Genomic DNA, 144,179 nt, shown 5'->3' on the forward strand with positions numbered 1-144,179 from the left:
CTTTCTCTGCACACAATACAGCTGTAGAAACGTAGAAGGATCCATAACCTAAGAGAGTTTGTACTGGTCCAGTAAACACTTCCGCTGCGCCACCAGCAACAGCTCTCTTTGCAGAGTATTAATTAAGTCCAGTGCAGAGATTCTTGTTGCAGTACAAGCTTCAGAGTCTCAGCAGCAAAGAAATAACGACACAGGGAAGCCTGTCTTTCCAAAGACAGGTTTATTGCAGAAAGATAACAGAAACACCTCCGGAGCTTTCAGACATTTTTGCTTCACGCCCCACACACAGAGAAAACAAACACTCTTTATATACTGAGCAACTTAACAACTTAACGAGCTTGACTACTTAAAGTTACATGACATTGCTAACTTGCCAGCGTCTTAGGTTTCACACCCTAACAAATGAGTCACAAGATATGGAGCACACATAGACACCATTTGAATGACAGTGCTCATAAACTTGGGAGGCAGCCCCTCAAATATTTTATTGGGGAGCTGAAGGGACCTCAACCTCTATGAGTTGACTCCTATGCTTCCAACTCTACAGTTCTATAATTCTATGATTCTACAGCGACTGGGCCAAGGTCACTCAATAGGCTTCATGGCTGAGCCTATGCACCACATCGGCCCTCTATAAAGTCTATATAGTGAAAGAGGTTCTTGCTCTGGTCCACAGACCATTGGTGGTCCACAAGGTCCATTCAGGGTGGATGTTGGTGGAACGGTCAAGGCTACCTGTATCTGCATTTTATTGGGCTCTGTTAGGAGAAAGGATGAGACAGAAATCTGATAAAATGCCATTCTAAATAATAATACTAATACTATCTTTTTCTAAAGATGGAGATCGACCTCATAGAACTTTGTACATAAAGACAGACATCTAGAAGACAAGAGAATTTGGAATTAAAATATGAGTGGGGTTTGTGCTTTGTTTTGTAGAACAAGAAAATTAAGCAGTTCGCTGACACCCCCAGCAATATTGAAGAGGTTGTTACACACTGCAGGACGGGGAGAGTTTGAGAACCTGATCTGTTCTCTTGACATCCCTGTGTTGAATATTAGACTGTAGGCTCCTAGGGACAGGGGGCTAACCTCTTACTTTGCAATTCATCAGGTGCACTGATAGTCTAATAAGGACTTGTAACCTACCTCAGGCCTATACGATGAGAATAAATGAAATGAATGAATGAATAATATGGAAATGAAATGTGGGAAAAAAAAACTCACCCAACTAAAGGATGTTGAACTTCACACACACACACACACACACACACACACACACACATCAAATAAACCACAGAAAACAGGACAGGTGCCCATTTGTCAGTAACATTAAGATGTCCTCACTTTTCTCTAATTTGTAAACAGTTGAAAAGAATATCCTCCCTCGGCGGAGAGGGGAAAGCCATCTTTTGAAACCCCCAGGGCTGTGACCCCTTGTCCTCTCTGTTTATGAAGAAGAAAGGGAAGAAAGCCACGGAAGGCAAGACTTTTTCTTCATTGACAAAGTTTTCCGTCTTTTGTGATTAAAATGGGGGAGAGGCATTGTAAATCCTCCCCACTTTCTACTTTCTTCTCCCTTTTTGGGACATCCATCTTACAGAATCTGTGTTCTTCTCCATTTCTTCTTCCAGTGTTATGCTTATTAATAATAATAAGAATTATTTTTGTTAGCCTTTGGGAGGTAAAATCAAGTTCTTGTTATTAATTTAACTTATGGATTACTTCCCATGAGAAATCCCAAAGCAATTTTATAATACTGTACAATAAAAAGGACAATTTCATTTATAAGCAGCTTAAAAACTGCATATATAAACATGATTAAAATACACACATATAATTTAAAATATCAGTATATATATCTGAAGTCAATTGAAATACAATACAAGTAGCAACTTGGACGCTTTTTTTAACACCTTTAGAAATAAGCGTTTTTTAAAAAAGAAAATACCTCCAGATATAACTTTCCTTTCCTGCTCTGAGTGAAAACAGCAGTTCAAACAATTCTTGTCAAGGATCTACTCTTAGGGAAGAACTTATTTTGAGAGGGATTTTCAGCAGTTTAGAGATTAGATTCATCCATTCATTCATTTATATCATATGCTGCCAAAACCAGGACTCAAGGCAGCTCACAAAAATTAAAAGAAGCACAGCTAAAACACAGAAAGTTAAAAACCCATAAAAGATAATAACTAAAAAGTACCGTAATTAAACTATAATGGAATTGAAATGATGAAAAAACCAAATCTATTAAGAAACAGATAGCAAGATAACGAAAAACAGCACTATTAAAAGCAGCCAAAATAAAACAATCTTTACCTGCCAGCAGAAAGACAGCAAGGAAGGAGTCAATCTGGCCTCACTAGGAAGGGAGTTCCAAAGCCTGGGAGCTACCACCAACAAGGCCCTCTCCTGCCTCCCCACCAAACATGCCTCTGAGGGTGGCCCAATAAAGAGAAGGGCCTCCCCTGAAAATCTCAGAGTCTGGGGAGGTTCAAATGTGAGGGTATGGCTCTTCAGCTAACCTGGGCATAGGTCCACTTTTCTACTAAAATAATATTCAGAGTGACTTCAGTGAAAAATAACAACATACATTTTCAAAATATTCCATACGCAATGCTAGTTGTCAATCAGGGCAAATGGGAAAGGCCCCACCAATCTCAGTCTGCCCTCAGCCAACCCCCCACCTGCCTGCTTTCTTACAAACAGTCCTGGGCATATGGGGACAAAACTAAAATTTGTTGCCTCTACCTGTCACTGGGTCACCTGTTGCTGGCCTCCCTGCCTTCCACCTACCAGCCCAAATGGTCGCCAGCCACTGCTGTTCATTACAATATCATCAAGAACAATGGTATGTCCCAACCACTGCTCTTTTTGCTGGAGGAGTTTCTTGCTGGAGGAGACTCTTGAGAGTCCCATGGACTGCAAGAAGATCAAACCTATCCATTCTTAAGGAAATCAGCCCTCATTGCTCACTGGAAGGACAGATCCTGAAGCTGAGGCTCCAATACTTTGGCCACCTCATGAGAAGAGAAGACTTCCTAGAAAAGACCCTGATGTTGGGAAAGATGGAGGGCACAAGGAGAAGGGGACGACAGAGGACGAGATGGTTGGACAGTGTTCTCAAAGCTACCAGCATGAGTTTGACCAAACTGCGGGAGGCAGTGGGAGACAGGAGTGCCTGGCGTGCTCTGGTCCTTCGGGTCACAAAGAGTCGGACACAACTAACGACTAAACAACAACAACAACAACAACAGAGCTTCTACTACTGTGACTCATATTCTACAGAGGATTTCCCACAAAGGGTTGTCTTCCCTTAAAGATGGATGTTCTCATGGAATTAAAATTGAGACATGGGGATAGATACCAACTGTGTTTATGGAAAGGAAGCCACTGACGGCTGTTGCAACAATGCCCTGCCAGTTGTGTCATGACTCTAACAGTGGCCAGTACATTGAGGTGGAGGCTATAGGGCAGTGATGGCCAAACTTGGTCCTCCAGCTGTTTTGGGACTACAACTCCCATCATCCCCAGATAACAGGACCAATGGTCAGGGATGATGGGAATTGTAGTCCCAAAACCGCTGGAGGGCCAAGTCTGGCCGTCAATGCTATAGGGTAACTGGCTAAGGAACCAAGCCTAACCCTGAGTCTGATGCTTATTTCTGGGGAGCACTGACCTCAAGGCTAGCAAGGCAGGAGCTCTCTGAAGCACTTCCCATTGCACCAGTGCCTTTACACCCAGGGCCAACACCTTCAGGTCCACCTTTCTCTGGGCTTAAGGAACGGAGTGCCTCCTGAACTACCTTTCCAGACCAGCAGCATGAGGAGCACATCAAGCAGGAGGCCATGAAGTGCAGGAGAAGTATTGGTCTTCAAGCCATAAGGCTAGACCTTTACAAGGTTCCACTAGTTGGTGGTGCTTCACTAGAGCAAGTGGCTCATACAGAGCTCTCCGTGGTGCTGCAGGCCTTGCCTTCCCAGCTTCTCCATGGAATGAAAACAGGGTAGTACAGACGCCAGCAATGACAGCATGTCTTCTGCCACTGTGCTATGGCTCTTCCCTATGATAACTTAACTAGAGACTGGTCTTCCTAGCCCTGCCATCCAAGATCCGTTGTAAAACTGGAGGTAAAGGTAAAGGGACCCCTGACCATTAGGTCCAGTCATGGCCGACTCTGGGGTTGCGGTGCTCATCTTGCTTTATTGGCCGAGGGAGCTGGCGTACAGCTTCTGGGTCATGTGGCCAGCATGACTAAGCCACTTCTGGCAAACCAGAGCAGCGCATAGAAATGCCATTTACCTTCCCGCTGCAGCGGTACCTATTTATCTACTTGCACTTTGACGTACTTTCGAACTGCTAGGTTGGCAGGAGCAGGGACCGAGTAACGGGCACTTACCCCGTCACGGGGATTCAAACTGCCGACCTTCTGATCGGCAAGCCCTAGGTTTAACCCACAGCGCCACCCACGTCCCCAACACTGAGATATGACCTCTGCCAGAGCAAAAAAAGGGGGGGATGAAGGGAGCTGAACCCTCTCCCCATAGCTACTTTTCCCCCCAGTCATATTGACTTCTGATATTGGACCCCAATTCATGGAGGAGAGGACTGTCAATGGCTACTAGCCATTATGGCTGTGCTGTACCTTCACAGTTGGAGGCAGCAATGCTTCTGAATACCCATACTGGAAACCGGGATGCTTGATTCCTACTTGCTGGTCTCCCATAAAAGTAGAGCTGAAGGCAGGGGAAGGGTTAAGCAGCAGCACATGCACACACCTGGCACACACAGTTTCTGCCTTTGAATAGAGGCCTCCGCAATGTAGATACCCAACTCTGGGCCAGACCCAGATGTAAGATGGTAGTCAATGTGGTTCTCTCTGGATGTGATTTGTTAGGAACCCCCAGCATCCCTGATGTTTGACCATGCTTGCTGGGGCTGATGGAGGTTGCAGTCCAGTAACATCCAGAGGGCACCCTATTGGCTACTCCAGTACCAAAGGCTCCAGTTGAAGCCTTTGCTCAAGCTTCCTTGTCAAGCAGATGATGACCACTAGGGGGCACACTTGATTGGAAAAAACACACATGCCCAATCATCTCCAGGGATATCCCTGTTCTCTCCCTGTGGTCCATCACCTGCCTCTTCTGCTATAGTAAGGATGGGGAACTGAACTTGTAGCCCACCTTCCCCAACCATTGGCCATGCTGGTTGGGGCTGAAGGGTGTTGATGTCTGCAGGGCCACAGGTTCTCCTCCCTGGGCTAAGGGCTCAGTGGCATTTTTGATAATACACAGCTACATCTGCTTAGCCAGCTTCACCACTGTCCCTGCTCATTGTTGTTTGTTGTTGGCATCCATCTGTCTCGGGAGATAATGGAGGGGTGCGCCTTTGGAGGTGAAGTCAAACTGTTGGAAGGTTGCATCTTCTGCTGTGGCTGTAGAGACCAATATGGGAGAGACATGTTTTGTTGCAGCTGGGGCAGATGAAGGCATCCAGTTGTGCTGCAGCAGATGCACCATGACGTTTCTTCTCTCTACGCTCCTCACAGTGGTCATTCCTCCTCTGGTCACTGCTATGGATGCACAACCTCACTGTCTGTCTCCAGGGGCTGCCATCATCTGCAAGGGATTCCCACAGACACAGATTATGCAGACATCTTTGTAAATTGGCAGAGTTGGTCCGCCAATGGATCTGGTGCCTGAACCTAGCTTCCCATACAGCACCTCCTTGGGGATCCTACCGTCTTCCATTCTGTAGACATGACCAAGCCAATGTAGATGGCGCCAAGACAGGAGAGCCAACATGCTGGGAATATGGGCTTGGAAGAGCACATCTTTGTTTGAAACGCTGTCCTGCCATGTGTTACCCCAAATCCTCCTAATACAGTGGTGCCCCGCAAGACGAATGCCTCGCAAGACGGAAAACTCGCTAGACGAAAGAGTTTTCCGTTTTAGAGGTGCTTCGCAAAACGAATTTCCTATGGGCTTGCTTCGCAAGACAACAATGTCTTGCGAGTTCCTGCTGTTTTTTTTTCCTCCCCCCCCCCTTTTTCTAAGCCGCTAAGCCACTTATCAGCTGATCCGATCAACAGATAAGCCGCTAAAAGCCGCTAATAGTGCTAATAGCGCTAATAGCACTAATAGCGCTAATCCGCTAATCCTTCAGTGGGCTTGCTTCGCAAGACGAAAAAACCGCTAGACGAAGAGAATCACAGAACGGATTCTTTTCGTCTTGCGAGGCACCACTGTACGGTGCATGTGGAAGGCGCAGAAGCATTGCTCCTGACAGTTGCCAGTTTCCCATGTCTCGCTTCCATAAAGCAGCATGCTCAACACGCAAACCTGGTAGACCTTCATTTTGATATCGGATGTTAGCATCTCGCATCCTTTCATACCCATTTAGAGAGGCAAATCATTGCCGTAGCTGCCTTGCAAATGCGTGTGTCCAGCTCAGCACTGATGGAAAGGTTGTGCCTATGGTGGAACTCAGGTAGACAAAACCGTCTACAGCCTAAAGCGTGTGGTCGCCAATGATGATGTGCATATGCAAAGTGGGTGGAGCAAGGAATATAAAATTTATTTTTGCACATTATGCTGGTTTCTACAAACTATCCTCCATCATAATAATAATAAATTTTTATTTGTACCCCGCTCTCCCCAGCCAGGCTCAGGGCGGCTAACATCATAAAACTAACACAGTAATAAAAGAACTTAAGAACATAAAAACAGGCAATCAACTAATTAAAATACATCTTAAAATTAGTTCAGAACAAATTAAAATCTGGACAGATGGCAGTCCATGGGTAAAATTGAGAGTGGTTCATATTCTCCAGGGCCAAATGTTAAAGGTAAAAGTAAAGGGACCCCTGACCATTAGGTCCAGCCGTGGCCGACTCTGGGGTTGTGGTGTTCATCTCGCTTTACTGGCCGAGGGAGCCAGCGTACAGCTTCCGGGTCATGTGGCCAGCATGACTAAGCCGCTTCTGGCGAACCAGAGCAGCGCACGGAAACGCCGTTTACCTTCCCGCCGGAGTGGTACCTATTTATCTACTTGCACTTTGACGTGCTTTCGAACTGCTAGGTTGGCAGGAGCTGAGACTGAACAACAGTTGCTCACCCCGTTGCAGGGATTCGAACCGCCAACCTTCTGATTGGCAAGTCCTAGGCTCTGTGGTTTAACCCACAGCGCTAGCCGTGTCCCTAGGGCCAAATGTTACCACTGGTCTTATAAAGGACCTGTGAGTGGACTAGGAGGCCTCTTTAATGCTTGTTCTTATACAGAAAGAAAAGAATCAGACTGAACCCCGACCAAAGGCCTAGCAGAACAGCTCCGTCTTGCAGGCCCTGAGGAAAGATGTCAAATCCTGCAGGGCCCTGGTCTCTTGTGAGAGAGCGTTCCACCAGGCTGGGGCCATGGCCGAAAAGGCCCTGGCTCTGGTCGAGGCCAGTCTAATCTCCCTGGGGCCTGGGATCTTCAGAGTGTTATTATTTGCAGACCTTAAGGTCCTCCGTGGGGCATACCAGGAGAGGCAGTCCCGTAGGTACGAGGGTCCTAGGCCGTGCTGTCTGTGGCATGATGAGAGTTGTAGTCCAAAACGTTTGGAGAGCCCCAGGTTTGGAAAGGCTGCCACAGAGCCTTCAAAGCATTTCTCATGCATTACATCATTGCATTCCTTTAAAAGGAATGCAGTCCCTTCGGAAAGATGTAGAAGCCCCTTTCATGTCAGCCACAAGACCTGAATTGTGGCTTTCCTATTTCATAACTCTAGGCTTTTAACCACATTGTTACATTGCTTCATATGCTCAAAGGTCTGTTCCCTCTGTGAAATGTGATGGAAAAAATATCAATGCTAGTTTTTTCCTCCAAGTTGTTTCAAAGCCAGCAGACATTTTGCACCTCTCAAAGCTGGGACCAGCTGTGTTCTGTCACAAGGGGGCAGGCAGCGAGAAGGCCCTGTTTCTTGTCCACCCCTCCCCCCCCCACCTCCAAAGACATTTGTTTTCTTAAGAGAGCTTCCACCGGTATGGGGGTCATTAAGGGGAGCATCACAAATGTCTCAGAAAGGGGAGCATGGCGGGAGTGTGGATTTGCCTTTTCTTAACCACAAGAGCCCATTTTTGCAAGCTATTTGCAATTATCATTGCCTCTGAGTGTATGCAGAGTACCTTTCCCTCATCATTGATGAACCGTATGTGGTACAGAGGAGGCCTTCTTTGTTTTTTTCTGGTAGCACGCTTCTATAGAGAGGAACAACTGTTCCATATTATTGATCTACTCCACTCGGTTAATAAGGGCCATGTCAGCATCTATAATGGCCACAGGAAAATATATTTTCCATGTCTTTTGTTGTTGTTGTTGTTTAGTCGTTTAGTCGTGTCTGACTCTTCGTGACCCCATGGACCAGAGCACACCTGGCACTCCTGTCTTCCACTGCCTCCCGCAGTTTGGTCAAACTCATGCTGGTAGCTTCAAGAACACCGTCTAACCATCTTGTCTTCTGTCGTCCCCTTCTCCTTGTGCCCTCCATCTTTCCCAACATCAGGGTCTTTTCCAGGGAGTCTTCTCTTCTCATGAGGTGGCCAAAATATTGGAGCCTCAGCTTCAGGATCTGTCCTTCCAGTGAGCACTCAGGGCAGATTTCCTTCAGAATGGAGAGGTTTGTTCTTCTTGCAGTCCATGGGACTCTCAAGAGTCTCCTCCAGCACCATAATTCCAAAGCATCAATTCTTCGGCGATCAGCCTTCTTTATGGTCCAGCTCTCACTTCCATACATCACTACATACATCATTCCATGTCTTTTATCCCCCTACAAAAGTAACAACAGCTTGGGGCAGAGGAGCGGGGGAGATGGCATGAGAAGAAAAGGGTTAAAAACCCAGAGTACCACATCTCTGCTCTTCAAAGGTTGCTGATTAGCAGAGCAAAAAAATGACATTCTAATCATCTGGGGACCTACCATTTGCATCATGCCATTTGGGCACGCGTAATACTTCACAGTAACCCTACAGAGGAGGGTTAGCCAACATGGTGCCATTCAGATGCTGTTGGACTACAACTCCCATCATCCCTATCACTGCCTGGTAAGCGCATTATGCTCAGAGGCAGGCTTTTGCACTGGTGGCACCAGTGACGTGCAATGCCCCCCGCCTGCTGAAATGCGAGAGGCTCCCTCAGTGTTGGCATTCTGCCATCTCTGGAAGACGCACCTGTTTAGGCAAGCGTTTCCCTGAAATGAACTTCTGGTTTCATTGTTTTAACTGTGTGTTTTTCTTTAATGATTTGTTATGCTTTTTAATTGTTTGTTTTATTGTATATTTTAATTAAGGCTGATTTAATGCCCTAGTGGATTTGCTACTGTGTGTTTTAATTATGCTGTAAACTGCTCAGAAGAGGCCATTTTGGCATATAAGTAGCATATTAATTAAATCATCATCATCATCATTCCTGAACATCGATCAATCTGGCTGGGGCTTGTAGGGACTTGGGAGTCCAACCACTTTGAGGGAACATTGTGTTGGTTGCCCTCACTAGTGGATAAGTATTCCTATTACCAACAGGGCTCTACTCAAAGCTAAGGTGACATTTTCATCAAGGACTCCCTTAGCTTTTTTGGGGAGCCAGTGTGGTGTAGTGGTTAAGAGCCGTGGACTCGTAATCTGGGGAACCGGGTTCGCGTCTCCGCTCCTCCACATGCAGCTGCTGGGTGACCTTGGGCTAGTCACACTTCTCTGAAGTCTCTCAGCCCCACTCACCTCACAGAGTGTTTGTTGTGGGGGAGGAAGGGAAAGGAGAATGTTAGCCGCTTTGAGACTCCTTCGGGTAGTGATAAAGCGGGATATCAAATCCAAACTCTTCTTCTTCTTCTTCTTAGCTGTCCGGCAACACATCTGCTGTGTGGGACATATCTGTGTTAAGGGGAAATGTATACCGCCCACAGCATCCTCACACAGGGCAGGGGTGGGGAACGTGCTTTCAACCCAAGGGCCACATGATCATCCCAGGGTTTCCCAAACTTGGGTCTCCAGCAGGGGCGCCGACTTATAAAAAATATTGGGGGAGCCTATGAATAATAAATAATAAATGAAAGCTCATGAATAATAAATAAGCTCATGAATATGCAAATAAAGTGGCACCGCCTCCTCGTGAGCGAATAGGGGAGAGTGTGCTGCGCCTATTAATCAGCTCCGAAGGAAATTGGGTGGAGCTTTTGCTCGGGAGGGAGGGCAGGAGGCATGCAGCCCGACCCTGTGCATTTTGGGCTGGGGGAGGGGCGGCGGTGGCGCTCTGCTGGAGGGGCGCCCGAGATTATTGGGGGGCGGAGCCCCCCCAAACGAATTTTTGAGGGGGCTCGGGCCCCCTCAGGCCCCATGGAGTCGGCGCCTATGGTCTCCAGCTGTTTTTGGACTACAAATCCCAGCAACCTTAGCTAGCAGGACCAATGGTCAGGGATGATGGAAACTGTAGTCCCAAAACAACTGAAGACCCAAGTTTGGGAAACCCTGATCTAGGCAACTACGTCAGAGGGGGAAGTGGGTGGAGCAATTCATATAAATGTTATCTTTGTAAAGGAGGCTAATTTCTTCCATCCGAACAAAAGAGAGGCATCACCAGAGTTAAGGGACACATTCCAGCTTGGTGGGGGGGAGGATATTCAGGGTACAACATGAGGTGTGTCATGTGGAGATATCTGAGGACCAAGTAAAGAGGTTTAGAAGGCCACATTTGGTTCCCAGGGCTGAGGCTTCCCCCCTCCCCAAAAATGAAAACTGATTTAGGGTTGCCATACTTCTAGATTTTCCTGGACATATTCACAATATCGAAGTCAGCAGCGGTGCCTGGGCGGAAATCGGGAAAATGTATGGGGAAATCCAGACGTATTGCAGCCCATGTTGGCAATGCCGTTTTTGCCATAAGAAATAGCTCAAAAACGGCATTTTTTGCGATTTTGCACAACGAGCTCAACAACTTTGCCCCCCCCCCCAAAAAAAGCTCCTGTCCGGATTTTCACTGTTTGAAATCTGGCAACCCAACTGTATCAGGTTAGGAGAATGATCCCCTGAGCCACTTCTAACAAGAGTAGTGGACATTTCTTACATATTTACATTCCGCTGACCACTTGGTCAATATCCTGAGTTCTCTGGGTGCAAGACAGGTGGACAAAGACTTTAAAACCACAGTTTAAAGCATGAGTCAATAACAGCACAAACACACAGGACAACCACATCAAAGCAGAGCTTAACACTATTTCAGCAATGATACAGAGAGCCATATGATACATGATACAGAGAGCCACAAGAAAAAGTTATTTGCTGAGCTAAAAGCCACAGAGCTTAAACCACATCGAAATGCAGGCATTACAGTAATAAAATACTTGTTTTTAAAGGCTTGAAAAGATGTTAAAGGAAGCGCCAGGTGAACCCCTCTGAGGATAGCCTTTCACTATGCTGATTTATTGTAATAATATGAAAATAATATGTACCTTTCAAAGCCTTTATCACCCTCACAATTAAGTTGTTTTAAATTGTTTTAAATAGTGTGTTGTGATGCTGTAACCTATCCGGGGACCTTAGAGTGAAAGTCAGGTAATAAATTAATAACAATAATCCACATACAGATCTCAGAGTGTCCTCCAGAATATTATATCATCTGTGCTGAAGAAAACGAAGCATCACCAGTTTAAAACTTTCCCCACAAAAGAGGTAAATAACCCCACACAGCAAACCATTTTCCTGGACCAGATCCTAAAACAGTTTTTTTTGTGTGGGGGGAGGGGTTGTATAGTGTGACATGTGTAGAGAGAGGGAACGTCATCATTCCACTTTTTACAATTACATCTCCCCTCCAGGAAAGCTCTCTCCTCCCGCTGCTTCTGGTTTGACTCAGCTCACTTGCGGGCAATCTTTTTATTGAGCATAGGTCCTGATTTGTAGGGACGCGGTGGCGCTGTGGGCTAAACCACACAGCCTAGGACTTGCTGATCAGAAGGTCGGCGGTTCGAATCCCCGCGACGGGGTGAGCTCCCATGGCTCGGTCCCTGCTCCTGCCAACCTAGCAGTTCAAAAGCACGTCAAAGTGCAAGTAGATAAATAGGTACCTCTCCGGCGGGAAGGTAAACGGCATTTCCATGCGCTGCTCTGGTTCACCAGAAGTGGCTTAGCCATGCTGGCCACATGACCCGGAAGCTGTACGCCGGCTCCCTGGCCAATAAAGCGAGATGAGCACCGCAACCCCAGAGTCGGCCACAACTGGACCTAATGGTCAGGGGTCCCTTTACCTTTTACTTGATTTGTAAATCTGGGAGGAGGTTATACAATATCTCTATCATGGTGGTTATCCCACACTTTCAGGTGCTTTTTTCTTTCGTTTGGAAAAGATTTGCTGCCAGGAAGGTGTTTCCAGTTAGGTTTTATTATGGAACGGGTGCTCTTTGTACATGCACATTTTATGCAGCGTTCTTTGTGCAGGCACATTTTTTTAGAAAGCCTGTTGCCAATGACCCATTTGCAATAGCTCAGTGACCTCCGTACATTATTAAGCCCCCATCTGGAAGTTGCTGGAGTGCTTGTTATTACTCCAACATACCGGTAATAAAATACCTGGGAAAGGCAGCCCACCTACAAGGAAAACTCTGGTCCCAAAACTCCTTGCAGGATCTTCAGCAGAAGAAAAGGCTTAGGAGGCCTAAGGCAGTTGGACGGCACTTTGTATGCCTCCTTCTGGAGACACCTGCAGCCAAGCTGATGCCAAACTTATCGCTCTACTTTCCTTTGGGCAGCCCAGAACCTCCAGACATGCTGCCCGGGCTTGCGCTCCAGAGAGGGCACTTGGGTGCTGCTAGTGCAGCGATTTGACTTCACCCCAGAAGGTGGACTCCAATGTCTCATGAGACAGAAAGGTGTCAAGAACCAGTTTTCCTGGGGGTGGGTTATGAAGCTCGTCTTCATTGCTTGAAGGGCAGGGGCCAGCATCTAACTGATTAAAAAAGGTAAATGTAAAGGGACCCCTGACCATTAGGTCCAGTTATGGCCGACTTTGGGGTTGTGGCACTCATCTCGCTTTATTGGCCGAGGGAGCCGGCGTACAGCTTCTGGGTCATGTGGCCAGCATGACTAAGCCGCTTCTGGCGAACCAGAGCAGCGCACAGAAACACCGTTTACCTTCCCGCCAGAGCGGTACCTATCGATCTACTTGCACTTTGACATGTTTTTGAACTGCTAGGTTGGCAGGAGCAGGGACCGAGCAACGGGAGCTCGCCCCATCGCGGGGATTCGAACCGCCGACCTTCTGATCAGCAAGTCCTAGGCTCTGTGGTTTAACCCACAGCGCCACCCGCGTCCCTTATCTAACTGATTAGGTGAGAGATAAATATAATAAATAATACATAAACTTTAATGATCTCTAACCATTGGCCATACTTGTAGGTGTTGATGGAAGCTGGAGTGAATCAAGTTCTAGAGGGCCATGGGGTCCTTATTCTTGCTTTACATAAGAGCCCAAGAAGAACCTCGCTGGGCTCATCTAATCCAGTGGCCCACCAGGTCCCATTGGAAGACCACAAGCAGCTCCTGGGCATAGCAAAGCTCTCTCGCCAACTGAGGTTCCCAGGCATACTGCCTCCAACACTGGTAGCAGAAGGTAGTTACCATGGCTAGTCGTTTTTAGCAATGGTGCCTCGACAATGACTTGGCCATGTCCACAGAATGGAAGATGGCAGGATTCCCAATGATGTGCTCTATGGGGAGCTGGCTTCAGGCATTACACAGATGTCTGCAAATGTGACATGAAAGCTGGCAACATCAACTTCGCCCTTTGGAATCCCTTGCAGACGACTGCAGTGCCTGGAGACAGGCAGACAGGTGGTGTATTCATAGCAGTAACCAGAGGAGGAAGGACTGCTGGCAGGACCGCAGAGAGAAGAAATGCTTGGTGCACAACCAGACGCCTTCATCTGCCCTGGCTGCAACAAAACATGTCTCTCTTGTATTGGGGTCCACCGCCACAGCAGGTACTGCAGCCTTCCAACGGTTTGAGTACACCCCAAATGGCACACTCCTCCATTGAGAAAGACGGATTCCAATAACAATAGGAATGGTGCCGGTTAACTTATACACCCCTTCTTGAAAGCAAATGCCATTGAAAATGAGAGTTACCTATGAATCATAGAATCATAGAGTTGGAAGAGACCACAAGGGCCATTGAGTCCAACCCCCTGCCAAGCAGGAAACATGCCTAGAAATGGTTAGGAGCCCCACTCAGAAGTCTGATTGGGCAGCCTAAGAAAGGTATAACTTGTAGACCAAGATCTGAAGAGAGCCGAAAGCAGGAAGAGAAAGCGTATCAGCAACATCAGTTGTAGCAAAAATAGCTCTCAGCTTTGTCGAGTCAAAGCAAAGCAAGCCAATGTATTTCCATTGGGGAGATTCCAGTTTCCCTAAATATGAGTTAATCAAATGTTTCTATTTCTATAAACAGGGCTTTGTTGTTGTTGTTGTGTTTGTTTAAAAAAAACGAACCCAGCCCTATGTATATTTGCTCAGATGTAAGCCCAAGCTGGGGACATGGGTGGCGCTGTGGGTTAAACAACAGAGCCTAGGGCTTGCCGATCAGAAGGTTGGCGGTTCGAATCCCCACGACTGGGTGAGCTCCCATTGCTCGATCCCTGATCCTGCCAACCTAGCAGTTCAAAAGCATGTCAAAGTGCAAGTAGATAAATAGGTACCACTCTGGTGGGAAGGTAAACGGCGTTTCCGTGCGCTGCTCTGGTTTGCCAGAAGCGGCTTAGTCATGCTGGCCACATGGCTGTACGCCGGCTCCCTCGGCCAGTAAAGCGAGATGAACACCACAACCCCAGAGTCGGCCACGACTGGACCTAATGGTCAGGGCTCCCTTTACCTTTACTAAGCCCCAGCTAGCACAATCAATCCCACTCTTGTGTCAGTGGCACCGGGTGCCTCAATTTATGCTTCAAAAGGGGCATCTGCAGCTCAGGTTTAGCAGTGGTAGTCTTAAACCACCTGAACTGATGTCTTGCCAAGCACGGTTGTCGTCAGTGATGAATTTCAGTTATGATTTCCAGGTTTTAAAAAATCATTAATTTTCAGAGGAGCTTTAGAAAGGAGTGGTGAAGATAAGTCCACCAAGGGTTGGTGTCTGTTTGAAGAAGCATCCCATTGTAAGAGGGAAGGAGACACACCCCGCCCGCCATCCAGCCGGCTGTCTACCTCCCCTTCCTCCCCACGTCCCTTTCTTTCTGCTTCGCTCGGCTTGTGTATTAGAAGGACGCGTGTTTGGGTGTGTGCATTTCAGTCTGAAATAGAAGCAATTTCCCTTGAAAAGGCTGTGAAAATCCCCCTGCCTTTGAACACGGAGGCACTCGCTCCTTTCCCTGTAATGCTATAATTGCCTGGGATTTTCACCTAATGCAGAGGGAAAGTCCAAGAGAAGAGAGCGGGGCTGTTTTGCTTCTCTCTCTCTCTCTCTCTCTCTCTCTCTCTCTCTCTCTCTCTCTCTCTCTCTCTCTCTCTCTCTCTCTCTCCATCACCCCCGCCGCTCTTTTTCCATCATCCCCACCGCCAACCCATCAGAGGCGCATACAGCAGAAGGCACGGGTGGGGTTCAGGGAGCGTCATCCGAAAAGATGCGAGTAATTGTGGGTCCAAAACTAAGGGGGTCGCAATCGCTGAGACACACCAGACTACGCCATTCAAAAAGAGCCCCCCGCCATATTTAAGCGCCAGCGGGGCTTCCGATGTGAAACCGGATTGACTCCGGATTGGTGAGGGTCTGCCCGCAGCACAGATCTAGGCTGTGATCCCAAGCACACTTTCCTAGTATGGGCGTAAGCCCCGTGGGCCACAGCTGGATTTCTTTGCATAGGGTTGAGCTGTGAGCTAGGTATCGCAAAGTTAAATGCGTCTACTCGGGTGTAAAACCACACTGGTCTGCAACAGAAGCTACTTCCGAGTGGGCGTGTTTAAGAGGCTGACAGGGCAACCGTATTCGCGGGCTACTCAGGAGTAAATCCATTGTGTTCGATGTGGCTTACTCCCAGGTAACCGGGTAGAGGACTGCAGCCTATAGGGTTGGTTTTCAAAGCAAGTGTGTCTAGAATCGGCGTCTAAAGCTGATTGGAACTTTTAGTGGATTCAGTTCAAACAAATTAGCGCACAGTCGCGTCCGGATTCCTATAGATAAGCATGCATGCGACTGAAATGTTAAATAGGCCGCGGATCGGGATCTCTGAACACTGGGAAACGGAAGAAAGAGTACAATTGTGGTTTTTTAAAAGGATTTGGGGACTAAGGGACTCACATCCACCACATATTCATTCATTCATGTCTATATCAATATCAATATCACGGATTCCTTAACACATCAAGGTTTTAAAATACCCGCAAAATATAATCGCACGAGGGCGGGCTTTTAAAATATAATTTCCTTCCAGGCCTCGTTTGTGTGTGATTTTTTTTTTTAATGATTAAAAAATTAAATTTTAATGTCAATATTAAGATGAGGTGGCATTTCTGGTGCGTCTTTCAAGGCATGGAGGATGTAAGAGAGTAATCCCACCGGATGGACTGGGGTTTACTTCCAAGTAAACGTACAGAAACCCAGGCTCTGAAAAGTTCCATCCCCAAACCTATATGGGACCTTCTGTGTAGGGGTCAAGAAAAGTCTGGGGCGATGGGGAGTGGCAAGGAAGGTCTCCATTAGGGCCGAAATCTGTCAAAACACACCGTCGTCTCCATCTCTTGTCTAACGCCCAGCAAATAGCAAACAGAGGATCTGATGGGTTTTAACTGGGGATGTTGGGTGTTGTTTTGGCACGCTTGTTTGGGATGGATAGACGTCTTTTTCTAGCGGGTCTTCCTTCCTCTGTGGGGTAATGGACACTGGTACTTGCAGGAACCGAGGAGATTTGGGACGGATCGCTGCTGGTGGGGGAGGCGGAAGAGATCCACCCTTTATTCTCCCAAACGGCTAAGGCTACGTGCACTCGATCCTCTGAATCTGTACTTTGAAACTACCCTCCTCCCTCTCTCTGTCTCTCAGTTTGCCTTATTGGCGTTACTTCCAGACGTTTAATAGAACACGTGTAAAGCAAATTCTCTAAGAGTGCCTCCTCAGAAGGTAGTCCATTTGAACTCAGTGGGGCTTACTTTCGAGTAAGAAGGAAGGCTGCGATCCTACTCCCCATGTTTACTGGAGCTGGGAGGAAGCGCCGCTGAACTCACAGTGAGGACTTACCTCCGAGGAACTATCTCAATTTTGCCCGCGCCCGGCTTAATTGAGTTCTGGATCACGGAGTGGGATTCCACTCCACCTCCCTTAACGCTGCAAGGGCGATCCCGATTCTTATGTGCGGTGATCTGTTCAGAGTTCAGCTAGGCAGAGATTTAAGCGCGCCGCCGAACTAGAGGATATGGAAATTAAGTGTGGTGGAAATCCCAGGTAAATGTGTCTCTCTTGGTCTGGAATGTGGGCTCCTGAGGATTCATCCGGATGAAACCGGTTTAAATCCAGATTCCTCAACTTGAATGTGTTGTGGATGAGAAGTGTCTCTCCCCCGCCCCGGGTGCCACGAGGAAATTGACTCTCCATCCCCCGACACTGAAGCAATCTGCCGCAACAACTTCACTGCCCGGTGAATTCGGAGCGCAACGGATTCGGTCCTGCTCCGCTTAAACCGTCCCGACCCTAACCACGCGCGGAGCTCCAAAGTAACTCCCTGGTGTTTTTAAAGGGGCTTACTCCGGAGTAAGAGGGCAGAGGGTCGCCTCCAAGTTCTGCCTTGGAAGTAAACCCGAAAAGGAGCCTTTGAAAGCAAAGAGTTGCGTATCGGGGACCCGTGTACTCCGCCTCAACGAGGTCGTGCGGCTCTCTCACATACACACTTAAGCCGGCTGCTTGGGAATAACGCTGTTGGGCGCGAGAGTATTTCCTTCCGCTCACACATAATAAAATAAAAAAGATTGCATTCAAACGCCAACCTAGCGATGATTTAGTCGGGTAAAAGCAGAGATCGTTTGAACGAGGACTGGAAAGTTCCGCCGTGGGGGGCGGGCGGGCGTGGGGTGAAATGGGGGGAGATAAATAAAGATTCGCCCCCCCTTCAGATCACACCGGTTCCTCAATGGATGTCTCGCCTTGGCTGAAAGTTCCTGAATTCCTCCGATTTTGTTGAAATGTAAAACAAGAGGGTTGGCTTGCCGGGGGTGGGGGCGGCGGCGGAGGAGGAGGAGGAGGAGGAGGGACAGTCCTTTGAAAATGATTATTAATAGAGCGGGAAAGCGACTCTTAACATTGAGCAGAAGCCTGATGCTGGTGTTTGGGAGCGATAAAACAGATATAATAAATATTTATTTATTTGTTTATTTCGGGTGGGGGGGGGGTGATAAGCACACCCGCTCCCACATGCAAGGAAAAGATCGACGACTCGGGTCTTTATAACGACCCAATCCTACTTTCCCCCATAATTTATAGGTGGATTTCCTCCCCCCCCCTCCTTCTTCTTTTAAAGCATTTTAGTGGCTCCTTCTACCCAGGGAGTGAAGTCCGGACAGGTTGTTATAGCTACCCTGAACCACAGGGGTCCCCCCTGTCTATTTAAACCCCCTAAATCTTCCTTTCCCCTTTTCTTCTTCTCCGCCCCCCCCCTTTTTTCTTAAACCAACCCCCCTCTCTACTTCCCATCCTCCCCACCCCTCCGGGGGCTGGTGGGCCAACATGTCCTTAATGAGTATTAAAACACTATCTCTTCGCAATTAGCTCATTCCTTCGCCTGGCTTGCTGGATTGACGCACAGCGCAGAAGGAGCCGGAGAAGCCCCGGCAATTTCCCCTTTGGCGATAAGTGCTGATTGGGTCTCTCGCTCAAGCAAGCCTGCTCCAAACTTTTTTCTTCTTCTCCCTCCTCTCTCCCCTGCTAAATGTTTGCCTTTAGTGTCTCTTGGCTGCGAGAAGAGGGATTCCCCCCCCCTTAAAAAACCCACCTCTCCGAAATTTATTTTTTTCTTATTTACTGTTTTCGTCTTCTTTGAGAGAGAAGACGAGAAAGAAGATAATTTCTATATAGATATTTATATATACCTATATACACCGATAGATAGATATATACAGGGAGAACTAGCTACCTGCTTGTGCTGGGTTGGTTTTTAATTTTTTCTGGGGGGTGGGGGTATTTTCTCCGCCCCCCTCCCCTGCACCCAAGAAGAGAAAGTTGGACGTTTTGCTGGTTTTAGAGCGGGCAGATATAAAAAGGCTTTTTTTTGCCAACTTTTGGGGGGCGAGATGGCCCTTTTGGGATATTTCCTGTTTCTTTGTGGGTTGACGCAAGGTCTCTCAAGCTATCCCATCTGGTGGTAAGTTGACTTTCTTATTGATTGATTATTTGGGGGGGGGCGGTAGGGTGAACCCCTTTTTCTCCCTCTAGCGCTCGCTTTTCAAAGAGGTGTTAGATCCTTCTCGTTCCCGAATATGTTGAATGTGGAGGGAAAAGAGATTGTGGTTCCTAAAAGGGTTTTTTTAGGAACGCACTCCCCAGCCCCTGTCGAAAGTCTTTTTATTTATTTAAGCTGTATGTTTATTTTGACTGTGTTAGCCCTGATCTACCGTTCTCCTACTGTAAATTTAAAAAAACCCAAAAACCTGAAAAGGTGGGGAGGGGGTGAGAGAGAGAGAGAGAAGAGATCAGAGTTGCTGGGTTGTGTGTGTGTTTTTTTTAAAAAAACTTGCTTTGATCCTCTCCTGCCAAGAACAAAAGGTACTGAGTGAATTAAACAGATAATGATACAAGTCGACACGAGTTTTTCAAGGTGATTTTAAGCTAGTCATGTGGAAGGAGAGGAGGAGGAAAGCAAACGCTCTCCCGACAAGAGGAATATATATATGTGCAAAATAATGTGTACGTGTGTTTTAAAAGCGCGAGCAAAATATTGTACAAGCGCGCAAAAGATTTTTATTTTTTTCGTGGCGACCGAGATGGACTTGCCTTCCCCTTGGTAAGGTGCCTCCCCGCCCGCTTCTTAAATAACAACAAAAACAACAACCGACAATCATGGGATCTTGAAACTTGGAACGAAATTCCTAAATATTGTGCCTGGATGAAATTCTGTCAACATGTGGGTGCCAGGACCTGCGTCAATGCTCCCTCTTTCCGTAGAAATGAGAGGTGTGTGTCTGTAGATACCTATCGCCAAAATATACACAGATTTTCCTTGGTGTCTATAGTAGCTGCAGGCAGATTCAGTGGGGACAGAGCATCATCGACACCCCCCCCCAAAAAAATCCTCTATTCCGATTTGAGACAGTGAAGGTTCTTTAAGCACTCAGTGCAGAGATATGGACTCTGTATCTAGATCCCTAACTGCCCGGCGTCCTCTCTCCTTCGATATATCAGAGATGGTCCTACTTGGGTTCTTAGGCTATTCGATCCCTCTTTTACGCCTGGGTCGAGGCGCCTTTCGGATCCCGCTCTTCCTCCAAGGAAACGGCTGAGAGCCTTGTGCGACTCGCTGGTTCAGTCTGGGGAGTCCTCAACTCCTGGAAAAGGATCCCCTTTTCTCTCTTTCTGTCCGGGGGAGCCGCGCCAGGCTGCACAGAGACTGTAGGCGGCGGCGTTTGAAATTGACCAGTCTCGAACTAAAGACTTCGGGAAGGGAGGCGAAATTGACTGGGGCTTGCGCGGGTGTCCGGAAGGCAAAGCCTCTTTTTTTCTCTCCACCCCACCCCGCCCCCGTCCCGCAACCATTCCCAATGATTCCTGGAAGCAAAGAGAAACGCGACCCAAGAAGGAAATCTGATTGAGGGTGGTGGCGAAAGGTTAGGCAAAGATGAGGGTTTGGTGGGGGGAAAGGATTGCCCTCGGAATGGAGAAACCATCAAGACTCTTAAATGAATGGCTGTCAGACGCTCGCTTCTTCCATCAAAGCGCAGAGCGCTCGCCCAGTTGGTGTTAATGTTTCTGATAAAAAGTCTGGGAAAGGTAACTGGGGGAGGCTAGCGACGCTGCGCCCTGCCCCTTTAAGAGCTCGGATTTGGGGCTTTTTGCGGCCAAATGTGAAGGGACTAAGGGAGAGAGAGACTTGGAGAGAGAGAGAGGAGAGTTAGGCGCGCGGGCGTGTTGCGGCACATCAGCCCGATCGGCGGTAATTACAGACTCCAGGGAGTCGGGAAGGAGGAAGGAGGCGGCGGCGGCGGCGAAGCCACCGCGGTCGTTCGCGGGCTTCAGCCGGGCGAAAAGTGCGCCCCCGAGCCGAGCGCCGCAGGAGCGAACCCGAGAGAAGGCTTCGAAGTGGGGCGGGTAGCGCTCTTCGCCGGCCGGGGCGCGCATTCCCACGAGCGCAGAGGGAATCGAGGCCTTGGCGAGCGCTGCAAGTTCTTACTAGAGGCTGGGGGCGTTCCTGGAATTTTAATAGCCCTCCGCCACCCCCATCCCCGGAGGTATTGCCGGAGCGCCACCGACTAGCAAGCTGCAGAGCCGAGTCTTGTGTCGAGTCGCCCCGCAGGCAACCCCACACAGGAGCCCCACACACGCACGTGCTCCCGGCAGAGGCTCCGCTGGAGCAGTTGGTGCACTCGGTAGAATAAAGCGGCATAAGGGTTCACGGACTGGGACACTTTAGGCAGCCGTGGGGATGGGGAGGAAGGGGATTAGACCCGCACGACCGTCGTCCCGCCGGCAAATTTCCTTGCACATCGAAAAACAGCACCGTCTTCGGAAAAGGGTGTGTGTAAGAGGGAGAGAGCGCAAACCGAGCGTGCAAACCTCCCCACCGCCCAAGTGGTGCAGTCCGGGGTTAGCTTCACCACTTGCTCGCAGCTTGCGCATAAAAAGGCCCTCTGTGTGCAAATCCACCTGCCTGTTTGTAGCTCAGATGCCCTTTCTTAAAATGTTTAAAAGTGTGTAAAAGGTCTAAACTAAAGGCAGTTGGTTTACACGTACATGGATGGTTTCCTGGTTTCTCAGTGTTCTGCTTCTGGGGATAACCTTTAGGACATTTAAAAAAAATTAAATTAGATTTGGATCTCATGAGTGATGCCTTGTGTCAATATAGGCAGGCGTGAGCATTGGCGAAGACGGTTTTTGTAGAGCATCTATGCACATCGTATTAAAATATTAAGCCCGGCTGCTGTCTGAAACACAGGACAATATAAGGAATGGATGCTCATTTCGTTAGGGTGATCTAAAGACAGAAGAAGGTTGATGCACTCGATCAATCTCTTTTTTTATGCGGTCATAAAGCCGAACAAGCTGATACCCTAGCAAAAGTCTGTGTAGGGAAGACAGGAAGAGCTTCTGCTGGTGTACAAAAACGCAATTTCCCTTGCACACACTTAAAAAAAAAAATCCGATGTAGTCTCCTTAAGCCACCTTGCTTTTTAAAATCCTCAGGAAAGGACAAAACTGGCATCTCCTAAAAAGCTCGTGTCTGTGTTTGTACTCACCACTCGCCTTTATGTCAAAATGCGGGGCGGAGAACTAGGGTCGCCCAGATTCCCAGGGGAAACAGAAGGGAGTTAAGGCAGTTTCTTGAGAGTAATTCAGTACTCAGGTGTATAATGAATTACTGCTTCTACAGCTCTATATATGTGTGTAGGACAGTGGCAGACTGAAGAACACTTGACTTGCACGTTCAGTTTTCATTGAAAACAACAGACCATTCCTTGCAAGTAACCGTGTTTATGAGGATCAGCTTACAAAGGCTCCTTTTATAGATAGATAGATAGATAGATAGATAGATAGATAGATAGATAGATAGATTCTTTATTGTCATTACACTAGTGCAACATTGCACCAGTGCAACGAAATTGGATGCCATCCCTTAAAAACAAAAGCAGGTCCGAAAGTGGAGACAGAATTTTGAGGGCTTTTTATACATTGTTTGTGTGTGTGTGTGTGTGTTAGAGGCACGGATAAAGCAATTTGAAAGAAGCGGCTCCCTTTACTAGCAGTGCAATCCTTTACATGTCTACTCAGAAGTAAATCCATTGAATTCAATAGGAATTGCTCCCGGGTTAGTAAGCATATGATTGCAGCCTAAATGATCAGCAATAAGTGCGAGATTGCAAATACGACTTCGACCCAAAATCCAAAATACTGTACTTAAAAAATCGCTTGCAAACATTCCCTCCCCCCTTCGGAAAGAATTCCAAAGAACATTCGTTTTTTTTCCATTCCTTAAAGAACGATATTTAATTAATATATAGGAAACTGGGTGGGCAGGGGGAAGGAGGGAGAATCTCTCCTTTTAGAATATAAGATCGATTAAGGCTGCAATCCTATAGCCAATGGGGCTTGCTTCTGAGTAGACCCATAAAGGAACGCGCTGCGGGGAGAAAGTAGCAAGGCGGGCGTGTGAAGAGGGAACGCGGTTGAGGAAAAGGCCATCGTGTCTGTCAAGCGCGTTTGTTTTGTCTGGACTCCTATAATGTACACGTCTCTAAACATACATTCTCTCTCTCTCTCTCTCCCTCTCTCTCTCTCTCTCTCTCTCTCTCTCTCTCTCTCACGTTTTCTTGGGGGGGGAGGCGGGCGTCGTCGACGGCAGAATTCCCCAAATAGTTCAGGTATGACAGAGGGCACAAGATAATAAAATGTAAATATTAAATCCTTGATAAGACAGGTTACCTCGCACACCTGGGCTGCAAGCAACGTGGGGGGAGGGAAAGCAAGTAGCTACGCATTTATTCAAATTCGAAGAAAGCCCCAATAAGCGAAGCCCTTCAATTTCACTATAAATGCCCCCCCCCCAAAAAAAAAACCCCTATGGAAAGCGACAAGGAAGAAGAGGGCAATTTCCTTATATTTTCGCTCATCCCGCCCTAAAAAATATAGGTTACGACCCTACGCACACTTCTCTAGGAGTAAGTGTCATTGAACTCAGTGGGCTTATTTCTGAGTAGGAATGGCTAGACTTGCACTTGCAAGTCAAGACCAGAATCTTCTGTGCAAACGTGATCTTTACAGGACAATCCTAATCAGATTTATTCAGAAGGAAATCTTTCGGATCCTGGGATTTATTTTCCAGATAAATATGTTCAGAACTGCAGCTTCTGTTTCTTAAGGCGGGGGTTAAAACCTGCCTGGAAATGATACTCGCTGTCTTTGCTCCCAGTCTGCAAATGAGATGGCAGTGTTTAGTCGGCAAGCGCTCTACACATGCTCAAAGGCACTAAAATCAGATTGAAATGCTGAAATCAAAGTTTATTTTATACTCCTCGCCGTTCAAAACAGGTTATATAGCGAACAATTTATATTAACCATCTCCGCCATGCCATCAAACACGCACTGTATTAATTTTATTTATGGGGGTAGAGAGCTCTGAAATCTTAACTAGTGTTCTTCCAAACTGGGGTGGTTGGGGTATCGTGGCGAAGCTGGTATAAACCAGCGAAATAGGTGCCCCAGTTTACGGTCTGTCTGGAAGCCTTAGTACATTTGCACCTTTTCACACGTGACGTCTGTTTGCTTGTTTAAAACCGTGTGCGTTGCAAATGCAAACCCATTGTCAACAGAAACATACATTTTAGAGTCTTTTCACACCCTATGCTAAAAGTGACTTTGAAGCTCTGCTGTTTGTGGCACGTGTGGATGTTGTTAATCCGAGCAAGAAAGCTGAGCGGTTGTATGGAAGCTATACACTGTAGCCAAGGTTCTACAACTCCGTTACAGACCGACTGAAGGAAAAGGCTCTCTTTCATCACGTGCTATCCCATTCACACGTGTAGTAAACAGGCAATATCCTTTTGGGGGCACGTGAGAATGCAGACTTCAGGTGTTGAAATCTGGCTATTGTTTTTGATAGAAGACTAGTAGATTTCATTGAACTGCGTTTTTTTTCTTTACTACCATCTGCCCCTTTTAAAACTGGCTCAGACCTGCTGTAATAAATCAAACCCTGTTTCAAAATAAAATAAAAACCAAAGGACGGGAGGAACTCAGATTTGTAAAGTACCCACTCATATTAAATTCAGGGAGCTTATCTGATACCTCATCCTCCTAAACATGATTGCTTGGGAATAAGTAGACTGGAGGGCACAGTTTTAATGTTCAGATCCAAAGGTTCCCATTTAGGATTACACTCCATTGAAACCTACTAGACTTATTTCCAAGTTAGGACAAAATCCTTGCCATGCACACTTCCTTGAGAGTCAATAACCCTCATGGATGAATACAGTGGGATTTACTTTCGAGTAAACACACACTAGACCTGACTGCGTCTGCCTTTGGAATCTGCAGTGAAATGTCACATTCAGAAGAATTCTAAACTCTTGGGATGTGATCGGGACCATTTTGGGGGGGGAAGCATGATAAGTTCCACTTAGTTCACTTACACAGGAGTAAACCCCAAGAATTTAACCAACAACTTCTCATCATCTGACTGGCCACTGTGAGAAGAGGGTGATGAACTAGGTGGGCCCTTAGTCTGATTCAGCAGACTCTTCTTGTGAGTAGACATCATCGCTGTGAGCCGCTGGTCTATAAATTAGAACTGAAATAATGGGATCCCTTTAGAGAGTACCTTTGCTCACACCCAGCCTGATCCTATGCACGTTTATTCCCACTGGGTTCAGAAGTAACGTAGCGTCATAAGCATCTCGACTCAGAAGAAGGTTTTATTGAATTGAATGGGTGTAGGATTGTAGCCCAGAAATCCTCCGCTTTCGTACCCCAGTTCCGTATTCTCTAAAAGCGGTTGTAAAAGTCACACTCCTCATTAGCAGCCCTCATCACCTTTGTCCAAACCCTCCTCTCCCCCCAAACCCAGCCATTCCCATTTGATTTAGGAACCTTATCCAAACCATTTCAGCAGCAAGATCCACAAACAGCCTTTTGTTTTTGTTTTAAGTGGCCTGAGTGGAAAAAAGCCAGCAAAACCAAGGCTGCCATTCCGTCACTGCCACCACCCCGCAAAAAAGCGAAAAAATTTTAATTTCACAATCATAATATAATAATCCCTGTAGTGCCTGCCTCTAGAAACCTGTGCTATTTTTATTAACGCATCTGGAGTCACGCCTCTTTTGAATTATTATTTTTTTAAGAACAATTTGTGGGGTGTTTTTTTTAAGAACAAAGACGTTTTCTCTTATAGAAAAAGCAGAGAGAGAGAGAGAGAGAGAGAGAGAGAGAGAGAGAAGGCCATCAAATCTTGCATCTCTTGGTGTGCATATTTCTTCTCCATCAGACCAAGATTTGAACTGCAAAGGGCGGAGGGGGCGTGTCTGGAGGTGGATGTTGTGGAAAATGCAGTCACCTGCCTGCTGAGCAGTCACCCCCCCACACACCTAATTTGTTTCCTTGTGTAAACTAGTTTCTGGATAGTTAATGACATTTAATTATTATTTTTGGGTGTGTGTGCTTGTGTGAATAGGCAAACTGTCCTGGACAGTTAGTTAATCCAGCTTCTCTTACCCTTTCCCCATTTCAGCTCTGTGTGTGCACATCTGCCTTAGCGAGTTGGGTTGGAGCCCAGGTCACACGGCCTCTTGGAAATTTTCACCCTGTTTTGTGGGCATGGAAACTTGGGGGACCAGTTCACCCCATTTTCCTCCAGAAATGGAGGAGAAACTGTCCCAACAGTTTCCATTTTGGGGTTTAGCAGGAAGGACTTTTTACAGAGCACATAAATTATGGAACTTGCTCTTGCAGTGTGGTGTAGTGGTTAAGAGCGGTAGTCTCGTAATCTGGGGAACCGGGTTCGCGTCTCCACTCCTCCACCTGCAGCTGCTGGGTGACCTTGGGCCAGTCACACTTCTTTGAAGTCTCTCAGCCTCACTCACCTCACAGAGTGCTTGTTTTCGGGGAGGAAGGGAAAGGAGAATGTTAGCCGCTTTGAGACTCCTTAGGGTAGTGATAAAGCGGGATATCAAATCCAAACTCTCTTCTTCTTCTTCACATGGAGCAGGGACGGCCACCAACTTGAATGGCTTTTACAAGAGGATTTAGACAAATTCATGGACAAGGGGAGAGGGCTCTTGGGCTCAAATCCTGTTTGCAAGTTTCCCACAATGGGCAGCTGCTTGGCCAATGTGAGAACAGGATACAGTGGTACCTCAGGTTAAGTACTTAATTCGTTCTGGAGGTCCGTTCTTAACCTGAAACTGTTCTTAACCTGAAGCACCACTTTAGCTAATGGGGCCTCCCGCTGCTGCCGCGCCACCAGAGCACAATTTCTGTTCTCATCCTGAAGCAAAGCTCTTGACCTGAAGCACTATTTCTGGGTTAGCGGAGTCTGTAACCTGAAGCGTATGTAACCTGAGGTACCACTGGACTGGACTAAATGGGCCACTGGCATTATCCAGCAGGCTATTCTTATGTTCTTATGTTCCCCTTCCAGCTGCATCCCATCTTGGCATCCCATGGCCATCATTTTGCATCATCTGTAATGCCCAGGACCCTGGCTTCATTTCTGGCATGGAGAGGGGAGGGGAATGGCCTCTGTCACTGAAACATGGTTGAGACTATTCAGAGTAAAAACCACAAAGTGGCCCTTTTGGGGGGGGGGATAAAAATACCATAAATGTTCTCAAGAAACACATTCTCTGAGAAGCTTCTTCTCAGCTCTATGCTGGTGGAAAGCTTAGGCCTTTGCACAAATCCTAGAGACTAAGGCTGTACCTAGCCCTTCCCCCCTTTGCCTCGAAGTAAGCTGCATAGGTCATGATTTGTAGGGACGCGGGTGGTGCTGTGGGTTAAACCACAGAGCCTAGGACTTGCTGATCAGAAGGTCGGCGGTTCGAATCCCTGCGACGGGGTGAGCTCCCGTTGCTCGGTCCCAGCTCCTGCCAACCTAGCAGTTTGAAAGCACATCAAAGTGCAAGTAGATAAATAGGTACCACTCCGGCGGGAAGGTAAACGGCGTTTCCATGCACTGCTCTGGTTCACCAGAAGCGGCTTAGTCATGCTGGCCACATGACCCAGAAGCTGTACGCTGGCTCCCTTGGCCAATAAAGTGAGATGAGCGCCACAACCCCAGAGTCAGCCACGACTGGACCTAATGGTCAGGGATCCCTTTACCTTTACCTTTAAGCTGCACTGAACTCAATAAGAGTTACTTTTGAGTAGCCTTAGACTAGCATTAAACTCAGTGGGACAAGAGCAACAGTGCACAGGGTTGTTTGGCACAGCTGGATTAGTAGCGTTGAGTGCAGAATTGAGATCTGCTTTGTACCCAATATTTATTCAACCAGCAGCAGTAGATCCAGGAAACACACTGGATGTTGTTATGGCAGTCAGCGGTTTGCCCCCCCCCCCAGCATTTTGTCCAGAAAGATTCAAACATTTTTCCTCTGGGGGATTCTAGGTTTGGCCAGCAAGTGTTCTAGTAAGTAGCCAAGTTTCTCAAATAGCTCACCAGGGACCAGCCATCTCTGCTAGGTCAAGAGATTTTGCTCAAAGTGAAAATTGTGAAGTGAAATCTGAGGAATTTCCCCTTTCAAAATATCTGAGGAATTTTGTGAGAAGCTCCCCCTCCCCCCAAAAAAAAGATGGAGGGAAGGGAAAGCAAGCATAAGAAGAGTCCTGTAGCTTCAGGCCAAAGGCCCATCTAGTCTTGTATCATGCTCTCACAGTGGCCAACCATTCACCATGGATATTTTGTTAACCCTGTTGATGGGCTATTGCATGGAATAGTTAAATAGTTGATCTATTAGATTCACTCCTACAAGCTAAAGCGATGGCCAACAACTGGGGTAGCTTTAAAAGAAAACTTGACAAATCCATAGAGAATTCCCCCTCTGAGTGCACAGAGTTCTTCTAAACTATCAATTTGAACTGGGTACCAGCTTTTGAAAAGGGATGCGGGTGGCGCTGTGGGTTAAACCACAGAGCCTAGAACTTGCCAACCAGAAGGTCGGTGGTTTGAATCCCCATGACAGGGTGAGCTCCCGTTGCTCGGTCCCTGCTCCTGCCAACCTAGCAGTTTGAAAGCACGTCAAAGTGCAAGTAGATAAATAGGTACCACTCCGGCGGGAAGATAAACGGCATTTCCGTGTGCTGCTCTGGTTCGCCAGAAGCAGCTTAGTCATGCTGGCCACATGACCCGGAAGCTGTACACTGGCTCCCTCGGCCAATAAAGTGAGATGAGCACCGCAACCCCAGAGTCGGCCACGACTGGACCTAATGGTCAGGGGTCCCTTTACCTTTACCTACCACCTTTTGAAGGGAGGCAGCAGTGTGAGCTGCATGCACTGAGTCCGTTGCTGGGTGCATTGGTGGTGCTGGAGGCTCTTTTCAAAGCCTCCAGATCTGATTGTAGCATGGGAAACTCTGTAGCCAGGATCTGACACTGCAAAGGACCTTCTCTGGTTCTACCTTGACCCAGAATGTGGGCCAGTCACCTCAAGGGTGACTTGAGGGACCCAGATGACTGGAAGTGGTTCTCCATGGTTCCAGAACAGGGGTCTCTCGCAGCCCTACCTGGAGATGCCACTGCTTGAACCCAGGACCATCAGCATGCAAGTCAGCTGCAGTAGCACTCAGCTGCAGCCCTTCTCCATACAAGGAACATAGTGATCTGCCTTGCACCACCAGAATGTTGGTCCATCTTGCTCAGTATGGTCTGCACTGACCAGCAGCGGTTCTCTAGGGTCCCAGGACAGGAGTCTTTCCCGGCCCACCCTGGAGATGCCAGAGGTTGAACGGCCCTTACCTGAAGTATTCCCATCAAAGGTATGCATTAAGTTGAAGGAGTTAGAATCACTCTTTCTGGAACTATTTAAAACTGGATAGGACAAAGCCCTAAAGAATTTACAGTAGGAAACACGTCCCCGGGGAGAATGGAACGCATGAGCTCATCGTAAGCCTTCCACACTCTGCGCTCAGGTATGTGAGTCAGGGAAGGAAATGTCTTTTTAAGTTTATGGGAGCTGCAGTGTTGTCACAAAACACAGGCTAGGTAGGGATCACTGCAAGTGCCATACCTTTGTAAAGGGTGATGGCTATATTCTGCCTCCACTGTTGGAGGCAGCAATGAAATTCTGAGTTTCAGTTGCAAGAAACCGCAGGAGGGGTGTGTCCTTGCATTCATGTCCTGCTTGCAGGCTTCACATGGGCATCTGGTTCGTCCCTGTGAGAACAGGATCCTGGACTAGACGGGCCACTGCTCTGATCCACCAAGGCTTTTCTCACATCCTTAGGAGGACAGCAATCCTCAGGAAAAGAAAGAACACAACATCTTTTCTGGAGATGCCTCTACATTGGTTCCTGTTCCTAGAATGCATGGTTTGAGTAACAAGCCTGCTGACCTGAAAAGGACTTTATGAGCCATAATAATAGCATTTACCAAACATTTCACAAGCACGTGTCGCAAAGGGGAAATCCTCTCTGAGTCACACTGCATCATGTTTGGATGGCTGAGGTTTTTACTCCCACCAGGTGTGCAGGTGCTGGGGCACCTGAATGAGAATATGGCATTCCACGGTCCATCCACAGACACCGCTGGGATGTTTCTTAAGCTAGGCCTGTGCTTTGCAGAAACCCGGCTTCTGTTTTGTCGAAAGCTTCCTCCCTCCCCCCAAAGAGGCTTCCATTTTTCGGCCTCCTTTTTCAGGCACGTAAGAATTTCTTTAGAGGGTTTTGAGTTCCCCTTATCATTGAAAGGTGAATTGGGGGTAGGGTTGCTAGGCATCTGGAGCTGACCTGAAGCCTCCAAATTTGCCTGGCCCCCACCCTGGCTTGAATCTCCAGGTGGACAGGAGTGTCTTTAAGTTTAAAAAAATATTAAGAAGGCTATGCATACAACTTGCAAGCTTCAGACAATTATTCCATTGTCTCGGGGAGGTGGGATCTATCCTCTTCTGCTCCCTCTCCCAATTAACCTCCATCTCCAGGGCTCAGTGCTGGGAGGGAGAAGAGAGGAAGAATCAGTACAGCTCATCCCCGTAATATCTTTGGGGATGCCCCTAGGTCTCATGTTTGTGCCCTGAAATTTGAGAGTCTGGGATGCTCCTGAGCTGGCAACCCTAATGGGGGGTGGTGTGTAGTATAAACTGCCTTATAATAATTCAGAATATTGGTCCATCTAGTTCAGTATTGTTTTCACTGAGTGGCAGTGACTCTTCAGAGTTCCAGACAACGGTACCTAAAAATGCTACCCGGAGATGTTGGGGCTTGAACCTAGGACCTTCTGCATGGAAGTCAGATGCTCTACTACTGAGCTACAGTCCTTCCCAATGTGTTTGTTTGGTCAACCAGCAATATCTGGAGGGCCACAGGTTCTCCATTCCTCCTGTAAAAAAAAAATCGCCAGCTCTCTGCAGCCTCCCTGCCTGCCTAATCTGGAAGAGTCCCAGGGTAGGAGTTATGTAGTAATGTCTTTCCATTTTCTTTAATGGAAGTACAGGCACCCAGTAAGGCTGCTGAGTGCAGATGATTTGTAGAATGAAAGGAAGGACACTCACAAACACCCCACATCCATATTATGGGGCCCAGAATGGAGCTATACAAACATACAGACACAGGGACATTGCAGTGAGAACAAAACCTGTCCTTGGGGAGAGGCTGCCATTTGCCTCTGAATATGAAGCGTAGCAGGCACCTTGCATTCTATGCCAGGGGGTGTCTGCGTCACACAGTCCTGCCCATCAGAGTGACAGGCATTTCACTAACTGAAACTGCAAAGGCATGACTGCAACGAAGGCTTTGTGTGTTGCTCTTTTCCGACAGTGTGGAGCTAAATGCTGGCATCATCTTCCAGTGTGGAATGAAAAGCGGTTAATAGCTGTCTTCAGTTGATGTTGGCAAGCAGACAGAGTGGGCCACCTCCATCGCTATTATGATATCAGCTTAGCTCTAACAAAGTCATATTAAGTTACAGCACGGAGGTGTCTGTGCCAAGGAGCGAGCTACTGATATACGCCATTAATTTGTGGGTTTTCCTCCACATTCTGGCGCTGCCGAGACCTAGTGTTCCTAAGGGCCTCCACAAAGCAGTTTGCCACACGGGGTGGTTGGACCTTCCTGTCCCCTCCAAGAAGCAAAGCAGAGAAACAAAAATTAAAAGTAAAATGCTATGAGGAGACCAAACCCACCCCACCATTTATGATTGAGAAGCTGAATGTTGGCAGATTCAGAGCATATAAAAGAAAGTATTTCTTCATGCAGTGCGTTGTTAAACTATGGAACTTGCTTCCACAAGAAGCAGTGATGGGCACCAATTTGGATGGCTTTAAAAGAGGACTGGACAAATTCATGGCGGAGAAAGCTATCGAGGGTTGCTAGCAGTGCCAGATTTATGTATAGGCTAAGTAGGCTGAAGCCTAGGGCCTTAGATGCACTTTGTTTAAGAGATAAGTTTAGGATAAAATCCTTTATTCCTATATTAGATGCACTTGAAGCCAATTTAAAAAGAAGTACTGTGTACAGTGATGTTGCACAATTGTTTTCCATTCTTGCTACTCTGAAAGCATCTAAGCAAGAAATTTAGCAAGGTGTTGAACTGTTGATGGAAGCATACCCAGAAGATATGGACCTAAAACCTATTTAACTTTGCACTTTCACCTGTACGTGAGACAAAGCCATAGGCTTACAGCAGACCACTCTCTGTCTCATACAGACCTTTATAAAATTATATACAAGGAAAAAATTCAGGTGGCCTTTCCTAACGTGGAAGCAATCTTGCGGCTATTTCTTAGCTTTATGGTCACTAACTGCTTGGGGGAGAGGAGTTTTTCAAGACTCAAAAGAATTAAAAATGAATTAAGGGCCACGATGTCTCAAGAGAGGTTGTGCGCACCGAGCATTCTGTACACTGAAACTGACAAACTTAGACAAATTTTGATGAAGTTTTCTAATATCCTTTAGAGGAGAAATTGTGAACTGAAGAATTTTAAATACCCACAATCATCCTTGGCTTCACTCAATTTTGTTTATAACACTTCCATTTTCTTCTAGTCGTGGGGGTGGAGGGCTCACAAGTGGAGTAGCCTAGGGCCTCTCTTCATCTGAATCCGGCCCTGGTTGCTAGACACGATGGCTATGCTCTGCCTCCTTGGCAGAGGCAGTAATGCTTCTGAATAACAGCTGTTGGGAGCCATAGGGGGGAAGAGTGGTCAGATCCTGCATGTGGGATTCCCACTGCTGGTCACTGGGAGAACAGGATGGTAGACTTGATGGGCCATTAGTCTAACTAAGCAGGCTTATGTTCTTAACGCAAGCAATTATGGAACATTTTCACCAACTGGAAACCAAAGTTGCGTATGGACATTGGGCATCATCCAGCAACGTGTGAATGAACCATGGAATGGAGCTGAGGACAGGGTAGAGGACTTAGCCATGATTTGGTGCCATAGCTCAGTGGTAGAGCATCTGCTGTGAATGGTCACAGGTTCCATCCCCAACATCTCCAACTAGGATTGAAGGAGAATGCTCCCTGAAACCCTGGAGAGCCACTGCATGTCCATGTAGACAACAGTGAGCCTGATGAGCCAATGGTCTGAGACTTGGTATAAGGTAGCTTCCTATGTTCCTAACAAATATCTCATTTCTTTCATTGGCACTTAATAGTGACCAGTTTTTCAGGACTGTGCTGCATTAGTTCTCTGGAGCAACAAGAAGACACACGCTTACCCCTATCATTAACATAACACTATTTGAGTACATTGGTAGTGTGGCAATGATACAAATGTAATGAAGATGAAGGTGTGGAGGACTCCAGATGTTGCTGAACTACAGTTCCCATCAGCCCCAGCAAGCATGATCAGTAGCCAGGGATTATGGGGGTTGTAATTCAGCAACATCAGGAAAGCTGAAGTCCACATCTAGGGTATCTCTTCTGCTTCTCTCCTCCTAAGTGCAGTTATCTCCAAAGCATGGCCTCATGCAAATTAATGGAATGGTGAAATTGACTAAACCAGGCAAGTTTGGTCTAGGCAATTTCATGCATCAGGGGAAATTCAAGTTTGCTGAACATCCTCTACAGCTTGAACAATCCACACAAGTGTGGATATGAGGATCAGTGAACTATACTAATTATTGTAATTGTGAAACTAGAACATTACTGGTGTAAGGGCAATTTCCATGAGTGCTATGTGTAGTTGAGTGCATTGTAATGTTGCGAAAACAACTCTCGTTGATGTCTAATGTCCAGTCAAGTGCAATAACACAGGTGCATAATTTTGTGTGTGTGTGTTCAGGACACTCCAATGAAATGTTCCCAGAAAGAAGCGTCTCATGAAAGATATAGCAATCTGCTGTGGGCAAAAAATCCAGTTTGATTGGTAGAGGTCAAGGGTCTTTGAGTGACCTTGCATGACCTCAGTGACTTACTTTCCACCTTCTGTTTCCTGCTTAGATTATCCACCTTTCCCCAAACTGCTTCTATATAGCTGGGCTTTGGTTTCTATCTTCCCTTTAATTCAAAGACTCTCTGTTGAAGAAAAGGGTGATATGGATCCTCTATTCCATATCACTTTCTAACACCTCTATACTGCTGTCTGTGCTGTTATCTGGACAAAAAGATTGGAACAGGGGAGGTGTTGTGTGGATTTGAGTGGCTAAGCTTAATAGACCTGATCTATCAGCTGTATGATTCCTTAGAGCTGCTGCAGATAGTGGCAAAGACAGTAAACTAAGAGATTCTGAATTCTAATCTCAGGGACTCAGAAGATGGTCTTAGAACAACCTTGACTGCTGAGCCTCAACCTCCCAGCTGCAGTATGCTACTGGCTGACCTGCCAGGGTGATTTGTGTTTGTAAGGATTACCAAAAGAATATGTGTGAAGTGCTCTGAAAACATTCAAGTATTAGATAGGTAAAAGGTAAAGGGACCTCTGACCATCAGGTCCAGTTGTGACCGACTCTGGGATTGCGGCACTCATCTCGCTTTATTGGCCGAGGGAGCCGGCGTACAGCTTCTGGGCCATGTGGCAAGCATGACTAAGCCGCTTCTGGCGAACTAGAGCAGTGCATGGAAATGCCGTTTACCTTCCCGCCGGAGTGGTACCTATTTATCTACTTGCGCTTTGACGTGCTTTCAAACTGCTAGGTTAGCAGGAGCTGGGATCAAGCAACAGGAGCTCACCCCGTCGTGGGGATTCGAACTGCCAACCTTCTGACTGGCAAGTCCTAGGCTCTGTGGTTTGACCCACAGCACCACCCACGTCCCTTCTTAAGTATTAGATAGATGCCAAGTGTTATTAATTAAAATACTGTGCCCTCCAAAAGTGGGATTCTATCAGGGCCAGGCCACCCATGAGGCAAGATGAGTTGACTGCCTTATGCAGCAGGATCCATAGGAGCATCAGATCCTAATGTATCTCTTTCCTGATGTAGATCTTCACACACTCCTTCTTTCCTGGTGGGAAGGGGCCCCCATTTTGTGATTGGGCTGTCCCTGAATTCTACTCCCTGTGTACACACTGCAGCTTAAACAATTTACATACATTTCCTTAACTTGTGTAATATCTGCAGCTTCTGGTAGATTTTTTTTTTGGGGGGGGGGGAGACATAAGGAACACAGGTCACAGAAGCCTCATTTTCCAAGCACTTCACTCTATCGTTCCAGAGACTATCACAGCCATTGCCAAGACACTTTAAAGTTTACAGTAAGCATAAGGAAACATAAGAAGAGCCTTCTGGATCAGGCCAGTGTCCTACCTAGCCTAGCATCCTGTTCTCACAGTGGCCAACCAGATGCCAATTATGGGATGCCTGCAGGCAGGAACTGAGGTTTCCAGCAAGTGAGATTCAGAAGCTTCCCTGCCTCCATTTGTGGAGGCAATCACAACCCTCATAGCTTCTCTGCATGTATTTTCAGGGAATCCTGAATCTTTTGTGAAACAGTTTTTGGACTGAATACAAATTCCTGCGGGATGCGGGTGGCGCTGTGGGTTAAACCACAGAGCCTAGGACTTGCCGATCAGAAGGTCGGCGGTTCGAATCCCCGCAATGGGGTGAGCTCCCGTTGCTCGGTCCCTGCTCCTGCCCACCTAGCAGTTCGAAAGCACGTCAAAGGGCAAGTAGATAAATAGGTACCACTCCAGCGGGAAGGTAAACGGCGTTTCCGTGCGCTGCTCTGTTTTGCCAGAAGCGGCTTAGTCATGCTGGCCACATGACCCGGAAGCTGTACGCCGGCACCCTTGGCCAATAAAGCGAGATGAGCGCCGCAACTCCAGAGTTGGCCACGACTGGACCTAATAGTTAGGGGTCCCTTTACCTTTACCTTACAGATTTCTGCAAGGAGATCATTGCTGCATTTTCTTGCAATGCATAGATCATGTAAACAACAGACAAGCCTCCCCCAATGCTATATTACATGCAACGAAATCCCATTTATACTCTCTCCCGATGTTTGTGAGAGAGTGAGTATAACTTGCACCCGACCTGTGTTTGTGATCTATCATGTGATGGTTTGGCCGAGCTACACATATTTTGCTCTTTGAAATTCCTCATCCCCTCTGGCCTTGCTTTCAGCACCTTGAACTCCCTCCAGTCTGTCTGCACCTATCTGGCAACAACACAAACGCGGAGTCAAATGCAACCATCCCAGGTGCAAAAATCCTTAACTACAAAGCTCGGGGGCCTCTGTCCTGGTCTACGAAGGGCCTCTTAGAAGCTGCAGGGGGGAATTATGGTGGGTAAAAAACTGGGCTGTTGTAGTTAATGCTGCACAAGATACTTCATCTGCAATGGAGGCTCTCTTCTGTGGCAGGGATGGGGGATCTGTGGTCCTCCGGCTCACACTCACCAGTCCCAGACAGCATAGCTAACGGTCCGAGATGTTGGGAGCTGACCTCCAGCAACATCTTCTCCACCACTGCTTTGTTCTTTGAGCCATGGTGATTGTGTGGGTGGGTGGGGTATGGCTGGGCCAATCAAGGCCCACCACATTTTAAACTGTAGCCACTATTGTGACTTTTTATTTTATCCATTATGAGTAGGGTTGAGTAGGGAGGATTCCAGAGGAAACAGAAAAACAGGAGCCCAAATTGCCAGTGTTTGGTTATTGACCCCATGTCTGGAATGGAAATCAATCTGTTGTTGTCGCCTTCTATCCACAAGCAATATGTAATTGATTACATCCTCTGCCCCATTTACACTGGGCTTCCCTTGCCTTGAAACTAACGGAGTGGAATAATGTAATGACAATGTTAAGTTACATGATTTTGCTGCAATGGACAGCACAATGAATTGACCTAGTTTTTTTGATGAAAGGCGAATTGCAGGAGAACAGAAACCCCGCTGCAGGCATGTGGTGAATGCAGGGCAGAATGGAAAATGTTGCTTTCTTACATCTCTAGTCATCCATGTTTATTGCCATCATCAATAGCTCTTGTGAGGGTGAGCCCCCTAGTTTAATTATGCGCTATGTAAATAGGTACTTTCTTTGATTGTTCCTTCCAACATTCAGCTTCACTGGGTGCAAGTATAGTGGGGGAGGGAGGAAAAAATCATTGGAGGAAAGAATCATGTTGTTGTTGTTGTACTATTTATATAGCAACTTGTTGTTGTACTATTTATATAGCACCATCCGTGCTCATTGTGCTTTACATACAACACGTCCATGAGGACAAATGGGTTGGTAGAAATATGACTATGGGGCGCAGAACCCGAATTGTTTTATTTATTTTTAAATTCATATCCCGCTTTTCATCATGTAGGCCTCAAAGCAGCTTTCAACAATAAAATAAGCAACATATAAAATTTAAAACATAAATAGAACTTTCAATATTTAAAACCTCATTTTTTATATTTTTAAAAATGTAAACATCTGAGAAGCATGCAGGGTGCAAAGGCCTCCTGAAAGAAAACAGTTTTGACCAGGTATCTGAAACTTACTAGGGATAGTGTCTAACATGTGGGGGGGGGGGACTTCTGTAGAGCTGGGCCCCAGCTGTTTCTGGGTGTGTAATGAATTTATGGGGAAATTTGGGAAATCAATTTAATTTCAGAAATTTTTGAGAGATGATTTGTGGGGGCTAGTGAAATGGGGTGAAACGAAGAGGAATTGAATTCTTTTGAGGCCACATCTGTTGGGAATTAATTGGGAGTAAATGAATGGAGGAAGAATTCTATCAGGGTGGGATGCAACTGAACTGAAGAATTTACCTGATTTGGAGAGGTAAATTACTTGGGTTGCTATCAATATGTGTGTGTGTTTATAAGCATATGCCAGTTGTGTGCACATTTGTATCTATCAGCCCATGCCCTGAATCTTTTAAGTAGTAATACTCTTTCCCGATGAGCTTACAATCTAAAATTAGAGACAGGGTCGTGGGTGTACACTGAAATGGAGGGAGGGGGAGGGGAGGCAGGGGTAAACATCAGGGAAGCAACACATGGTTGTATCAGTTTAACATGCTTTTAAAGGGTTCATCCACACTTCCGCTTTTGTTGTGACAAGAAAGTATGGGTCCAAGCAGTTTCTCCCTTGCTCTGTTCATTTCAAAGGGAAAACCCACTCTTTAACATTAGATGGAACAAATGGCAATCTGGGGGAAACCTAAATTGCCATTTTCTCCGGTTGAGCGCTAAAGAGCAGTTTCCCCTGGGGAAAAGCAGCATGACAAGTAGAGGTGTGGATAAGCCAAAGTTTAGGAAATTTGCAGAATGATGCAGATATGTCATGGAATTTAAGATTGTAAGAATGAGAAACTGAGAGAAACAGAAACTGACAGATTTGTCCACCCGGATTCACAACCAGTGAATAGCTTCCTTCAGGGAAAGGGTTTCCTTGGGAGAAGATCCAATTTCCAGGCAGATATGAAACTCAGGACTTTTAATTTCAAACAATAAAACCTGCAAGGTATCCATCATGGACATAGTTTGGGAGCCGCTGGAGATGAGCTGCAGGCAGAGCGTCAAGGCCACCGCAGAGAGGGAATTTCACAAGAGGTTGCTCTTTGGAAATTTCCAATCCAAAGTTTAAAGCACCTGGGGACCTGGTCTCTCAGTGAAGCATCCAAATAATTTTGGGTGCTTATCTCAAAATGCCCCAAACTTCATTGACTTTCATCATTTGATCTTTGCAAAAGGACCCAAAGGGAGAAATAACTGCATTGACAGAAGACAGAAAACTCTCATGAATGGCAAGATTTTGCTACAGGCTGTTTCTATCCTTTTCAAAAATCCATATCAGATAGATAACAATAAAGGACACATATTTTAGCTCAGGTGATCAGCCTTACAGTTCAGGTGGTTATCAAATTATCTGGCTGCATTTCACATGTCTGTGGGCCCATCACACATGGAGAGGAGCTGGAGTTCTATGATTTGGCATCCGCAGCTTTCTTGCTAAAAGCTGGTAACTAGGCTTCTAGCCCTCAGGGTGGTGATGATAAGTCCAGTGTGTTTCTTGAGTTTGGGAAGAATTAAAACTTGTAATAATTGTTGTAAAAATCTCAGAAGAGCTTTTTCTGACGAGATCTTTAACTCTACTCCTGTTGGGGGATTGTCCCATGTTCAGAAGGATGTGGCACAACGACAGACTGAAGTTAAGATGTTCTGGCTCACTGTATGAAGTCCATGATCATCCCTGCCTAGGTGTGTCTGGCACAACCTTCATTGTATAGCTGTTGTCGTATATGCTGAAGATGTGCCTCTTTATCCTGGATATCACATTCACACCACACATTTAAATGATGTGGCTTCCCTGAGAGAAGCCTGCAAACTCTAGTTTACCCTTCACAGAGCTACAATTCCCAGCACCTTTAACAAATGACAGTTTCCAGGATTTTACGGGGATGCAGTGCTTTAAACATGCTATAGATGTGTGTGTGTGTATTTTTAGTGGCTTATTTTTAGTGAACTCCAGAGTTTAACTATGTGCTGTGTGAATAGATGCTTTTTCTTGCCTCTCTTGAATTTTTCAGCATGTGTTATTTTAAAAAGGTAAAGGACCCCTGACAGTTAAGTCCAGTCGCGAACGACTCTGGGGTTGCAGTGCTCATCTTGCTTTACTGGCCGAGGGAGCCGGCGTTTATCCGCAGACAGTTTTTCTGGGCCATGTGGCCAGCATGACTAAGCCGCTTTTGGTGAAACCAGAGCAGCACACGGAAACGCCGTTTACCTTCCTACCAGGGCGGTACCTACTTATCTACTTGCACTTTGACATGCTTTCGAACTGCTAGGTTGGCAGGAGCTGGGACTGAGCAACGGGAGCTCACTCCATCACGGGGATTCGAACCGTCGACCTTCCGATCGGCAAACCCTAGGCTCAGTGGTTTAGACCACAGCGCCACCCATGTCCCTCATGTGTTATTTTAGTTAGCTGCAATACCAGTAGGCTGGCCATGTGTCCTTCATTAGAGGAGCAGTCTCTACCTACATTGAAAGTCTGGCAAGAGGACATTATAATGATGGAGTGGGATTGAGTTGTCTCACTCTAAATGCTGAGCGCTGACTGTGGCCCTTTTATAAAAAGAAACAGTCTGGAAAAGGCTTATATGGCTGGAAGCTATGGGGAGGCTTATCCAACGCTCATCTGGGCAGCTATTTATGACAGGACATGCTTACTGGATCATTCCGCTTATCTTAACGCTTTGCCGCCGCCGCCCACCCCCCAAGGATGTTTTGCGGGGGGGGGGGCAGTTGTTGATTGCATACAGTAGTACCTCGGGTTAAGTACTTAATTCATTCCGGAGGTCCGTTCTTAACCTGAAACTGTTCTTAACCTGAAGCACCACTTTAGCTAATGGGGCCTCCTGCTGCCACCGTGCCGCCAGAGCACGATTTCTGTTCTTTCTCTCTCTCTCTTTTTTAAAATAATATTTATTACTTTTCCAAAAATTTAAACACTAAAAGACAATACAATACAATACAATACAATACAATACAATACAATACAATACAATACAATACATTAAACTAACAAAACAGAACAAAAACAATAAAATAGATCAGACAATTTCATTATCCCATCTTTCATTCACTTATTTCCACGACCTCCTCACACCTCCCTTTTTGTATTCCACTTCTGTTAATTATTTCAGCAATTCCTTTCCATCTTCCTCTGTTTTCTATCCTATAATTATCTTAACTCATTCTAACCTTATTTTTTCCTTTAATACTCTATTAATCTATTTATACTTAATTCCTTATAACGTTTCTACTAAAGCTATATAACTTCATTCCAACATTTTTCTAACATTCATTAATTTTACAGTATTTCTGTAAATAGTCTTTAAACTTTTTCCAGTCTTCTTCCACCGACTCTTCTCCCTGGTCTCGGATTCTGCCAGTCATCTCCGCCAGTTCCATATAGTCCATCAACTTCATCTGCCATTCTTCCCGGGTGGGTAAATCTTGTGTCTTCCAGTACTTCGCGATGACACGATTTCTGTTCTCATCCTGAAGCAAAGTTCTTAACCTGAAGCACTATTTCTGGGTTAGCGGAGTCTGTAACCTGAGGCGTATGTAACCTGAGGTATCACTGTACATTGGGAGCTCAGTTCATGATGCTGTGTGGTGCTTGAGTATGGATCCTGGAGATCTGAGCTGGGAAGAGGAGAGAGGGAGTCTGGGTCAGGAGAAAGTAGTAAGGGTTTGTTGAGGCCAGAGGTAATCTGGAACTAGGGGCGAGGAGAAATATGATTCCGTTTACATTTAAAGGTGAACCTGCTGAATTCACCCTTTCCAAAGCAGCCATCCTTCAAAATCCACACTTTGCTGAATTTTGCAACACAGTTCTCTGGGCAAGTAATGTGTACAAAAATGCATATAGAAGTGTCCATTAAAATGAGTAACTGAAAGGAAACATTATTTTAAGGAAATTGCTTTGCATGAATGTGACTATTAGGCAGAACTGCATACAAACATGTACATATGAGGAGAAATCCACACTAAAATACTGATGAATTTTCGTGAGGACTTTTTAAAAATGTAGACTGATGAAGAAATATGAATAACTGAAGTTTAGAAACTGAAAATAAAGCAGTCTAATGGATGGTGCAGGGAATCCTGCAAAATCCATGTCAATGGAGCTCCACCATAAGCAAATGTATGATTTGCACAAGTTGCTTAATTTCAATCAACGTCTGGGCTGAATGGTTGATTAATATGCCCGTTAACAGAATAATCAGTTGTTCACTTGATTACATCGAAATATATCTGCCAGCACTTCAATTAACATGTCTTTTAAGCACAACTAAAGAAGAATAGGAACTTTCCCTTGATTTCCAAACTTCAGACTATAAGTGCCAATAATTATGGAGCCAAAACAGCACCATCCCAAGCACAAGAGAAAGAAATTGGCAGAACAGAAGTAAAAAACCAAAAAGATTTAAAAAAATAATAATAGAATCTTAAGCGGGTGGGTGGGGGATTGCCAAGAGAGAGCAGTGAGGATTGAAAGTGCTGAGTGGCCACAGAACACTGTCCCACCTGTAACTTACAATTTACTAAGTAAATCCTACTGCTCAGTGGTCACATGCACACCATATATTTAAGGCACATTTGAAACACATCCCTTCCCAAAGAATCCTGTGCACTGCAGTTTATCCTTCACAGACCTACAATCCCCAGCACACTTAACAAACTACAGTTCCCAGGAATCTTTGTGTAGATGTGACCAGTGTTAGGTTAAATAAGGGATGTGGGCGGCGCTGTGGTCTAAACCACTGAGCCTCTTGGGCTTGCCGATCAGAAGGTTGGCGGTTCGAATCTGCACAACGGAGTGAGCTCCTGTTGCTCTGTCCCAGCTGCTGCCTACCTAGCAGTTCGAAAGTATACTAGTGCAAGTAGATAAATAGGTACCACTGTGGCGGGAAGGTAAACGGCATTTCCGTGCGCTCTGGTTTCCGTCACGGTGTTGCGTTGCACCAGAAGCGGTTTAATCATGCTGGCCACATGACTTGGAAAGCTGTCTGTGGACAAACGCCAGCTCCCTTGGCCTGAAAGAGAGATGAGCGCCATAGTCACCTTTGACTGGACTCAACCATCTAGGAGTCCTTTACCTTTAACCCTTAGGTTAGAATCCATCTCGCTGATGGGGTAGTTCTCTCTCTTGGAATCATAGAAGTGTACAGTTGGAAGAGACCCTCTGGGTCATCTAGTCCAACCCCCTGCAATGCAGGAATCTCAACTAAAGCATCCATGACAGATGGCCATCCAACCTCTGCTTAAAAACCTCCAAGGAAGGAGAGTCCATCACCTTCCAAGGTAGTCTCTTCCACTGTCAAACAGCTCTTACCATCAGAAAGTTCTTCGTGATGTTTAGTTGACATCTCCGTTCTTGTAACTTGAAGCCATTGGTTCACATTCTACCCTCTAAAGCAGGAGAAAACAAGTTTGGTCCATGTTCCATGTGACAGTCCTTTAGATATCTGAAGTTGTTAGTTTGGGCTCAGTTCTCCAATCTGTTAAGGTCATTCTGAATCCTGATTCAGTCTTCTGCAGCATTGGCTACTCTTCCTAGTTTGGTGTCATCTGCAGATTTGATGAGCATTCTCTGAATTCCTTTGTCACATTTAGAAAGGTGTTGAACAGCAATAGGCCCAGGACAGAACCCTGTAGCACCGCACTTATCTCTTTTTCCCCAGGATGATGAGGAACTATTTGGGTTTAATCAGTCATCTCATCCAGCCAACATCTTACCATGGTTTCCTGCTTGGCAGGGGGTTGGACTCGATGGCCCTTGTGGTCTATTCCAACTCTATGATTCTATGCAAAAAATACATTTGGGTACTTCATCAAAAGCCTTACTGAAATCAAGATATACTATATCCACAGCATTCCCCTGATCCACCAAATTTGTAACTCTATCAAAAAAAGAATGACTTATTTTTGACCCATGATGGATCTTAGTAATCTCAACATCCTTTTCTAAGTGCTCGCAGACTGACAGTTTAATTATCTGTTCTAGAACCCTTCCTCGTATTAATGTCAAGCTTTAGTCAGTGGTTATCTGAGTCTTCTTTTTCTCCTTTCTGAAGCTGGGGTCCACATTTGCCCACTCCAGTCTACAAGGGTGTCACCTGTTCTCCAAGAAATTATAGACACAGGATCTGAGATTACATCTGCAAGCTCCTTTAGTACCTTTAGGTGCAGCTCATCAGCCCCTGGTCATCTGAATTCATTTAAAGTAGCTAGGTGTTCCCTTACCATCTCTTTTTCTATCTTGGGCTGCAGCTCCATCCTTGCTTAGTTTATTCTGTTATCACCAGGTTGGGCACTGCTTTCTCTCTCTCTGTGCATTCAAATTTTATTTTGCATAGAGTCCGCCCCCCCCCGGGCAGTCTGAAATGGTGTAATCGACCCTCAGCTGATGTTCTCCTCCATGAGAACTAGGAGGGCCACCCAAATCCCTGACCCTCCTTGCTGGGGTTGGAAGCACTGACCCAGCTTTCAAAGAATCATAGCCAGAAGATCAGTAGTAGTGAGCAAACGTTCATGAGATACAGCTTGCCCACAGCTCCCATTTTTCCTGCAGACCCAGGAGGATGTTGTGTGTGTTCCAGGTAAGGATCAGCAGATCTGTCACTTTCACTCAGTTCCTCCTTTTTCCACTCTTGAGTTCAGTTCCCCACATTTCCACATCAGTTTTGTTTTGTTTTTAAGATGGTCAAGTCCTCACATTATGGAAAACAGGTACAGGGCTCCAGCTACTGTTTGAGCATAAATACAGTGGTGCCTCGCAAGACGAACGCCTCGCAAAACGAAAAACTCGCAAGACGAAAGAGTTTTCCGTTTTTTAGTCGTTCCGCCCGCCAGCATTTTAAAATCGCCCTGGGACAGCGGAGGCTTCGCTGCCGCCCGCCAGCATTTTAAAATCACCCTGGGACAGCGGAGGCTTTGCTGCCGCCCGCCAGCATTTTAAAATCGCCCCGGGACAGCGGAGGCTTCGCTGCCACCCGCCAACATTTTAAAATCGCCCCGGGACAGCGGGGGCTTTTAAAATGCTGGCGGTCGGCAGCAAAGCGCTCCTGTCCCCGGAGCTTGCGGGGTGGGAGGTGGGGAGAAGGGCTTTTCTTCCCACCCCCAGCCTTCAGAAGAGGTCGGGGGACAGACTGTCCCCGGACCTGGTCTGAAGGCAGTTTCCATAGGAACGCATTGATTGATTTTCAATGCATTCCTATGGGAAACCGTGCTTCGCAAGACGAAAAACTCGCAAGAAGAAAAAACTTGCGGAACGAATTAATTTCATCTTGCGAGGCACCACTGTATAGAATTGTGTCCTTCTTCTGTTGTGGTTTACAAGGGATATCCTAAGGGACAGACATACACATGCTAAATGGGCAAGTGTGGTTGACCTGTCAAGGATGGGAAATCTGTACCCCTCCATATGTTACTGGACTACAACTTCCATCATCCCTGACCATTGACCATGATGGCTGCTGGGATATGTAGTCTGAGACACCATCTGGATTGCCACGGTTCCCCAAGCCTTCAGTATCTCAACAAGGGTGGGGAAACTGGAAGAAAGGGAATCCGAATAGAGCTATAACAAGTGGGAACACTACTGAAAAGACACCAAACATTATTGAGGTTTAAGAAATGATGCATGCTGTGCGGGAATTGGATAAGAGTGTTTCTCCACGTCTCAAAATGCTAGAATTCAGGAGGATCAGCTGATGAAACAGATTCAGAAGCAGAAGTGGGACAAAAATAACCAGAAAAATCAACCAACTTGGCCTAAAAAGTTATGAGATTTCAACAGGAAATTATGAGATGTGCACTGGTTGGAAATGAAGCCATGTGACTGCCGCAAACCTGCAAGTATTATTGAAAGTGGGATGCATGTGATTGCCCTGATAGCATCATGAGCACAAATCATCATGAATGAGCAATTAAAAAGACACCTGGAGGGACTCGTAGTTGCTTTTAAAGGGGGGTTAGAGACATGCATGGTGGAGAAAAGGTCAACTGTTAGATATTAGCTGTGAAATAGAACCTCCATGTTTTGGGGCATGATACTTCTGATGGCCTGATGTTAGGGGTAAAAAAACAGAAGACATCTGTTCCTTTATGCCCTGCTTTGAGAGCATCCTAGAAGCATATGACCATTAGCTGCTATAGGGAGCAGGATACTGGGCTTGATCTCATTCTGGCTTTGCTCAGTCAATGATGCTGAGGTTCTCCAAGCCCCTGGAACCACCACTTTCCAAGCCCAGAACACCATAGGGCTTCCTCCACAGGCCCGTTGTGCAAGGATGTTACAACCTCTGCACAGCCGCCGCTCACCTCGATGTCTCTTCTTTTTTTTGCTCGCTGTGGCTTTTTCCTGTGTGCTCCAGATAAATAGCTTGGGGTGAAGGCCTGCTGCTGTACATTCTTTATTAAGCAAAAAGAAAAAATGCTGTCAAAGTAAGGAGGCAAAATCTGTGGCCCGGGGCACCATGTGCAAAGGAAAGCGTCTCCGATCCTTTGCACGGGCTTGTTTGAAATATGCAGCAACAGCAGCCGAAGTAGCTGTCTTCTGCTTGGAAGGAAAGCGGGGGAGGTGGGGAGAATCATCCAGTTTGGTCAAGCAAGCAGATTAGCATGGAGGTGAATGGGGGTGCCATGCCTGGCATTTAGCAGGACAGTCTTAAACACACCTAAGTACATATCCACGTCTCAAAATGCTAGAACTCAGGAGGATCAGCGGATGAAACAGATTCAGAAACAGAAGTGGGACAAAAATAACCAGAAAAATCAGAAAAATAAAACCAGAAAATCAACTAGAAAATCTGTGGCCTAAAAAGTTACGAGATTTCAACAGGAAATTATGAGATGTGCACTGATTGGAAATGAAGCCATGTGACTGCCGTGGATATCCAAGTGTGTGTGTGATATGTATATATTATATCTTATATATATTTATATGCACACATATGCTCTGTGTGTATGTATATGTGTGTGTATAATACTTGGGACTGCTCCTCTGCTCACCAACCCACTCGCCCCGCCATTCCTCCCAAATTAACCCCCTAGAGATTCTCTCCTCCCACTCTTAAGCAACTATTAAGTTCACTTTTTACCTTCCCAACCAGTGGCGTAGCGTGGGGGGTGCAGGGGGGCCGGCTGCACCGGGCGCAACATCTGGGGGTTAGGGTTAGGGGGCGCAAATCCACGGGTTAGGGGGCGCAAATTACTTGCCTTGCCCCGGGTGCTGACAACCCACGCTACGCCACTGTTCCCAACTCCATTTCTTCATGCAAATCCAGGTTTGATGCAGCAGTACAAATCCTCCAATGGGAGCTGTGCAATGACAGCCTAACATTTTTATGTATAGTGAAAAAGATACGCATATGGCTTAGGTCTCCTTCACACATCACCATAGCAGAGCTGCTTCTGACCTCCCCATGACGTTGTCTCGAGCCACCCCACAGATGTTTAAAAGCAACAGAACCACATAGGATGAAAGGAGCCAGTTGTGTGGGTCCTTCCCACATGAAGGCCATGCAACTGAAAGTGATTGGTAGGAAGAGCCCAACTGAGCCCAACTCACACCTGTGGCCAACTGAGCCCAACTCACCCCTGCAACCCATAGCTTCTTTGGTGGCGGCAGATGGGAAAAGGCTATGGGGAAGTGGGGAAGCCTAGAAAAGCGAGGGAGCACTTATTCCATTGTAGTTTTCAGGATCAACGGAGCAGTCTCTTGACTTTATCTTCATCAGTGACGGGGATGCTAAAGAGGGGACTAGTTATAGCTCAGTGGGTGGAGCACATGCCTTGCATGTCTCCCAACTTTAATCCCTGGCATTAACCATAACGACATTCAGAGTAGAAAATGCTGGGCTAGATCATGGCTGGGGAACTTCAAATGCGGCCCTCCAAATGCGGACCTGTCTGCCTGAATCTCGGGACTGTGTCCCCAGGCCACACACCCTCCCCCTTAAGACTATCCTTGGACAATTTTGCCAAAGTAAAATGTGTCCCTGAACTCTGATATTGTCTTTGGTTGCTCCCTGTGTTGAAGTTGAGAGTCATGGGCATGTCTAACTGGATTTTGTTAGGCTGTTTTGGTTGTGCTCAGAGAATGATATGACATCTTCCTGTGTCATATCAAGATTTAGCCTTGCAGAGGCCATGGGCTTCTAAATTCCAGCCCCAACCTTACTTCTGAGTGTAGAACCTCAGGCCAGAGGGGGGATGAATGTGCTGCCCTAGACCTCTGTACTGGGCCCCGATCCCCTCAATGACCTGAGTGTTTTTCTCTTGCTGGAATGTGTTGTTGAACTCTGACAATGTCTCTTGTTCACCTGGATGGGGGACGGAGAGGGGTGTGTGAGTTAGAAACTAGCCGAGTGTACAAAGGAAAAATTCGCGTCCATTACTCTACCCACTTTTGCCTCTGGCCCTGCTTACCACTGACCTGTGGCCCTCAGAAGATTGCCCAGAAAGAAATGTGGTCCTCACGGTGAAAAAGCCTGTCTGCCCCTGCTCTAATGGCTGCCTACAGCTTAGTCCTTATTGGCATGAGGCACGGCCAATCCAAAGCCTTCATCTTGCCAACCAATCATAGAAGCCAAATGTTGCATGCCTGTTCCTTTCTGTGCTTGAAGGGGTCTCCGAGGTTTGAACCCCGACTGTCCAAAGTAGCTCGTTAGGCCAGCTTCAGTTCACAAAGTTCCTTCACCAGAGTTCTGCAGGTTTCTTTTGGGTCCAACCCTCTCTGCACATCCTACCAAGGTGGCTTCCATGCCCTTAGGCCTTCATAAGCGCCTTTAGTTCTGCACCTGACTTTTTTATGTCCCCACCCTGCCAGATCTTCCCCTGACAACATTCTTCACCCCATCCCTAATCCTCCAGTGCTTTGGAGCTGTGAAAGGAGTGTTTGTTGTTCTCCTTCTGGATTCCAAAGCTCTGTTCCGCAATCCTGGAAGTCTTACGGCATCCTCCCAAGAGTCTTAATTCCTCCTCCTCTGGTACAAATGTTAGTTTAGCAGCTGTCAGGCTGGCACAGGTTCAAGTATCTCAAGGAACGGAATAGGCACGGGTCTCCTCAATTTGTTTTTGAGAACCAATATTTGCATTAGCTTTGGCCTCCTGGAGAATTGCCTCCAAGTACTCATTTGTGACCCAGGTCAAGAGAATGGCTTCTTTGCAAGCTGAGATTCCTCAAGGGTAGATTCCTTGCCTAATGGAGATCTCCCACCACTCAACGGAACCACGTGAGACTCCAGTGGAGATGATCCTTCCTTAGTTGGGCCAAAGTTGAACAAGCTCTTAATTTGTGTGCCTCCCGCTGTCGATTAGCAACTAGGGTCAGGAGCAGAGTTTTAAGGAGGAAGATGCAAAAATAATTGCATTTCCATTTATTTATGGTTAAAAGAGGGGTTTTGGCCAAAGTCACCCCAAAGCATTATGTGATATAAAATGCAAACCTTACAACAAAATAGAACAGCCAGCATGTGCAAAATTCATCTCTATTTCCCCCCTCTCTCTCCAAGGCTGTGTACATACCAACCCTTTATAGCACAAAAAATATACTTTTTCTTAATCAGGAATTGTTCGTGCTCATCCTCAGCATGCTTTCAATCTAGGCTGATTCTAGTTGCTGCTTCCTACAAGGGTGGGTGTGGCGCTTGATACATGTTCGAAAACCTTCCTCTTGATTAGGCTATCCCCACTTCTTTCCTCCTGAACATGCCCCAGGTGAATGAAGAAGGAAATGGGGATTGTGATCAAAGTCACAGGGCAGGGATTAGGACCACCTGTTATTGCTAGGACCCTCCATTGCTAGGACCACCTATATCTGTTTCCACCTCTTTTGAAATGGATGCACTGCAAGGTAATGAAGAAACAATCTGCAACGAGCTTTTATTTTCAAAAGGAAGCCAGGTTTTCAAGAAGCGTTTTTCAAGAGCAAAAAAAGGGTGATGGATCTATATTGTGTGTGGACTATGGGGGGGAGTAAACCCCAAGTACCCAGTCTCCATTGATTCTAGAATAATATATTACGCACCCCAAGTCAGCAGCAGCAAAACAGCATCAGAGTTGCTTACTTGCATCACTTCCTGACCTTTTGGCTAAGATCAAGTGTAGCATCTGTTCTTATCAGAGTTGCTTACTAGGAATATTTTTGGGGGAAATTAACAACATGACCAGAGAGCTTCTCTAAGCAGCTGTAAAACATTGAAGGTAGAAATAGCCAGTCCACATACCACCTCTGAAGTACCGTATTTTTCGCCCCATAGGGCGCACCGCCCCATAGGACGCACCTAGTTTTTTTGGGGGGGGGATAAAGGGAAAAAATTATTTTCCCCCCAGGCACAGGGCTGGCGTGGGGGAAGCCCAAGCTTCCCCCGACCCGAGCCCCGAGAACAGCCTGCTATCCGCAAGCCTAGGGAGCCTAGGGAAGCCCGGAACTGCAGACAGCTCTGCACAGCGCTTGGGAGCCTGGCGCAACTTCGCGCAGGGCTCCCGAGGGCTGCACAAAGCTGCGCGAAGCCCGGGACTGCAGGCAGCTCTGCGCAGCCCTCGGGAGACCAGCGCGAAGTTGCGCCGGTCTCCCGAGGGCTGCGCAGAGCTTCCTGAAGCCTGGAGAGCGAGAGGGGTCGCTGTGCACCGACCCCTCTCGTTCTCCAGGCTTCAGCAAAAACCTGCATTCGCCCCATAGGACGCACACACATTTCCCCTTCATTTTTGGAGGGGAAAAAGTGCGTCCTATAGGGCGAAAAATACGGTACTTTTCATTCTTTCTTTAAAAGGGCAGGTTTTAAAATGATTTAGTCCTTTTAAAAATTCTGCCCACAAATGGGATGAAATGGAGCCAGTTTTGCAACAAACGTAACCAGCAGGGGATGGACACACACTGATCCCCAAAGGAACCTTTACCGCTTAAGGTCCCTTTCTAAGCAACCTCCATTGCAGGCCTGGCCAACCTGGGGCTGATGGGAGTTGTATGGCCCCAGGTTGGCCAAGGCTGTTCTACTCGGATCTCCAGCACTTGTGAGATGAAAGCAGGACATTGACACCCTAAGCCCTAGAAGCTGCTCCTTTTCTGTCCATTCTTCTCACTCAAGTCGTCTAATCATGGCCCTTATTGCATAATCCTCCAAGGCAATTGTACCATCAGACTGACAGGTAACACACAAGGAGCCATCTGTCAAACCCAATAACCCTGCCACTTTTATCACAAGGAGGAGGAGAAGAGGGTTTGTCTCCGGTTTCTAAAGCAAACACACATGGGATCTTGGCACAGGCCTCTGCGGATTCGCTCAATGCCGGCTCGCTGCTTCTTCCCCTCCTTTGGCAAGTCAAAGCTGGTATCCCTAGCTAACCATGAGCAAGTGGCTGTGTGTGCTAGCAGATCACTAGCTGGAGGCCAGCCAGAGCTTCTGCAGTTCTGTGTGAAAGAAATCATTAATGGGAGTTGCACTGCTGAAAGACAGTTGGGTGCTGTGGAGTCTGCACGCTGCATGAAGCTGAGCGTTGCAAGATTCAGGACAGAAGACAGAAAGTACTTCTTTTTGCAGCACATACTTAGAACTATGGAATTTGCTGCCACAAATGGTAGCAGTGGCTACCAAGTTGGATGGCCTTGAAAGAGAATTAGACCAAACCATGGAGAAGGCTATTAATGGCTAATGGCCACAATAGCTATGTTTTACCTTCACTGCTGGCTGCAGTATGATGTTGAATACCATCCATCTAACATTTGTTAAGAAACCTGAAGCATTTCAGTTAGGGATTGTAGGAAAAGACCTGCCAAGGAAGTTGAAAAATATCTTCATGTATGCGACAATGACGGCGAGAGTTTTAATAGCACAAGGATGGAAGAATGAGGAAACCCCAACTAAAGAACTATGGCAAGAAAAACTGATGGACTATGCAGAACTGACAAAACTGACACATAAATTATGGGACAAGGATAACTGTGACTTTAAAGATGAATGAGAACCTTTTACAAAGTACTTAAAGAAGCAACAAAGTGAACTGGACTCCTTGGCAGGCTTTGAATAAACACTCACAAACTCTTTATTGACAATAACTAGTCAGATAAATTAACGATTTATACAATTTTGTAACATGCAGAGAATAGCATCTATAGAGAAACCAGAGATTGGAACTGAGGGAAGTCTAGGGGGGAGGGGAGGGTGGGTTGTTGTATGGGGGGAAATGGGGGGACGACTAAGGATGATATGTTGTAAGCTAATATGTTGCGTTTAAATAAAAAATAGGACTCATGTTTTGTTTGCGGGCTTCCCACAGGCATCTGGTTGGCAACTTTGAGAACAGGGTCTTCTTGTGTTCTTGTTATACCTCTTCTCCCCAGGCTGCACCCATTCCTGGCCTGACTTTGCACACTCCTCAAATGTTTTTTGTCTGGCTGGAATGTATTCCTGGACTCCAATGATGCTTCTTGCTTGCTTGCTTGGATGGGGATGTGCAGGTCGGGTTCTGCTTTCAAACTTCCTAGGCATCTGGTAGTCCAAAGTGCTGGACAATATGGTCCATTCACCAGATCCAGCAGCCGGGCCCTTCTTATGTGTTATGTGCTCCTCTTAACCTAGACTGTTTGATGTTTTCTCCCCATCTACCCACATCCAATGGAATATCCCTAGCTTGAACCTCAGTCATTTTGTCCCTCAAAATACCCATGCAAAATTTTAGAGAGATGCTGATGCTTTCTCTGGGTGTTTTAATCCTGTTAATCTTTGTTTATTGTTCTATATATAAAAAAAACCTGTTTTCTATTTTGTAAGCTCTTTGGAGCTTAGGTGGGGTAAAAATTGTAAACAAAACGAAGTGTGTGAACAGGGTGTTGCACAGACACAGAAGGCCCTCAGCAGGGGAGGCAGGAGTGGGTGGCGTCCTTGCAGGCGTTGTGAAAAGCACCCATTGACAAAGAAGTGTCACATCCAACATCTATCCAGTCTTCTGCTCAATTTGTGAGTCTCCCAAGCTGATAGCTGTGTGCTAATTTTCACACGTCCTGCAGCCAGCCCTCTCAACTGGGGGATTTGACTAAGTAAGAAATGGACCAGCCGGATGAAAGCAACAGGGAAAGTTCTCCCATTGCTATACATATTGTAACCTGGCGAGGGATTTTGGGGTGGGCAGGGGGAATAGGAAAACAGGATGTTTATCAATCTCCTGATGGACGCTTGTGCTTAGCTAATGTGCCAGTTGTTGGAAACCACAGAAGAGGAGAATGCTCTTGTGCTTGAGTCTTGCTTGAGGGTTTTCCACAGGCATCTGGTCAGCCACTATGAGAATAGGATGCTGGACTAGATGAGTCATTGGCCTGATCCGTCAGGGCTCTTCTTTTGTTAATGGACAGTATTTGGCTTGGAAAGCCACAACCTATGTAAGGGCCCCTCTGGGTCTTTATATGGTGCATTGACGATGATTTGTGCTTAGGTTGTATTGGAGCAGCTATATGCAAACCCACTTTTACTACCGTTTGTGCCTGCAAAAGTTTTGGTGCGGACATACTGCTTTGTTTCCAACCAGCTTATGCCCCCAAATTCCATGCTGAAATTCTGAAACTTTTCATACAAATGTTCCAGGTTAGGTGTGTTTGCCCTACTTTTGTTGTGCTATGATGAAAGAGTGCCCCTCCATATGTCACTAATGGGGAAGCGATGAAGAATAAAGCGGAATGATGTGTAGATGGTCCAATATAAATCCACCACTAAGAGTTTATCCACACAACCCTTGCCCTGCTGCTCTCCCCTGGGGGGAAACTGCTCTTTAGTGCTCAATCAGAGCAAATGTCAATTTGGGATTTCCCCAGATTGTCATTTGTTCCAATCTACCACTAAAGAGCAGGTTTTCCCTTGGAAAGGAGAAGGGCAAGGGGAGAACTGCTTGGACCTGTGCTTCCCAGGCATGGCACAAGTAGAAATGTCAATGACATATTGCAGAATATACTCACAAAAAAATAGCACTCAGGCTTGAGGACCCTAAGCATCTTTTGTCCTGTGTTTTCCCTCCCAATACACCTTTTATTCTATTTTATTTAATCACCTCATTCCTTTTCTTTCCCTTCCTCTCCCTTTCTCTTTCCTCACAATTGTTCATGGCCTTGCCTTGCACCTTGTCTAGCAAAAGCCATGCCTTTCTCAGAAAGATTTGCTAATCGTCCTTATACCTAGTCAGAGTATTTTAATAGCAAGTATATCTCTCTCTCATCATAGCTGTCAACCTTCCTTTTTTTGGCGGGAAATTCCCTTATTCCAGCACCGTTTCCTGCTGCTTCCCGCTGCTATCCCGGATTGTTAGATATCCTGTAGACTCTCCCCGGGACAGGTGAGGCTGCTGATCCCTTATTTTCAAATCTGAAAGTTGACAGCTATGCTCTCTCATAGGGTATTACGTTGTTTTGTTGTTGTTGTTGTTGTTGTTAATGATGTTGTTGATGATGATGCTGCTGATGATGATGGTATGGAACTCGCTCCCACAAGAGGCACTGATGGCCATCTTGGGTGCCTTTAAAAGAGGACCGGACAAATTCATGGAGGAGAAGGCTTTCAATGGCTACTAGCCGCAACAGCTATGCTGCTGTCGGAGGCAGCAATGTTTCAGAAGAAAGGAGGGAAGAGGGCTGTTGTGCTCAGGTCATACTTTGCGTTTCCTAGAGGCATCTGGTTGTGAGAACAGGATGCTGGACTGGATTGGCCATTGGCCTGATCCAGCACGCTGTTCTTACCTTAGTATTATTATTATTGGCTACTCTAATTATTTGCCTGGGATACTGAATTTTAAAACTGCATGATTCTACCGTTGTTGTAACTTGTACTGGGAAGGCCAAGCAATCAATCATATAAAAAAATAAATATTGGTCCATCTCACCCCAGATGCTCAGCTCTGACTCACCATCACCCTTGGGGAATCCACCTTTGGGGTTCCTGTCCAGTGTTAGGATTCAGCGGTATTCCATCAATCTTCACCACCAACCTTCTGTATTGCAAAGTACTGACTCATCATCAGAACTAAGACTTACCCAATCCTGATAAAGCTCCGTGGTGATGAGAGACAACAGGCCGCTGAGTCACCCACGAGGTGCCAAGTGATGTATTCTGCAGTTTGGGAGAAGAAAAAAGAATAAATCTGGTGAACAGGCATGTACAGCCTCTTGCCTCTCTGCCAATTGAAAAGGTGGCACATTTCACTGGTTGTAGATCATTGTCTTAAGAACTGGGCGCAGTTCCCACCACCTATCTAGTTTTTAATTAAAACACTAGTGAAGGAGGCATGATGACCCAAAATTGATCTGCCCATTCCCCCTCAAAATAAAGAACTAATCTGATGCCCTTCACATTCTTTGGGACATTTGAAGCAAATTGCTATTTTATTTTGTCCTCTAAAATGCTTGCAATCCATCCTGGTTTTGTGTCACTGTGCATTTCCTTTTATGAATGCTCTTCCAACTAACATTTAAGGGAAGACAGTTGGAAAGCTAAGATGCCACAGAAATCGCAAGTACTCTAAGTACTGTGTTAAAATCTGACGGTTTTGTGGTGCTCTGCACAGTCCGCCGTGTAAGATATGTTTTGCAAATCTATAGATTTCTGTGGATTTTCATAATGCCTGCACAATGTATAATCCAGTGCATGTGCATTTACGCAGGAAGACGTCTAGGGGTGCTTCTAGACATCATTTTTATTGCACGTATATGATGATTTGTGCTCATGATAGTATTGCGGCAGTTACTGTATTTTTTGCTCTATAAGACTCACTTTTTCCCTCCTAAAAAGTAAGGGGAAATGTGTGTGCGTCTTATGGAGCGAATGCAGGCTGCGCAGCTATCCCAGAGGGATTGCTGCTTTAACTGTGCAGCGATCTCTCTTGCTGTTCTGGCTTCTGAGATCCAGAATTTTTTTTTTCTTGTTTTCCTCCTCCAAAAACTAGGTGCGTCTTGTGGTCTGGTGCATCTTATAGAGCGAAAAATACAGTATATGTGATCTTGCTTTCAATAGTGTTTCCGCCTGTAAAGGTTTTGGGGTGGGCATACTCCTTTGCTCTCAATCAGTGCATGTTGCACAATTTCCTGCTGAAATCTTGTAACTTTTTATACCACAAATTCTCTGCAGGGGTGGGAGGATTATACTGCTTTTGTTGTGCTAGAGTGCAAAAGTGACCCTCTAGACAGCAATAATGCGGTAGCATTGAAGAACAATGAATAAAGCAGAACACTGTATGGATGATCCAGTAAAAATATACCACTGATGCACTCTTATTGCGTCCATGGCATTTGGAATTCAAGGTGGCCTACAACATACAGTGGTGCCTCGCAAGACGAAATTAATCCGTTCCGCGAGTCTCTTCGTCTAGCGGTTTTTTCGTCTTGTGAAGCAACCCTATTAGTGGATTAGCGGATTAGCGCTATTAGCGGTTTAGCGGCTATTAAAGGCTTAGCGGCTATTAAAGGCATAGCGGATTAGCGGCTAAAAGGCTATTAGCGGCTTAGCGGCTTAGAAAAGGGGGGGGGCAGAAAAATATCGGAACACTCGCAAGACATTTTCGTCTTGCAAAGCAAGCCCATAGGGAAAATCGTCTTGCGAAGCAGCTCAAAAACAGAAAACCCTTTCGTCTAGCGGGTTTTCCGTCTTGCGAGGCATTCGTCTTGCGGGGCACCACTGTACATACATACACACATACATAATTTTATTTGTATGCTGCCTTTCCATAGACAAAATCATGCTCAAGGTGGCTTACAAAATAAAATAAAAAAATACAAAATTACGAACAAAACAAAAGTAGTCATAAATAATAAATAAAATATCAAAAAGTACACAGCCCAATAAACAATTTCCACATAAATCATAATGAGATCTAAAATAAAGATACAAAACATTAATATCAAAAACAGCAACAATACCCTCCAAACAAAACCTCAACCCAAGAGTCTGTTCAGCAGCCTCAGCTTTTGTAGCTGGAGTCAATCCGGGCCCCATACTCCCAGGTCCGGTGGAAACAGGCCCGCAAGGCAGGGAGCGGGTTTTCCAGGACTCCCAGACCAGATGGTATACAAAAGTATGTGCAAGGTAATAAAAACAAACTACCGTCTGATCGTGTCTTGCACAAGGGTTATGTTCTGGGGATGGCATATATACACAAAAACACGTATACCTTTTTATTTTGCAACCTTACTTCCCAGTCCATCCCTAATGGGTTGTTGTGTAGTACAGTGGAGTGTGGGGTGAACCCAGAAGATTCAGGACAGATAAAAGAAAGTAGCTTGGGTTAAGTACTTAATTCGTTCTGGAGGTCCGTTCTTAAGCTGAAACTGTTCTTAACCTGAAGCACCACTTTAGCTAATGGGGCCTCCTGCTGCCGTTGCGCCGCCGGAGCCCGATTTCTGTTCTTATCCTGAAGCAAAGTTCTTAACCTGAAGCACTATTTCTGGGCTAGTGGAGTGTGTAACCTGAAGCGTATGTAACCCGAGGTACCACTGTACTTCTTCACATAACACATAGTTAAACTACAGAACTCGCTCCATTGGAGGCAGGGATGGCAACCAGAGAGACAAGGGTAGTCTATCACTGGAGACTTAGCAACTGTTGGAAGTCTAACCAGGAAGCTTTTGTAGGGGGTCAGGTAGGAACCACATAACAGCACATTCTGATCTACAGTGGTACCTCGCAAGACAAATGCCTTGCAAGACAAAAAACTCGCTAGATGAAAGGGTTTTTTGTTTTTTGAGCTGCTTCGCAAGACGATTTTCCCTATGGGCTTGCTTCGCAAGACGGAAACGTCTTGCAAGTTTGTTTCCTTTTTCTTAACACCGTTAATACAGTTGCGACTTGACTTCGAGGAGCAACTCATAGAACGCGGTGTGGTAGCCTTTATGAGGTTTTTAAAGACTTTGGTGATTTTTGAAGCTTTTCCAAAACTTTCCCGACACCGTGCTTCGCAAGACGAAAAAAACCGCAAGACGACAAAACTCGCGGAACGAATTAATTTCGTCTTGCGAGGCACCACTGCATTGTCATTTTCCTATTGATCTATTTGGCTGTGCCTTATTTGGTCAAGAGTTTTGCAGTGCCAGCTGCAGGCAAAATCACAGCTTCATATCTCTTGGGACCAGTGGGCAGATTCTGTCTGAAGCCCCTCTCCCCAAATATGGGAATACTACTGGAAAAGGGAATAGTTCAGTAGCAGAGCATCTACTTTGCATACAGAAGGTCCTGGATTCAATCCCTGGCATCTCCAGGTAAGGCTGGGAATATCTCCTGCCTGAACCCCTGGAGAGCCACTGCCTAGTACTGATCTGGATGGACCATTGGTCTGGCTCAGTATAAATCAGCCTCTGAATTCAAGCACAGGGCGAGGGAAAAATTCAAGGAGGATAACATTTGTGGTTCCATAAACAGCTGTAAGGTATGTCTCGAGTCGAGTCTGACCGGTCTACGTTGACAAGGCAATGCCTCCAATTATACAGCATGCTCCGGCCTGCAAGAGAAAAATCAATTTGCTATGTATATTTATTTATTTCTTGTTATGAGAGTATGGAGGGGAGGTGGTATGCACATTTCTGAAGGCTGGGAAACCCATTGCAAACTAGAGAAGACTCTGTATGAATCCTGTGATTTATGAGATTCTCATCTTCTCCCTCTTTTAAAACTAAGAACAGCCACAGAAGAAATTATCTGGATCTAGACCACAGCCAGAGGGGAGTTATTATTATTAATTTTAAAAGAAACCTATACCATGCAACATAAAATAAATTGCTCGGCTGAATATAAACATAATAAAACAACCAGAAAGCTCATTAACAGTACATGCAAATGGGGCAACTGCAAAACAGCACGAGCAGACGGAAACATTTAAAATGCTGGAACAAAGAGGTAGCTTTTGACTTGAGATCCAGTGTAGCGTAGCGGTTGGAATGTCATACTAGGACCTGGGAAAGCAGGGTTTGAATCCCAACTCAGCCAACATAGCTGAATGGTTGACCTTGGCCTAGTCAATGTCTCTCAGCCTAACCTACAGGATTGTTGTGATGACAGAGTGAGGAGGGCAGTGAGTAACCCTAAGCTTCTTAAAATAAATGTGGGATATAAATGTAGCAATGACATAAACTTGGTGCCTGAGTTATAACAGTGCCTGCTATGCTTGAGAGGAGAGGGCATCCTACAAGAAAGGGACCACCACCAAATAAGGCTCAGTCCCACATTACCACACAACAGATTTCATCTAGCAGCAAAGCATGGAGATGCTTCCCTGAAGATCTTAAGACACAGCTGACCCTTCTCCTTCTGTACCATTTTCCTGGTGAAAATTGCCCACGAAGCTATTTGCTGCTATTGGCAGCTTAAAGGGAGGAGGAGGGGTATTCTTGTCAGGAAAATGGCATGGAGGAGAAAGGGTTAACACTCCCTCCCATGTGTATGGCATGGTCAGCCAATCATGGGATTCACAGGACCCCTCCAGAAGGGGTTACTCTGCTTTCATCTTGATTTGCTTGCAAAAAGCCTTACGCAGTGATTAGACTACGCCCAATATCCATTGAGCATCCTTATGATTTGCTTATGAGGGAATGAGACTCTTAATTTCAGGGTCCTAGGTTTCGGGCCCACATTGGGCAAAAGGAATCCTGCATTGCAGGGGGTTGACTAGATGACCCTCAGGGTCCCTTCCAACTCTACGGTTCTGTGATTCGATACAGTCATGACCACTCATAATTCCTTCATCCGGATTTGCTTGCAAGGTGATTACGCGCCTTCCCACGAGTCGTTTGTTCATCCCATACGTTTCCCGCTTTCCAAACTGCACAGAGTCTGATGTTTGTTGTTGTTGTTGTTTTGTGGGGAGAAAAGGATTTGTTCTTCTGCCCCAGGCTTGGGGAATCTTTGCCTCTCTAGACATTGTTGAACTACAACTCCCATCAAGCCCAGAAACTGTAGCCAGGGAGGATGGAAGTTGTAGTTCAGCAACATCTGGATCTGCAAAGGTAGGACGACAGAATGCTTTAACCCCCTACAGTTGTGCAAACCTCAAGTTTTCATCCATCCTGAAAATTACTGACAGTCTGGAGGTGCACATAGAGTCATTTAGCAAACCATGTGCTGTTGAACCCAAAGTGTCCCATTTTGGGCTGGGTCCTATTGGGGTATTCTGGCTAGGCATGTCCAAGATTCAGGTCAGTGCACAGATGCATGGGGGTCAAATGCAGCCACCCAGGCCAGTCTGGCCTCTGGGGCTCTTCCTCAGCTACACCCCTTCTTCCAAGATCACACCCATCACCTGCCTTGCTTTGCACCCTCCTTGAATGTTTTTGCCTGACTGGAAGGTATTTTTCGACTTTCATAATAGTTATTGCTTGCTTGGATGGAAGGACAGGTGCATAGATGGCTAGAGAAGGCTATGCAGGTGTGTAAAGAAATTAGCCTATAGTACAAAGGGGGGGAAATCACATCAAATGCCCCACCCACTTTTGCATCTGGCCCCACCCACCATTGCCATGTGGTCCCTGGGAGATTAGCAAGTGACTAATCAGAACCACGGAGAGCTCACTGGGAATCTGGATGCACAAACAGACTTGATACCAGAATACAGTCATACCTCGGGTTGAAGTTGCTTGAGGTTAAGCCTTTTCGGGTTGCGCTCAGCGGTGACCCGGAAGTAATGGAGCACGTTACTTCCGGGTTTCGCTGCTCATGCATGCGCAGACGCTCAAAATGACGCCACTCATGCATGCGCAGAAGTGGCGAATTGCGACCAGCACATGCGCAGACGCGGGTTGTGTTCACTTCAGGATGCGAACAGGGCTCTGGAACGGATCCCGTTCGCATCCAGAGGTAGCACTGTAACTGAAAAACCGGGGGCTTAGAGGGTAACCGCTGGTCTGCTGTTGACTGAGCACTGAAGAAGTGTGGGGAAGAGGTGTGTAAAAGGTAAAGGTAAAGGGACACCTGACCATTAGGTCCAGTCGTGACCAACTCTGGGGTTGCGGCACTCATCTCGCTTTATTGGCCGAGGGAGCCGGTGTACAGCTTCCGGGTCATGTGGCCAGCAGGACTAAGCCGCTTCTGGCGAACCAGAGCAGCACACAGAAATGCTGTTTACCTTCCCACTGGAGCGGTACCTATTTATCTACTTGCACTTTGATGTGCCTTCGAACTGCTAGGTGGGCAGGAGCAGGGACCAAGGAATGGGAGCTCACCCCATCATGGGGATTCGAACTGCCAACCTTCTAATCGGCAAGCCCTAGGCACTGTGGTTTAACCCACAGCATCGCCCGCGTCCCCTAAGAGGTGTGTATGGGTGTTTAAAACTCCACTGCCCCTGAGGGACCTGCCCATGATTTAAAGGGGCAGTACTCTATTATGGCAGCATGTGTGGACGAAGTCTCAATGGACTCTTGGCATAGTGTTGCTAATAGCTACCCTCCTAATCTTGACCACTCCTCTGGCACATCACATGCCAGTGTCCACCATTACTTTGGCCCAGTGCCAGCACTCTCTAGGCTCTAGAAACTCCCTAGCCCTGGACAGGCATACCTGAACTGGTACAGCAAGGCTGTTACTGGAAGCCAAGCAGGGTCGATCATCTACTTAACATACAGAAGTTTCGAAGTTCAAAGCTCAGCATTTCCAGATAAGGCTGGGAGAAATTCCCTGGAAAGCTGCTGCCAGTTGGTGTAGATAATATTGAACTAGATGAACCAATGGTCTGTTCCTTTATAAGACAGCTTCCTGTGTTCCTGATATACTACACTCATGATGCAATACCCAGCCAAGGAAAGTGTGTGTGTGTTCCTAGCAGGTGCAGAACCAACCAGGATCATCACCCACACAGTCAGGATTGACAAGTGTTGGCAGGCAATGGCGATGGTGGCAGCAGGGGCCCTGACAAGGTGGCATTATTCCTGTGGGCCCTGGCAGTTTCCAGAGTAGACCAGGTGCTGACACCAGGTCTGGTATCCCAGCATGGCTGGGATGTTTATGGCCCATGTGCTTGGTGGATGGGTGGGTCTTCCTGGGCCGCAGGTGGGTCTGGGGAGGTTGGAGAGTCAGGTACCTCCTTCAAAACAGAGGATAGAGGTCTCACTGCCCCCTAGAATTTTTCATCAGTAGACATTTCTACTGGGGCAGCTACTTCACTGATTACCTCTTTACTTAAATAAGTATCCGTTTCATTTCTGCTCTACTTTTCCTTCAATGAGCTCGAAGCAGCGTATATTCTCACCCCCCTACACACAGGTTTTTCCTCACGATCACCCAGGAAGGTTAGGCTAAGGGAGAGTGATGGGTTCAAGGTCTCACAATGAGATTCATAGCTGAGTAGAGATTTAAACCTGGATCTTCCCAGTACTAAGATGATCATCTAACAGTTAGAGAGACCTACCACAGCACCACACTGCAATGATACAGGACTACAGTTACTGAGTCCTTGGAGCTCTTCTCTGGGGTGTGTGGGGTGGGGGATGTCCTGGTCTATGACACAAATCTGTGGCAAGTTCTGGTCTGCAGCTATGATGAGGAATGACTCCAAACATGCCAACATTTCCCTGAAAAAGCCAACTAATCTTGACTTACCACCCCACTTCATGAATTGCTCCAGGCTCGTCTAGAAGAGATGTGCTTTGTAAAGGCAGGATGATGACTCCAGTATGGAATTGCCAGCCCCTTGCAGCTCTTACCCCCAAAGTGTCATTTCCCCCCCCTCCAGCACACTGCATTTCTTTGGGAAATAAATCACTAATCGGCTCATTACTCATTATCTAGTGAAGTGCCTTTCAGAAGGGTGGGTGAAAAATAGGGGAACTGCCTGTCTAAAGGTGTGTCTGGACCAACACATTCCATTTCTCATCATGGTGGCTGATTTAATTTGTCTTCTCCCAATACCCAAAACAGTTTACAACAATTTTTTGAAAACGTAATAAGCATCCTCCTCTTTAAAAAGTTAAAATCATCTCTATGATCAGTTGCTGTTCAAACCTGCAGGAGATTACAATAGCAATTCACTACTTAAAGGTGTGTGGTTTTTCTGGCAAGGTCCACATTCTGTTTAGAACAATCTGTCAGGGGCCACATACCGGCAGTTGCAGTAGCCGAGGTGAAACCAGGGACAAAAGTCTTCTGGATGAGCCAATCTGGAAAGCCAGGTGGTGCCCACTTGCCATGAGGGAGCTGGTCAGGTGGAGAAGCATTCTTACAGCCCTTGTCTACACAATCAAGGAGTCCCTGAGTGTGTCTAGCACACTAACACAACCTTTCCAGACCCTTGTGGTTCACTTGCAGGTCACAGAGCGGCTTCAGGGAGTAGGGAATTCCAAGTATCAAAGATGATCATTACAGTGGTACCTCGGTTTACAGATGCTTCAAGTTACAGACGCTTCAGGTTACAGACTCTGCTAACCCAGAAACAGTACCTCGAGTTAAGAACTTTGCTTCAGGATGGGAACAGAAAACGTGTGGCAGCAGTGGGAGGCCCCTTTAGCTAAAGTGGTATCTCAGGTTAAGAACAGTTTCAGGTTGAGAACGGACCTCCAGAACGAATTAAGTTCTTAACCCGAGGTACCACTGTACTTTGTTTTTTTAAAAAAAGATATTTATTGAAAGTTTTTAGGATATAAACATACAACATACAAAGCATACAAAACATACAAAAATAAACATACAAAATAATAAACAATTAAAAACACACATCAATTTTCAGTAATATAACTTCCATATCCTTATTTCCTCCGACCTCCTCATACTTCCCTTCTTTGTATTCCAATTCAGTTTGTTGGTTCAGCAAATCCTTACCATAAAACTTTAACCCATTTATAATCCTATTTTTTCATATCTCCTAAAGCATTACAGCCGGAAACCACTTAGTTTCTATCCAACATCTTTCTAACATTCATTGATTTTACAATATTTCTTTAAGTAGTCTTTAAATTTCTTCCAGTCTTCTTTCACCGACTCTTCTCCCTGGTCTCGGATTCTGCCAGTCATCTCAGCTAATTCCATGCAGTCGATCACCTTCATCTGCCATTCTTCCAGAGTGGGTAGATCTTGTGTCTTCCAATACTTAGCGATGAGTATTCTTGCTGCTGTTGCAGCATACATAAAAAAAGTTCTGTCTTTCTTTTGTACCAATTGGCCGACAATGCCCAGGAGAAAGGCCTCTGTACTTTGGAAAAGAAGGCAACCTATGCAGCACTTTGAAAGGCGCTGTTGAAAACCCAGCAAGCAGTTTCAGAAGCCCCTTTCCAAGCACATCAAACCCTCCTCTTTGGGGCAGGTTGGTGTGGCTTGGCTGGGACAGGCCAAATGGTGGGCCTATTTAGGCTTGTGGCCAGAGGTTACCCACTCCTGCTTTAGATGATCATAAATTCTAAGAGGAAGAAGTGGTTCAAAACCCATTGGGGTTGGCTGGTGATTCTTTTTCAACTCCTTCCGACCCCTGACTCACCACTTGAACACACAAACCAACAATGAGCTTGGAGTGAGTTCAGGGGGTGACTGCATTTCAAGCATTTATATCTCACCTTTCTACACTGAAGTGTTCATAAGGTGTCTTGCAGCAAAACACCAACAACTAAGAAGCTTAAATACAAATTGCAAAAGCAGATCAACAAAATAATGATTTAAACATTCAGCAATTAAAATATTAGTAGAGAAGCCAGATTAAATCAATGCTCAGGGGAATGGGACAATGTGGAAACCAGATGCACCTCCCTTGGGAAGCTGGTCCCTCAACTGGGGCCATACCTGAGAGGGTCTCCCCTCTCTCATGTCCACTCAGTGCCTCAGAGGGTCTCCATTTATTAATGTTATGTAGAAATATTTATAAAGTGTGCCATCAAAAAGTGTACATAAAATAAAATTCATTTTATTTGACAGAATTTGCACCCCACTGAATCATAAAAAAACTCCAAGCAGTTTACATAAAATTTAAATGTAATATAAAACAATTATCAAAACATGGTGAAAGTTCCTAGGACAGTTTATGGTGGTTTGCATATTGTGCAGCCAAGATCGGCCACAAATATGTCGCTGAGTACGGATCTGAAACCACCTCTTAGGGCTCATCCATACTTCTGCTTGTCCCACCACTTCTCCCCATGGAAAAGCAGCCCTTTTCCGCTGAATCAGAGTCCAACCACATCTGGAGGGCCACATTTTAGGCCATGTATACCAAACTATCTCTCAAGAGTTGTATCTGGGAAATTACAGATCTGCATAGGCAGGCTGGATGTGAGAGGCAAATGGGCTTGGGGAAGGGCTTTGGTTCTCTGCTAGTCAACTGATCACTTCTCTTGAGACTGGAAAGACCACACTGTTCTCCTTCTCTTTTTAGGTCCTTGGCGATTGGCCATCAATATTCCTCCTTGGGAACTCAGCCCATCCTTTGTGGCAGCATCCCTGGCTTGGTGCCCAAGCAACTACGGTTCTGTCGGAACTACGTGGAGATCATGCCCAGCGTAGCCGAAGGGGTGAAAATCGGCATCCAGGAATGCCAGCACCAGTTCCGCGGTAGGAGGTGGAACTGCACCACTGTAAATGACAGCTTGGCTATCTTTGGGCCAGTGTTGGATAAAGGTGAGTACACAATGTTCTAAAATGAATGACATAGATGATCAATTTGAGAAAATGGAATTGGGTGGGGGGGTGAGAGTTTAGCTGATGAAATCTCTTGAGAAATAGACAATCTCTGGGGTGTTTTTTCCTGTCTGGGGAGTCAGACTGTGCTTGTGGTTTCAGTTATGCGCCAATGCAGTTGTTGTTGTTGTTGTTGGCATCCATCTGTCTTGACATACAATGGAGTGCACCTCTGAGGGTCAAGTCAAAGCGCTATGTTAGCAGCACCAAAGTGACCTCCTTGTGTGCAAGCCTGGGCATGTGTATATGGGGCCTCGGCTGCCCAGACGACAGAACCCTCCTCTCGGCTTCACTGATGTGGTTCAAGGAAAAGCAGAGCAATATGTTTAGCATCAGCTTTGCTGCAGGAGTTGGTGGAAGGAGGCATGCAAGGCACCACCCAACTGTCTTAGGGACTCCACTCTGGATTTGTGTAGGGTTTTCTCCTTAGCCTTTTCTTCTCTCAAAGAAGGCAGCAGAGGTTTAGGATCAAAGCTTTCCTTCTCCTACACGGGCTACTTTCCCAGGTTGATGAGCCCCATCTGCCCCTCACTTCCCTCTACAGCACATGCAGAAACTACCTTCTTGATCGTTGGACCCACTGTTGGTCTTGTCCACTCAAGTTGGTAGAGCATGTCTTCACATGCAGGAGATGTTCCTAACTTACCAAGGCTTCGAGACCCACCAAGTATCCTCACCTAGTTTAGTCAGGCAGTCAAAACCGTTTCCTGGGGTGCGGCTGCTGTCACAATGCAGTAGTAGAATTTCAAAGACGATGATAAGCAGGCATTGGTACCTGAAGAGATGAGTATTATGCCCAGGGAGGGTAGCTGGGGAGTGCAGTGGCCAAGGGCAGATGGCCAAGGGCAGAACTCGTTCTAAGATGACAGGGTGGCTATCACCATCTGGTTGCCACCACTGTGTGCACATACAGCACTCACAGTGCTGAGTTTGGATGATGTTGTGGAATGTTCCCAAACATTCTCACTGATTAGATGCAAGCTGACAATTAGAGATGTTTGACCACGTGTAGATTTGGTGACAGAAATATAAGATCAGCTTGGATGGGAGGTAAACCTTCCACAGGATGTTGGGTCAAGAATGTCTATGTGTTTTTGATAGGAAGGAAGCACCAAAGCACAAATATTGAGGAAGTCTGGGTGCCAAGTGAATTCAGGTGGAAGTAAACCAAAGGACATGGTGTCCAAAACACAGGTTGGAAGGCTGAATGCTCTATATGGCTTTGAAAATCTCACCCAAGATATAGAGATGCTGGTTGGGGAATTGGGATTTGTTCTCAAAGGTGCACTCAGTAATAAGGTTTGCTGATGTGTAATGCATGAAATGGGACTTAGACTTTCTTATGTTGGCATTTGTTTGTTGATTTAGTTTATTCATTTATCTACCAGTTCGTGATTTGCATGAAATATGGAATATAAAGTTCCCAATAAAAGAAGTTAGCCTAATTTCTTCAAAATAAAGTTAGCAGCACACACACACACACACACAGAGAGAGAGAGAGAGAGAGAGAGAGAGAGAGAGAGAGAGAGAGATTATAAAATGAAATTACATATTAAAATACATGTCTGAGTAGGTTTGCTTAAACAAATTTTTTTTAGCAGATGCTAAAAATAGTCCAGTGAATCATAGAATCATAGAGTTGGAAGAGACCACAAGGGCCACCGAGTCCAACCCCCTGCCAAGCAGGAAACACCATCAGAGCACTCCTGACATATGGTTGTCAAGCCTCTGCTTAAAGACCTCCAAAGAAGGAGACTCCACCACACTCCTTGGCAGCAAATTCCACTGTCGAACAGCTCTTACTGTCAAGAAGTTCTTCCTAATGTTTAGGTGGAATCTGTTGAATACCATCAGGCAGGGAGCAGTCAAGTGACCATATTATGGGCTAAGGGAACCCTTAGTAAACTGTTTCCAAGCTGTACTAGGCTTTATATACATTGAATTTTGCCCTGTAACAAAACAGCAGCCAGTGAGGATCTCTGAGATGAGATGCAACATGCTGACAGAATCTCACTCCTGTCAGCAATAGTGATGCAACGTTTTGCATTAACAGCTACTTTCTGGGCTAAGTGAAAGGAAACCCCACTTAGGGCTGCTTGTTCTGCCATTTTCTGCCAGGAAGGTCTACTCAGAGCAAACGTCCACTGGGTTTTATGCAGATTGATGTTTGCTCCTACTCATAGAATCACAGAATCATAGAATTGTAGAGTTGGAAGGTATCCCAAGGGTCATCTAGTCCAACCCCCTCCAATGCAGAAATCTCAGCTAAGGCATCCAGTGGTATAGAGGGGTTTTCCCAGGGAAAGTGGAGGGCAAGCAGAGAACCACTCAGACCCATGTCCAGAAAGCACAGCACAAGCAGAAATCCTCTCGAATTAGTGCTTTTTAGGCATGATACAAGTGGAAGTGTGGACAAGCCCACAGAATGCATTGCAGCATCTCTGCATTCACAGTTATAGGTAAAGGTAAAGGGACCCCTGACCATTAGGTCCAGTCGTGACCGACTCTGGGGTTGCGGCACTCATCTCGCTTTATTGGCCGAGGGAGCTGGCGTACAGCTTTCGGGTCATGTGGCCAGCATGACTAAGCCGCTTCTGGCAAACCAGAACAGCGCACGGAAACACCGTTTACCTTCCCGCCAGAGTGATACCTATTTATCTACTTGCACTTTGACGTGCTTTCGAACTGCTAGGTTGGCAGGAGCAGGGACCGAGCAATGGGAGCTCACCCTTTCGCGGGGATTCAAACTGCTGACCTTCTGATCAGCAAGTCCTAGGCTCTGTGGTTTAACCCATAGCACCACCCGCCATTCAGTTATACGTAGCCCCAAATTTATTTTTTGAACATGACCTCTGTTGAGATCAAAAGCCAGAGTCCTGCTTTGGAAGGAAGCAACTTTAGCATAAACACAGGCCTGGTTTAACTGGACTGAACTTAAGCCTCTCTGGGTGTAATTATGGAAATAGTTAGCAGCCTCATGCACTTCCCCAAGGGACTGACACTGCTGTTAAGATTAGCTTACCCTAATGCTAGAGCAAACACCAATTGACCTCCCGTCAGAAGTGCAAGGCGACCCTTAGAATATGTTTAAGAGAGTCCATCTTGATGGTGATTTGTACGGTTGACCTTCTAAGTTCACCCTTGGGGGAGAGAAAGGCTAGGGCTTTCACTAGCAAACAGTATATAGGGAAATTGTAGAAAGGACTCTCCTTTCCTTCTTTATGTGTACTGAATGAGGCTATGAAGTTGGTTATAGCAACTCGTTAATAGAAATTCCTAGTTCCCAGTTTTGATTCAGTTGCAGTGGAGGAACTGGGCTAGCTTGGACATCTCTGTACCTGAAAATAAGCCCTAAAATCCCCAAAATTATCTATCTCCACCATCAGCTGACACTGCCCCGCAGACTGCCCTAGCGGTGGTGCATCTCAGAACAAGCCTTAAGAACACAAGAAGCTGCTCAGCAAATTCCCTAGATAAGATCTAGGGAAATAGCTGTAGCTCAGTGGATGCAGCAACCTTGTTCTTGCAACCAATCCATATTGTATACGTACTTCATACATATCCAATAAGGAAACATAGTGGTAGAGCACCCAATTTGAACATGGAAGGTCTCAGGTCCAATCCCTGGTGTCTGCAGGTAGGGTTGGGAAAGAATCCTCTCTGAAATCCAGAATAGTCCCTGCCAATCCCAAATACTGAGTGAGAGGGACCAACGGTCTTATTTAGTATAAGCCAGCTTCCTATGATCTAGTATGGGTAAGGGCTGTAGCTCTGAGGCACAGCACTAACTGGGACAGAAAGTCCCAGGTTCATAGATACCATTGTGTGTCACACAGACCTCAAGGCCGTTTCCATACAGATATAATTATAATTACAAAATCAACAAAATTTCATAAAATACAAAACGCACGCCTTACTTTATAACCATTTCATGCCATTTAACAGCAGCACCAACAGAGAAAAATAGTCAACCTCCAGAGATTTTTTAAAAAACAAATGAGCTTTTACCAACCAACGAAAGCACATTGATGTTGTGGTCATGCATGCTTTCAAAGGGAGGCATTCCACAACTGGGGAGCCACTGCAGAGAAGGCCCTACTCCAGGTCCCTTTACAACAAGCAACATCAGTAGGGCCTCCTCTGCTGTCCTCCTATATACAGAGCATCCCACTCTGACTCCCAGCTTCTTTGCTTTGAGGTTTTGATTTCATGGTCTGGCTCCAGTGATGAGCAAACCTGCCCATTTCAATATCTCCCATTTTCTCATTTTTCCAATCTAAAATTCAGTTCCCCACCTTTCCACATCAGTTTGCAATTTAAAAAATTACATTTGTGAAAATTCATTAGCATTTTAGTGTCCATTTCTCCTAATATACATATTTTTGCAAAGTAATTTCCCCTAATGTATGTTATTTTTATGAATATATGAATTTTAAAGGCATACTACTATAGTATTTGTATTTTTGTACACATTACTAGGCTGAAGAACTGCATTGCAAAATTCAGAGACATGCGAATTTCAAAGGATGGCTGCGTTTCGGCTCATGGGTTGTTTCTGAAAGTGCATATTTGATAAATTTGCCTTTGAATGCAAGTTGAATCAAATTTCTCCCCCATTCCTACCTGAGTCCTCAATAAACCTACCCCCATCCTGAAGGTCCCACATTTCCTAGGCCCTCTAACACCACAGCTGACCAATAGCCAACCCATATTTTGTGAACTGCACAAGAACTATGTGTAGTTTGATTTTTAAATTATATTTGAGATTTGTTGCACCAGAAAGCAGTGATCTGTGGGTTCCAAACAATTTGGGAGTCCTTTGGGGAAACTACTATCAGGTCTGTGCTTGGCTTCGGAATCTTCTTCTCTGGGCCTTGATGGGCTTTTGCAAAGACATCGGGTCTCTCCAGACATCCTTCCTATTGTGTATGCATGAGGATTTGTGCTAATTCTGATATTGGGGTACTTATACGCAATCCCACTTTCAATACTTTCATGCCTGCAAGAGTTTCAGGGCAGACATACTGCTTCATTTTCGATCGGTATACGTCCTGTAACTTCCTGCTGAAATCCTGTACAAAAATTTAATACCACAAATGTTCCAGTTTGTTTTTTGTCCCATTTTTGTTGTGCTGTGGCGCAAAAGGGCCCATGCACATGGCACTCATGCGATAACATTTAGGTAGCATTCCCAAAAACCCAAGGAAGTGACTGAGGCACTCTTGCCTCAGTGACATGTTGCAGGAAGTAACCACCCACACAAACAAAACAACACACCCGTCAGGAGGGGCCCATCTTCCCACTGGCCTAGGAAGTTCACCTTCAGCCTTCAAAGTATGGATCAGGACCACCAACAAAGTTACGTGGAAGGTGATGTGAGGAGGGCCTCTGTGCCAAATTTCCTGCCATCTCCAGAGATACCCTGCTTCATATTTCCATTGCTGCATGGTACATTTATGAAAACTCTGTATATGGGAATCATAGTCAGAGGCCTCTGCAAAGTTGTGTGTATATCTGAAGGCAGCCCTGTATCGGGAGGTTTTTAAGGCTTAATGTTTTTGTTTTTGATATGCTGCAAGCAGCTCAGAGTGGCTGGAGAAACCCAGCCAGATGGGTGGGATAATAATAATAATAATAATAATAATAATAATAATAATAATTCACACACACCCTACGTTTTTACTTCAAAAAATTAGATTATCACAAAAGAAATACAAAATGGCATCCAAATATGTCTAATAATATTCATATTATATATGAATATTTATTTATTCAACTATAAATTAAATTATGCTTTAAAGAGCTTTGCATACATTTATTAAGTGTCCATATTTATTATTTGGTTTTAAGCAAATGTTAAATTATGCGAGTGAAAGTAAGGTTAGACACTGCTTTGTGATTTTGCATTCCTATAATTGCACTATAACTGGACTACATTTTTCAATGAATTTGTTTCATGCACGTTCCCTTTTATAATATGTAAGCTTTGTCAACAAAGCTATATCCCATGCACTTTTATACCATTGCAAGGTATCATCTGGTTTATATAATTTCCGTTTTTTTGCTATATCCTAGGTGCAGCAATCTTAGTCATTGCAAGTTTCAAACCTTTCTTGTTTGCCAGGCTTCCCAGAGATCCCAGTAAAGCATATTTGGTTATAGCAGTGCCCTTAAATCAACCCTCTGAATAATGTTGAAATTTGAACCATGAGGGTGGAAAGTGGATGCCCATATAATACTATTCAATTCCCCATGAATGACGGTGACAATGGGAATTAGAGTGTAATAGGAATCAGAAATGATGAGAGAGAGCTTATGTATACACTACAGTGGTACCTCGCAAGACGAACACCTCGCAAGACGGAAAACCCGCTAGACGAAAGGGTTTTCCGTTTTGGAGGCGCTTCGCAAGACGAATTTCCCTATGGGCTTGCTTCGCAAGACGACAGCCCATAGGGAAATATCCGGGACAGCGGGGAAGCGCAGCGCGTCTTCCCCACTGTCCTCGGACCTCCTCCGAACCCAGGCGGTGAGGCGGGAACGCCTCCTCCCGCCGCCGCCAGGCTTCGGAACGATGCTCCGAAGCCGGGCGGCGGGGAGGGAACACCTGCCCCCACCGCTCGGCTTTGGAACGATGCTCCGAAGCCGGGCGGCGGGGTGGGAACACCTGCCCCCGCCGCCCGGCTTCGGAGCATCGTTCCGAAGCCGGGCGGCAGGGAGGGAACACCTTCTGAAGGCGGGCAGGGGGCGAAAGTCTTTGCTCCCCCCTGCCTGCCTGTCCCGGAGGGCTTTTGAAGGCAGGCGGGGGGGAGCAAGGCTTTCGCCCCCCGCCCGCCTTCAGAAGAGGTCCAGGACCTCTTCTGAAGGCTGGCGGGGGGCAAAAGTCTTTGTCCCCCCCTGCCTGCCTTCCCAGGGGCTTTTAAATCGCCCCGGACAGCGGAGAAGTCCTCCGCTGTCCCGGGGCGATTTTAAAATGCTGCCCGCCAGCATTTTAAGATCGCCCGGACAGCGGAGAAGTCCTCCGCTGTCCCGGGGTTTTTTAAAATGCTGGGGGTGGGACGAAAAGCCCTTGTCCCCCCCCCCCAGCCTTCAGAAGAGGTCCGGGGACAGACTGTCCCCGGACCTGGTCTGAAGGCGGTTTCCCTAGGAACGCATTAATTGATTTTCAATGCATTCCTATGGGAAACCGTGCATCGCAAGACGAAAAACTCGCAAGACGAAGAGACTTGCGGAACGAATTAATTTCGTCTTGCGAGGCACCACTGTACTAAAGTTCCCATTGTTCCACCCAACTGGATTGGCGAATTCTACACCACACTGGCTCCTTAATGGGCTAGATTGGGTGTGACCAGGGCCTAACCAAGGAAAGAGCATATAACCTTAAAAAATTAAGTGCCCAGTGCTATTCTGAGGAGATGTTGCAGGAGTAAGACAGCAAGACTGGACTACTAGAATACTGAAGGCTCCCCTAGTATTGTTTTCTGAAAACATCCACCTGTGACACAGTGAAGTGGCAAACTTTGGCCTTAGGGAGACGATTTTACAGTACATCTTTTTTGTGTCATTTTCACAAGACCCTTGCTTACCTGGTTAGGCTGAGAAAGACGATGGCTTGCCCAGAAGAGCCACTTAAGTGCTTTCACACCTGAGCAAGAGATTGCTCCTGAGCTCTGACCCATCCATGCCTTTACCTACCAGTGGCCACCTCACCACACTGGAAAGTGAAATGTCTTCATTCCCCACCCCCACCACAAATCAGTTGGGCAAAAAGTGGAGGGCAAGGAGGGCCCGGCAGTGTGTATGTCAAGGCAGGTGGGGGGTGTTGCTACTATTTCATAATTGAAAAATGTTGCCCCTCAAGGGAGAATCAAGCCACCCTTCAGCTCTGCTTCACCTACAGCGGCGGCAGGGGGGAGGGAGGAAGATAAAGGAATAAACATCTCAGACGCCTTCTTCAGAGCTCCCTCAGGGGAAAAACATACTTGAGCTACCCAGGAAAGGGCTGGATTTCAGAGCTTAAAGCAACCGCCAATACTCTCACAGAAGCTAAGATTCTTCTCCGGTCCAAGACCACATTCACACCATACATTTAAAGCACTATATCACTTTAAACAGCCATGGCTGCCCCCAGAAAACTCTGGGTGATGTAGTTTGTTACGGGTGCTGAGAATCGTTAGGAGACCCCTGTTTCCCTCAAAGAGCTGCAATTTCCAGAAGAGGGATTGATGGTTAAACCAACATTTTGGTTGCTCATCTCTGAACCTTTCACAATGCTATAATATCTGTCACGAGGTGAGGCACCCAGAACTGTACACAGTAGTAATCCGTATGCGGCCACACCATAGATTTGTATAACAGCATTATAATCTTGGCAATTCTATTTTCAGTCCTAAATATCTCTAGCATGGAATTTGCCTTTCCCCCACACAGCTGACTGATGTCAACAACCACTTCTGAGTCTCAAGAAAAGGGGGAGTGAAAATGTGCATCCATTTATAATAATAATAATAATTTATTATTTGTACCCCGCCCATCTGGCTGGGTTTCCCCAGCCACTCTGGGCGGCTTCCATAGAAACCAAAAATACACTAAAATATCACACATTAAAAACTTCCCTGAACAGGGCTGCCTTAAGATGTCTTCTGAATGTCAGGTAGTTATTTATCGCTTTGACATCTGATGGGAGGGCGTTCCACAGGGCGGGCGCCACTACCGAGAAGGCCCTCTGCCTGGTTCCCTGTAACTTGGCCTCTCACAGTGAGGGAACCGCCAGAAGGCCCTCGGAGCTGGACCTCAGTGTCCGGGCAGAACGATGGGGGTGGAGACGCTCCTTCAGGTATACTGGGCCGAGGCCGTTTAGGGCTTTAAAGGTCAACACCAGCACTTTGAATTGTGCTCGGAAACATTTCCTATGTTAAAATGTGCATTTCCTATACATGTTGAGTGGGGAAGCAACTTTCTCTTCCTGTGGTTCCTCCAGCAACTGGTATTCAGAAGCATTGCTGCCTCTGACTGTGGAGACAGACCACAGGCTTGTTGCTGTCAATAGCCTTCTCCTCCCTGAATTTGTCTAAGCTTCCATAAGGCATCTAAGAAGGTGGCCACTATTGCATTTGGTAGCTACATGTTCCATAGCTTAAACTATGTGCTGCACGAAGAGGTACTTTTTCTGATGTCTGTTTTTTCTAGTGTTATCTGAGAGGGAACTTTTCTCTATCAATTTTGTTCATGCCATGCATAATTTTATAAACTTCTATCATGTTTCCTCTCGCTTGCCTTTTCTCCAAGCTAAAAAGTCCCAGGCACTGATACCCTTCAACCATTCTCTCCATGGCAGCTTCAGGAAGACATTCAGAGCTGCAATCCTGGTCCTCCTTTAGAGAAAGAGACTCTCATTATTCAATTAAATCCCCTCATCCACCCATTTACAAGATGCCAACTGCTCCAGTGTTTTCAAATGACCACTGATCTCCTAAAACAGCTTTTATTGGAAAATTCCTTCTCTCAGAAAACTCCAGCCCTTTAAAAGTCCTCACAGCAGATAATTAACCCAGAATAAAAAAGTTCCCCTTCCCCTCAGCCCTCCCCTTTCCACTCAGAGTAAATTACTCACCGAGTATTTAAACGCCCCCTTCTTTTCACCCCCTTCCCAGCCCATTCATTTAAATGTTTCAAAAGGGAAGCCTTCTCCATCAGTTTCCTCTTGTTCCAGCCCCTCCCAGCTTGCCTCCTCTCGCTCCACTACACACTGGCCAGAGCTCTAAACCTGCCAGACGGACTGAGAAATGGCCAGGAGTCATTGTGGAGAAGCAGCTTTTAATGAACTATTGGAAAGTGGATACAGTGATGGGTGTTGAAGTCACCCGGGTAAAGAAACCAGTTCTCAGTCTCGGGCTATTGTGGTGTAAATGCAACCCAGCCCCTCCTACTGTTTGGCCGGGGTTGAAGAGGAGAGGACAGAAGGGGGTCAACTTATAGGGTCTCTGCTCCAGTTAATCAATGTGATTGGATTAGGGTCACTGCGACCCCTAATAGTGTCAAAGGTCGTGCCCAATGGGATTAGAAGCTTTGTTGAGAGGTAGCCCGTATCCTTTCAGCGCTTGGGGATGAAGCTTGTTGATTAGCGTTTAACACTCCCACCACCTTTGAGGGAAACAGCGTCCCTTTCTGTGGCCTTATGTCTTTGCCCATGTGAGAGGAAAGGAGGAGGGAGGGGAGAAGGGTTGTACGTCCGCCACACTTAGGTGTTCAGGCTGGCCTTCAGAACACATACATCAGATCACACCAAACACATCAGAAAGTCATAACAGGAGATTCAGTGAGCCTACAGAAGTGGTTTTCAAACTGTGTCCTTAGGAATGCTTCAAGGATTCTTGAATGAGACCAGTCATGATGGACAAGCCACCTCGGAGGACTATTCATCTACCACGATCACCTTCCCCGACAATGCACATTGGCAGGGGGATGTTGGCTACATTTGAGAACACACCTCTGTTTATGCAGAAATGACCTAATGGGCCTGATCAAAAACAGTGTGCGTACCCCAGAATGCTTTCCCAGGATCTTCTGCAACACACATAGAGAGGCACTATATCAGATATGCAGAGGTTTCCTAAGCAAACAAGTACATGTGGGAAAGGTCTCTGAGTGGATGAAAGTTTGAAAAACACTAGCATACCATTTCATGTTTGTGGACTTCCCACAGGCACCTCCCAGGCACTGGGAGAATGGGATGCTGGACTATGTGGGCTTTTGGTCTAATCCAGCAGGTCTTTTCTTATGTTCCTATGCGGATTGGTTTCATATTGCGGAATCAAATGAATTTTTTTCTGAGACAGGTTCACATGGTGGAAACTTTCCACAATGCCTTAAAAATCCCAAAGGCCAGTCAATCAGTCAGTGGCTTTTAGTCACCCTATCCCTCTGTGTACCAGTTGCAAGGGAGCAGCTTATTACCATCAATTTCTGCTTGTGAGCTTCCTAGTGACATCTGGCTGACCACTGTGAGAGATAGGATGCTGGAATAAATGGACTCTTGCCCTGAACCCACAGGACTCTTGCTATGCTCTGTGTATGTGTTTGTGTGTTAGTGCACTTATTCTACTATAGGGAAGTATACAAATTTATGAATTAAATATCATTTTTTTAAAAAAACCAACCTGGAGCTAAGGGTTGTGGTTGTGGGACAAGGGTGGAATACAGGCTCCACCCAACCTTTGACTAACTTTAATTAGCTATTTTCATAAGAAAACATAGCTCCTGGTACTTATCTCTATTTAAAAATGGGTCACTTGTAAATGTTTGGAGACTGAAAGGGAGAGAAGGCCCGTGATTAAGTAGAGTAAACCAATAGGTAGGCTGCCAGTAGCTCTGCGTACACTGATCTTCTCATTGAGGAACCACTAATAAGCTTCGGAACTTCTCAGGAACACAGCACTACAGAAGAGAGACTCAACGGTGCACCTTTAGACCTTTTCCAGCATGCATTCCATTTTTAATACCTCCTAATTTAATAGGAGTCCTGCGGGGATGGACTAAGATTCCATCTAGTCCTGTATTCTGTCTCCAGTGATGGTCAGTCCACAAGAACATGGGAAGCTGTCTTATACTGAATCAGATCCTTGGTCTATCTAGCTCACTTTTCTCTATGTCAGCCGGGATTGGCTCTCCAGGGCGTCTTTCCTAGCCCTATTTGCAGATGATGTGGGTTGAATCTGGGACCACCCTATATGTGCATAGCCCACAAGCAGGCATTTCCCATTTTATGTCCCCCCATCAACTGATATTCACAAGTAAGATGCCTCTGAATATTGATGCACCACTGAGCAATGATGGCTAATCACCGCTATGGATTTATCTATGAATTTGATGGCCCATTAAAGAGCCTTCTCCATAATGGCCTCAAAACTGTGGAACTCCTGTATAAAGGTGCATCAGGCACTATATGTTTACAAGTTTTACACAGTCACTGAAAATGTACCTCTTTCTCCTTGACCTTTGACAGTTGAACTATTGTTAGTGTTCCACCTATATACCTACTGCTTTGTTGGGAGGTAGGTATTTTTGGATGGGCTTCTCTTATTTGTTTGACGGTCTTATATTGCTTAGATGTACTCTGCCCTGGGATCCTATGAGTAACTAATGTTCATCATTAGCCTCCTTTGAAATAAAATTGTGTGAAAAGGCACATTGTATTGAATAACAGAGTCTTGATTGGTTGTTAACAGGGCCTTGTTGACCATAGGCACCAGGGGTGTGGGGCACCTGGGCACCGGGCTCTCAGGGGCGCCAGGCCAAGAGTCCGGGGGCAGGAGAGCTGGAGTCCAGGGAAGAGCCCATCTGTTGGCTGGAGCGCCGCGATGGGCTCTTCTGCTGAGGGTGGCTCTGCGCCGTGAGTTTGGGGATGAGCGAACCAGCGAGGTGCTGAGGTGGCTGGCAGGCTCCGTCCTCCTAGGATTGGCGTAGGGCTGTGGAGAAGCCTGCCCAGTGCACGCTGCTTACACCACAAAGCGCCTCACCGACGCCTCAGGCTGGTTTGTTGAGCTGGGCTCCTTATGTTTCCTGTTTTCTTCTCCTTAGGAGAGATAAGCATGGTATCAGCTTCCTCCCTAAAAAAAGGTCAACAACTTTGGGGTTCCCCCCTAAAAAAGGGTATGGGCAACCTGGGGCAGGGCACCGGGTGGATCTTTGCACCCTGGCGCCGCATATGCTTAAGACGGCCCTGGTTGTTAAGTAAGAAGGCAGGCAACTGAGAGCTGGCTGAGGACAGAATGAGGTTGGTGGGGCAAGTGCCCCATTTGTCCAAATGAACCATCCTCCACTGGTCTGCTCATACGCAGTGCGCAATGTTCTGAGCTATGCATGAGCCACACCGCTTCATGGTCCTTGGCTCCCAATCACATTGGGGCATGTGTGTGCATACTGTGCGGGTGCAGTGATGCAATGGCAGGATTTCTAGTGCCTAAGCAGCTCAGTTGTAAGTGGCAAAATGGGAGAGGCAGTGAGCAGTGGTGAGTTATCAGAGGATAGAGCTGTGTGTTTCCATATGCTCTGTCCTACACCTACTAAGCTAGCCTGCTCCCCTTGTAAGATCCACCAGCAGCGTGGTAGAAGAAGGAGGAAGCACCATCTTGTCCTTCAACACACAGTGCAATATGTCTTGGGCCAGCCCTGAGAGGCGGCCAGCACTGGAGGAAGATTTTCTTAGTAGAAGAAAGCGTGTTTGAGATGTTGAAGGGAAATCTGGAGGACTTGGCAACATCTTGAACATGGTAGACTGAGGAAAGGAAAGTTGATGATCATCTGAGGAGTATGTGTCTGAGAGAAATGGGAGATAATGGTGTCTGGCAGACAGATAAGAACATGGGAAGAAATGATATTAAGCTGTATGCTAAATGCCTAGGAGATATCACAAAAAGGATATTTTGGGTTAGAACTATTTTGGTAGTTGTAAAAGTCCAGACATAAGTGAGAAAGAAAGTGACGATTCTTCTCTTCTCATGCCAATTGGTTAATTGTGTCAGAAGACACCAGAGCGTTACATGTTTTCCAGATTTTTCTTTTTCAGTTGTCCCATTAGCACAAATATTTTCCAGAACATTCTTTTCCCACTGGTCCCATTGACATGGAATGCCATGTTCTCATGAACTGGAAATGAAAGAAGGATAGGAGAAAAAGAGGTGTTCGTGCAGTTAATCATCACTAAATTTGTGTTTAATTGTAGGGGCATGTATAAGGCGAAAAGGCTGAGAAACGGTTGGCACTGTGATATTTGGTGAATCATTTCACATACTTCAGGTATGGTAACCTGGTCTCAAAATGGCTGTGCCTTCCACAGCTTTAGTCAGCCAAATGAGGGCAGGGTACCCTTCACATGCATATTGCCAAAGTTTCTAATAAAGGATCTGTATTTGTTGGGGTTGGGCCTTTCCTGGCAACAGACAAACCAATGAAATAATTGAGAACCCTCCCAAAGGCCTCAGGCCTTCAACCCAAGCCGGTCATTAACTGTCAGGAATTTCCCTTCCCATAAATCATGGCTGGGCCTTAATCATTCGCAAGTCGCTCCAGTTTTGCCCTAGTCAGTTCCCCAGAATCTTTGGAGCTTCCTCAAAAATCAGGATAATAGCTGAGTCAGGCCCCCGATATCCAAAGCAAATTGTGCTACGGGAATGGAAATGTAGGAAGATCAAACATCAAATGTTTCCTTCACTTTTCTGCTACTAAAATGGAGCCCACTTGATTCTCACTCACCTCCCAAACTTTCCTAGAGAATGCTGAAAGTTTTTTGCTTTTGGAGCAAGGCTTGCTCCCACTACTCATCCCCCTCCAGGCCTCTTTATCTGGCCCTTAGGGTTCTCCTCCTCAGGCCACATCAACTCCTTATCATCTTGCATGCAAAGGACCCAAGTTCAATCCCTGGCATCTCCAGGTAAGACCGTCTGAAACCCTGGAGAACTACTGCCAATCAGTGTGGACAATAGTCAGCTAGATGGACCAATGGTCTGGCTGGTGTAAGGCTGCTTTCTCTGTTCCCATAAACATGATCTCTGATAAATATGGTATTTTCCCTATAGGCATGATCCTCACTGACCCCTCTTTGCATTCACATAGAGTGTTTTTGCCTTGATGGAATGTGTCCTTGAACCTTTATAATGATTCTTGGTTACATAGATGCAGGATGGATAAAGGTAAAGGTAAAGGGACCCCTGACCATTAGGTCCGGTCGTGGCCGACTCTGGGGTTGCGGCGCTCATCTCGCTTTATTGGCCGAGGGAGCCGGCGTACAGCTTCCAGGTCATGTGGACAGCATGACTAAGCCGCCTCTGGCGAACCAGAGCAGCGCACGGAAAGGCCGCTTACCTTCCCGCCAGAGCGGTACCTACTTATTTACTTACACTTTGACGTGCTTTCAAACCTCTTACGTTGGCAGGAGCAGGGACCGAGCAACTGGAGCTCACCCCCGTCGCGGGGATTCAAACTGCCGACCTTCTGATCGGCAAGTCCTAGGCTCTGTGGTTTAACCCACAGCGCCACCTGTGTCCCTTTCGTAGGATGGGTATGGGTGTGCAATTCTATGTAGAAATTAGCCTATGGCACCAAGGTAAACTTTACATTAATTGCATTATGCATTTTGGCCTCTGGTCCTGCCCATCACTGGTATCCTGGCCCCACATTTTTCATTTTAGCAGACCAGCACAAATGAGTAATGCAGGTGGAGGGTTACCTGAATCACTTGCTAAATGTGTTTGTCTCAGGTTACTGTTAAAAGCATAGGAGCAGATCGGGGGGGAAGGAAGTTGGCAATAACTGTACACAACAGCATGAGGTGGAATGAGACTTCATCAGGCACTGGCTTTCCATTGCTGAACAGCTCCTTTTTCTTTGCTTCTTTGGTGATGGTGAAAGATGCAATAAAAACCAAGCTGTGTCGATACCATCAGCATTACAGCCCTATGAGATCATTGCATTGCACACTTTGCAGCTCTTTAAATAGCAATTTCATTTCAGAAAAGGATTGACCAATTATGCATTTCATCAATTGCAAGAAGGTTTCAGTAGTGTCTCCAGTTAGGGTTAGGCCCACTGGTTTCGTGAAGATATCGCATGAGCTTCTACTTCCCCTTCCCCTGGATTCTAGAAGCTGCTGGTGGTGACTGTGGAAAATCTCAGGTTATTTACTTAACAGCTTGTCACCATTTGACTTTAAATAAGAATGCACAGGGTAGCCCCTTCCTACATTCGACAAATATTTTTGAGTGGGATGTTTCGCTCAAAGAAGTTCTCCAAACCCAGCCAGATGGGTGGGGTATAAATAATAAATTATTATTATTATATCTCATAATTTCATTTTAGGTGACATTCACTAATGACACTAGTTACTTCAGACTGCAGAGCTTGTTGGGTGGTCCATCATGGCAAATGGTAGCGGCGGACTTTGGGGTCTCAAATTATTATTATTATTATTATTATTATTATTATTATTATTATTATTATTATCTCATAATTTCATTTTAGGTGACATTCACTAATGACACTAGTTACTTCAGACTGCAGAGCTTGTTGGGTGGTCCATCATGGCAAATGGTAGCGGCGGACTTTGGGGTCTCAAATTATTATTATTATTATTATTATTATTATTATTATTATTATTATCTCATAATTTCATTTTAGGTGACATTCACTAATGACACTAGTTACTTCAGACTGCAGAGCTTGTTGGGTGGTCCATCATGGCAAATGGCAGCGGCGGACTTTGGGGTCTCAAATTTTAACAGCATCCTGTGCAATGCCACAATTTGGTTCCCCTCCACCTTTCACCTTCCAGTCTACATAATAGTTGTGGTGCCCCTGAGGCTCTGCACACAGTGCGACCAAACCGGCCATGCTCTCCTAAATCCGCCTCTGCAAATGGGACATTACCCCACCGAACTCAGCCAGCCCCCATCAATCTGCCTTTCTACTTACAAACAGTCCAGTGGGTGGCACTGCCTGTCTTCCTCCTCCTTCATCTCAGTGTTACCCTAGCAGAACCCTGCATGGAAATGAAGTGGACAAAACTAGAATTAGTTGGTTCTGTCTGTCATTGGCTGTAGCGCCACCGACTGTTGGGCTCCCTGCTTTCTGACCCATCAGCCCCAATGGGCATCAATCATCACTGGCTGCGAAGCAATATATGAAGAAGTATCAAATAGCCACCCTTGAGCCACTGCTTAACTTCATGCACTACAGAGGATATGCCATTCTGCAGCCATTCGCCACCATGTATTTTTTTTAAAAAAAATAATCATATACTTCATGGCAACAGATTACAGGTCAATTACGACAATTCAAGTAAAGCAACCAAACAACCAAAAATGATAGCAGCAGAGGTAGGGGAACCCAACCTGGTGCCCTCCAGATGTCTGGAACTCCAACTCCCATCCACCTCAGCCTGCACTGGGCTGGTGAGAACTGTATGGGGGGCACCAGGTTGGTGAAGGCCGGGGTAAGACAGAGGTTGCTAATGTGACATCTTCCAGATGTTTCTGGACTCCAGCTCCCATAATCTCTTATTATTAGCCACATTGGCTGAGGCTGCTGGAGTCCAGTGGCATCTAAAAGGCACCATATTGGCTACCCTCAGGGACACCAGCTATAGGGGGCAGAAGGGGCTTCAGCTACCTCAAAATTTCTAAGCAGGGAGCTGAGCCCCCCCCCCCCCAATATTTAGGGAGCCGCCATCCCCTGCTGCTCCTGGGCAAGTGCTCGCACCTAGTCTCAGTTCTGCTCCCGAGTCACGTCTGACTGCAGGAGAGACGGTGGCAGCAGTGAGCCATGGTGGCACCCCTCTCCACTTCTGGGTCAGGTTTAACCCAGGAGGCAGAGAGATGCAGGAGAGTTGCAGAAGTTGCCGCCTCTCTCCTCAGCTGGGCAGCACCATGTGAACCACGTGAACTCTTTGTGAGCCAAGAGTGCATCCTAGAACAGGGGCTGATGGACTTCAACCCCATGGGATCTACTTGGCTTTTTACTAGAGTACCCCAGTGTCCAACAACCAAGGCCAGGCACAAAATGGTAGTTCACATGGGATGGAGCCAGAACCTTGGAACCCCAGAATAAGTGACAAATGTGTAGGAATGGGTGAATTTGCTGGCTTTGGTTCTCTGCATTTCTCGTTTTTCCAATCTTAAATTCAATTATCCACATTGCCTCCCACAGCAATTTGCATTTTTTTAAAAAAAAAACCCTCATGAAAATTTGCTTGTATTACAATGTGAATTTCTCCTTATAAATACATTTCTGTATTTTGTATGTCATTTAGGCTTATATTCGCATTTTTGCAAAGCCATTTGCTGAAATATAACACATTTTTGTATGTTAGCTTCATTAATATATGCATTTGAATGTATCCTCTCTCCTAACATAATGCACTGGAGACATTGTTGGGTTTGGGAAACAGATAAAAGCACTTCTTCATGCAGCACATAGTTAAACTATGAAACTTGCTCCCACAGGAGGCAGTGATGGGTACCAAATTAGATAGCTTTCAAAGAGGACTGAACAGATTCATGGAGGATAAGGCTATCAATGACTACTAGGCATCACAGCTATGCCCTGCCTCCACAGTCAGAGACAGTATGACAATGAATACCAGTTGCAGGGAATAGCAAGTGAGCAGTGAGCTGTTGCACTCATGTGCTGCTTACAGGCTTCCCACAGGCATCTGATTGGCTACTGTGAGAACCGAATGCTAGACTAGATGGTCACTAGTCTGATCCAACAGGCTCTTCTTAATTTCTTAAATGGGGCACTGCCCCATGAACCTCAGTTTGCTATCAACCAGATCCCACCTAGCTATTACCTTACAGCCAGTCCAAAGGGTAAGGGACGCGGGTGGCGCTGTGGGTTAAACCACAGAGCCTAGGACTTGCCGATCAAATCCCCACAACGGGGTGAGCTCCTGTTGCTCAGTCCCTGCTCCTGCCAACCTAGCAGCTCGAAAGCACGTCAAAGTGCAAGTAGATAAATAGGTACCGCTCCGGAGGGAAGGGAAACGGCGTTTCTGTGCGCTGCTCTGGTTCGCCAGAAGCGGCTTAGTCATGCTGGCCACGTGACCCAGAAGCTGTATGCCAGCTCCCTCGGCCAGTAAAGCGAGATGAGCACCGCAACCCCAGAGTCGGTCACGACTGGACCTAATGGTCAGTGGTCCCTTTACCTTTACCTTAGTCCAAAGGGTGGCACTGCATCCCAGCTTACTCCTCCTTTGTCTTAGTGTTGCCCTTTGTAGAACTTAGCAGGGAGAAGGATGGGGCAGAACTAGAATTCGTTTGATGCTGCCTGTCACTCACTCTGGCTCCACCTATTGTTGGGCTCCTGGCTTCTGCCCTACCAGCCCCAATGGGCAGCAACCACCAGTGGCAGGCACTTTCAGCATGCTTTTTTTTTTAAAAAAAAGCTTTTTTGGTGGACTGTGTAACTCTGGCCTGAATGGGAAACCCAAAAATTCAGACGCGCGTGTGTGTGCATTTGCAGATTGTACAGTTCTAGGAAAATCGAGAGTGCCGTGCTCACTCCACACACCCCAAATTCAGCAGACTTCCAGGGTTGACTTTAAGAGCTAAGCAGTCTACAATTCTTCATACTGATTTTGTGGGTGTGGGTGGGTGGGTGTGTGCGCGCGCATGGAAATAATAGAGATTTGGTGTCTTGCTGAAACAGTCCCCACTTTCTTTATAAGCCATTCCTGAAAATATGGTTGTGGTTTATTTTTATTTTTATTTTAAAAGCAAAATTCTTTATCATACTGAACCTGATGACTTTGATTTTGGCAAAGGGTGGGGGTGAGAGAGAGAGAAAAAGAGAGAGAGAGAGAGAGAGAGAGAGAGAGAGAGAGAGAGAGAGAGAGAGACTTTGCAACATACTTTGCTGGCATATAGTTCCTAATTGGAATATGCCCTTTGGATATTTGAAAATTGGCCCAGATATGGTCTTTAATGAATAACACTTTAATTAAATTTTTACATATTTAGCATGCAGCAGGAGAAATAGTTAGGCAAATGGCACAAGCATTAATCACGTACAAGTGAGTCAGTCCGAGCAAGCATACATTAGCAGAGCTTAGGAAACACCCTTTCCTTTGAAGGTGATGTAGAGGATGCTGGAAAAGCAAGGCAAATAATTAAAATGGGAGATGGATACAAACGATAGGAGATAAAGCGCGTGTGTGTTGAGGGGTGTAGGGAAGTCTGAGTAGGAAACATTTAGAACCACAAAGGATGCTGCAAAATCCTTCGGTGAAAGCTTTCTGCACTTAAAAAGAGATATTGCTAGAGCTAGCTCTAACATGAATTGAGGTTGATTTGCAGGTCCAGCAGCAGAAAAATGGCCCCAAACTGGGTCAGGGGATCAGGAGTGTTCTGAGGTTAAAGAAGAATAATCAGCTAAGATGGTTTTTAATTAGTTGGCATCCCTGCTAAAGATGTTTATATTTATCTATTGCCTCCAGCCCTCTCTCTACCTTTGTTTCTTTCCCCTTTAGGGTGAAGGCAGACATATTTAAACACTGGGTACAGCCAGTGGAGGCTGATCCATCAGGGCCAATGGAGCACTGCCCAATAACTTCAGACTAACCTCAGCCAGCCCCTACTTGCCTGATGTCTTGCTTAAAGCCAGTCCAAGGGGTGGCAATGCCTATCAGCTTCTCCTTGGTCTCAGTGGTGCACGTGCAAAAATCAGCAGGGAAGAGGATGGCAACAAAACTAAAATTAGTCAGCTTTGCCTATAATTGCCTTTGGCTCCATCTACTGTTGGTCTCCCTGCCTTATGCCTGACCAGCCTCAGTGGGCGCTAATCACCACTTGGTACAGCACCAGTATGATCCTGCCTTTGCAACTGAAATTGCACCTGTATATACAGCCAAATGAGCACTGTATCAGTCTTTTCTTCCACCCACCCATATCCCTATTGATTCAGTTACCGTATTTTTCGCTCTATAGGACACACTTTTCCCCCTCCAAAAATTAAGGGGTAATGTGTGTGCGTCCTATGGAGCGAATGCAGGCTCCTTGGCTTCAGCGATAGGAATGCGAAGCCTCCAAAGCGCAGAGGGAGCGCTCCCTCCGCGCTCCGGAGGTGCGCACCGACCTCTCTCGCTCTCCAGGCTTCAGGGATAGCCGCCTGAAGCCTTCAGAGTGCAGCAGGAGTTCCCGCTGCGCTCCGGAGGCTTCGGGTTCCTTTTGCTGAAGCCGGGTGAGCAAGACTCTCCTGGCTTCAGCAGAGAGGGAGAGCTGCGCAGCACCCCTTCAGCCAAGCGGGAGGAGAAATGGAAGGGGCTCCGTTTCTCCTGCCGCTTTGCTGAAGGGGCGCTGAGCAGAGAGGGGGAGATTTTTTTTCTTGTTCTCCCCCTCTAAAACAAGGTGCGTCCTATGGTTGGGTGCGTCCTATAGAGCAAAAATACAGTAATTGCTTACAGCAAGGCTGGAGACCCTGTTGCCCTTAGTCTATTGGCATTTTGACTTCAATTATTGTTATTTTTTTCTTATTGATCATTTTATTGTTTTATCTTTTTTGCAAACTGCTTTCAGGGTTGTTGTTTTTTCAGTCAAGTGGTGTATAAATTTCATTAAATAATAATACATGTGTTGTTGGACTACAGCTCCCATCATTTTCTGTTTATTGGATTTATATCCTGTTCTTCATCCTAAAGATGTCCAGGATGACTAAAATAGTTCCCCACCACTGGTTTGTAACTATTTTCACTCAGGGCCAACAAACTAGAAATGCATGTGACATATGGTTGGGGGGTTACTTGCCTGCAGGTGTGTGGGATGGGGTTCTGAATGGTATCAGGGCAGCAGAGGAGAGGAAAGATGCTTGTTTTAACTCTTTTCCCATGGTGTGTTTTCCCAATCAAAATATCCTTCCAGGTGCTTTCCTACCCATGGAGTTGATGGTACATGGGCACCTTTCTCCCTGGTAAAGATAAAAGCAGTTGAGGCGATGGTGGCTTTGAATGTGAAAAGGCTTCACCGGGAAAGGAGTTAAGCATCTCTCTCCTCCCTGCGCCCCCTTAAGGTCTCCCATATTAAGTTGCGTTAAGGTCTGCTACTCACATCTAGTTTGGCATTCAGCATTGAACTCGGTGGGATTTATGAGATGCATATGCAAAAGACTGTGTGGTTTACCCTACTCCTCTTTCAAGGAGATCAGTTTACAAGTGTCTCCAATCCAGACATATGTGTTTAGCTTGAACTTGATTACATGCTCTCCAGTAGTCAAATGTTGTGTACAGACATTTTATTCTAGCATCAGTGGAGATGGAGTACTTGTTTTTCTACATAGTCCACACACAATCCAGTCTATTACAGTGTGGTGCAGATATTGCCAAGGTTGCAGGTTCGATTCCCATATGGGAAAGCTGCATATTCCTGCTTTGCAGGGGTTGGACTAGATGACCCTCAGGGTCCCTTCCAACTCTACAGTTCTATGATTCTATAATTCTTGAGAAACTGGTTTCTTTCAAAAAATAAAAGCTTGCTGCAGATTGAGTCTGCATTACTCCACAGTGTGTCCATTTGAAAAGAAATATAGGCGAACCCCACATTTGAGGAGGGGGGTGTATCCACGCCTGCTTCATGGTATGGGTGGGCATATACCAATATCACAATCTCCACTTCCTTCTTCATTAACTTGGGGGATGTGCAGAGAGGAAAAGGTGTGCATAATCCCATAAGGGGAGGGTTAGCCAAACTTTCCTTTTCAAAGCGGCTTTTGAGTTGTAGATGGCTGGATATATATTTTTTTTAATGCCTTAAATATGAAGATGCAGAATACAAATAAAAATATAGAACATGTATACATGTATAGGGACGCGGGTGGCGCTGTGGGTAAAAGCCTCAGCGCCTAGGACTTGCTGATCAAAAGGTCGGCGGTTCGAATCCCCGCAGCGGAGTGCGCTCCCGTCGCTCGGTCCCAGCGCCTGCCAACCTAGCAGTTCGAAAGCACCCCCGGGTGCAAGTAGATAAATAGGGACCGCTTACTGGCAGGAAGGTAAATGGCGTTCCGTGTGCTGCACTGGCTCGCCAGATGCAGCTTGTCACGCTGGCCACGTGACCCGGAAGTGTCTGCGGACAGCGCTGGCTCCCGGCCTCTAGAGTGAGATGAGCGCACAACCCTAGAGTCTGGCAAGACTGGCCCATACGGGCAGGGGTACCTTTACCTTTCTATACATGTATAAATAAGTTTAAAATGATATAAACATACAATTTAACAGGATAAACAAAAAAACTACAAAGGAAATTATTCCTAATATTATTCAATTTATACTATTTCCTCAATAGCTAATAAGGGTTTCATTCATGCTCCATTCTCTCATTCCAATAGGAAACAACCTCCATTCTTTAATCAAGGTGTTATCACTTTGTCTTCCCTCACTAACCCTAAACATATTTATGAAGTTGATCATTTGGGCAATGTCCCAGATTTTATTTAACCAGCCTTTTTTGGGGTACTCCTGTCTTTCTTGATGCCTGCACTAGGCTCATTCATGGTGCTTTATTGCATTGGTTTTTGAGAAATTCCTTGGGTCCCCTACTGCACCGAGTGCATCCTTCCATGAATGGTCATCACCAGTGCTTTTTTTCTTTAAAAATAATGTTTAGAGGTATCATTTTCCTACCGATACTGAAATAATGCCCCTCAAGGAGGTCAAACTTAGATTCACAAAATGTTTAGGGGTATGAATACCCTCAGAAAAAAGCACTGGTCCTCACAATGCCACCACCTACTGAATTACAGGGAGCAACAGGATGCCAATATATATGTTTATACGAACAGATCCATGCAATATGCAAGGGGTGAGCTATACTAACTTTAGAAACCACTCCTATCCTTGAAACACAAGCATTAATTCTAATTAGGGAACAGAACATTCAGAACAATGAGTAATTTTATGCAGAATACAAAGGGTAATAAACTTAAGTCCACTGATTGCCATGGGACTGCTCTGAGTATGACTAATGTTGGGTATTATCCTAACACAGCCATTTTTTCCCTCTTTAACAGCTATCCTAACCCTTTACCTGTGCTTTTATGACCTGAGGAGACAACTGAGAATCCTGGTGGTCCACCTTCCCACCTCCCCAGGCCTGCAGTTCCTCACCCCTGTTTTAAATGATAATAAATAATCACAAGTGAGAACCTACCTCATCAGATATGCACATAGGAAGCTGCCTTATACAGTGTAAAGCCATTGGGCTATCCAGTTCAGTGTAAAAGGTAAAGGAACCCCTGACCATTAGGTCCAGTCATGACCGACTCTGGGGTTGCGGCGCTCATCTTGCTTTATAGGCCGAGGGAGCCGGCGTACAGCTTCAGGGTCATGTGGCCAGCATGCCTAAGCTGCTTCTGGCGAACCAGAGCAGCGCACGGAAACGCCGTTTACCTTCCCTCCAGAGCAGTACCTATTTATCTACTTGCCCTTTACGTGCTTTCGAACTGCTAGGTAGGCAGGAGCTGGGGCCGAGCAACGGGAGCTCACCCCGTCGCGGGGATTCGAACCGTCGACCTTCTGATCGGCAAGTCCTAGGCTCTGTGGTTTAACCCACAGCGCGACCCACGTTCCTCCAGTTCAGTGTAGTCTACCCTTAGTGGCAGCAGTTCTTCAGGGTCTCAGGCAGTCCCACCTGAGGATGCCAGAGTTTAAAACAGGGGCCTTCTGCATGCAATTGGGGCCTTCCCTACAGGATATTTGTGAAAGGTAAATGAGCATTGTGCTCTTATATATAAGGAGTGTTGTAAACAGGATAGGAAAAAAGAAGCACCCTCTTCAGAGACTCCATAGAAATTCTGAATGATCAGAGGGGGTGGGATGCACATGGAAGCTTAAGAGGCAACCCTATGTTCCCCCACTGGGCTCCATTGAGCTCAAAAGGAATTGGCTTTGAGTAAGCATGGAGAGCATAACTGGACTTTTAGGTCGTCAACAGGCTCATCTCAGCTATCTGCCAATCACCCACTCCCACCACCCTTCTGAGTAATACCCCTCCCCACCTTCTCACTATATAGAAGGATCTGGCAACTTCTGTTTCAGTGTATCTGAAGAAGTGTGCATGCACACGAAAGCTCATACCAAGAACTAACTTAGTTGGTCTTTAAGGTGCTACTGGAAGGAATTTTTTTATTTTGACTATGGCAGACCAACACGGCTACCTATCTGTAACTGGACTTTTAGGTGTTTTTCCATATTTCTTTTCAATATATGCATTTGTTTGTTTGTTGGTGATTCACATAGCCCACCTTCCATAAAAAATGACCCCCAAGTGGTTCCCATATAGCAATCAAATAATACAAAAAGAAATGGAAAAAAGAAAAGAAACATAATAAACCAACAGCAATCAATCCATCAATAAATAAAGCTGAACACGTAGAGACCAAGGAATCCCTCAGTGGTGTGAAATCTAATGCATCTCATGTTATTTTTACACAAATGCTTCCTACCCTATTCCATAGTGTCCCCGGATACCCCAGACTGAACCATAAAAATATAAGAGTAGTTCTAGTGGGTCAGAACAAAGACCAGTCTCCAGTGTAAGTCTGAACAGAGCTTGGAATGGGATGAGCATCCTCCGCTGCCTGTGTCTACCATTTAGTAATTAGAGGTACACTGCCTCTGATCCTGGAGGCTCCATTCGTAGTGATGGGAGCCAACAGTCATTGGTGACTGCTATCCTCAATAATTTTGCCTAGAAGCTGCTGGTGTTGGTGGTCTTTAATATTCAGTCCACCCCAGGGAAAAATTAAAACACCACCAGAAAGCCAGAAATGAACAGAGCAATCCAAAGGAGATCAAGGAAATTAATTGTCGGAAATGAGTTTCAGGAAGGGTGTGTGTGTGTTTAAGCCAGGTCCTTGGGAACAACTCTGAGCTTCAGTCATCTTTTGAAAGGGGGGCTGGTAGACATCCCAAAAAACACAGGTTATGACCTGTGACCTTCCTATGAGAAATTGTTGCCTTTTAGGATGTGTTAGTAGGACCATCCTTTTCATCAAATGCGTGTTTCTCCTGGCGGTGGGAGGCAATCACACCAGTATATCATTAACTTGCAGAGAAAAGGGGCCGTAAAAGGACTTGATGGGGGACCTTAGCCCACACCCTGCTGGGGTCTGCTAGGAGCACAATATCCCAGAGACCAGGAGATTAAGCTAAAGAGAAAAAGTGAAAGTGCTTTTCACGATTCACACGCCCTTTAGATTGTTTTATTAAACCACTTGAATAGGGATTTCCCTTGCGGCCGGCGACGGGGCCCGGCCAACGCATAGTTCTAGGTTGCTATGACTTGGTTGGTTCTTGCTAATCAGTGCAAGGGCGAACTTCATATAAAATATCTTGGGCCATTGTTAGCCTAACGTGCCGTGACACCTCCATCACAAAAGGGGATTCATTCACCCCAGCAGGTAATAAGGACGACTTGCCATACCAACCAAGCTGGGCTGTCAAGAGGGATCATGCCAAGGGCGAGGGAGCTCTTGCATTCCGTTCTCAGGTGGGCTGAGGGCGATCCTTTTGTTTAGCAGAGTCTGCTGATCACAGAAAATGATTTTCTGTAGAATGGATGGGGGAAGGGGAGTGTTTTGGTTGGTTGGTTGTTGGGTTTTTTTTCTTGTTTTCTTGTTTTTAAAGTCGTTGTGCAGACCCCAGAAGAACTGCAGAGGAAGACTCATGGGGCTGGAAATATGCAGATTGTCCTGGGACAGGATGCTGCCCTACTCAGCATCGTAAGGGTTGGGAGAACAAGGATCATTGGGCTTCAAAATGGCCTTGTGGTGGCAGCTTCTACCTTAAGCGGCTTTTTAAAAGGATTAGACACTAGGGATCGGCAAATCTGTCAGTTTAGGCTCCTCTCGGTTTCTCATTTTTCCAATCTTAAATTTAATCAGCCACATTTCCACATTAGTCTGCAATTTTTTAAAAAAAATCATCAGCATTTTAGTGTGTATTTCTCCTAAGGTACACATTTTTGCATGGAAGTATATGTATTTTTATGCACACTTTCCCCTTAATATATGCAGTTTTGTACACATTTGGTTGGAGGATTGTATCACAAAATTTGGAGAGTTGCTAGTCTTTTGATATGCATGTTGTTTAGAGAACTGCAAATCAGACAGGCTCACTTTCAAATGTGAACCAAACCAAGTTTCTCTCCCACCTTCATTACCCATATATTCTGTCCTTCCTATATACTATGCCCCCTCCCTTCATTTTGCCTTCATTCCAACCCTGTGTGGCAGGCAAAAGGGGAAGCAACTGATGGGCTCACGGTCAACCACTACGCTTTGTGGCCAAGCCCAGGGAATGGTTGCACTACAAGAGAACTGTGTCTCTGAATATCAGATTCAGGGGCAGGGGATACAGTGACAGCTCTTCTGTGAATGCTCTTCTTGTGCGTTTCCCAAAGCCATCTGGCTGCTACTGTTGGGAAATAAAACATTGTGCTATGCCAGGAGTGGGGAACCTCAGGTCTGGGGGGGGGCAGTATGTGGCCCTCCAGGCATCTCTAGCTGGCCCTTCAATCTCTCCCCAGGTCACTCCCCCTCTCCCCAGACTAAGCACCTCAGTAGCTCTTTCTTTGTACCCTTCTTCTGTGTTTTTGCCTTTCTGAAATGTGCCCTTGAACTCTGACAATGCCTCTTGCTTGCCTGGTTGGAGGAGGAGGAGGAGGAGGAGGAGGGTGTGTGTGTGTGTGTGTGTGTGTGTAGAAAAGAGTCTACTGTATAAAAGTAATATTTGCATTCATTGTTCCACCCACTTTTGCCTCTGGATGGTTGCCCAGGAAGGAATGTAGCCTTTGGGCTGAAAAGGGTTCCTCACCCTTGTGCCAGATGGACCCCTGGTATGATTCAGCACAGCATATTTCTGCATATTTAGCTACACACCAGCTCCCTAGTCCCCCGAGAATAAAGGTGTCACTGAAAAACACTAGCACAGTAAACACATCCTGATGACTCAAGTGAGTGAGCCAGGCCACACACAACAATAGGAAGCAAACAAATTAATATATAAATGAAACCCTCGCTCCTTAGAGCAAATACATTTCCTTTATGACGATGAGCCTGTTCCTGAACTTCACCAACACCACCCACCACGTTTTCCCATGGGAAATTGTGTTCTGCAGGAAGCCCATGCCATTCCCCACAACTATCTAGGGAGCATGTTCTCTAACCTCCCAAGGTAGCCTGCCCTATTGCTGAACTACCTCTTAGACTTTGGAAGTGGACCCAAATGTTACTTATATTATATTATATTGTGATTTTGAGCAGTAAAGTCTCTTATATAGATTGGCTGAGCTGGTGTGATGGTAGAGAATATTCACAAACATTCTAACTTCTCAGTGAACAAAGAATGTTTGCAGTCCGATTTCTGTGAGGGAAGAAAATAGTGGTTGGTTGGGAGACAGCACTGGGACAGGCCAAAGTTAAGAGGTTCTAGCAGTTAGGGGACCTAAAGGGCAAAAAAACCAGAAGCAAGGTGGTGGTAAGGAGCATGTAGAGGAGCCACCATATTAAGAAACAGGAAGTGTAGTGAAAGTATGCTTACGGACATGGGCAGAGGTGACAAATAAACTTCACATATTGAATGAGCCAACTAATAATTTTGGTTATAGGCTTCTAATATTATATTTTTTTCCTATAATTTAAACTTCATTCTCTACTGCCATAAGTAAATATGTTAAGTAGTCTTTAAAAACAACTCCTAAGCAATTTGGGCCCTGCATATTGTATGAACCGAAGAATTTCTTACATCCCTCTGCAGTCTCTCAGATCTGCCAAGGCTACTAACTTAGGTTACAAGGGCATAAAGCCTGGCAATTTCATTGGCTATCTCATAACCCCTCCCTGCAAAACATATGGAAATTCATGACACAGAAAATGCTATGGCTCACTGGTAGAGCATAAACTTTGCATGCAGAAGGTCCCAGGTTCAATCTCTGGGTAAGGCTGTGAAGGATTGCCTGAAACTCTGCTGATCCTCTGCCTAGTCAATGGAACAATACTGAGATAATGGACCAATGCTGCGACTTGTTATGAGGTGGCTTAAGATGCTCTTAGGGACGCGGATGGCGCCGTGGGTTAAACCACAGAGCCTAGGACTTGCCGATCAGAAGGTCGGCGGTTTGAATCCCCGCGACGGGGTGAGCTCCCGTTGCTCGGTCCCTGCTCCTGCCAACCTAGCAGTTCGAAAGCACGTCAAAGTGCAAGTAGATAAATAGGTACCGCTCTGGCAGGAAGGTAAACAGTGTTTCCATGCGCTGCTCTGGTTTGCCAGAAGCAGCTTAGTCATGCTGGCCACATGACCCAGAAGCTGTGTGCCGGCTCCCTCGGCCAGTAAAGCGAGATAAGCGCCACAACCCCAGAGTCGGCCACGACTGGACCTAATGGTCAGGGGTTCCTATACCTTTACCTTTTAAGAAGCTCTTATTTATTTAGCTTGAACATATCTTTTATCATGCATGGTTTTTTAAAACGGGATGGGCTTGAGAACCAGATGGTCAGGAAGATGCATGCCCAGACCAGCAAGCATGGCCACCTTCAACCACCATGGCCAACTGTCAGGAATGATGGGAGTTGTCACCCAGCTACATCTGAAGTTCCCCACCCCTATATCTCTTTAACCCAACCATATGTCTTATCTTTAGTCAATTGTCTGTGTGGTATTCCTGGCATGATTTGCTCCCTTAATAATTTTTCCTTAATTATTTGCATGGCTGTTTATCTGATGGAAGCATTATGCCTCCTGAGGGTAATTCAGACTTCAGACATAACAAGGCCTTATCAAGAATTGCAGACAGTACTCTGACACTAAATCAGAGGTGGAACTTGGAAACCCGCAGAAATCTTCATAATATCCTACACAAGTCTCACAGTGATGGCTGGTCCATTAGGATGTGTGGAGAGCTGCCCCACCACACTTAGTCTGCCCTCAAGCAGCCCCCACCCTACCAGCCTTCTTCCTTAACAAGCTGTCAGGGTGTATGTGGCTCTGCCTGTCATTGGCTCAGGTTCCACCTACAGTTGATCTCCCTACCTTTCAGCCTACAAATCCCAAGGGCATCACGCACCACTGCTCTCTGAAGTGGGCATTTGTCACCCATGCACAGCTGAACATCTCTTGCTTTGAGTCAGAGTACCAAAAGGTACAAACCTAGACAGCATCTTAAAAAGCAGAGACATCACCTTGCCAACAAAGGTCCATATAGTTAAAGCTATGGTTTTCCCAGTAGTGATGTATGGAAGTGAGAGCTGGACTATAAAGAAGGCTGATCGCCGAAGAATGGATGCTTTTGAATTATGGTGTTGGAGGAGACTCTTGAGAGTCCTGTGGACTGCAAGAAGATCAAACCTCTCCATTCTGAAGGAAACCAGCCCTGAGTGCTCACTGGGAGGACAGATCCTGAAGCTGAGGCTCCAATACTTTGGCCACCTCAGGAGAAGAGAAGACTCCCTGGAAAAGACCCTGGTGTTGGGAAAGATGGAGGGCACAAGGAGAAGGGGAAGACAGAGGATGAGATGGTTGGATAGTGTTCTCGAAGCTACCAGCATGAGTTTGACCAAACTGCGGGAGGCAGTGGAAGACAGGAGTGCCTGGCGTGCTCTGGCCCATGGGGTCATGAAGAGTCGGACACAACTAAACGACTAAACAACAACAACAACCACAAGGTGCAGCACATTTTAGAAGAAGTGTGAGCTCATGAGAACAAACATGGAATCTTGGGTCAGGGTTTCATGTTCTTCTTGACTCAAAACCTGGTTCAGAATGTACACCAGGGAGGGGTGCATAAGAAGAGTTTGGCTGCTGTATCAGACTTGTAGCTCATCAGGTCCAGCACACTTTCCTCGCACTGGCCAATCAGATGCCTATAGGAGTCAGGCAAGTAGAACTTGAATGCAACAGCAACTCCTAGCAATTAGTATTCAGGGGCATATTGCCTCCAACAGCGGAGGTAGTATCATAAACCTTCATCCTTACCTCTGATTATCTATCTGATAGAAGTCCTTCCTGGATCTGGCTAAAATTACAGCTAAAAGCCACCTGTCAATACACCACCCCGTTTTTTTCCTCCCTTCATAGGCCCAAGGCTATATTTTGCTGGTACACATCCTATTGATTTGGCTGTGAAGTCATGAAGGTACATGGGAAATTCCCTCACCCAGGCACCTTTTTCTCCTGGGGCATAGCAAAGATAGAGAATACATGTATTTTTAAAGGCTTTTATGCTTACACAGGAACAGATAGTTTGGTAATCAAAACTATTAAACCTTGGCAGGGCACCAAGCCGAGATGGAGATCATCCCAGAAAACAAAACAAAAAAAAGAGTTAGAAGAGACTTGGAAGTCTTTGGCATGTATGTAATTTATGGAGAATGCTGGGAATGTGTGGGAGGGAGTGCCCAAAGGCGGGAAGGGAGTAATATGTTGCTTCCATCCAAAAAAAAAGAGGAAGATCCAAGCTGTTGGGAAGTTGACTTCGCTTATGGCAAAAATATTGGGAACGTTGGAAACCAAATATTGACGCAAAGCTGCTTTTCAGGGTGAACTCAACTGAGGTAGTGAACTCAACTGGAATAAAGTGAAGAAAGGTTTTTCTTCAAATGCATAAACCTTGTGACCTCCATTGCAGTTGACCAAGTTAAAATAAGGAGATAAATCCTGTAGATGTAATGTTCACATAACATACTATCCCACTTCTTGTAGATCAGGGATATGGAATGTTACCTCCAGACATTGTTCGACTCCAACTCCCACCAGCCTCAGACAACACGGATAATGGTCAGGAATGATGAGCAGTGGTGTTCCAATATCTGGAGAGGACCAGGTTGCCCATCACTATTATAAGCAATTGCATGGGCCTCTGGAAAGTTCTACTAAATTGTGGAGGGTGCTCACATAGAAAGCTCTTCTCTTCTTTGTCTCAGAGCTGTGCCTTTTCTATGGTGACAATCCTGGTGAGAAATGCAGGACCCAAGATGGGGAGGTGGAGCTTTTCATGGGCCCACAGGCCCATAACCAGGTGGGGGGAAACCCAAGGCATAACTGTAGAATGGGGTGAGGAACCTCAGGCTCACGAGCCAAATGTTGCCACCAAGGCCTCTCTACCTGGCCCTTGGAACTCTGTATTATATGGACTGTCCAGATCTTACTAGATTTGCTTTTGAACAGAAAACACAATATTCAGAACCCAGATCTGCTTGCTCCACAGCATGCAGACATGCGATGTGCATGTACGAGAGAGAGAGAGAGAGAGAGAGAGAGAGAGAGAGAGAGAGAGTTTGCAGTCTGAGAGACAGAAAGGGGTTCACCCCCTCACACACTGCAAGCACATGTGAGAGGTTTGTAGGTGTAATGGGTATGAGTTACTCGTGCGTAAACTGGTGCCTTTCTCGGCTAATTTGCCTTGTTAAACCTTTCTAACTGCACAGCCCTTTCTCATCGTGGCTGCCTCAGTCGCTGGCAGAATCCGTCAGTGGGCGTTTCTTGAACCTCTTCCAACATAAAAGTTGTTTGACACCCAGTCTCCTCCTCCTCTCACTGCGCGGGAGTCTTCTGCGCAGGGAAGGCATGGGTAGCGGAGGACCTGGGCTCTCCTCACTGATGTCCAGTGAAGAGTCCTGGAGCCCTCTGTCCACTTCCCCCGTCTGCCTCTCCTTATCCCCGGTGTTGCGCTGATTGGCTTCCCCCTCTACTGAGCTGTTTCTCCCCCTGCTGCTGGGTCCTTCGCCAGCATCATCTGGGAGCCTCCCCTTCGCCTCTCGCTCCGATGTCAGTTCCCTGACAGTAGGGTTGTACTGATTAGCTCCAGACCCTTGCCAAGGCACTTTTGCAGACATCACCTTCCCATTGCACAGACATTTTGGTTGTGTGTAGGGGGCATATGCATGTATGGTCCCTTCACAAATGCATGGTCAACAGGAGGCATGGGCACTAACCATTACAAACCCAAGATACCTTCAAGACATGAGGTCAGAGGCAGTGTGCCTCTGAAAACCAGTTGCTGGAAACCACAATGAATGGGGAAGTCCTTTTGCACTTGGGTCCTGTTTGTGGGCTTCCCATCAGAATCTGGTTGGCCGCTGTGAGAACAGGAGACTGGACTGGATGGGCCATTGGCTCTTATGCTGTTATGACAGTCCTTCATTTGAAGATATTTGAAGAGTTGAGCGGTCCATGTCCAGTTTAAAGATAATGAACTGCTAGAGGGGGCAGGAGGGGTGTTGAAGTTGCCTATCAACAGTTAGTAGCAGGCAGGCAGGCCACCTGGTTACAGTCTTCTCCACTAGGATAAGATGTGTTGTATTTCTATTTCAGTTATAGAAATTGTTTGAAATTTTGTACACACTCTTTGCACTTTGGGGGGGGGGCTGCCCAACTTGAAATCAAGCAACCAAATGCACAAACAGCTTAAACAAAGGGGCTTAAAGAAGCAATAGGACACCAGTCAATCCTCTAGTTTTCTAAAACAGAAAAGGGAGCATAGTAGTGACTCAGTGAGTGGGGCCCAGGGAAATTAATCATGAGCATTTAGGAAAATGCATTTCCCAAGGAGTAGTACCAGCCTCATTCTCAGGTGGAATTTTGCCAACAAGTTAAAAGGCAGCTTATTTTTTGAAAGTGTTCTCTATTGGTTGATTTTATCTTCTTTAAGCTTGCTTTAAAGCAGTGATGATGTAATGTAGTTTTCTTACAGTTGGGGTTTTCTACTTTATATATGGCATTTTAGTTTATGATGGTTTTAGTTGGGTGGTTTTATCATTTGAATTCTGTACAAATGGCAAAGAATGAGGCCTCCGGATACCTAAATAAATGAGATGTAAATATTGCTGATTGGCTGGTTAGGTGAACAGTAGTCAGAACCTGCACAACAGTCCTACAAGACCATTTGATATGGCTTATGAATACAATGCAATTTTTAAAATATTATATAAATTCAGTATTAAAATAGCAGTTCCAAACACAGGTAGCAAAGAGTTCAGAGTCAGAAAAGAGCTGCTTTAAGTAAACAAAGGCATTATATACTTTATGAACAGTCCTAAATCTGGAATTTTGTTTGTGTGTTTAGTGGATTTTGCTTGTAAACTGATTATGCGAAAACCATAGGACTTGCTTTTTAAAATAATTTTTTAAAAAATATTTTTGAGAGTTACTTCTAGGAATGGGGGAATCTGCTAATATTTGTTTTTCTGGGTTTCTTATTTTTCCAGTCTTAAGTTCAGTTTGTGATTTCTTTTTTAGTTCTCATGAAAATTCATCAGCATTTTAGTAGAAATTTCTCCTAATAAAGGATTTTTTGAATATAATTTTGCCTAATATACACATTTTTGCAAAGCAATTTCCCCTAAAATAATGCATTTTTCTATGTGATCTTCATGAATATATGCATTTTTATGCACACTTTACCCTAGTAACGCATTTTTGTACACATTACTAGAAAACTGCCTTGCAAAACTCAAAGAAGTGCAAATTTTCAGTGCTCATGTTGTTTTGGAAAATGCAAATTAGAAAGGTTTAGCTTTAAATGCAAACAGAATCAAACGTTTCCCTCATCTCTAATACATCCAAGGGATATTATATTGCACACCAAGGTCAGCCTTGGTGCATTGTTATTGCATAGTGCGACAAGGACCGTTTCTCTGTAGCATTAGCTTTTAGCAGAGGTGGGGAACCTTTTTAAGCCTAAGGGCCACATTGCCTTATGGACAACTCTCCAGCAGCTGCAGAGGTGGGGCCGGAGGCAAAAGTGGGTGGAGCAACAGATGTGACTATTACAGTGGTGCCTCGCAAGACGAAAAGAATCCGTTCTGTGATTCTCTTCGTCTAGCGGTTTTTTCATCTTGCGAAGCAAGCCCATTGATGGATTAGCGGATTAGCGCTATTAGCAGCTTTTAGCGGCTTATCTGCTGATCGGATCAGCTGATAAGCGGTTTAGCAGCTTAGAAAAAGGGGGGAGGGGGAAAAACCAGCAGGAACTCGCAAGACATTGTCGTCTTGCGAAGCAAGCCCATAGGAAATTCGTTTTGCGAAGCACCTCCAAAACGGAAAACTCTTTCGTCTAGCGGGTTTTCCGTCTTGCGAGGCATTCGTCTTGCGGGGCACCACTGTACCTTTATCCAGAAGCTACATTCCAGCCACAGAAAAGTCAGAGGTTCCTATACACCCCTCTCTCTATCCAGGCCAGCAAGAGGCAGCATCCTAGTTCAAGGACACTTTCAGCTAGGCAAAAGCACTCAAGGAGAGCATGGAGCAGGACAGGTGAGGAACGGAGATCTGGGAAGAAGGGTTGTTCCCTGTCCTGGTGGTGTTGCTTGCAGACAGTCCAAAGGGCTGGAAATAGAGGCCCAGAGGGCTGCATTTGACCTCTAGGCCCAGGGTTCCCCAACCCTATCATAGCTGGCTTTGAAAGGGGAATAGATAAACTCTTTTGAAAGGATATGTGCCAAGTACACTCTGGTGGGGCTCCTCCTCTCTCGGTGGGCCTTGTCAGGTTTCTCTGGGAAAGGCAGTGAGATCAGCAACACTGACGCTGGAATTGTCCACAGTGCTCCAGAGTGGTGCTGCCACATTGGGAGCATTGTGCAAAATTTAAAATGGCACCTAAAAGCTGCTGCTCGGAACACCAGGCCAAGCCCCAAATCTGCCGTGGACCCTACTAGGGTTTGGGGGCTACAGCAAGCAACCCAGAAATTCCAGGTGCTGATGCTACCAGTCCAAAGCAAACTAGTTTCACAAGCCTAACTTCTCCCAGCCTGCCTACTGGGTCTGTAATACAGGTAGCTTGCATCTCACGTGAGGATTCTGTTTCGGATGTCCACACATAAATGCAAAAACATGTAAAGCCAGGAACCTCCCAGAACCGCCATTGTGCCAGGTGGAGGGCTGTCTACTCAGCTTTGAGAAGGAGGTGCAAGGGCTCTGGCATGGTCCCAGAGCCTTCCCACATCCTTCCCAAAGCCTGGTAAGCAGTTACCTGGCTTTGGGGAGGAGACAGAAGCACTCTAGGACCCTGCCAGAGACCTTGCATCTCCTTTCCAAGCCCAGGTCCTCACTTACCGGGCTTTGGGAAGGCCACACCCCTCACACTGCCTTTGTCCTTTGCAAAGCTGGGTAAGCCCACCATCATAGCTTGGTATAGGGGTGTGAGGGAGGGAATAATTGAAGAATAAGTTTCCTCCACACACCTTTTATTTATTTCCCCCCCAACCCGCACAAAGCTGCAATCATGTAAGTAAAATAAGTAGAATTGTAGAGTTGGAAGAGACACTGAGGGTCATCTAGTCCAACCCCCTGCAATGTAGGAATCTCAGCTAAAGTATCCATGACAGATGGCCAGCCAACCTCTACTTAAAAACCTCCAAGGAAAGAGAGGCCACAACCTTCCGAGGAAGACTTTTCCAGCTCTGACTGTCAGAAAGTTTTTCCAGGTGCTTAGTGTAAGATGCAAGTTACAGTCATATCTTGGACCCCAAACACCCTGGAACTTGGATGTTTTGGCTCCTGAACGCCGCAAACCTGGAAGGGATTGTTCCGGTTTGCGAATGTTCTTTTGGAACTTGAACATCCAACGGGGCTTCCGCAGCTTCTGATTGGCTGCAGAAGCTTCCTGCAGCCAACCAGAAGCTGCAATTTGGTTTTCGAACATTCTGGAACTTCCAAGGTATGGAACTTCCAAAACGTTTTGGAACTTCCAAGGTCTGACTGTACTTTTCAGGGTGTCTCCCTCTCTCCTCACCCTCCATTGCCACAGCCAAGCCTCGTCATAAAGTGCACCCCACAGATGTTCGGTTCAACCCTCCCCCCAATTTCCTCAGACCCTTGGAAGGAGCTCCTTTGGAGGCTTCATGAGAACTAAAGAAGAGCCTTGCTTGATCAAGCCAAAGGTCCATCTACCTATTCTCACAGTGGCCAAACAGATGCCCCAATGAGAAGCTCAAAACCAGGAATTGGGTGCCACAGCTGCTTTCCCCACCTGCAGTTCCTCGCAACTGGCATATGGAAGCACATTGCCTTTGACTGTAGAGGTAGATCGTGGCTAGTAACCACTGACAGCCTTTTCCTCTGTGAATTTGCCAAGGTGTGTGAAATGGTGTAGGCTGGCTTTTCTCTCGCTTTCTTTTGCGCTCCTCTGTTAGGAATGCTCTCTGTTCCCTCTAGGTAAGGATTCCTCCCCGTACTTCTGTTCACTGACAGCTGACTTTCCAGAAAGGCCTCGTCTCTCTCAAGTCGCGACCTGCTGCCTGTCTCTTCTGCAGCTACCAAGAACCACCCAGGCTGGCTGACAAAAACAAGCCCTGCCGTTCTCCCTCTCCCGCCTCTTATCTCAGCTGAGGCTCTTACATTTTTATATGGCAGCTAAATAACCCCTCATTTCCATTACAAGTGCGTGCTTTTCCTCCTGTTTATCTTCATCTCCAAGGCCAGCCTTTCTCTTGGCCCTGAGGCCCAGGACGCCTCAGGTAAGCTCACCAAAGCTAAAGAGGGTCAGGCCAGCTATTAGCCATTGATGGTGGTGTGTGGGGAGGGGAGGGTTAGACAGACAGAGCCAAACCCTTTATCAGGCATAGGAAGCAATTCACAAGTCTCAGAGGCCTTTTCTCTCTCCCCTTCTCCTTCTCTGGGTCAAAGCTGAACCCAGATTGCTTGCTCCAGAGATAGAAGCGGGGGAGAAATTTGGTTTGGCATACATTTTCATGGAAACCTATGAAATTATTTGATCCAGTCTAAGTTGTTGTGTCCATCATTCACAACCACTCAGGGAAGGCAGGAGTGCAGAGCCTGGGCACGCAATAACTACAAAAATGCACATATTAAGATGCTTATATTAGTGAATATAATGTGTGGAAATGCACTGTGTTAGGGGAAATTCCTTGCAAAAATGTGTAAATCAGGCAAAATTCCATACAAAATATGCGTATAATAAAGATAAATTAGCACTAATATGCTGGTGAATTTTCCCAAGGACTTTATTTTTTTAAGTAAATGCAAACTGATGTTGGACCACCCTGTGTTAAGGTATTCATTCATTCATTCATTCATTCATTCATTCATTCATTGGAGGTCATAGCTATTAAACAGGTTAGGTATTGGATTCAATTTGTACTGTAGACATGAAAAGGGCTCAGTGAGTCTTAAACAATCATATCCTGGGATGGCTATAGGTTTTTAATGAATGGCCTCCAATATTAAAGGGGAGGTTAAGGTTAAGGGTCCACGTCTGAGTGTGGCTTCTGATTGGACATAAGCCCAGAGCAGTAATTCATCCAGAGCTGCAACCAGCAGCACACTGGAAATAATACTGGTTTCCAGTATTTCTAACTGGTACATTTAACTCCTGTGTATAATATTAATATAAATAAATAATTTTCCGATTAATGTGGCTGATGAATTTTCTACTCCAGCCTTCCCAGTCTCCAAGCTATATTTGTGAAAGTAACCCCGTTGTCCTTGGGTGACAGATACTGAGCATGACGTTAATTTTTTCCCCCACAGCCACCAGAGAGTCAGCCTTCGTCCATGCTATTGCCTCTGCTGGTGTGGCTTTTGCAGTGACCAGATCCTGTGCGGAAGGATCGGCCACCATCTGTGGCTGTGACACGCGGCACAAGGGTCCTCCGGGGGAAGGCTGGAAATGGGGAGGCTGCAGCGAGGATGTGGAGTTTGGGAGCATGGTGTCTCGGGAGTTTGCGGATGCACGAGAGAACAGGCCAGATGCTCGGTCGGCCATGAACAGACACAATAACGAAGCTGGAAGGACGGTAAGGAAAACCGTGGTTTTGTTCTATTCCCTCAGTGGTGACTGCAACACTATAATAATTTAGCAACTTGCTTCAGATATAAAAGCAGGCACCAAATTGCACAATCAGTGAATCCAGTTGATCCTGTTCTCCTTGACTGCACCATTTAAGGCTGCTAGGGGGCAATCGTCTGGCTGACGAACTTTTCCTCCGTGGTCAGAGGAGGAGAGAAGGAAAAAAACAAGCAAGTTGCATAGGCACCTACAATCTCATTGTTTTCACTATACTTCTACTCTACAGCTAGCTAAGGTTTTACTGTCAAATATATTGGAAGCTGCCTTATAATAAGTCAGAGCCCTTTTCCTCTAGTTCAGTATTGTCCACATTGGCAGCAGCTCTCAAGGATTTCAGACAAGTCTTCCCCAGCCCTACCTGAAGATGCCAGGGACCTTCTGCATGCAGAGCACATGATCTTCCAAATGTCAAAAAAGACATCCCCATAGTGGCAACTTCAACAGTAACAAGTAATGGTGGCAGGAACAATCAAATTGCTCTGTAGAGCAGAAAGGAGGAACCTCTGGCCTGTGGGTCTAATTAGGCACATCCAGGAGGACATTATGTCCAAGCTACACCCACCTGCCTTGCACCTGATGTCATATGTGACATCAGGTGCAGGGGAGGTAAAAGCCTGGTGCAGCTGAAAGGAATTTTACCCCTAATCTGCCTGATTAAGCTTCAAAATCTGACCTTGCACCTTAAAATCAGTTGGCAACTCTCATGACATGGACATAACAAAAGTACTACAGTGAGGGAAGATTTCTGGGTCCAGCAAATGCACGAATATTAGACTGTAAACTGGTACTGTGCCAGCATCCTAAAATGCTGAGATATTTGTTGTAGCCATTGGCAGAGCTGCGGCACATGCCTGACTTCCTGCCACAAGTGTCATTGCTGTTTACCAAGGAGGGAAAGGGGTGAGGCCGGTGCTGTGCAAATGTACCAGCGGAGCCAATCTGTCATTCCAGCTGGTGCATTTGCACTGCAGCAACCATGCTGCCACCTCTCTGCTCCCCCTCCAGGTAAACCACAGAGACAATGACAGGAGGTTAGATAAGCAGCATTGCACCACCAACCACTACTGGATAATTGGGAACTGCCAACCCTCCAAAGTTTAAAAATGCCATATTGAATGTTTCCTCATACTACAAACTAATGTTGTCTCTCCTTCTTCTGCCTTCCTTGCCATTCTCCCCCCCCCCTTTCCTTCTTCAGTCCATTATTGACCACATGCACCTCAAATGCAAGTGTCATGGATTGTCAGGCAGCTGTGAGGTAAAGACCTGTTGGTGGTCCCAGCCTGACTTCCGGGTTATTGGCGACTACCTCAAGGACAAATATGACAGCGCTTCAGAAATGGTGGTGGAGAAGCATAGGGAGTCCCGCGGCTGGGTGGAGACACTGCGCCCCAAATATAACTTCTTCAAAGCACCAACCGAGAGGGATTTGGTCTATTATGAGAACTCACCCAACTTCTGCGAGCCAAACCCTGAGACTGGCTCCTTTGGCACCCGCGACAGGATCTGCAACGTCACTTCCCATGGGATTGATGGTTGCGACCTCTTGTGCTGCGGGCGAGGACACAACACACGGACTGAGAAGAGGAAGGAGAAGTGCCATTGCATCTTCCATTGGTGCTGCTACGTCAGCTGTCAGGAGTGCATACGGGTCTATGATGTCCACACGTGCAAGTAAGATGGGATGGCCACGGAAAAAGAATCAAAGATTACTTCTTTCTATAGGAGAAAGTTGACTTCTTGAGATCCACACACTCACTCACAGAAGCTAGCATTGGTTGGCTAGAATAGGTATCATTTCTTCTCGACCATCACATCTGGATGTTAACCTTGCAATTCCTGACAAACCGAGATGCCAACCAACCAGCTGTTTTTGACCTTTTGCGCCACAGGAGACTGGTTTCTTTAACTAGTCAAGAACATAGAGCTGGATAGTGGATGGCGAGCAGCTTTCCAGAAGGTTCTGGAGTGTCTGCTCTTTCCTTTCAACTCACATGGCAAAACTCATGCTATTAAGTGTCCTTTGAATGTTGTGGGTCTTCCTGAGACATGGCCTATTTGTGCATTATGAGCATGGAAGAAGCTTCTAGCGCAATGACTCTTAATGTTCCAGCCCAGCCTGTAGCTAAGTTTCTATGTATAGAATTAACAACAGGTGGTGTGTTGTTGTTTTTAAAGGCCCTTGTTCAACCTCTCACAGGAACTGGAGGAACTTGCAAATGACTCTTCACTCTGTGGAACTGCCAAACTTTGTAATATATTCAAATCCTGAACTGACTGACAATTCAGACAATGCTTCTACTATGGGAGAAGGAAACAGGAAGTGAGGTGGCACTTGTGTGTTATGCTTGTTAAACAATGTAATAGACAGCCCACAACTGTGACATTATTTCCTATGGTAAAAATCCCACACACACACACACACACACACACACACACTCTGTTACATATATACATATATATGTACACCATCTCACAGTTTCAAGTGGGCACTGCTAAGGCACTGCTTATTAGCCCACTTGTACTGGGTGGGATTTTTGCCATAGGAAATAATGTCACAGTTGTGGGCTGTCTACTGCGAATATAACATTGTGGCTTAAACAGTTGGCTCTCTCAGGATCAACAGCCTCTGAGGACAAAATGGCTGCCAGGCCTTACTGCAGGAGATTGTTAAATGACATAAAAACACAGGATTCAATAGGATAGGAAATTACACCCTTTCACCTTCATACCATGGGTCTTCATCCAAGCCATGCAATATGAGAAGTGAAATGTTGAATGGGCATTCTTTGGAGCCATCATGAATGTTCAGGCAGGTTTCTGATCAAAGAAACCATTTCAGCCAGAGTTTCTCAACTGATATGTGCAAATTGTCCTTTACCTAGACATACCCCCTCAAGCATAACCCCAGAATGGCGTACCTGCAGTTCCCACAAAATCAAAAATTTGGTAACTGACTCATTTTTTATGTAGGTCATGTTTTCAGAAGAAAATCCTTCAAAGCTAACCTATGGAGTTTATACCATTTCCATTTTCCAGGGCAAAGATGCACATTTCCTCTTTTGTTCATCGCATGACTATTTGTGTGATCAGACCACTGAAACTGCAGACATTGCAAACACTCCCCCCCCCCCCCATGGTTCAATTTCCTCAGCAGATACCTTGTTGGGGGTTTTCCTTGTTGATATATACAGGGGCCAACAGAAGTCGTTCCAGTCAACAAAGCTGGCCTCCCACACTGAGGACATAGATCTCTGAGGGGGCAGAAGTACCTGTCTTTCCCTGGCACTCCCCAAGTTCCTAGTGTGCCCTGCAACACTCAAGCAAAAGTTCTGGAAGCCCTTTCAAGATGGAATGATGTGTTGGCTGTGGAGATGTACTTGAGGGTGAATACAGATAGCCATTTACCTTAGCCTTACGAAGATGTCCAGAAAAACCCATTGAAAATATGCTGACTAGCCTTCCCACACATTTCTGGATTTAGCATGTGTGGCAGGGAGAGCCAACCTGGTATCTCCAAATGTTATTAAACTCCAACCCCTAGCAACCCCAGCCAACTCCACCACTGAGATACAGTCCATGTAAAGGGAGGCAGAGAAGGGGAGGAAAAGCATTATTGGGGACGGTGTTGACACATCTTCTATAATCTCAACTACAGTGGTACCTTGGGTTACAGATGCTTCAGGTTACAGACGCTTTGTTTCCTGCTTGGCAGGGGGTTGGACTCGATGGCCCTTGTGGTCTATTCCAACTCTTCTATGATTCTATGATTCAGATTACAGACTCCGATAACCCAGAAATAGTACCTCGGGTTAAGAACTTTGCTTCAGGATGAGAACAGAAATTGTGCGGCGGCGGCGCGGCGGCAGCGGAAGGACCCATTAGCTAAAGTGGTACCTCAGGTTAAGAACAGTTTCAGGTTAAGAACGGACCTCCAGAACAAATTAAGTTCTTAACTGTAATGGTTTGATATAAATCGGGGGTGGGGGATATGACAAGTTGAACCCAGTCAAAGTTGCAACTATGACAAAGTTAAGCACACACTTAATTCTCTCCTACTGAAATGAGACTTTACAAGTTTCTCAGTGTCAGCAGGATTGTGCCCCAATACAAGTGTAGATATATGCTGGACTATACGCTAAATAGGCAGAGATCTTTTCAGTGCCCTCGACGGACTTGAAATGAATTTTCTGTGCTCTTCCAGTGATCACAGATAGTTTAAATGGTAGAGAGCTTAAGAATCCCTCTGTATTCACCCCAGGGCAGAAACACAGCTGCAATCATAGCGGAAATATGATATGTCGAGTCTCAAAATGAATGAGGTCCTCTTCGGTGAGGTTGTTTCTTTTACTTTTGATTAGACATCTCTCTCCCTCTCATTCCAGCGTCCCAGGAGGCTTTCAAAGGACCCTGGAAAAGGCTCAACATCCCTGCTGAGAAACATTTTAAAATCCTTTTGTTTCCATTTTTCCAGAATTTTCAACTCTATTTATTCGTATTTATTTGTGATTGTGACTGACATCTTGGAATCATCTCTCACTGTTACAAATGGCCTTTCCCAGTCAGTAGCTCCTCATTCTTTAGCTGGAAAGACATCTCAGGGTGAATATGAGGAGCCTTAATGTAGCACCAACCTTGTAGGTCATGAGGAGCTCCCAGGAAACCCCTACCCTGTTCCCAGGCAACCATGGGCAGAACTACCTTGATTCTGCAACTTTATAAACCAAATCTCTTGTGCTTAGCAGCCACTCTAGGCCCACACAGTCGCAATCTATGACAGAGTAGCCAACATTGTGCCTTCCAAGTGTTGCAGATGCCCAACTCCCATCAGCTTCTTCCAGCATATTCAATCATCAGGGCGGAAGGGGGTTGTAGTCCACAACATCTGGACAGCACAAAGACCAGAAAACTGTGATCCTCCAGAAGCTATTTTTTGTTGCCCCACGAGAGAATGGCAAATGGTCAGGGATTATGGGAGCTGTAGTCCAACAACACAGGTTCTCCATTTCTGACATGGACTGTCACAGACCTGGTTTAGATTGAGGTGGTAAAGCTGTATTGCAACTGCAAGGGTGGGGTGGGCCACAAAATGTCCTCTTAACATCTAGCTTGTATGTGTGTTGTGCATGTGCTGATATGGGGTAGTACTGTAGTCAAGTCTGAGGTGGTAGACCCCAAACAAAAAATTTCTGCCTGTGTGAGACTAATGAGGTCACAGTCTTAAGAATCTACCATTCTTAGTGCATTTAGGGTGTCTCCAGTCAGTATTTTGCAGGAGGGATTCATGTGCATACCAGCAAATTTAGATTTGTACAATTAAAGGGGATTAAAGAGTTTTGTTGTCCTAGAGCTGAATCCACACCGTACATTTAAAAGCACCTCCCATCCCTAAAAAGGAATCACGGGAACTGTAAAGTAAAGCAGGATGGATGATCATTATTGTATAGCCTCCCTGCAAACAAATCAGAATGAACACTCAATAAAGACCAGATAAAATCTAACTTCCTCATGAAGTTTGTGCAAGCAAATCTAGATGAACGCTGAATAAAGAGGAGGAGAGCTGGTTATTTTGTTGCTGTAAATTAGCAGCCACAATGGATGAGGAATGGGACCATGGTGAACGGAACAGCAGGGTTTAACACTTTCTCCATGTACTGTAATCCTGAAACCCACCCACCACATATATACTGAATATCTAGAAATTGGAGCCGGGAAATGTCGCCCCCATCTGGAATCTGTGGCCACTAGCAGCTGCTTCACATTGCTTCATGACTGGCCCAACTCAGAACATCTTAGCAGTTGCCCCTATTTCCTGTTCAGTCACCCTTTATAATGAACCCATGTATTATCAAAATTAAAGCAAACCCTGAAATTCCAAAGCTATTGTACAAAAGAAGAGTCGCCACCTTTCTCTCTTTATCTTCCTCCCCCTCTTTGGTATTTTGTTAAGTCTGATGGGTTTTTTATGATTATTTATTTTATGAATAAATGTATATATTAGTAAGAGTATATATTTGCAGAAATAACTCCTTGGGAACAGTGTTGTCAATCTGCTACTTCACTTGTCATCTAAGTAAGGAGCGATCTAGTGAATCACATGAAACTCAGCCTGAACAGGGCCTGCTACGATCTCCCTGTGTTTAGAAATATCCTGCACACACTTTGGAGATGCTTGTACAATGCTGTTGAAAATGGGGTAGGCCACCCTTTGCTCAAGTGGATCCCTTCCATTTGTGTGTTGCAGTCTTCAGAGTCCTGGATCGTGGCCCCTTGTCTCTTTTTATCCTGTTTTTTACCGACAACCTGCTAGCAATGTCTTGTTTTTTTTTTTTACCAGTTATGTTTCATAGATGTGTTTAACTTTATAATGAAAATTAAAAAATATGCATTAATTTTAATTTTGTTGCCTTAAAAGTTATTGTACTGGGGGGGGGGGGACAAAGGAGTTGTATTGTTTTAAAAGGCCAAACTATACACTTGGTCAAAATAAAAAAATTCCTTCCAGTAACACCTTAAAGACCAAGTAAGTTAGTTCTTGGTATGAGCTTTCGTGTGCATGCACACTTCTTCAGATACATATCTGAAGAAGTGTATCTGAAGAAGTGTGCATGCACACGAAAGCTCATACCAAGAACTAACTTAGTTGGTCTTTAAGGTGTTACTGGAAGGATTTTTTTTATTTTGACTATGGCAGACCAACACAGCTACCTATCTGTAACTATACACTTGGTGTTTATCATGTAGCTTGGCCTCGAGTGCCAGCGTTGGGGCCCAGTTCACAACAGGACACTGCATATCCTCCAACATTTCTCTGATGAAAATAGAGATGTCCCCTCCAACTTTCCTCCAATGAAAACAGGGATTTCCTACCATGCCCTTCAACATTTCTCCAATGAAAATAGGGACATCCTAAGGGAAAGCAGGACATTCCGGGATCAAATCAGAAACTGGGATGGCTTCTGTAAATCTGGGACTGCCCCTGGAAAATAGGCACACTTGGAGGGTCTGCAGGGAGGGGGTTGCACCCTGCTGTGGTTTTCATCTGGATCAGGCCCCTTCCTTAAACCTGTAATTTGCATTGGATGAGGGACTCCCCTTTGATCTACTGAGAGGTTCCCCTCCACACACAATGAATTTGTAGGAACAGCAGGACCCCAATGCGGATCTGTCTCACAGCAGGAGCAAAGAGTTAAATCATACCACCACCAATATCTCATCCCATTCCATTCAAGGAGGAACCATGTGATTAGTGTCACATGACATTTGGGCCTTGAAATCTGCCCACTGGCATGCTGAAGTAGATCAATGGTCCTTACTGTTGCTCAACAGTCTCCCTGTTAAGAACATAAGAGCATATGAAGAGCCTGTTTGCTGAATCCGTCCAAAGGCCCATCTGGCCCAGCACTCTGTTCCCTCACTCACCAGCCAGATGCCCCATGGGAAGTTGGCAAGCAGGACCTGAGCACAACAGCACTCTCGCCTCTTGTGCATTCTCTCAAGTTATGGCTAGTAGCCATTGGTGTTGTTTAGTTGTTTAGTCATGTCCGACTCTTTGTGACCCCATGGACCAGAGCACGCCAGGCACTCCTGTCTTCCACTGCCTCCTGCAGTTTGGTCAAACTCATGCTGGTAGCTTCGAGAACACTGTCCAACCATCTTGTCCTCTGCTGTCCCCTTCTCCTTGTGCCCTCAATCTTTCCCAACATTAGGGTCTTTTCCAGGGAGTCTTCTCTTCTCATAAGGTGGCCAAAGTATTGGAGCCTCAGCTTCAGGATCTGTCCTTCCAGTGAGCACTCGGGGCTGATTTCCTTCAGAATGGAGAGGTTTGATCTTCTTGCAGTCCATGGGACTCTCCAGAGTCTCCTCCAGCACCAGAATTCAAAAGCATCAAGTCTTCGGCGATCAGCCTTCTTTATGGTCCAGCTTTCACTTCCATACATCACTGCTGGGAAAACCATAGCTTTTACTATACAGACCTTTGTTGGCAAGGTGATGTCTCTGCTTTTTAAGATGCTGTCTAGGTTTGTCGTTGCCATTAATTGATGCAAGCAGCCAATTAAAGTCAACTAAGAAGCTGACATACAAGGGCAGACTATTTGTCCAATCTAGCCCTTTGACTGGCAGCAGCTGTTCAGGGTCTCAGGTAGACAGGGGTCTTTCCCACTAGTCCAATATCCAATACAATAATCAACCAGATACCTCTGGGAAACCCCTAAGCAGGGTCAATAGTCCTCTCCTACCATTGCTCCCCTTCAAAAGTTGCACTTCTCCAAATTTTGCAGTGCAGTTCTCGAGCCAAGTAATATGCACAAGAATGCATATACCTGGATGAAGTGTGCATGGAATGCATTCATTAATAAAAAAAACATATAAAAATACATTATATTAGGGGAAAATGCTATACAAAGTGTGTAGATTAGACAAGGACCCCTGACCATTAGGTCCAGTCGTGGCCGACTCAGGGGTTGCGGTGCTCATCTCGCTTTATTGGCCGAGGGAGCTGGGGTTTGTCTGCAGAAAGCTTCCGGGTCATGTGGCCAGCATGACTAAGCCGCTTCTGGCAAACCAGATCAGCGCACGGAAATGCCGTTTACCTTCCCGCTGGAGCGGTACCTATTTCTCCACTTGCACTTTGACGTGCTTTCGAACTGCTAGGTTGGCAGGAGCAGGGACCGAGCAACAGGAGCTCACCCCGTCGCAGGGATTCAAACCGCTGACCTTCTGATCGGCAAGTCCTAGGCTCTGTAGTTTAACCCACAGCGCCACCCGTGTCCTACATTAGACAAACTTACCTGCAAAATTGTGCATATTAGGAGAAATCTGGACTAAAATTCTGATGAATTTCGATGAGGACTTTGGTTTTTTTAAAACGTACACGCTGAAATGTGGAAATGTGGAGAACTGAAGATTGGGAAAATGAGAAACTGAGACGCATCCTAACAATCTCTCAGCCTAATCTACCTCACAAGGCGGTTCTGAGGATAAAAATCGGGGTGGGGGGGGGGACATGCGTAGCACCTTGAGCTTCTTGGAGGAAAGGCGGGATATAAATGTAACGATAATTAATAATTAAATTAATTAATTAATTAATTGCCCCATTCATTCTCCCTCATAGCCCCATCCTCTACAGAAACACCAAACACTGTTTGGCTTTGCCTGTGTGAACCCAGTCTTAGAACATAATCAGCCACTGGACGTCTCCGTGCCCTGGCTCTGGAATTTGCTTGCTAAGGATACCTTACCCTTATTGGCAGGTGGAGAGTCAATGTGTGTGTTCCATTATAAATGCACTCTTAGGCACTCAGCCAGAATGCATTCCTTGGGGCTACAAGCTACTCTGGGGCTTACCTGTGTGTGTCAGCAGGTGAAAAGTGTTAAGCAATGAACTCTGTGGTGGGAGTTAAGGAAAGGTCAGTGCCGTCCATCAGAGGGCTGGCTCAGAGCAAGGAGAGTGTGGCAGGCAAGACTCCTGCCTCTAGTCGAAAATAGTCACAACAGACCAGAGCATTAACATACATCCCTTCTGTGGCCTCCTTGAACCACACCTGGGTGGGCATAGCATCAGTTCCAGCTCCACCCCCACTTCTAGTTTATCTTGTCTTGACTATCACTGACAGCCAGCTTGTAGCTGTTGAACATTCTCAACATATCTGACTTTTAAATTGCTTATATTGGTACCCAGGGACCTTCATGGACAGCCAGGGATTCAAACTCACAAAGGAAAATACTATTAATGGCTACTAGCCATGATGGCTGTCCTCTGCCTCCATGGTCAATGCTGTAATGCTTCTGAAAACCACTTGCTGGGAAAAGTGCTTTTGTGCTCCTGCTTGTAAGTTTCCCATGGGTATCTGGTTGGCTACTATGAGAAAAGGATGCTGTACTAGATGAGTCATTGGGCGGATCCAGCAAGGAGAGTCAGAATGGTGTAGTGGTTAAGAGCGGTAGTCTCGTAATCTGGGGAACCGGGTTCGCGTCTCCGCTCCTCCACATGCAGCTGCTGGGTGACCTTGGGCCAGTCACACTTCTCTGAAGTCTCTCAGCCCCACTCACCTCACAGAGTGTTTATTGTGGGGGAGGAAGGGAAAGGAGAATGTTAGCCGCTTTGAGACTCCTTAAAGGGAGTGAAAGGCGGGATATCAAATCCAAACTCCTCTTCTTCTTCTTCTTCTTCTTCTTCTTCTTCTTCTTCTTCTTCTTCATGTCTTTCCCATCCAAATCTGACACTGATATGTGGCCTGTGGAGTGGTGTAGTGAATGAGGGATGGACATATTACTAATTAATTAATTAAGGAATCACTTCCTGTGAAGCATCACAAAGTGATTTCACAATGCAATAAAAACATAAAACAGCTGCATGTATAAAAACAAATTTGTGAACATTACTGATATTAAAAACAGTTAAAACAAAACGTGCTGTATATAAAAAAGCAATTTCAAATCCAAGACAGGTATCAGCTGGGATAAGGATCTGCCTGCTATGTAATGCGAAGGAGTTCCAAAGGTTAGGTGCCACTCCACTAAAGGCCCAATTCCAATATTTCCAGGATGGATCTCATGATATCTGCAGGATGCCCTTTTGTGGACAGTTCGGTGACTGTTTTGGTGCAAAGAAAACTGGAAGGTTTCACATAAAGGGCTACTTCACACATGTGTCAAAGAATTATAGAATTGTAGAATTGTAAGGGACCACCAGAGTTGTCTAGTCCAGCCCCCTGCAATACAGGAACCTTTTGCCCAAAGTGGGGCTCAAACCCACAACCCAGATGGGTTGCAGAGTCTCATGCCCTACCAACTGAGCTGGATCACTCTGGTGCTTCCCTCAGAAATATGTGAACTCAGAATGGAAAAGGCACATAATAATAATAATAATAATAATAATAATAATAATAATAATAATAATTTATTATTTATACCCCGCCCATCTGGCTGGGCTTCCCCAGCCACTCTGGGCGGCTTCCAAAAGAATATTAAAATACTATAATACATCAAACATTAAAAGCTTCCCGAAACAGGGCTGCCTTCAGATGTCTTCTAAAAGTCTGGTAGTTGTTGTTCTCTTTGACATCTAGTGGGAGGGTGTTCCACAGGGAAGGCGCCACTACCGAGAAGGCCCCCTGCCCGGTTCCCTGTAACTTGGCTTCTCACAGTGAGGGAACCGCCAGAAGGCCCTCAGTGCTGGACCTCAGTGTCCGGGTAGAACGATGGGGGTGGAGACGCTCCTTCAGATATACTGGACCAAGGCCGTTTAGGGCTTTAAAGGTCAGTGCATACATTTGAAAGGGCACGGGAATGTGAGTTCAATTCAGTTCTGATACTGAACAAATTCAGTTCTGATACTGAACAAAGTTCTTAAGCACAGAATGTGCTCAGAAGTACCCTGTTCGTTCATTATAACTGTATGTCTTTCCCACTTGGCTCTGCTTTGTAGATCTTGGGGCTGTAGTATAAAGCAAAGTACAGTGGTACCTCGGGTTACAGACGCTTCAGGTTACAGGCGCTTCAGGTTACAGACTCTGCTAACCCAGAAATAGTACCTTGGGTTAAGAACTTTGCTACAGGGTGAGAACAGAAATCGCACAGCAGCAGCACGGTGGCAGCAGGAGGCACCATTAGCTAAAGTGGTGCTTCAGGTTAAGAACAGTTTCAGGTTAAGAACGGACCTCCAGAACAAATTAAGTTCTTAACCGGAGGTACCAGTGTAGTTCCAACAAGGCTGAAGTCTGCACACCCCTGTTGTAGAGAAGTGGCAGGAAGAAGATAGGTTGTGGCCTACTGGACCATTGGCCAGTTTCCAGAATATCCTGTGGCTGCTGGGAATCTTGAGAAGATTGTTGGACTCGTCAGCAGTTGTTAAGAAAGTAATTATCACCTGGCATTTATTAGTAATGCCACACCTGTACAGAGATCCTGACTGCTACTCTTGTTTTGAACACTGAGAAACAAAACATTGGCAGACCTTTTTCCAAGGGGCAGAAAGTGCGAGGGACATGCAAGAGCAAGGTCCCACTGCTGTAGAGAAGAAATTATTATTATTATTATTAATACCCCATCCATCTTACAGCACATAAAAAATTGTAAAACATCAGACACTAAAAATTTCCCGATACAGGGCTGCCGTCAGATGTCTTCTAAAAGTCCTTGACATCTGATGGGAGGGTGTTCCATAGGGTGGGCACCACTACAGAGAAGGCTTTCTGCCTCGTTCCCAGTAACCTCACTTCTCGGAATGAGGGAACTGCCAGAAGGCCCTCGGAGCTGGACCTCAGTATCCAGGCTGAACGATGGGGGTGGAGACACTCCTTCAGGTATACTGGGCCAAGGCCGTTTAGGGCTTTAAAGGTCAGCACCAACACTTTGATTGATTGAAATATTCTGGGAGCCAATGTAGGTCTTTCAGGACCAGTGTTATATGGTCTCGGTGGCCGCTCCCAGTCACCAGTCTAGCTGGTGCATTCTGGATTAGTTGTAGTTTCCAAGTCACCTTCAAAGGTAGCCCCACACAGAGCACAATGCAGTAGTCTAAGCACAAGTAGCGCTGTGGGTTAAACCACAGAGCCTAGGACTTGCCGATCAGAAGGTCGGCGGTTCGAATCCCTGCGACGGGGTGAACTCCTGTTGCTCGGTCCCTGCTCCTGCCAACCTAGCAGTTCGAAAGCACATCAAAGTGCAAGTAGATAAATAGGAACCGCTCCAGCAGGAAGGTAAACGGTGTTTCCGTGCGCTGCTCTGGTTCGCCAGAAGCGGCTTGGTCATGCTGGCCACATGACCTGGAAGCTGTACGCTGGCTCCCTCGGCCAATAAAGTGAGATGAGCGCTGCAACCCCAGTCGGTCACGACTGGACCTAATGGTCAGGGGTCCATTTACCTTTACCTTTAAGCACAAGATAACTGGAGCATGCACCACTCTGGCGAGACAGTGTGCAAGCCGTTAAGGTTTCAGTCTACATACCAGATGGAGCTGGTATGACTCCCAGGGGCTGTGCCCCTGGTCCTTCAGGGGCACAGTTACCCCATTCAGGACCAGGGAGTCCTGGTCCACCCTCTGTCCCCCGAAAACAGTACTTCTGTCTTGTCAGGATTCAACCTCAATCTGCTAGTCACCCATCCATCCCCCAATCACCTCCAGTCACTCACCCAGGACCTTCTCCGCCTTCACTGGTTCTGATTTAAAAGAGAGGTAGAGCTGGGTATCATACACATACTGATGAACACCCAGCCCAAACCCCCTGGTGATCCCTCCCAGCAGCTTCATACAGATGTCAAAAAGCATGGGGGAGAGGATGGAGCCCTGAGGCACCCCACAAGTGAGAGCCCAGGGGTCTGAACACTCATCCCCCCCCCACCACTTTCTGGACACGGCCCAGGAGGAAGGAGTGGAACCACTGTATAACAGTGCCCTCAGCTCCCAGCTCCTCTAGATGGACCAGACGGATGTCATGGTCGACGGTATCAAAGGCTGGAGAAGGTTCAGAGAATAGTGATTAAAATGCTCAGGAGCCTGAGCACACTGCCTTGTGGGGAAAGGAGCTTTGCGGCTCCTGAATAAGAAAGAGAAGGACATTCGAGGAGGGAGCAAATGTTTATAAAATGACAGATGATTTAGAGAGAAAGACAGAACCCAAGAGACCAGGGTTCAGATCCCCGTTCAGCCAAAGAAGCTCACTGGGTGACCCAGTCAGTCTCTTAGCCTAACCTACCTCACACAATTATTGCAAGGATAAAAATGGGAGGGGAGGAGAACCATGTAAGACACCTTGAGTTACGTGGAGGATATAAAAGGTGGGATATAAAAGTAATAATGAAACAAACAAAGTAGCATCAACCAATGAAACTGACGGGAAGCAAAAGCAAACAAAATGTAGGCTTTTCATGGTGCGTGGCTTCCTTTATTTTATGGGATTCAGTTCCACAGGATGTGACGGCTATTAGCTTAAACAGCATTAAAAGAAGAGTAGGGAAATTCAGAGGGTTTTAGCGGCTGAAAAAAAGTTGCTTGTTCAGGGGCATGGTACTTCTTATTTCCAGTGGCCAAGGAATAAACACGGGAGGCACATCTAACACCACCATGTTTGTCAGCTTCTCAGGATGCCTGGAGACAGAACGCTAGGCGTGATGGACTTGTGGCCTGATGCAGTCAGGCCATTTCTAATTTTCATTTCTGCAATATGGAATATATTATTTAGATGCATCAGAAAGATTTGTTATCATTTGTATGCTTCTCCCCTTTTCTTCCCTTTGCATGTATGTTTGACCTCTCCTACATGCTACATATATTTTAACAAGATTTATACTCTAGGCTCAAAATAATAAATTATTACAAAACCACATTATGCACCACTGGTTCCCAGCAAATGTAATGGGCCCACATCAAAGGCAGAGGGGAAACACCCTCCTTATTCGCCCTATGGTGTGATATTTGAGGGGGTGGGCCGCTAGGAGCCAACTGGGGCGGGGCAGGTTATAGTAATGCAAAAATTTCTTCTGGCCCTCAGGCATTTTCAGCATTAGCCTAGGGATCTTCTCTCAGGTGGAGATGATGAGAGGGTTAGAGTAGTTCTGACTATTGGGGGTGGGTGGCAATGCAACCACCTCTGTTGCATTTACAGGGGTCATTAGTGGAGGGACCAGCTTCCCAAATGGTTCTCACGCCTCTGCCAGCACCCTCCCCCATGGCTTCACCCTCCATTTCACACCCTCTCAAGTACTTGCTAACTTCCATTTCCCTTTGGCCAAAGTGGCAGGCCCAAGAGCCTATATCCTCAATGAATAGAGAATCCAGGGAAATGGGGATGGGTTCAGGGCTCTATTGAAACCCAAAGCCATAAACCCTTTCAAAGGCAGCAAGGCACCAATTGATGCTGTCTTTTCAGTTGCAATTTCCAACTGCTTTTGTGGGCTTCAGCAGGTTTGGGGCAGGATAGGAAAGGGAGGGGCAGAGAGGAAGAGGAATTTTTCGCCTAGAGCAGTCTTCCCAAAACTTGGTGCCCTCTAGATGTTTATAGCTCCCATTAGCTCCAGCCAGCACAGCTAGAATAAGGCTTTCCACCTGTTTTTCACACAGGTAGGACCCAGAAGGCATGAAGCCCCTGCAAGTTCTTGCTGTGCTAGCTGGGGCTGATCAGTTGTAGCCCAAAACATCTGGAGAGCAAGAGGTTGGGGAAGCTAGACCTAAAAAGAGTCCTATGACACAATGCAAGCCTCACACCAAGAAGACCATGGGGGATAAGGAAAAGGTATTAGATGTGTATAAGCTTCCTAGGATCATAGGAAGTTGCCTTATACTGAATCAGCACACTGGTCCAAGCGGCTCAGTATTCTCTAGACTGGCAGTGGCTCTTCAAGTTTTCAAGCAGAGTTCTCTCCCAGCCCTACCTGGAGATGCCAGGGATTGAACCTGGGACTTTCTGAAGTCAAAACAGATGCTCACCCACTGAGCTGTGGCCCATCTAGACCTAGAAGTATTTTCTTACTGCTGGGAGTTTCCTCTCATCGATTTGGCATGACATACTTTGATTACGACATCTGGTGTACACCTGCTGGCACCCTGGGGGCTCCCAGCACCCATTTCTCCCATTAATTGCCTGCCATTGTTAGTGATGCTTGGCAGAGCTCACATCTGATTTCCAGGGCGGGAAAGTGGGCCCAATAGGAGGGATGGATGCACAAGCGACCAGCCCTCTGTGAGCCACTTTGATTGGTGGGTGTGCAGCCATTTTCAAGGGGCCAGTGGGAAAAAGAAAAACACATAATAATATTTTGCCTCTTGAGTATGGAGAAATCATAGTGAATGTTGGTTGGCAAAATTTGTGAAACATTATCTTGTCGCGTTACAAATACACATGCAAACATGTGCCATTAGGGGACGCGGGTGGCGCTGTGGGTTAAACCACAGAGCCTAGGACTTGCCATTTAGAAGGTTGGCAGTTCGAATCCCTGCAACAGGGTGAGCTCCCGTTGCTCGGTCCCGGCTCCTGCCAACCTAGCAATTCGAAAGCATGTCAAAGTGCAAGTAGATAAATAGGTACCGCTCTGGTGGGAAGGTAAATGGCGTTTCCGTGCGCTGCTCTGCTTTGCCATGCTGGCCACATGACCCGGAAGCTGTCTGCTGACAAATGCCGGCTCCCTCGGCCAGTAAAGCGAGACGAGCGCCACAACCCCAGAGTCGGCCACAACTGGACCTAATGGTCAGGGGTCCCTTTACCTTTTTTTACATGTGCCATTTCCCGCACAATCACTTAAGGTTCATCCACATTTCCATTTGCCCTGCTGCTTTCCCCCAGGAAAAGCCATGCTTTAGCGCCAAATCAGAACAAATGGCAGCCAGGTTTAACACAGATAGCTGTTTGTTCCAATTTAGCATGTTTTCTGGGGGAAAGCAGCAGGGCAAAGGCATAACCGCTTGGACCTCTGCCTAGAAAGCAGAAAACCGCTCAGACCTGTGCTTTCAAGACACGGGACAAATGGAAGTGAGGACGAGCTCTTATTGTGAAGCAAGGCATCTAAAGCATTATGCTTTACTATAGCTACCAGCCTATTTTTATGTGGTCTTACCTTGAAGACAAAGCTTCATCTACTAATTTCGCTTTGACATTCTAAATTATCCTCTGCTGTAAACAACAATAAATCACGATAATTGAATCTCAGTTGCTATAAATCATGGTATGCCACCCTCTTCATGAATAATCTTCCATCAATTAGGCTCTTTTTCATTTCCTTCATTATAAAGTCATCTGCTGAGGTAACTGCAGCTTCTCTCAAGCTTAACCTTAGGGAGAGAGTGCTTAAAAGTTTTATTTGTGCAGAGAACAGCAACACACACTACCAATACTCCTTTTTACCCTTAATGTTTACTCAAAGCAAGCACATCATACAGAACAGGACCACAAGATTAGCTCACTCTCCAATCTATTCATACATTCATATTTCAGTTCTGATCTCTTAGTTCTTTAGGCTCACCACCTGTCTACTCCTGTCCATGAACACCATTAGCAAAATAGCTAAACATCTCAAGCTGTGTGCTGGTTCTTAAGGTCATAGTAAGACTGCCAGTGAGTGGTACTGCTTCAAACTCCAGATGGGGGCTTACATGATTGGCTTTCTGTACAAAATGGAAAACTATCATGTCAGGAATAAGAATTTTAGTCTGGACATATCTTTAACATGCTAGTTTTCTACACACAATGATTGTTTTGGTTTTGCATGGAATCCCATTCAATCCCATGAGCCCCAGCCCTACAGCTTAAAGTGGCAGAGGCCCAGAAGTAGGCTTACTACCTGATCGAGAGCTGGGACTATGGGCAACTCCAGATGACCTGTTTATTGAGCATTCATCCTGATCTATTTATGAGGAGAAGGTCTGATGATGTCACATGATGCAAGTGTTATTCCCCACTTTCCTTATCGCAAAAGGTCTGATCTTTTGGAGAAGCAGGTTTCTTGTGCAAAACCTCCCAATTAACTGTAATTACCTGAATTTGCTGGTATGTTATTGAATCCCGCTTGAAAATAATGACAGTCATGAAGAGCTCTATATTACTCCAGTTTGCAATGAGGATGTGCGTATCATATTTTTAATGTTCTCCTAGCTGGAAAACAAAGCCTCCCACTGTAAGGCTCCAAATGTCTTGAATCCAGGAGCGTGGTAGCAGGGCCCAACAATATCTTAACCCCTGTACAGTAGCTTGCACACAGCAGGGACCCAATATGTGCTACATGCAGCACCACCAGATTTATAGAAGCCGTCCCGGTCCCACTTTTCCTTAGGTCTAGGACATCCCTATTTTCATTGGAGAAATGTTGGAGGGTATGGAGTTATCTAAGCCCTGAGTCATCTGAAGCAATCCTGTACAGTGGTACCTCGGGTTAAGTACTTAATTCATTCTGGAGGTCCATTCTTAAACTGAAACTGTTCTTAACCCGAAGCACCACTTTAGCTAATGGGGCCTCCTACTGCTGCCGCTTCGCCGGAGCACGATTTCTGTTCTCATCCTGAAGCAAAGTTCTTAACACGAGGTACTATTTCTGGGTTAGCGGAGTCTGTAACCTGAAGCATCTGTAACCTGAAGCGTCTGTAACTCGAGGTACCACTGTATAGGGAAAGTCTTTATAATGTTTAATGCTTTATTATGTTTCTATAGGTTGGAAGCCGCCTAGAGTGACTGGGGCAACCAGACCCAAACTTTCCCCACCTTGCATCCTTGGTTATCAAGCCTGCTTGCCTTTTTGCTCCAGGAACGAAGGATGACCTTCCATCAAGTCAGACCATTGATCCATCTAGCTCAGTACTGTCAGCTCTGACCAGCAGCTGCTCTCCAGGTTTTCAAGAAGGGTTCCCTCTCAGGCATAGCTGGAGACAACAGGGATTGAATGTGGGACCTTCTGCATGCCAAACAGATGTTCTGCCACTAGATACAACTCTTCTGCTGATAGATAGATTCCTAGGAAATCCTAAATTAGTGCCATCCCATTCAGTCATGGCCTGTTCTCAGGGCTGTCGAGAGGTTTATATCAAAGCTACCCGCTGTCCCAGGACAAGAAGCTTTGGGAAGCAACTGGACATCTACGAGTAGAGATGGTACAGAGAGGATTGTTGTGCCAGTCTCTTCTGATCTCAAGGTGGGGCTTTAAGTACTATCAGGCTGATGAAAGGCCTCACTTTCGGCAAAACTGCAGGAATGCTGGGGAATATCAGTTTTCCGAAAGAGGCAGCTAAAACCACTAAATGGGCAGTTTCTCATCTTCAAGTCACCTCTGCCCTAGGTTGGCTCCTTGGCAGGAATATTCTGGAAAACCAGAATACTCAGGTCCAGGGCCTGTTCATGGCCATAGCTCAGTGACGGAGTGTCTGTCTTTCATGCAGAAGGTCCCAGGTTCACTTGCTGGCCTCTTCAGGTCCCTTGCGGAAGGACACCTCTCTGAAACCCAGGAGATCTGCTGATAGTTACTATCAGGGGTGCCAACTTGAATAAAATATGGGGAGGCCAGGTAAGCACTGCCCTGCATAATCAATCACATGACACAGTACATGCACACCATTTGAATGGAAATCACAATCAACTTGGGGGGCGCCCCCTCAAATATTTTATGGAGAGGGGCGAAGAGCCCTCAGCCTCGATGGTCAGTATAAACAATCTGGAGTTTGATGGCCGCAGGGGTATAACACTGTCCACAAACACCTGGGTGGGGGTATGCTCGTGTGCCCCACCCCATGAGTGCACTACCCCAGCACTCGTCACTATGAGAGGGGGGTGAAGAACACCCTCTACGTTCACCCAGCGCCCATCAGCTGAGAGGGGGGCTCGTGCTGGGCACATGGGGATGTCGGATTTGCACACCCCAATATTCTGAACCCAGGGCCATGGCCTCCCTGACCCAACCTCCCCCAAGCCACTGGATGGGCCAATTGTTTGACTCAGAATTCCTATGTTCCTCTCTTCCCAGGCCACATCCATCTCTGGCCTGATCTACACCTCAATTGCTTTTTGTCTGCCTGGAATGTGTCCTTAAACTGTGATAACATGTCTTGCTAGCCTGAATGAAGGCTGGAGAGGTGTTTTTTATGGGAGGATGTGGAAATCTTCAGACTTCTGCTTAGCTGGAATGTAGCCTACTGTACAAAGGTAAGAGTCACATCAATCACTCCACACACTTTTGCCTCTAGCTCTGCCCACCCCTAGCATGTGGCTTCCCAGAAGGCTGACCACCAGGAACCCCCAGACTGAGAAAGGTTCCCCAACCTTGGACAATAGCTTAACCAGCTAACTGAGGGAGTTCAGAGCGGTGAGCCCTCAGTACAGTGCAGAACTGTGCTATAGGGTCTAATCATCATAGCAGAGATCGTGTTTGGACCCACAGGTGATTATTGGAAGATGACAACTACCACTGTTCCATACAGGTTAGAAGGTAAGTAGATGTCCTTCACCTTTAGAGGCAAATTCTGTATATTCCAAGATCAGCCTCGGATGGCCCAGTCCTGAGGAGTTCCACATGCCATCCCGCCTGTCCATTATGTCTGGAGGGCAACTTCAACGCGAGAGGCGTGAGTCTGGCTGCTGCTGCACACAGAGGGTTAAACGCCAGTAGACTGAATGCCAAAGGACTTAATAACGATTTGCTGCTCACCACACTGCTCTCTGGGCGCAATGCAGCACAAGAAAAAACACGTCAAGAAATGCCAGAAAAATGCAGTGCACCAAATACACACACACACACACACACACACGGTGGGAAGACGGGGGACGTAAAAATGTAGAAGCTTCATTAGCAGTTAGCTGTGGGCAACAGTGTTTCCAGCTGATATCGAGATAGACATAAAATTTTGGAATGTGTGATGCATGAGATATTAGTTCCTCCTCACTGACCTTAGAAGTGCCACCACTCCCCCTCCCCGACATTGCAACCACCCCCTGACCTTTTACACTGCCCTGGTAAGTGATACAGGCTCTCTGTATGCTGGTGGCACTTTTGAGGGGAGAAAAGGATTGTTTATTTTATTATTATTATTATTATTATTATTATTATTATTATTATTATTACTACTACTACTACTACTACTAATACTACAATAACGATAATTAGTATAGCATTCCACTCTCCTTCCATTGAAGTCAGAGTGATCTACAAGATTGTGGGTTATCCTTCTTCTTCCTCACAACAGCCCTCTGCAGTAGCAGGCTAAGAAAGAGTGAGTGATATATGTTATTGATCTGGGATCACCTGGTGAGTTTAAAAATATAAGATCTCTGCTGTAGCAGGCCAAAGGCCAGTAACCTATTCTCACAGTAACCAAACAGATGTCCCAATGGGAAGACCGCAAGCAGAATCTGAGTGCAATAGCAGCACTCTCCACACCTGTAATTCCCATAAACTGGTATTCAAAAGTTTTCTGTAGACTGCTGTTTGCTCAGATTCAATGGTAAACAGCGGGTTTTCCTGGGGAAAGTTGCAGGACGAAACAAGAAGCACTCAGACACAGACCCGTGTCAAGCAAAGCGCAAAAGCAAGTCTGGGTGAGCCCTTACTTAGAAGCCAGTCCTACTGAACAAAGTGAAACTTTTAGAATCATAGAATTGTAGAGTTGGAAGGGACACCTAGGGTCATCTAGTCTAACCCCCTGCAATGCAGAAATCTCAACTAAAGCATCCATGACAGATGGCCATCCAACCTCTGCTTAAAAACCTCCAATGAAGGAGAGTCCACAACCTTCTGAGGGAGTCCGTTCCACTGTCAAACACAACTTACCATCAGAAAGGTTTTCCTGATGTTTAGTTGGAATCTTATTTCTTGTAACTTGAATCCATTGGTTCAGGTCCTACCCTCCAGAGCAGGAGAAAACAAGCTTGCACCATCTTCCACGTTACAGCACTTTAGATATTTGAAGATAGTTAAAATATCTCCTCTCAATCTCCTGTTTTTGGCATGCCTGACCTTCACCCTGCACATGTTGGCTCCTCATGTATACTCCTCCATGAGTTCCCCTTTCTTCCATTTCTTATACATGCCCTTCTTATGTTCAATTTGCCTTCAATACTCCAGATCAAGAATCTCTTCACAAGTACAAATCCTTTACATATAATGCTACTCCTTCTTCCTTCCTTCCTACCCCTCAATTTCTACATTCCAGCAATGAGCCTCATCCCACCAGGTTTCAGTAATGCCTATTAGGTTATACTGTATTTATGATCCTGTGTTCAAAGCTACAATTTGTCTTGCTTGTTTCCCATACCCTGTGCATTAGTATACGGACAACTGAAACCATGAGATTCCCTCCACCTGCTTCTTTCTTGTAGTTTTCTGCCCTTTAGCAGGTTTGGGGGCACCATCTCAGTGCCCTGTACATCAATGAAGCTATTATCCCCAGTACCAGGTGTTCTCTTGTTGTCTGGAATGTTGTCTCCCTCCCCTTCAGGATTTAGTTTAAAGCTGTCCAGCTGTCCTGATCAGGTTCGCAAGACTCTTATCAAACACATTGTTGCCAACCGCTCTGAGATGCTGCCCATATCTTGCCAGAAGTCCTTCCTCAAGGAAGTGCAGACCATGGTCCAAGAAGCCAAACTCTTCCTAACACCACCTGTGCAGATAGTGGTTTACATCCAGTATTTTCCCCTGTCTTCTAGGGCCACAACCTTCAACAGGAAGGAGTGATGGAAAAAACACCTGTGCCCCAATGCCCTTCAGCTACTTGTCCAGAGTCTCATAGTCCCTTGTATATGTCAAATGTGTATGGCGATATCGTTTGTACTCGCATGAATCAAAAGGAAGGGTTTGTGGCCAGTGGACTTTATAAGACTTGGTAACTTCTCTGTCACGTTGTGAATCTTTGCACCTCCCAGGACACCGCATTATTTCCACACAGTACCACCTCTATTCCCCTCAGTAGGGAGTCATCTACCAACACCACACATCTCTGCTTCCTCTGTAGAGTGGCAGGAATGCTTGTATGGGCTGTGTGTGTAATTTGTATATGATGATAAATGTTTCGGAATATTTTTGGATATTTAATAAAATTTAAAATGAAAAAAAAGTGTGTACTTAAATCCCTGATACTGAAATAAATTAGAAGTAAAAGCATTTTAGATAGTTTGTGTCCATTACTTGGACCAGTCTGTTAGGAGTATGTTGGATAGGCACAGATATTTGGTTAACAAGAATTCACAATAGGCATCAACTCATGACTATCAAGTTCTTTCCAATCCTCCAGAGAACCCCAGCCAAAATTGCCACTTTCCAACAAATTCCCATTTCATTTCTTCTTCCAAGCCTGGAGCTACACAAGCATCTCTGTTAAAACTCCCAATCTCATCTTGAAATGAAAAATGAAACAGCGCTAGGGGTTTGGTTGTCAGCCAGCGTGTTGACAGAGCTCTGACATGGTTTCAATGGTTCTAAAGGGTGCAACATTGCCAAACATCATCAGAATTGTTTTTCTTGATAATTGTTTTTCCCCAAATTATTTTTACAGTCTAATTAATTTCCACGTACCTTTTGTAATACAGTCAGCATAAAAAAAAACCAAGCCATTTTAATACATACTAAACAAACAAACAAAAACAAACAAACTACAGTATCTATGGACTATGTATAGTCTGGTGTATGGATCTTTAACGAGCAAAACCATAACGGGGGGCAGAGAGGAGAGACAGTTAAAATTTTATCAAACCAGTTCATATCCACTCTGGCTGAAATACAGGAATGCCAAACGATAAGCTTGGTTCCATGCAGATAAATACGAGCAACATGTATATGTCTTTGTATATAGAAAATTAAATGTAAATATTCACCCATTTTTAATATTGTGCACCATAAACTACCCAACACAAGCAGTCTTTTAAATTTTCCGAAGTAGTTTAATATAATAGACTAGATGGCAGGACTAGGGGCTGAGAGAGGGGAGGGGGGGTTGGGGTCCCCAACTATAACCACTGAGATGCAGGTCAAAAAGCCTATGTTATCTCAACTTAATACATGAGACCCAACTGTTACGTGAAAGTGAGTCACCGAGGAACAAATACAAGAGGCACTGAGATTATGAAAGGCTTCCAGGCTGCTAAGGCTTCTGGGAAACAACCTCAACAAACAAAAAAAAAACCTTACAAGTTTTTAATGAACTTGTGCAAACCCCCCCCCCCCAACTCTGCCTCCTGAGGAATGTGGCTGTTGCTTTGTCCGTGTTTTGTAATTTGTGTGTGTGGCACAATTAAGAACTGATATGCTTAATATGAATGGAAATACTTGCGCTGAATAGAGACAGCAACTCCCGAAACACTGGGGGGGGGGGGAGTCCACTTCCCCCTAGACACCCCCCCACCCCACCTCCCCGGCTTCCAGCTACCAACTCCGCCTGGGAGGGAAAGTTGTGTATCAATCTAGGCCTATAATGGTGTAATTTAGTAGGTAGGCCTGGACTCTGGTGGTGATATTGTACTGGAATGAATGAAACTGTGGGCTTCAGGCTGCGCCATACTGCTAGGCCCTGCCTGGTTCTATTCAGCCCAGGCCTAATCTGATTCATTTCTTCTCTACACCAAAGCTCCCTTCTCAGTAGTAGGTTTTTCTCTGGGTTTTGTTACTGTTTCTTAAAGAGCTCAGCTGGCTGCTGGGGCTGAAAAGAATCAAATTATTAAAGATTTTGTGGAAAATCCAGTGAGAATAGGGCCATGTAATAATGATAGCATTGTGCCACTGTGGACCATTCCCAGCTTCCACTGGGGAGAAATTGTCAAGTCTGCCTTTGTTTTCTTAACCCTTTCAATAGAAACAAAATAATATTTAGCTTAGCACAAAATACCTTCTTTTTTATTTCTAATCCTTTAAGGGGTTTTTTTCCCACCCCTTATCCCCTCCAACCCTCCCTCCCTCTCTTATTTTTTTGGCTTCTCTCCCAAAATAGATTTATATATTCTATACATTCTGCTTTCCCGTGCAATTGGCTGGAGGGCTATCTGTTATCAGGAAAGCACTACTTGTTAATTAGTATGTAAAATGAATAATTAAACCAGCAACCAGACAATACAGAGGTATCTAGATAGGGGGGGGGAGGCGCATCAAAAACAAAAGAGAGAGACTTTTACAGCCACCATCCAACACAGAGTTAAGTATTTATATTTGGGTATTATTTTCCATCAGACATTCCTATGCATTGTTTAATTTAACCGTTATGGGTAAAGTTCACCGCTGCAAGCTTCAGTGAGCATAGGTGAACATGTGTGGGCTTCATGTGGGCGGAGTGGGGTGCACATGCAAGAGCCGTCTCTGAAACGCACACACTTCAGAGGTTGGAAGTAGGGCCAGAGAATTTTAAGGGTGGGGCACGTATGCCTTTGCTCCCTTCCCCACTTTAAGCCTACACATGTATATTAAAATGCCTGAACAGGGTTAGTTACAAGGTGGTTTCATGTGATTGTTGGGAGTCCCATGAAGGCCCATAGCTCAGTAGCAGAGCATCCGCTTTGCATTCAGAAGGTTGCAGATTCAATCCACAGCAACTTCAGGTAGGGCTGGGAAAGAACCCTGGAGAGATGCAACCAATCAGTTTAGAGACAATACTGATCTAGATGCACCAATTGTCTGGCTCCAAATAAGGCCGGTTCCTATGCTCCTATGACTGTGAGCACTTCACAAGTGCTGACACTGTTATGTAAGAAGGATGCACATTTAGTTAATGTTACACTCTGGAGCAGGGACACGGGTGGTGCTGTGGGTTAAACCACAGAGCCTATGACTTGCCGATCAGAAGGTCGGCGGTTCGACTCCCCGCAACGGGGTGAGCTCCCATTGCTCGGTCCGTGCTCCTGCCAACCTAGCAGTTCGAAAGCACGTCAAGTACAAGTAGATAAATAGGTACCACTCCAGCGGGAAGGTAAACGGCGTTTCCGTGTGCTGCTCTGGTTTGCCAGAAGCGGCTCAGTCATGCTGGCCACATGACCCGGAAGCTGTACGCCGACTCCCTCGGCCAATAAAGCAAGATGAGCGCCGCAACCCCAGAGTCGGTCACGACTGGACCTAATGGTCAGGGGTCCCTTTACCTTTACCTTACACTCTGGAGCTAATGGTATAAAGGACTCCCACTTTAGATGATAATGTGTAGCACATCATTTGTTTCAAAATGTGTCAAAGCTGCATTTGGAGGGGGCCCCTGCTCATGATGCTGAGTGGGATCACGGACTTCTGCCCCAGATGGCTTCCAGTACCATTGATTCCTTGGGCTAGCATTGTATTGCTCAATATGAGGCTGGATTCTCATTTGGTGCAACCATCTTGGCAAGATGTGTGAAGATGCCCAGTGAAGGAGGATGAGCTGCTTACACAGAAGGTTTTGAAATCAAGGCCACACTCCTTTCTTAAAGATGCACATTTACCAGTTAGAAGAACCATAGCTTAGTGGTTGTGCTTTGTGTGCAGAATGTCACAGGTTCAATACCTGGCCTCTCCAGGCAGGGCTGGGAAAGTCCGAGGAGATCCGCTGCCTGTCAGTGTAGACAGTATGGAGACAGCTGGACCAATACTCTGACTCAGTCTGTATGTGGCAGCTTCTTGTGTTTCTATGTTCCTAAAGAGGTGGGCTTTTTAGCTTAGCCACCAGAGTGTTCACAAGACATCTCATATGCCATTGCTGGCGCCATTGTCCCCTTCCGTCTTTAAAATCCTACTGTCTGCAAGAACAATGCTGAGCTTTCCCACATGGTGAGCAGATAACAACATGTTAACATCAGTTAATAAGCTGTGCTTGGCCCTATACAGAATTCCTGTGGATTTTGATGGAAATTATAGGGACTGGAAGACCAGCTCTGACCGCTTCGATGTTCTTTATGCTGTGGGCAACACAATTTCATGGGCTGCAATTGTTGGCTAGGCGGGATGGAGGGGAGCAGACATGCCATAACAAAGCACAGGTCTATTTGCATCAGGCAGTGGGGGCAGGGATTTCATACAGACCCATCATGTTTTCCAAACAGCATTTACCATTTTCCTAATGCATAATAAAACAAACAAACAAACAGAGATTGCAACCTCATGCTTAACAACAACAACAATATCAATTTCAAGAGGCTATGCAAGCCATACAGAGGTGAAGCAGCTTGCTCCTGCAACGAAGTGTAAAAGACTATTTTGAAAGGTTAAGTGAGAATTGTATACCTTTAATTCATTTCTAATAAATGCTGTTTTGTTGTTGTTTTTATTTTATTATTATGCCACCCATCTGACTGAGTTGCCCCTTTTGCTGCTCCTCTTTGCTGCACCAAGAAGATACGCAGCAGTTATCTCAGTATCCCTCATATTGTGTAAGGAAGTTCCCACAAAGGTCAGACTTTTTGCAATAAAGAAAGTGATGGGGAAAAGCACTGGAAAGTGTTAAATCACCCTTGACTGATGTAATATCATCTAATCTTCCTGCAAACAAATGAAAACAAATGCTCAATAAACAGGTTCTCTGGAAGCACCAGAGACACAGCAGCAGTTCTTATTTAAAACTCAGTATGAAGATGACTCTTTTATGGGGACCCCCCAAATCCCACCAGATTCCCACCAAATCCCACCCTGTCTCATAACAGAGACAGCCCTGAATTTACCTGACCACACCTATGGAATAGGGACATGGGTGGCACTGTGGGTTAAACCACAGAGCCTAGGACTTGCCAACAGAAGGTTGGCGGTTCGAATCCCCGTAACGGGGTGAGCTCCCGTTGCTCTGACCCAGCTCCTGCCAACCTAGCAGTTCGAAAGCACGTCAAAGTGCAAGTAGATAAATAGGTACCGCTCCCGCAGGAAGGTAAACGGTGTGCACTGCTCTGGTTCGCCAGAAGCGGCTTAGTCATGCTGGCCACAAGACCCAGAAGCTATACGCCGGCTCCCTTGGCCAATAAAGTGAGATGAGCGCCGCAACCCCAGAGTCGTCCACGACTGGACCTTATGGTCAGGGGTCCCTTTACTTTTACCTATGGAATAAAACATTTTTCAGTCACTTGTTTCACTTCTGCCAGACAGATGCACACATGCCAATGTGCTGGCAACCATTAGTTAGTAACAATGGAAGTAGGTCATGCTGGTCAATAGGGTCAGTTTCCTGCAGGCCCAATATGTCTCTCCTGTCTCTCTCACCCTTTGGGTTGGGAGCATTGCAACAAAAAGATCTTCTGTCTCTTTTATCCAGCCTGGAAGCAGCACATTGCTTTACAAGGAGAATCCGGACCAGCCATTTCCCTCATAACACATGGGAGGGTACCATTCTGGGTGGCACCTTTGCCAGTTGGCTTCCAGACAGGCAAAGCTTATTCATGTTTCCAAGCCCCAGCCAAGTTCAGCAATGAAGCCTGGAATGTTTTAAAGTGGGAGGGGGGGAAAGGACTGGGAAAACATCCAGGACACACTGGGTAGTTTTGTGCCAGGAAGAGAATGGATATGTTTGTTATTTATTTCAGAGACAGTGTGAAATGTGTGTGAGAGGCTGCTTCCAAACTGGGCATTTACCATGGAATAGCCATACTTGTTTCATTCACAGGGCATCTGCATGACGTGGTGAACAAAACATCATTCTCTCGTGTTTTCCCTGTTCAATGTCTGTTCCCCCAGAGCTCAGAAAATACAACTTTTTTAACTGCTTGGAATAGCTGCATAATTTATTCAGGCATAAACGGCCTATTGTGCAGCTATTCTAGCCAATAGGATTGCCCTAGAATTTTTCTAGTTATACTCCTTCTTTATATAATAATGATAATAATAGTCTGTCTCTCCTCTCTAAGAATCAGCTCTATCACTTTAACCCTTCCCTTTCTGAATGCAATGGCTGTTATCTGTGATTCCCGAGTCCTAATTGCAGCATGGGAGAAATCATGGTTGCAGTGGGGGGTGGGAGCAGTGTTTAACCCTTTCCTCCTTCACAATGGTCCCAATGAAAATGGGGGGGGGGCAACATGTGCGGCTGGGTAAAGCAGGACTGACAGATGAGCTGAAATAAGGAGCTTACAGATGAGCTGAGATTTAAGAAGGGCCTGTATAAAAATGGAAGAAAGGGGAAAACACAAAGGAAGAGAATACATGAGTAGTCGACAGTTGCAGGGTGCAACTCAGGCTGGCTAAAGTTGCTGGCTAAAGTCAGGTTTGCAAGAGAGGTTAAAAATAATTTTTAAAGTTTTTTTGGCTGTGTTAGAAGCAAGATGATGAAGAAGCAAGTGGTAGTTCCTCTGTATGGAGATGACGGAGAAATGCTTTTGGGTGACAGAGAGAAGGCAGAACTTGTTGTTGTTGTTTAGTCGTTTAGTCGTGTCCGACTCTTCATGGCCCCATGGACCAGAGCACGCCAGGCACTCCTGTCTTCCACTGCCTCCCGCAGTTTGGTCAGACTCATGTTTGCAGCTTCGAGAACACTGTCCAACCATCTCTTCCTCTGTTGTCCCCTTCTCCTTGTGCCCTCCATCTTTCCCAACATCAGGGTCTTTTCCAGGGAGTCTTCTCTTCTCATGAGGTGGCCAAAGTCTTGGAGCCTCAGCTTCAGGATCTGTCCTTCCAGTGAGCACTCAGGACTGATTTCCTTCAGAATGGATATGTTTGATCTTCTTGCAGTCCATGGGACTCTCAAGAGTCTCCTCCAGCACCATAATTCAAAAGCATCAATTCTTCGGCGATCAGCCTTCTTTATGGTCCAGCTCTCACTTCCATACATCACTACTGGCAAAACCATGGCTTTAACTATACGAAGGCAGAACTACTCAACACCTATTTTCCTCTGTATTCACCCAAAAGAAAAATGTAGCCCAACCAGGTGATAACAGAATGATGTAAGGAGTGAGCCGCATCCCAAGATAGAAAAAGAGATAGGAACACCTAACTACTTTAAATAATTCAAATCTCCAGCACCTGATGAGCTGCACCCAAGGGTACTAAAGGAGCTTGCAGATGTAATCTCAGAGCCTTTGTCTATGATCTTTGAGAATTATTGGCAAACAGGTAAGGTCCCTGCAAACTGGAGGCAGGCAAATGTTGTCCCCATCTTCAAAAGGGCGGGGGGACCCAGGTAACTACCAACTGTGAGCTTGAGTTTAATACCACAAAATGTCCTAGAACACATAATTCAACAGTTGGTCTTTGAGCACTTAGGAAAGGATGCTGGGATTAATAAGACCCAATATGGGTTTCTCAAAAATAAGTCATGCCAGACCAATCTCTCTTTTTTATGGAATTACAGACCTATCTCTCTTTTTTATGGAATTACAAACTTGGTGGATTAGGGTAATGCTGTGGATATAGTGTATCTTTAATATCAGTAAGGCTTTTGACAAAGTCCCCTGTGATATTCTATAAGGAAGCTGGTAAAATGTGGGTTAAATGAGGTAACTGTTAGGTGGATTTGTAGCTGGTTGGCTGACCAAAGCTAAAGAGTACTCATTAATGGTCCCTCATCATGCTGGGGGGAAACTGACAAGGGGAGGTTCTGCAGGTTTCTGTCCTGGACTCTTTATTGTTCAGTATCTTTATAAATGACTTGGATGAAGGAATTGAGGGGATGCTCATCAAATTTGCAGTTGACACCAAACTGGGAGGGATAGCTAATGCCACAGAAGACAAAATCAGGATTCAAAATTACCTTAAAAGATTAGAGAACTGGGCCCAAGCTAACACAATGGGCTAACAAAAAACAAAATTTCAATAGGGACAAATGTAGGGTTCTGCGGTTAGGCAGGAAGAATCAGATGCACAAATGATCAAGGGTTTGGAAACCAAGACTTATGAGGAACGGTTGAAGGAGCTAGGTATGTTTAGCCCGGAAAAGAGGAGACTGAGAGGAGATATGATAGCCATCTTGAAATATCTCAAGGGCTGTCACATGGAAGAGGGAACAAGCTTGTTTTCTCTTGCTCTGAGGGTTAGGACATGAACCAATGGCTTTAAGTTACAAGAAAGGAGTTTCCAACTAAAAATCAGGAAAAGATTTCTGACAGTAAGAGCTGTCCAACAGTGGAATGGTCTCCCTTAGGAGGTAGTGGACTCTCCATCTTTGGAGGCTTTTAAGCAGAGTTTGGATGGCCGTCTGTCATGGATGCTTTAGTTTAGATTCCTGCATTGCAGGGGTTAGACTAGATGACCCTTGGGTCCCTTCCAACTCTACAATTCTATGATTCTATGTCCACTAGGGAAGTCTGAAGTTGCTATTCCACTTCTAGGTTGAAGCAGAACAGCGGCAATTGGATGCTGCTATATCATATGTCACTAATGTAGCACCTGCAAGTGTCGTGTGTGCCCACAGAAGCCTTGCTTGGTGCCTACAGAGTTGCATTGACCCACTGAGATTAGCCTTTGACCCATAGGAGGTCTTTTTCCAAACCTATTTGCAGCATGAAAGTGATTTCAGGGTGGGGGTCACGGCTGGGGAACAGAAGAGTTGTGACACACATGTGGTGCCCACAAATTATTTTTGGTGACCCCTGTGGTAAATCATCCATGTCTAGAAGCACCCACAAAAACTGAACTCAGTACCACAGGAGTCCATAGAAAGTGGCCATCAAGTTATAAAACATGTGGGGAAAGTCCTTTCTCTTCCCCTCCTGCATGCCATATTGAAGATATGGTGGCCATCTGTTCCGCTTTGCATAGGGCATTCTTCTTTTGAAGGTCTGCCAGTCCAAGTCCAGTTTAAGGTTAAAGTGCAGTAAAGAAGGGTGAGCAAGAGGGAACCTTGAAGTTGCCAATCAACTGGTAGCATCTATATAACTGACTGAGCAAAACTTATGCCAGTGGTGGGTGGAGCCAGAGACCAAAATAGGTGGAGCAATTAATGTAAATATTTGAACATTTAGCTAGTTTCACTTCCTAATTGGAAGAGAGGGCACTTGCACAGTCCTCTCTATCTTCAATCCAGGCAAGAAAAAGTCACTATTAGAGTTTAAGGACACATTCCAAGCAGAAAAAACAATGAAAGATGGTACAAAGCAGAGCTCATATTGGGGAATTGGTGAGCCTTGGGAGGGGGAGTTCCAAGGCCCAAAATGAGAGTCCTGGAGGGCCACAGTTGGCCTCCACACCTGAGCTTCCACATCCCTGCTGTAACTACCGAAGAGGTACTTCCTTGTGTTTGTCCAAACCAACATCACTGGGTGATCTTATATTTTCTAGCTCATAGTAACAGTTCACATAGCCTCAAACTCACTCTCCTTGCCAGCCTTGCTAGTATCTACAACTGAAACCAAATTTGGAGCAGGCCTGTACTGAAAAATTCTGTGTTTTGAAGTTCTCAAATTTAAATTGCTCCACTTTGTAAACTTCACTTAAGAATACTTGGTGCATTTTAAAGTAAATGGCATCTGGCATAAACCTAACCCATTTAATATTTTGTACATAATGTTTTCTCCTAAAATTTATCACATCCTCAGCAGTGAGGGGGTAGTAAAATGAAATTTGAATTCATGATAATATATGCTCAACCATTTTTGTAAGAAAATGAACACAGGAAACCGCCTTATACTGTACTGAGTCAGACCATTGGTTCATCTAACTCAGTACTGTCTATACTGATCAGCAGCAGCTCTCCAGGGTTGTAGGCAGGGGTCTCTTCCAGAGGGTTGCCATTTCAAAAGTCGTTGAGCTTTTTGGCAAAATAGCATTTTAAAAATGATGGTTTTGAGCTATTTTTAAGGAAATTGGCAAAAACAACATTGCTGACATGGGTTGCCATACATCTGGATTTTCCCGGGCATTTTTATTTTTATTTTTGCCGATATCTACCCAGACACCTAGCAGTTCAAAAGCACGTCAAAGTGCAAGTAGATAAATAGGTACCGCTCCAGCGGGAAGGTAAACAGTGTTTCCATGCGCAGCTCTGGTTTGCCAGAAGCAGCTTAATCATGCTGGCCACATGACCCGGAAGCTGTACGCCGGCTCCCTCAGCCAGTAAAGCGAGACAAGCACCGCAACGCCAGAGTCGGTCACGACTAGACCTTATGGTCAGGGGTCCCTGTACCCTCTACCTTACCCAGACACTGCTTCCGACTGCAGTATTCCATGTATGTCCAGGAAATTCTGGATGTATGGCAACCATACTTCCAGTCCCCAGTTAGGTAGAATTTGAATGCAATTTATCAGGGCAGATGGTTGATTTTGCATGGAGTTCCCAGAACAGGGAAGAGGGTGAAAGACACTCTCATTGACCTGGGACAGCAGCTTTCTGTCAGCTTGAAGCCATAGTCCAAAGCAAACCCTCTGACAACAACTCATCTATTCAAAGTATGAGAGGATTAAAAAACCAGCTAAGGTGTGTGCTTTGCGCTAACCGCAGGCAATACGTTCAACAACAACAGAAAGAATGAAAGAAAAAGAAACGAGAGAGAGGGAGTTTGGTGCAATAATAATAAAGTGAGGGATTAGGAAGATATTTTTAACACCACATCTGTCATATTAATGGCTAACTGCTGGTTTAATTGCTGTAATCTTCCTCCGTCTGTTTTGATTTCTTAAAAGGAATACAGCTATCCTTCCTCAAACCAAAGCTTCCCTTGACACCTCTAACACTCTTATTCAGAAACTGAAATAAGTTCCCTAGGGTACACAGAAGCTCAGTGGTCTCTCTTCTGGTACTTTGCAAAGTCACAGAAGTTGGATTTTGCTATGGCATTTTCTCAGGGTAGCTTTTCCAGGTGATAATATCCTCATGCAGTCAGAAGCCTCAAAAGTAGAAATGAGATTGATAAAGTCAAATCAATTGATATACAACATTGGTTCAGAACAAATACAGGCCATCCATGGCACATGGTTTTAATGCTTCCCTCCATCCAAATTCTCTGCACATAGACAACTAAGATATTAGGAAAGATGTCCGGAACCCATGTCCCTGAGGTTCCAGATTTCCACACGCATGGAGTCTTTGATCTGGGGAAGTATTCCAACACGTCATTCCCTATATAGCATTATGCTCTCTAGAATATGTGGCTATAAGAGAAGAAACAAAGAATTCCAACCTAATATTTGGCTTTTGATAGATAAATATATGAAGTAGCTGCATATCTTAAGTAGCTAATGTTGTCTAAGTGCTTACTCATGGGCAGCAATATATCCACATATATCCTGAAGTACTAGAATCTCAGAAGGCCTTTACCACATGCTTATTTCAACATTTGGCTACATCTAGAGAAGGGATGAGGAAATTCCAGTCCAGTTTCAGAATGTGGCCTTTGAGACCTCTCTGTCTACCCAAAAGGATAGACTCTCTTCAGACCATGCCCTGCATCCTAGTTGAGTGTTTTTGCCTGGCTGGAATGTGTCCTGCTCTGCATCCTAGTTGAGTGTTTTTGCCTGGCTGGAATGTGTCCTTGAACTGTGATAATGCCTCTTCCTTGCCTGTTTGGGGTGGGTAGTGGGGGCTGTACAGAAACCTGTGGCTGCTGTTCACTGTACAATATTAGGAAATACAGCTGTTGCTTCGCCCATTTCTGCTCCTGACTCCACCCACTAATGGGACGCAGCCTCCAGAAGGGTGCCCTCGAGGAAATGGAACATTTGAATTGAAAAAGGTTCCCCGTCATCTAGGATGTCTATGGCTAAGCTGCCCTCCTGTGGTGGTAGCATGTACTTTAGAAGTGAGGTCAACAGAAATCAGCAGCTGAAACTCATCATGGCATGATTATGAAGAACATCAGTTGCTAATGCCTGCAGATCAAGATGCTGTTAAAAGTACAGGAGCAGGTGCTGGCAAAACAACCCTAGAGTTGCAACCCTAATCTCTGTGCTCCAACATTTGCCCCAAGATCCACTGCTGCCCCCAAGGATAGCTATTTTATAGCTGCATTGCATGCATCTGATCATGTCTCTGGAATATAATATTCATGAATATTAACAGATATTTATCTAGATATTGCTAAATAAATACTAAAGTTGGGAAAGAATATTTTGGCAAACTTCTATATGAAATTTGAAAAACTGTCAATGGTCAAATGCTAATTACGGTTGCATGTTCTTTCTCAAATGGTGCCAGATACTAAAAAATTGCAGGTCATCTCTCAAATGCTATACCATGGCCTGTGCAAAGGGTGAGATATAGATAACCTAAATACAGTAAAATAAAATAATTTGGCTATTCCACATAGCTTGTTTGATTGTAGACAATTCTGTAAGCAACAAGGTTCAGCGTTTTCAAATCTCAAGTTTCAAACCTCAGGGTTCAAAAGACACAACCTCCCCCCGCTATGAAGAAGAAGAGTTTGGATTTGATATCCCGCTTTATCACTACCCCAAGGAGTCTCAAAGCGGCTAGCATTCTCCTTTCCCTTCCTCCCCCACAACAAACACTCTGTGAGGTGAGTGGGGCTGAGAGACTTCAGAGAAGTGTGACTAGCCCAAGGTCACCCAGCAGCTGCATGTGGAGGAGCAGAGACGCGAACCCGGTTCCCCAGATTACGAGACTACCGCTCTTAACCACTACACCACACTGGCTATCCCCCAAATCTTCCCTTAATTAATTTTGATTAATCAGTTTTCTGTAGAGGGTATCAGCAAGAACAGGTATGCCAGTTTCTCACACCACCAAGCCAGCCTTACCTGGAACTAAAACCTGACCCGTTCTGGCATATTGGTACAAGGAAGCTTCCTTGGCCATGTGATTGGTTCCCTAAAGGTCCCTGAGTGGTGGCATGTGGGTGGGATCATGGGTGGCACTTGAGGGGCAGTACTGCAGTTCATTAATAGGACATATGTGTTAAATGCAGAAGATCCAAGGACAGAGACAAGGAAGAAATTTGGTTCTGTTCACATGCAAGCCTGCCCAATTTGCACTTCCGGAAACAAGGCACAAAAATGTAGCAGCCAACCTTCAAAATTAAACTTCTCAAAATTTTGTGATGCAGTTCACTGATCAATAAAAATGGGGGGAAATGAGCATTGGGGGGGGGAGAGGGCATTAAAAATGCATTTTACTTGGAGAACTTGCTTGCAAAATGTGTATATCATGCAAAAATGCATACAAAAATGTGTATATTAGATTAAATGTGTACGAAAATGCTAGCAAATTTCGGTAAATAGCTGTTTTTAATTTGCAAACTGGTGTGAAAATGTGGTGAGCTCAGTTTAGGATTGGAAAAAATAAAGTACTGCTGAGAATCATCCTTCCCTTTTCAGGGTCACTCCTTAGCATCTCTTGGTAGGCTCAGGCAGCCACTAACTAAACACCCTGGAAAGCCACTGTAAGCCTGTAGAAAGTGAGACATACCAATAGCCTATAAAGGCAGTTTCATAGGTTCAATCCTTTCCTGACATCCACCAGTTCACTTGTTTTGACCACCAGCAAGCTCTAATAATACTTCATGTGTTACTTTTGTAAAAATACATAAACCTAGTATTGTTTATGCAGGGGAATCAAACAAGAAGCATATCAGTTCTGTGAACACAGTTACTGCTCATTACAGTTCCTGTGTGTGACAGCTACAGAGGACAAGATTAGAGGAGAAACAGGTCACAGAATCCCCAATGTCTCATTTCCTGATGCATTGGGAAGCTTTAAATGTTCAGAGATCTCCAAGTGACAATCTGGCAACTCTGTCGTCTCCCAGGCTGTGTACATTTGCTAACCAGTCTGGAGATTGAAGCTACGCTTCCTAGGCATTTCCTAGATAATTGTTTGGAGAAGCTTGCAGCTGAAGATCATGCATGTAACACAACAGCATGTTCTGAATGAGTTAGACAATTGTGCATTTCCAACACAAGATCGCAGGCATGGAATAAACAAGCACGACTTCCGACACTCTCAACATTGGTGAATGCCTTCGGTTCCCAAGGAAATACATTGTTTTGCTCTGTTTAGTAGTCAGCAAACGCAAATAGAGGAATGGAATGCCCTCAAAATGTTTCCTTCATCTATTCCCCCCACAACTGCTGCATCTTAAAAAAATAAAAATAAACATCAGTTTGGAGCTCAGTTTGTTGTCAACATTAAACAGAAAACCCTTGCTCTCGACCACGTCCAACTTTGCTCTTGAAAACTGCAATCCAAAAGTAGATTTCTTAACTGCATGAACCGCTGGCATTGGCAAAAGGTTGCTCTCTTTTGGTCTGAATATACAGAAGAAAGAGACTTTGCAGTACCATAACACATTCCTGCCAGCATTGAAAAATCCAAAAGGATGGGCTAGCCAAATGTTCATCACTAGGGGACATCATTGAATGGGACTCCCACCTTACCCTAAGTCTGCACCTTGGCTGAGGGGGCTCCCAGGGAGGAGAATTAGGGCTTCCCCCTCTCATCTATATTTCAGATTGCAAAGGGTTGTATTCTGCTAAGTTGCTGTGGATGACTTGCGTGGCGAGATCCCGCCCCCCACCAAGATAAATAAACACACGAGACACCATAATTAAGGTTAATTGGGCGAATTAGGCCACAACTTTATTGAATTCAGGAATGAGAGGCATTGGCTTAGGCATTGGTCCTATCGACTATCCGGCTCCAGCCCATTTGCTGGAGACATGGTGAAGGGTTAACACTAATCGGGGGAGTCTCCCGCCAAGGCACGTCGACTAGGAGCTCCCCCGGGTCACCGCTCTGGGGCGTGCCTTTGGCCCACACCTCCATAGGCTTCGGACAGGGCCACGCCCCCCGGAGTCCTTTAACGGACCACCCTTCGTTCACTGGGGGGAGGTGATGGCGTTCCTCCCCCCCCACACACACATCCTCTTAACCCCTTCTTACCAATGCCTACCGCCACCGAGCAGCCGCTCGCCGCCAGACTTGTGCTTGCACAACACAACCTCCCCTCCCTCTCCTTTCCCTGCGCGCTCCTGCAGCCTCCCATCTACTCTGGTAGTTCCTCCAAACCTGGTACAGGGGGGTACACCAAAGGGGAGGAGAGACAGTGAAATTTCATTGCATGAGCAGAATTTATTCCATTCATGCAATGACTTGGTTGGATTCAACTCAAACTGTTTATTTTGTCTCACAGAACTTAATAGAATCCATTAAGAATCAAGTTGGTTCATAACTGCATATCCCCAACTCCTCATTTACATAGTGTTCACCAGAATTCTGTTTCTTGGTCACAAGAGAGAGTGACAGAAAGTTAGAAACAGGTTTTTTGTTTTTACACAGGGCAAGAAAGAAAGAAGAGTAGGAAACCGGGTACTAGTGCCAGTTGTAAACAACCAGATTTACATAAATGCCCTTCATGTTTTGAAAAACATTTACTCATGTCAATCAACACAATACAATTAGTTTTTAAAAATAATGTAATACATTAAAATAATTGATAATGGTCATGAAATAGCAGCCACCATACATTTTTATTTTGTTTTAAAAATCAAATCAAGCATTACATTGCTATTGCCAGAGAAATTACCGTACTTTTTGCTCTATAAGACTCACTTTTTCCCTCCTAAAAAGTAAGGGGAAATGTGTGTGCGTCTTATGGAGCGAATGCAGGCTATGCAGCTATCCCAGAAGCCAGAACAGCAAGAGGGATTGCTGCTTTCACTGCGCAGCGATCCCTCTTGCTGTTCTGGCTTCTGAGATTCAGAATATATTTTTTCTTGTTTTCCTCCTCCAAAAACTAGGTGCATCTTGTGGTCTGGTGCGTCTTATAGAGCGAAAAATACGGTATATAAGAAGTGAGTTTTTTATTTTAAACAAAAAATCAAATGCAAAAACTGTCAAGTTTCTAAGAAAGTGTGCATATTCTGATTGACATAACAAAACAAATGGCTTCTGAAAAGCACATTTAGATTTTTTTTAAAAGGTTAGAGTTGTGTGGTGAGGTTAACCCTTCTCTTCTGAACTGTGAAAAACATACCCCCAATCACACCACAGAGCATTAGTGGGGGTGCCGGGCAATGTGGGGAGACTATGGGCCATATGGGGATGGTCCATGGGCTAGAGGGTCCCCACCTCTGCTTTAAAAGGAGGAAATAAGAATATAAGAAGAGGCCTGCTGGATCCAACCAAAGGCCCATGTAGTCCAGCTTTCTGTTGTCACAGAGGCCAACCAGATGTCCCAAGAACAGGCGTGCAGAGGTGTATTACCTCCAACACCAAAAACAGATTCCAAGCCACCTCATAGATTCATAGATCCTGGAAAACACTGAGTAACAGCTTGGTTAACTCATGAATATCAGATTCAGGCAGGTAGCCCTGTTGGTCTGACGCAGTTGTTCTGGGTATAAGCTGCACACGAAAGCTTATACAGTGGTACCTCGGGTTACAGATACTTCAGGTTACAGATGCTTCAGGTTACAGACTCCGCTAACCCAGAAATATTACGTCGGGTTAAGAACTTTGAATCAGGATGAGAACAGAAATCGTGCTCCATTAGCTAAATCCATTAGCCAATCGAGGCCCCATTAGCTAAAGTGGTGCTTCAGGTTAAGAACAGATTCAGGTTAAGAATGGACCTCCAGAACGAATTAAGTTCTTAACCCGAGGTACTGTACCCAGAACAAACTTAGTTGGTCTCTAAGGTTCAGGTTAAGAACAGTTTCAGGTTAAGAACGGATCTCCAGAACGAATTAAGTTCTTAACCCGAGGTACTGTACCCAGAACAAACTTAGTTGGTCTCTAAGGTGCTACTGGACCTTTTTTGTAATTCATGAATATCAGTTAACGGAATGTATGGTGAATCCCAGCAGAATGTAATTTCTTCCACCGTAGAATTAGTGTTAATCAGTGTTTGATCAGTTCTCTCTACAACAGGAATAGCCCATGTGGTGTCTTCTTGCCATTGCTGTTAGAGAGGTGTTCACAGTGAGTTCCGGCACCTTTTCTTCTAGAAAAATAGCACTGCAAATAAGGCCTCGAAATACTAAAGTAGCCAATGAACCAGTTAGAAGGTGGAATTACAGGTGTTTGTGTGTGTTTTAAGCAGTGCCTCTCCTGTCATTGCCCCACCTTGGCCCTCCTAAGCTATCTGCCAAATATAAAAGAGCATTTGTAATCTAATTAACACAGCCATTGCCTGTTGTGGCTGGAAGGCAGTTTGAAAGACTATCCCCCTGTGCTTTCTTTCACCTGGAAAAGTTAATCTTCTAAAAGTTCAGGGGATTCCCGGACTCCTGAGCCCCCACAACATCTTTTTTAGCTTTCTTCTTAGCCAGTCCTTAGCAATATGCTTTCAACCTTACGAGTGTTTCAGAATCTGAAGATTTTCCTTGGGGTGTCAAACACCTAGGTTTTCACATAAAAATAGCATTCTCAAATCTTATGTAACATTTATTTGTATATCCCCCTTTCCTTCTGTGATGAAATTCAAGGTGATGAACATGAATTCCCACTCAGGCACCCATCCCATCCAAACACTGATCACAGGCAAGCCTGCTTAGCTTGAGCAACTTTGTCCTGAAGGACAAGGCTGGTGCCTCTGGGGATGAACAAGCAAAGTGTGTAGGTGAGGGCGACACTCCAATCGCTTGCCCCCAGCATTTGCTATTCAAAGATATGTTGCATCTCAACATGGAGGAATGATTAAGCTGTCCTGGCTAATTGTTGTTGTTTAGTCGTTTAGTCGTGTCCGACTCTTCGTGACCCCATGGACCAGAGCACGCCAGGCACTTCTGTCTTCCACTGCCTCCCGCAGTTTAGTCAAGCACATGCTGGTTGTTTCAAGAACACTATCCAACCATCTCATCCTCTGTTGTCCCCTTCTCCTTGTGCCCTCCATCTTTCCCAACATCAGGGTCTTTTCCAGGGAGTCTTCTCCTCTCATGAGGTGGCCAAAGTACTGGAGTCTCAGTTTCAGGATCTGTCCTTCCAGTGAGCACTCAGGGCTGATTTCCTTCAGAATGGATAGGTTTGATCTTCTTGCAGTCCATGGGACTCTCAAGAGTCTCCTCCAGCACCTGGCTAATAGCCACTGGTAATACCCTTGTGGTCAGTTACCAGAACAGAAAGATGTTTTTAATGTTTTGTTATTCCCTACATCATTTAAGGCAAAGGTGGGGAACCTGTGGCCCTTCAGATGTTGCCAGACTACAATTCCCA

At 45.7% G+C, this 144,179-nt stretch overlaps 1 protein-coding gene across 1 annotated transcript; it reads left to right on the forward strand.

The window, feature by feature from the left end:
- The first annotated feature begins 18,762 nt into the window (after positions 1–18,762).
- On the forward strand, positions 18,763–106,632 carry WNT3A (Wnt family member 3A). The gene is made up of 4 exons (XM_083467190.1): positions 18,763–19,360; positions 65,107–65,348; positions 103,426–103,691; positions 104,943–106,632. The coding sequence occupies exons 1-4, from the start codon at positions 19,290–19,292 to the stop codon at positions 105,420–105,422; spliced, it is 1,059 nt and encodes a 352-aa protein (XP_083323316.1). The 5' UTR covers positions 18,763–19,289; the 3' UTR covers positions 105,423–106,632.
- The last annotated feature ends 37,547 nt before the right edge of the window (positions 106,633–144,179 follow it).

The sequence above is a fragment of the Podarcis liolepis genome (assembly GCF_965112155.1).
Source record: "Podarcis liolepis genome assembly, chromosome: 12".
Lineage (NCBI taxonomy): Eukaryota > Metazoa > Chordata > Lepidosauria > Squamata > Lacertidae > Podarcis > Podarcis liolepis.

Bases quoted from the DNA above. Each gene is read 5' to 3' on its own strand.
- WNT3A (XM_083467190.1), top strand. From the start codon at position 19,290: ATGGCCCTTTTGGGATATTTCCTGTTTCTTTGTGGGTTGACGCAAGGT. The intron at 65,349-103,425 runs GTGAGTACACAA...TTTCCCCCACAG, and splicing joins TGGGCCAGTGTTGGATAAAG to CCACCAGAGAGTCAGCCTTC. The intron at 103,692-104,942 runs GTAAGGAAAACC...TTCCTTCTTCAG, and splicing joins ATAACGAAGCTGGAAGGACG to TCCATTATTGACCACATGCA.